Source organism: Pseudorasbora parva, chromosome 10 (genome assembly GCF_024679245.1).
Source record: "Pseudorasbora parva isolate DD20220531a chromosome 10, ASM2467924v1, whole genome shotgun sequence".
NCBI lineage: Eukaryota > Metazoa > Chordata > Actinopteri > Cypriniformes > Gobionidae > Pseudorasbora > Pseudorasbora parva.
Window position 1 is genome coordinate 39,776,151 of NC_090181.1, and position 144,179 is coordinate 39,920,329.

Here is a 144,179-nt window from a genome sequence, read left to right on the forward strand (position 1 = left end):
AATCAAAACGATGCCCAACCCTAAGGAACATGCTGGCCACATGATTTTTTAGTAAAAAATAACAATGAATAATAACAAGTTCTGTTGTCATATTAAGCATCTTATCTTATCTTTTTTTTTTTTTTTTTTACTGTGGTATCGATTTAGTATCGCTATATCGATATTTTAGTCTGGTATCGTATCGAAGTCATAATTTTGGTATCGCCACAACACTACTAGGGCTATGTGATATTGAAGAAAAATGTGATATGCAATATCTTGTTAAATAATGCGATATTCGATATGCGATTCAGACAGCGTGAGACTGCAAGTTATTGTTTTTCGCACATTATTTCATTTAATAACAATTTCAATGTCAAACAAGTCCCATAAGTAACAGTCATGTGCCAGTCTATTCTCTGCTATATGCATCAACCTAAAACGCACACTTTTCACAATGTTTAAGTAGCCTACTCTAATCATTCAGATATTGTGTGCCATTGCGATATGTACATTTGCGATATTTCGATAATTTCAATATATTGCACAGCCCTAATCTATGCTGATTTATAGCTAAAAAATCTAAGGCAGTGCAACAATATTCACCATGACAATGATCAGCAGCTGATTTTGGAGTGAAATATACGACCTGGTTTCATGAGATTCACCCTAAAATCCTTCTGATTAATGTTCAATATTTACACGCAACATGGTCAAATGCTATAAAGTACAAACATACAGAGCTCTGTAACAGTTCATATGGGAAATCCGCACAAAAGTTGTACTTTCTGAAGCGTCATATTGCAGACCACAATGGATGACTCACTTCAAACAACAGGGGCTTCCGCTGAGAGCAAACAGCAGTGCAATCTGATAAGGGTGCTGTCATTCTATATGCCCTAATAATACAGGCCTCAAGTGAAAAAGATTACAATGCAGCTGAAGCAGACAAACTTGTCAACGGTCCCTGCAACCGCTGACATTTGTTTCTGGAAACTGAACAGTGCCAACAAGGCAGTAAACCAGCTCTGCAAAGAGAGAACAAGGAGGAGAAGAACAAAACAGAGCGGAGATATGAATGATGATGTGATAACGGAGGAGGTGACTAGTCAGAGAACTAGCCACACACAGCACTAGGTTGTACATCTATAATAAAACTGTCATCAGGGCATAATTAAAATTCTGTCTCTCTGGCCAAGAATGCTTGATTAGTTCATTAAAGGAGACTCAAATATATGTAATGGAGAAACACAATCTATTAACTAGAAATCGAAAGCAAGTTCATACTGAGAAAGACAGACAGATAGATAATGGCATTGCTAGGTGTTGCAAGGTTGCTGATAGGTGTTTTTTTCCCCAGTGGATGCAGCAATGCTGCTCGGCATCTGCTAGGTGGTTGCTAGGGTATTGCTAGGTAGGTGTTAAGGTGTTCTTGTTGCCAAGGTGTTGATAGGGAGTTGCTAGGGCATTGCTAATATTATAGACAGAGACAAACTCTGAATGGTTGCTAGGACACTGCTAGATACATATTAAAAACATTAAAATCTAATATCCTACAATCTACAGCAGAATCTTGCATCCTTCAACATGCTTCTGAAAACAGATACACAGATATAGCACACTAATGACAAGCTCTTTGCGCAATGAAAAAAAAACAACATAAAATTATAGAGCTATTTGACTCCACGGCTTGCACTCTGCCTCCCTGTCCAAGCTGAACTTGAGCCATTAGTAGGTTTCAGAGTGATAAAGTAGAGATAGGATCTGTCCAAACAAGATTAAGAACAGTAATCAAACAGGCCCTGGGTGCCTTAAACAAACTGGAGGAGTCTCAAATGGCCGTTATTTAAAGCACTTGAGTTGGATGCTGCCAACAGCAGCCTACAGGAGGAGCAGAGGAGAGGGTCATAGCTCACAGGGCAATGAACACTGAAACAGCACTGATGATACTAAAAATAGCACTAATCAATTCAATTTATACCGTGGTGAAACCTAACCAAATTATTCAAGCATGAATTGTAAGGCGTCGTTAACTACGTAAATAAGCATGAAGAGAACTGAATATGATATCAGTTCCTGGGTAGCACTTCCACATTCAGATACATCTCTCAACATTTCTTATTCCACCCAAGTGGTTTAATTTACTGTTGTATATTAAACGTGTGTTACTGAAAATGTGTTCTGAGTGGTTTTTAGTGCATTGAAATGTATGTGGTTTTTAGTTGCTGTCTTGTTACTTATTGGACCAAGTGACAGCAAATCTCAAATCTTTTGTTCGTCGGCCAGAGGAGAACTGGCACCCCGACTGAGCCTCGTTTCTCCCAAGGTTTTTATCTCCATTCTGGCCCTGAAGGAGTTTTGGTTTCTTGCCACAGTTGCCTTTGGCTTGCTCAGTTGGGGACACTTACATTTCAACTATATTACCGATCTGCCCACATTGACACTCACTATATGAGAATTGAAATTAGCTAGATGGTAAATGGACTGCATTTATATATAGCGCTTTCAACAGACCCTATGGCCATCCAAAGAGCTTTACATTTTTGCCTCACATTCACCCATTCATACACCTACGGCGATGTCAGCCATGTAAGGCACCATCCAGCTCGTCGGTAGCACCTGGGGTTAGGTCTCTTGCTCATGGACACCTCGACACTTGGTCAAGTGGAACCGGGGATCGAACCACCAACCTTCCGGTTTGTAACTACTGAGTCACTTCCGCCCCACAACATCACGATAACATCACCGTTTCCTCCAGAGCGGCTATACAGCCGGATCAAATTCTGTTGCATTATTTTCCTGTTAACACTGTGAAGCTGCTTTGAAACAATCGGCATTGTGAAAAGTGCTATATAAATAAAGGTGACTTCACTTGACTTGACTCTAGATATATTATTCTAGATGGCCCAGTACCAACTGTTTAGATGTATTTGTTCATTAATCATAATTGAGGTTAAAATGTTCAATTAATCGAGATTTGGATTTTAGGTCAAATTTTTCCAGCCCTACTTGTGAGCTGATCTCGATCATGCGGCACTGTTACTAAACAGCGCTGGGAGGTCCAGTGAGAAAGCGTTTGAATCAGCCGCAGTAGCCACCATCTGTAGAAATTAGCGGCACCGGTGATACTGTTCTCGAATGTTAGTTTGGAGCCCTAAACAACCAGGCCCTGGAGGAATCTGCTACATTTTCCAGCATTTTCTGCACCAATCTTGGTGGGAATTCTCTAAAATAGACTTAGGCCCAATCCCATTTCTACCCCTTTTCGCATGAAGGGGAAGGGGTGTCTCCTTTCTCTTTTGGCTGGAGTGGTAGGGGGAAGGGGAAGGGCCAAAGCCCTTCAAACTGAAATTTTTCAGGACAACACTTCGAATGAAGGGGTATGAGGAATTTCCCGGCATACACCAACCGTGCTGCTAGAATGTGTGTAGTGATGCCACTCGGGATGGATCACTTGTGTGTTGCCTGTCTGCCAGTTTCTCCATAGCTTGCTAAACGCGCTGTATGAGTGATGTAAACACAAATTAATAATACAGGTAAACTAAATATCTGGTCATTTTTCTGTATCATCTTAAGGCTCAAACTCAAAGGCTCATACTCTTTCAAACTCAAAATGAGCTGCGTTTTCTTAAGTACAAAAACAGCACAAAACAACATTGGGAGTGAGTTAACAACACCTGTGCACTTCATTGCTGTTCACACTGGTTAAATGTTACAGGGCACTAATAAAAGAAACGATGACGTGTAATGGTAATAGTATTGGTGTCCCATGCCACTATTTCAAAGTGCAAGGAGAACGGGTAGGGGTAGGCGAAGGGGTATAAAATAGAATTGGAATTGGTCCTTAAAGGTCCCATGGCATGAAATATTTATTTTATGGGGTTTTTCAACATTAATATGAGTTCCCCGCAGCCTGAATGTTGTCCCTAAGTCGCTAGAAATTTTGATCAATATAAAACGAGATCTGGCTGTCTTTCTCTGCCTTTGAGAAAATGAGAGCCCAGACGAGCTGATCCTGAGTTCTCCTGTTAGGACATCATACCAGGAAAGGTTTCCGCCCCTTCCCCTGCTTTGCCCGCCCAGAGAATTATTAGAGAAAGGAGTCAGTTTATCAGTCGCGATGTCAGCTCAGGCTTTACCATATGGATTCGACAGCACCGCCACAGACAGTGAGTAACAGTGTTCATTAATGCCTGATCTGGGATCAGTGAGTTCTGATGTGTAGCTAATCATTCAAGTTCACACAGACTTTCTTTCTAAATCGTTTAAAACTGTCAGATGCATCAGTGAATCAAGCCAGTGACTAAAACCATCAACTTAATGTCGATTCTTAGCAGCATGAAACAAATCTGTTATTTAAATGATTAAACTACAGAGAGCAATCAAAGAACACTCTTTATAATGTTCAGATTGGTCAATCACACGTTTGAATGACTCTGCTCATTATGCTCAACAGAAGCTCTTACTGTATCATGTCGATGTCGTGTTTGTTGTTAGCTGTGGTGAAAGCATTTTGTGAGAGAAATAACGTTGCAAAGTTCACTCGTGTTTATTCAGAGCTCTCAGATACAAACAAAATAAACTTGTGCTCTCAAAAACTAGGTACAATAACCTTTCCTCAGCAATCTTTCCCCGGCTCCGTTTCTCTCTGTCTCGCTCTCTCTCTCGACTGGCAGCGCTGCAGCTGCTCAAGCTCACACCTGACTAAACCACGCCCCCATCCGCACGTAATCTCATTTCAAATGTAAAGATGTCAGCCAATCACAACAGTGGGTGTTTTCACTGAAGACTCACAGTAGACACACCTCTTGAAACAGAGCATTCTAAACAGAGGGCTAAAATCAGTATAGAAAAAATGCCTTTTATTTTTAAATTATGACATTTTTTGATGTAAAAACCATACTTACAATATAAGTATACCCCAGGAAACATTATAAAACAATAAAACAGCCCATGCCATGGGACCTTTAATTATGTTGAACAGAGCTAAGAGTACTACATTCTTATTGGGAAATGAAAGCATTATCAAATGAGTAATATTGCATAAACGGAAATGAATGATGGATGTTTACATCTTGCAAAAATGTGTAAAGGTGCATTTTCACAACTGTCAACTGATTTGAGATACCTTTTTTGTCTGCAGCACAGGCTTGAGAACTAAGCAACATGCCAAAGTTTAATATTTTTAATTTTAGTACATCGAACATCCAAGGATATAAATACTAACATTTGACCTTAACCTATAGCAGCAGAGATAAACTTCACCATTCATACACTAATCCTACATTCATTATTATGAGTTTATCATAATGAACATAGGATCACAATTTTGCAGCACAAACAACACTGATTTATATAGTTCACTCACTTTGAATAAAAAACAGAACTAGTATATTTATTGTACACTTTAGGTCTTCCAAAATAAAACAGGAACCCATGTATGAGGAATGTTCTGGCTCAGTAAGCTAGTCACAAGCTTTTTAACCCTATGACAGCATCACCTGACTTGTTCATAAGTCCTTATGAAGAACATTATGCAGTACTCTGCTTTAGCAAGACAGCTACAAAATGAGATAAAAAGATAAAAGAAAGTTGCATTCTAAAACAAATGACGGCAACTTCCTCAATTGGTAAGCCACAGTGGTTTGCGGTGTTTCTATCCACAGATGCAAAGAAGGGTTTGCCCAAAATGTGTTGCTTGACTCATATTCAAGTTTTCACACAAATCTTTTTTTCTGTAAAACACAGAATATTCTAATTTATTTATGTTCTGAACAAGCATCATAAAGAAAAATATGCATCAACCTAAAAAGCTCAATCAATCACTGCCAACGAGCGTGTTTAATATACACTAAAGTTTTGGTTAAAAAATGTCTTTACTTTAGCATGCACAAAGAATCAATTTGTTAATTATTCATGCATAAAATGTTTGCTCCTTAGCACTGAAGTTTGTAAAAACGCTTTACTGTTTTATGCTGCCAAACATCTGAAACAAACTGCTAGTATTTATTAGTAGGCCAAGACAGCTGAAACTCCACCAACACCCCTGGATGTCCTGCAAGGCTTCTATATGAAGACACAGATAGAAACACAGGGACCAATCATGTAAAATTAGATATTTACTGTTAGTAAACACCTCATTGAGTTTGTGTCTGCTGAGCTGTGGCGGTGTTCCCCAATGCTGGAGGCAATGAGGCAAATCGATACATCCTGTCTTTTGATAAATAGTCCAATCGACTGAATGACAGTAAGCCCATCCACTCTTGCTGCACATTAACACATCCAGGCAACAGCTGAGCATGAGGTCTAAGCCAATCAACTAAACTATACACGAAAGAGAAGACTGACCTGATGGGTGGGTTGTGAGTCTATCCACAAGGACAAAATGCCAATGATAAAGTAAAGTTGTGGACAATCCACTGCACCATTACAAACGCACAATACTAGAGCACTCCTACTCTCAAAATTAAAATCTGACAACACCAATTCTGGCCTTGCAACCATGCAACCTTTTTAGTAGGAATGAGTGGTATAACTTAAATTATACACCGATCAAGCATAACATTATGTCCTAATATTGTGCTGGTCCCACTTTTGCTGCCAAAACAACCCTGACCCATCAAGGCATGGACTCCACTAGACACCTAAAGGTGTGCTGTGGTATTTGGCACAAAGATGTTAAAAGTTAACATTCACATGTTAAGTCCTGCAAGTTCAAGTTGCGAGGTGGCGCCTCCATGGATCGGACTTGTTTGTTTAGCACATCCCACATTGAGATCTGGGGAGTTTGAAGGCCAAGTCAACACCCCAAACTCATTGTTGTGCTCCTTAAACCATTCCTGAACCATTTTTGGTTTGTGGCAGAGGGCATTATCCTGCTGAAAGAGGCCATGAGGCTAGCTTGTCTGTTTGATCGGTCCACACGTGCATCAATGAGCCTTGGCCACCTATGACCCATCACCGGTTCACCACTGTTCCTTCCTTTGACCACTTTTGATAGATACTGACCACTGCAGACCGGGAACACCACAGAAGAGCTGCAGTTTTGGAGATGCTCTGACCCAGTCGTCTAGCCATCACAATTTGGCCCTCGTCAAACTCGCTCAAATCCTTGCGCTTGCCCATTTTTCCTGCTTCTAAGTTAGAGGACAAAATTTTCACTTGCTGCCTAATTCATCACACCCACTAAAAGGTGCCGTGATGAAGAGATATAATCAGTGTTATTTACTTCACCTGACATAATGTTATGCATGATCGGTGTATAGACCTTATGCACCAGAGAAAAAAGCATACAGCCATCTTTAAAATTAAATAAAAGTTTTTACGGTAGCACTGCATATTTCTATGGCATTGCTGTAGAAGAGTTTTAAAGCTGGTGAAATGGATTTAATTGCTGTAAAGTTAACAAAAGTCATCATGAACATTGAAATGTTTAAAGCAGATGTCATAAAAAAAATCTCAGTAGACCGGGAAGACTTTAAAGGGATAGTTCACCCAAAAATGACAATTTGACATTTATCTGTACCCCCAGGCCATCCAAGGGGTAGGAGTCTCTTTGTTTCTTCAGTAGAACACAAATGGAGATTTTTAACACCAACCGTTGCTGTGTGTCAGTCATATAAACTTGTCAACGGGATGTCACTTCCTGTGTGTGAGGTCTCTACACGATCTGGCATAGTTTAAGCAAACGGCAGAAGTGATCGCGCTCGTATACGTCACTCATTGTTTACACTTATCAGATCACTTCTGGTGTTTGCATAAACTATGCCAGACACACACAGGAAGTGATGTCTCTACACTACACGGTCATATTACCCCTGTACTGCAATCCTTGCATTGGCTTCCCGTGAAATTCCGGATAGATTTTAAAATTCTCTTGTTTGTCTTTAAGGCAGTTTCAGGCCTGGCTCCTCAATATATTAGCGATCTTCCCATTCCCTACTCTTAGAGTTCTGAGGTCCTCAGACCAAAGGTTTTTAAAGGTCCCTCGAGGGTTCACATTTCCATTTTTGGGTGAACTATCCCTGTAAGGGTGTGTTTTAGTTTTTTTGTCAGGACCAAAAAAAGAAAGTAATATATTTAGTCCTGGTTAGCTTAGCGTTTACACTCATTTTTAACACCCAACCCAAAGATACAAAGAAACGTATTTTGTGACAGAACATCCAAAACAATGCTGTGTGCAGGGCTAAATGTGCTCACTATGCGTACATATGATGATATATAATGGGGCTGACAACTCATCAAGAGTAGGAGTCCCTCCATCACACATAAACAAAGACCTGCCACGAGGAGGCATGGTTCTGATGCTGTACCGAAATGTGATAGGCAACATCACAACTATGATGAGAAAAAACAGGTGTGCTTGATCATTCTGTATTTTTAGGATCGCATCTTGCGATATCACGTCCTGTTTTTGGTTTGTTTAGATGTCTTTGGTCCATGTTGCATTAATATTTCATTCGAACTGCCCAAGACCCATCTTTTCAGCAGTGTTTGGGTGCGCACCAGGGTTCAAGAATGGCCACGTTCAACTTCACACTCATTTAAATGAACTGCACTAATAGAGCAAATGCACCAGGGTTCGTTTTAATCTAAACAAACATGCTAAGTGTGAACACCTAAAACAAGCGATTCATTTATAAGTCTGTAAGATCTTATAGCTACATGCTATGGAAATAAACGTAAAACAGAACACAATGAGCGCTGCGAGGGGGAAAAAGGTCTATACTAATGCTTGCGTATATTAATCAGGTAATCGACTACATCAACCACAAGTAGGCGCTGTCGGAAGCCATCAAGTACTTAAAGGGTTAGTTCACCCAAAAATGAAATTTATTTCAATAATGACTCACCCTAATGTTGTTCCACACCCGTAAGACCTCCGTTCATCTTCCTTTCATCTTTCTGTGTTCATCTTCAGAACACAGTTTAAGATATTTTATATTTAGTCCAAGAGTGTACCCAAGTGTATGCACACTATACTGTCCATGTCCAGAAAGGGAATAAAAACATCATCAAAGTAGTCCATATGTGACATCAGTTGGTTTATGAAAATACATTTCGGTCCAAAAATAACAAAAACTATGACTTTATTCAGCAGCGGATTGATTCATGATTCGGATCGCCAATGTCACGTGATTCCAGCAGTTTGGCAGTTTGACATGCAATCCAAATCATGAATCAATACGCTGATTCATGACCGTTTGAATCTTTATTTGAGGTTTTTCAAACAAACGTGGAAGAGAAGACAATGCTGAATAAAGTCATAGTTTTTGTTATTTTTGGACCGAAATGTATTTTCGATGCTTCAAGAGATTCTAATTAACTAACTGATGTCACATATGGACTACTTTGATGATGTTTTTATTCCCTTTCTGGTCATGAACAGTATAGTGTGCATACACTTACATACGCTCTCCGACTAAATATAAAAGTGTTCCGAAGATGAACGGAGGTCTTACGGGTGTGGAACGACATTAGGGTCATTAATGACATCAATTTCATTTTTGGGTGAACTAACCCTTTAAGTGCACAATAACCATAACTTCACATATCAATGCACTTGTTTTTGTAACCCAAACCAGCGATGACCACGATTAAATACAGTATGTGGCAGGGGGACTGTGAAATAGACTACGTGAACTTTGTCAATAATAAATTATTTTAAACAGTTGAGTGACAATCTAAGTGATGTAAGTACAGGTCATTTATTGTTTTTATATTACTCTTGGGCTAACTGTTAATATACGTATGCAGATATCTCAAGCAGTTAACAAATATCTTTTTTTCTTCTTTTTTGACAAACAGACATTTAAACCATAATAGTGCAGTAACTGACAATTGAGTAATTACATCATTCTAGAAATATAGAAGTGTGTAAATGTATAGGTGTGTTAAGCAGTTCATTCTACTGTTCTGTAAACTTTACTGTTAAATTGCACAGTATATACCATAGCCATGTTTCCTTTGACAGAAATAATGTTGTGGTGTATATCTGAACATGAAAAGACTCAGAAATAAGCTGGAGCAGCTTGGCTGAGTTTGTGTGGCTCTAACAGACGTGCCCAGCAGGACCGGCGATGTTTCCAGCGTGTGCGAGGTGGCATTCTGGCAGATCGTCGGCAGCACCAATGATGAGACGAGCTCTGCAACATATGGCAACAGAGCCGCTCATGCCACAGTGGATATCATTAATGAGCGCAGCTCCTCTAGGGATAAAGACCCTGCTTCTAGGAAATGTGCCTCTAAATGAGGCATATACATGACTCTGAGAAACTGAGAGACTCATGTCATGAGAAACTGGATCCTTTGAATTTTTTTTTTACTTCATTGAATCATCTGACCATCTCACTGATGACTGAGCATATAAAGCACCACTTTTGAAATGTTCAATGTAGGGCTCCAGACGAACATCTGAAAGCAGCAGCACCAGCGCCACTAAGTTCTAGAAATAGTGGCACCAGCACATGATGTGTTAGCTCTGGGGGGGTAAGGGGATTTATTATCATAAAATGACTATTGTTTTGCATTAATAAGTGCAACAACTAATAATATTACATGTTTATTTCTTGGAAATGCACATTTAACTTAGTAAAGCACTGAGCTTGAGTTGAGCACTTGAAAGTCCTTGTAAAAAGTGCTTGAATTTCACTCTCAAAAGGTTTCTGCCACAATACCATGGTTACAGTTAGCATTACTACATTAAATCCATGGTGAATGTTGGTGATTTGTGGACTGAAAAGCTTTCTTTAACTTGTTCATTCACGGCTTCGCCTGGGGTCCACATCAGCCGTTTGATCTGATATGGTTTATAACAGAGAATTCTGCGCTGAACACTTCTCTCTATATCTCGCAGCGATGTTATTAATACTGCTGCGAATTCAAGCGCATTCTCACTGCATCTCCCAGTAACAGTCGCGTGCTCGAGAATCAAGAATCAAGATCGGCCTGCAAGTAAACTTGTTCTGAGCTTGAGCTACATTGTCTATCATTGAGCTGACAAACAGTATGCTTTGTGAAGACGAGAAGTGCAGCTTTCGTTTGCCATTTGATGGTTTTCATATTCAACAGAAATGGTAGCTATTACCAGTTCGACAACCTGGTGGTCACACCAGTGCAACCTCTAACAAAATGTAGTCGCTCCAACAAAAGGCCACAAAATGCAACTATTTGGTCGCAATTCTGAGAACCTGGGGCCTGTTCCATGATGGTTGTTTAACAAACTCAGGATTACAGGATTAGTTTCGAGTTGACAAAACCAAACAATTGTATTAAGGCTTTGTTGGTCCCATGATGCTGATCATCAGCTTTCTCTGTCAACTCAGGCTTTGATCCTGAGTTCAGGAGTTTAGCTGTGACATCAGCAGTGAACAGCCAATCACACGCTGTGGAACTGAGATTCACTTCTCGCGAGACAAGCAGTGAGATTAATTTCTCTCTTCTGCAGAATATTACATGATTGAAAAATATTAAGAATAAAAAATAAAATTAAAATAAAAAACAGCAAGGAGAAAAGCTGTCTATGAAAGAGGACAACTTAAAGAAAAAATAGTATGCAAGTAAAAGCTATGAAATTAGTTTAGTTGATATAGAGAAAATTGAACATTTAAGCTCAGTAAGCTTCTTTTTTTAAGTTTTATTTATTGATTTTAAAGCTTATTTGTATGACTTTATGTAGGCTATTTATATTAATTTTAACAAAGTGCCTATTAATGATTGATTAAACTAAAATTATAAATGTGTAATTGATTAAGGGTATAATAATTACATAAATTATCTAAATCATTAAAAAATATTATTTTTATAAATAAGAATTGTTAAAAGCCAGACGCTTTAGTCTTTAAAAACCATTTGCAATGCAGTGACCTTTAATTTGGAGTAGAAACAGGGGGAGTGACTTTATTGCATCAGAGGTGTCCCTTTACTCAGAGCTGATTGGTCCAGTTTCAGTTTGAGATCTCTTATCCAGAACATAACCTGCCTTAAATCAGCTCTGCCTTCAAGACATTGGCATTAATGTTGGTCCCTGATTAACACACATCAGTCATTTAAAAAATAATAGGCATGTTTTGATCATGTTTACGCTAATTTTCCTACAAGCTTGGTTGTCTTTCCTTTAGTTCCGTTGAGCCAGTAGCTCCTATGATGGTTCTCTAGGGGGATTATTCATCTCTCCTGGTGGAACAAGACTCTTACAAGCTTATTTGCCAGAGGATGTTGTTACTTGTATTTTGCAACATATGTAATCAAATGTTTGTGTGGAGGTTAGGAATAAAAGTCAATTACTATGTGCAACAATACTTTCAACACTGAAGGGTGGGAGGATTGCCTTTGTTTAAATACACACAAACAACACATCTGCATTTGACACTTATTTTACCTAAGTCAGTTAAGCTAGCTATGTTGCCAATCTTCATGAAAAAGGATACAGTCTTAGGGCTCCACTCTGTGTCCCAATAGCCAGAATTTTCTGTACAGGATCAAAAGCCATGGAGGAGGGTTGATAGGGAAAGCCATGTCGCAGTGTCTGTGAATCAGAACATGGTTTGCATTAAACTACAAACATGTCATGAAGCTCTTAAAGGAATAGTTCAAACTAAAATTTAAGTTCTTACTCACATTTTGATCTAAACCTGTGTGAACAGTCTATAAAATGCATTATATTCTAAGTCTTCTAAAGCCAATTTGATGAGAAACTGACAGAAATGAAAGTTATTTGCTGATTACCCTCCCTGTGACCAAACACAATGCACCAATAAAAAGAAGTGGAATGGATTAATACGGTTTGGAAGGAGATATTTTCAGGAAATATCCTATATTCCAATCTGTCCCCCATTCAGCCTCAGAAGACTAGAATATGAAGCACTTTTACTATGCTTTTTTAGAGCTTTACAGACATTTTATTATATGGAAAAGAATAGCGTAAATATATACAAAAATCTCTATTTCTGTTCCATTGGAAGGTTAGTATTCCTTAAGGTCATTAAATAAGAATTTTTAGTTTTTAAGTTAATTTTCCCGAAAAAATCCAAGACAAATAACATCATTCCATGTCAGTCATTAGCCCCTTTTTACACAGCAATACTGATAAATTACCATAAAATTACCAGTATGGCTTCACCCAAATATGCTGTTCTTCACAAGAAAATAGCATTCTGGCTTTTTACCGGTAAGAGACTACACACATCAGTAGCACAATACCGGTAAATTCAGTGATGTCAGTCATAGGAAATTATCTTACAACGCTGTGCCGTTGTTTTCATCCACCCACATGAGGAGAATAGCTTTAGTTTCACTATCTGTTCAAATTATTTGACAACATCTCTTTGACGTCTGAGTGACAGGCATAACGGTTTGCTCTTAAAAACACGACACTCGCATCCAACTGCAGAGCCACAGCGCTGATAAATGAAAAAAAGAAGGCTGGGTCTTGAGCGCGACACGTTGAAAAAGCTGTGAGACGTGGTGCAAAGGTCAAAGATGATCATTTAGAGCATATTAAAATTGAAAAACTATTTTTTTTTAAACAGTGCGGAGTAATCACGTCACCTTTATAAGTCTTTATGATTGGCCCAAAGCAGATTTCTTACATCAGCGAGTTCTGATTCCATATGCTAATATACCAGTCATCTTCATTCAGAGTTCACACAGAGCACATTAACTGTAATTTACTGGTAATGTTAAAACTTTCCTTACTGGTAAAGTGCCGGAACCATTTTACCGGTATTATTGAAAAGGTCCTGTTCTCACATGAGCTGTTACCAGAAATTTACGAGTAAAGACTGTGTGTGGAAGGGACTATTCGTTCTGTAGCAAAATAATCTCAGAAAACAATGTAAAACATCACATATGTGAAAACATTATTTTAACTTTTCCACTGTTGTCAGTTTCAAAGTAGTCCTACTTACATGCTAACTAATAAAAGTAATACTGTTTGTATGTATTATATAACAGGGTCTGAGGGTGCGGGATTGTTTTGTACACAATTTTAAACGTTCCTGAATAGATCTGCTGCCACAATGCAGTAATTCCCAAAAGCACAAACATAATATGACATTTGAAAAGTTGTAATTACTGTATGTGTATACAGTTTTTCACAGTTTATGAAAATAAAAAACATATATATTTTTGGTGAATAGTTTTAGTTATCATATGTTCTCATATTTATTTCATTATGTGTTTTTGTAAGGTCATCATTTTATTATAACGGTGTCATTCCGTGTCAAATCAACCAAATTTTAGAAACTTCCCTGGCTCAATTTTTGGATTTTGTTCATATTTTTTCTGAACAAAGACAAACAGAAATAGCGATGAAAGCCAAAATATTAAATGGCATGTATATATGTATTATATATATATATATAATAAGTAATCAGCTGTTAGTTAGAGGGTCGAAATGAAAACTTTCACCTGAGAAATTTTAGGTTTTGGGCTTTCTCTACAAAATAGTGCATTACACACGTGTCACGTGTTGGCTTTCATTTATGCACGTCTTTTACCAGAAAAATAAATAAAATAAATCAAAACCAACCATTTTAGACAGGGACCTCTGGTTGATTTGATACAGAATGACCGAATACTGTTTTGATCTCTTTGCTATTTGCAATAGTTACCATTTACTATGTTTCATAGTGATAGTTTTGGTGAATTTTAGTTAAACCAGTTATAATTCTTATTTAATTATATAGTTCATAATAATTATTAATTATAATCATATTAAATGGTACCCACAATTGGCAAACAAACACACAAACATGTATTTCCAATGTTTTTAAGATAACAACGTGAGATTTCAATTATATTTTGACTACTGAACAAGGAAATCACCCTGAAATGTGCTAACTTTTAGACTCATATCAGGGATGAACTGTTTAGCTACTATGTTTTTTAACAACTAGCATAAACCATCCATTCACACTAGTAAAGGAGCCATTTTGTTCTAAACCAGACAAGAGATGTCTTGACAGGTGAGTTTGAAATGAGTGTCATTCTACCTCAAACAAACTTAAATCAATTTCCCTCGTTCCATAATGACCTTTAGTAAATCAACAACAGGCCTGCCAGCATTAGATGATGATTATGATGACGATCCACCATTCACAGTGACACAATTATATTAAAATGACCGTATTGTTCTGCATAATTTAGGTCGTGGCCACTTTAGGTGACAGGTGGTTTGCTGTTTGTCTGCTGTCTATTATGCTGCCTTCACGTGCTATCGGAAGTTTCCTACTTCCGACTTCAGAAGTCGTGATAACGAGCTTGTTGTGTTCAGGTGCTTTGTTGTCGGAAAGAATGGAGGACGCCAGGTTCATACTTTTGTGCATCTTGGGAAAATGTTATTTTAACACTATAACCATTTCAGTCATTTCCCTGTCCCAGAAAATCTTAGATTCACTGGCAAACACTAGCAGCACCACACGAAAACATATTGTTTATAATCACATTCACAATAAAGGCATAATATAGACAAGATAAGGCTGTGTAAAGACTAAAATGGCAATAGTTTTCAGCCCTACATGATCCTTTGGTATAGCTACTTTTACCACACTATTCTGGAATGATGGTCAACTATATGCGATTTTCAATGTGTTTAAAAAACGCAATATGCTTCAAATGATTCTTAATTTATGTAGGCTAAATATGTACTACTTTAACGACAAGACAGTATGAATGAAATTGTCGCACAAAAAAACGTCACGCCTCTTCGGCCAATTTTTGTTATCCGGGATTGACGCACTGCCAAGCTCGACTTTGAGGCTTCAAAACTGCTCTTCAGAAAAGTATGGGTGACATCACTCACACTACATCAATATTTTATTTATTTTTTACATTCTATGGTCAGAGTGCAATGTTAGAAGATCACGAGTGCAAAAAGAAGCTAATTAAGATGGTTCTTAAAAGCGCTAATAGTAAAAGAAAAGCAGAAAATGTGTGCGTGCCTCGCTGCCGGATTTCAAAACTACAGTAAGATTTCATTATTACTGTTTATAAAACTTTGGTAGGCTACATTATTTTTTTTCACTATGAGATGGATAGCCTATGCTAATTGTTATATAATTCAGATGGGCAACATGGGCTTAATCCCTTATCCTAATTTTGTGCAATAGGCCCCTGGTACTGCAATCACTATAATGAGTAATTTTATAATTAATTGAAATACATTTCTTACATAAAGTTCCTTTAATGTTAGTTTGGCTACTACGATTTTCAACAGCCAGCAAATTAGAACAGAAACCATGCATTCACACTAACTGCGGTTCTGTTCTAAAATCCAAATTAAACCGCTAGACAAGTCATTAGGCACAGGTATTTCTTGACAGACCAGACTGACACGCCTTTTGGCATCAAAGAAATGAGTCTGTCATTTAAAATGATTAATTTAAGCCTCATACCAACTTAAATAAGTTTCTCTCGTTCCTAAAGTAATTAAAGAGTAAATTAATTCGTCTTAAAATAACCCACAACGATTAGTCAACTGTCAACGGACGTCACACGAGTGATTTATCTCGATAAACCGACCTCTGGGTGATTATTCCAGTCGGTGACGGTAAAAACGAGTGTGGGTGATTTAACCGAATGTGAGGCGAGTTGAAAACCATCGAACGTTGGCGAGCTGCTTTTATGCGTTCTAGCGCACATTATAATATCATATATTGAGGCGAGTTGGCGCCACTTAACATTCACACACACACCCCCTGTATGAGATCACATTAACTAATCCCACCTTGCAGAGCTGGAAATGCTCTGACTGCAGGGTCTCCTGAATCATGTCATTCTCCCGGTTTCCCGACTGAGGGGACGCGGCAGCGGCGGAGGAGGAGGAAGAGGACGCCGAAGTCAAGCCGTCCAACACCTTCCTGATATTAAACTTCTTCATATTATCTCCAGCAAATGCAAAACGAATGCAAAATGTGCATCAGCAGAGCGAGCATACACAGAAGGTGGCGGAGACAGCCACACAAGCGCACTGTTGTTGTATTCGTCCTGATGTCTCACATGTCAGGCAGTGTTGTCATCCCGTCTCGTGCCCGAGCGAATGTCATATTCCCACGCTCATTTCCTAAACAAGGCCGGCGGGTCGAAATGTCACTTCTTTTTCATTTTAATCGCGACAGGGACAGCGTAATCCAGTTAGATTTGGCCAATCTCGCCTTGTTCCGTTCCCCCCGCTGCTAACGCGGAAACGCAGAGCGCTGCAATCACCGCGACGAGTCTGCGCTGTCGAGGCAGCGACACCCGGATGTGCGGGAGAAGAGCCGCTGCGGCGCACTGACTCAGGATCAGTGCGATTGGTCTATGACAGTTACCTATAATAATAACCTTCAGCAAAGTCAACAGTACCAACAATAAATTGGTAGATGATTATGATGAAGATGAGAGCAATCACCCACTGTGATGGCTTTCCATGGTTTCATTTTTGTACACTCAATAGCTAATTTTATCAAAAACATTTTTTTTTTATTCAAACAATATATAGGCCTATAATTATATCAAACCATATTAAAAAACATACTATTTTATTGGTCAGTGATAATAATGATGATGATAATATTTATAATTTATCACCAAATGTTAAATTAACATGCTGTAGCAGTATTATTCGTTCTTGATATTATTGTAAAGTGTTACCATTACATTTACCAATGTATTTAGACAACTGTAGTAGCCTACTAATTACTCTTTCTAAAAAGTATTGCATACTTATTGCATACTTTCTAAATCCCTTGACCAGTTGAACAATAGAAGGATGAAACCTTTTGTTTAATTCTTTCAAATAAATAATATAGGCTATAACTGCATAAACTGACCATAAACTGACCAAAGGGAGGTTACATTTTTAACATTAGATGTTATATTTTGATGTTAAAGGTAGGCTAAAGTTTACCCAAAAATGAAAATGATGTCATTGGCTTCTCATATAATGACAGTTATAAATACTCATATATAACTCTATACGACCCCTCTTGTCGTTCCAAACCTGTAAGTATTTTGTTCATCTTCACAAATGAAGATCCTTTTAATGAAATCTTTAATGAGATTTCTGTCTCTTCATTTATTACACAACTAAGCCCTAGAAAGCAAAGACATCATAATCCATATATGACTCCAGTCCATTAACCTTGATTTTATGAAGCGACGTGTTTGTTTGCACACACACACACACACAAAAAAAGAAAAAAACAGAAAAGAAAAACATAAATAGTTGTAGTTTACAAAATATTAATCTACAATGCTTGTTCACAAGAGTGTCACCAGTGTTGGGTAATTATTAGATGCATGTAACTTAATTTAGTTAGGCTTACAAAACAAATGTAACTGTAATCAGTTACAGTTACTGAAAAAAATGTGTAATAAAATTATAGCTATTATGAAAATGTTAACAATTATGAAGGTGGTTACAATTTTCTGTAAAAAGCTATGATGTTGATTAATATTTGTTGCTTTGCCTGTTTTTGATGTGCACGATGCCTCCTGGCATTTAAAGGCCGTTTAGTAATGCTATGCTATTTCAGGGCACTGAATAGGACAAATGATTATTCGATAACTGTTTTATGTCATATTTGGGTTTATGTATGCTTTATTTTCCAAGGCATTGTTAGTTTCCATCAGTGCTTTAAGTCGCCCAAAAGAAGTGCCAGTACTCTATTATTATTTAAATTTTTTTGCTGCCTCCCCGCCTCCCCTGAGGTTACAACTATATTGAAGGGGTTGTAAGGCCGCCCAAATCGTCCCAATTGAGGCCAACGATCGGCGGGTGAAGGTCGCTGCGCGTTCGGTCTTTTCAGCGGGGAAAGGGGGATTTTATTCCAATTCCTCGTTAATCTGACTCCATTTAATCATAATTTAGAATTCAGGTTAGAATGCCAATTGGTTATTTGGTTATTTATATTTGATAGTTTAAGTACACATTTAATTATTCCGTTTAACCCTTTGTTGAAATTATATCCAACCTGAATAATTCCAGAGCAAGTCAGAATCAATCAAAATGTAACAATTTATTAACAATCAGGTAAATGTATAACGCCAATTACATAATCAATTCAAAGGTATACTTCACATCAAATACTCTAAAGTAAAAAATGAGATGTATACCTGACAAGGTTACATAATGCTGCATGGGTTAAAACGTCCAGCATTACGGGCTGAGCTGAGTACAGTATCCAGCCCTGAGCTCTTTGCAACATTTCCTCAAATACCCAGAACCAGATACATACCCAGAACCATTTGAAACCCTTTCAAATGGAAACACCAGTTCACAATAGGAATTTGCATTGATCAAGTCCTATAGACTTGATTAGAAGAGAGGCCAAATGGCTGAAAGCCACACCCAACATACACCAAGGAACTATCTTTAAACTCTTAAAACATTTATGACGTTCTAGTTTACTTCTGTGGAGTTGAGATATTTGTACCAGTCGCACTGAGACATTTCAAATGATATCAAACACATATAATACTGTATCGTGAGGATTGACATTGTAACATAGAGATTTCTGGTGCATTTCAGGTGATCTCAAGTTTGGGGGAGCAGTAGTTTGCTGGGGAAGTTTCATGTGAAAGGAAAGGCATGTAAATTAGAGTCATTCATAGATGATTCACTCAGTGTGATGTTGTCTCGGACAGAGACTCTAACTGTATGAATGAGTTCAGATGCTAATTTCCTTTGTTTTCTCAGAGCGATTAGACATTTCCAGCATCTACTAGCTTTTTCCAGCCTTACAGGGTTTTATATACAGCGTAGGGTTGCCAACTTCTAGAAAATAAAATAAGGTGCAATCATGGTTCTTTAGAAAAATAAGGGACATAATAAGGGACACTTGAATATGTTTACTGTACCACACAGTGTGTTATTTCAATGTCTGCAGTTGAGTGTGTGTATAAAGGCTCATTCTGTGTCAAAATCTGCCAAACTTCAGAAAATTTCTCAGATTTTGTTAATTTTGTTTCTGAAGAACGACAGTCATAAATAAATAAAAAAAGACCAAATATTTAATGTGATGGGTATGGGTAGATGGGTAGATGGGGATATCCATTATTCAGTATTGAATAATTCATTTCAAGTAATTTAATATTTTTTAGTGGGAGTCAGAATGATAATTTTCACAGGGATGTAAAAATGACTTTAGAAAGATGGCATTATTATTTTATTTTCACACAGAGATTGGTAGGTCTATTAGTGAAATCTGTTGACTTTAGAAATCTTTGTTTCATTATAAGCCAACATTTCAAAAAAGGGAAAAACACTTGTTTTTTTTTATCAAAGTTTGCATGCCTGTAATTATTTTGAAGACACCTTATTATCATTTTAGATCCTTTTAGATTCCAATTATTAAAACACTTTTTACTTTTGGTTCCTTAATTTTTAGTATATTCCAGAGATATAGGGATCTCAATGTGGGAGTTAATTGGTAAGCATTTTCAATGGTCTTATATTTTCTGAACAGCAAATAAACTAGAAATGTATCTTCTTTTTTTTTTTTTTAGATACATTTCTTTTAGATACACAATTGAACATTGCTGTCTGAGTGCCATCAATACTATTTTTCCCATAATGTGCCTGTAGCTCTAAAAGTATTAAATATATCACAATATACTTCTATATGCTCGTTCTTAATAAAATTTTCTTTCGTAAGCTTAATTTCCCAAAGGCTTTATGGTTCAGTCCCATAGGCATAATGTGACTCCATGCTCAAATTATTGAATATTTATTTTCTACACCAAGGGATATTAAATACCATCCACCTCTATAAAATTATAAAACTTAAAAGGTTTTTCTTTTCTTTTTTTTCTCAGGAAGATACATAGATGGCATACAATTTGAAAGCATAATAACTGGACTGAAATTTCAGCCAATAAAATTTTTATAAAACAATGGCACTTATATGTTGAACTAAATGTTGTTGCAACCATGTATGAATAAATTAGAATGCATATTTTTCCATTTAAAAAGAGAACTTAGAGGATTGCTTTTGCAGCTTGAGACTTTTTTGTTTTTTTTTGTGTTTGAATAGCCTAATGAGTTTATGAATATGACAAGTTACTTAAATATAAATTTTTTTTTTTTTGTCTTTCTTTTAAAGTAATTAAAGAGTAACTCTAACGTAATTTAACTGCATTAACTTACAATAGTGAAACATGACCTCCCTTTTTGATCACGTTTTCCCTCAAGGAGTGTGCATGTTTTTTTTGCATGGCTGAATGTTGGACTCACGAACAATAATCACGTTGTTTGCATCTGCCCAAACTGATTTGCCAAAAATCTAAACGCGAACAGTTAAAGGGATTCGCTAGCCTGACAAGCCAGACCCACATCAAGATGTTTGGTCTGGAAACTCACCATTGACAGGGCTCAATCCGAGGGGCGGGATAAACGGTTGTCTTTCAAACTCTCTCTGCACACAATTGGATAGCGATGCAACCAACCAGGGGTGCGTTTCCCGAAAGCATCGTTAGCCAACTATGGTCGCAAGTTCCATCGTTACCAACGTAGTTCAACGATTCAGTGTTTCCCGAAACAATAGTTCTTACGAACATTCTCAAACTGCATCGCAAACTTGTGTCGTTGGAACGACAGCTCTCCACCTGTGGTTAGAGGCATAGTTCGTCATTATTTTGCTGTGTCGACATCATTGATTGTGCCGCACCTGGGCTGCGTTCTATTCAGAGTTATCGACCCTGTGCCCTATTCCTTTAGAAGATTTCACCATCCAGTTTGTGTGATTTAACAGACTTAAAGTTGTGGTTTAAGTTTATCACATAAATCGCCTTTTTATTATTATTACAAATTCAGTTTTAAACTATATAGAAGCGTGGCCTTCACGATTATTCTCCCTTCGAAGTGCCCTCTGAAAGCATTAATCTTGCTGATTAGAACTCAGCCATTGTTTCGTTTGTGCAAAGAATCGGGTCTGTCAAGTGGGTTATCTTTTTTCTATTTGTTTAATTTTAATTTAAAAACATTCCAAAATACATGTCTCATATAGCAATATTGGTAAAACAGTGTGTTAGAGGTTTTCACTTATATAAAATGTTAACACTCAGATTACAGTATTTTTATAGTAAATTAATTTTTCATTTTAAATGAATGTAGCCTACCTAAAGTAACAAAAAAAGTAAAAATTTGTGATTTAGTTTTAGTTTTTTTTTTACAGAATTAGAATATAGAATACTCTCTACATATGTGTTTGTGTGTGAATATATATATTTCTCCCTATATATATATATATATATATATATATATATATATATACTCCCTATATATATATATATATATATATATATATATAGGGAGAGAGAGAGAGAGAGAGAGAGAGAGAGAGAGAGAGAGAGAGTATACACTGTTTGCAAAAGTTTTTTTAATGTTTTTAAGTGTTCATTTAATACATATCGGCAAATAAACCAAATATTTAACTGAAATTATGTCACATTAAACAAATGGTTTAAAGTGCAGTGGTGGCTGAATGCTGCACAGGTGACAGGACGTATGGGCGAAGGGGACATGTCTCCAGCAGACAGCTATAACCAAAGCCATGCACCCTCTTCAGCAACCTGCAAACTGCAGAAGTGGCCCACACAAAAGAGTCATGTGTACTTCTATCACCCACCCATTAGGCCATCACTCACCATCTCCATACATTTCCAACAGCATAATAATGCAGTAACTGAATTTAAAGCATTGTTTCTTCTTATTGCCCTCTAAAGATTTTAAGCCTGATGTTGAAGGGCCAGACTGGATAGGGTCTGATGTTGGAGGCCTGGACTTTGAAGGCAAAGGCCTGGTTGATGCACATAAATCCATATCTCCAAGGATCCTTCCATTGCAACAGGCCCCAGGATGGCCAGCTAGCATCGTTTTTTTGTTATTGTGATTTGTGATTATTAGTGATTTCTGCCCAAATTTTATTTTTGTCAGCATTTGTAAAGCTATTTTTCAGCTTTGAAAATAGCTGGACTTTACTATTTTCCACAACCTTCTCGAAAAGAACTGCAATTTCAAGCATTGAAAATTGGGGTTTTCGTGTCCTTTTCATTAACACGTCAGAATGGCAAGAAGACAAAAATGGGAAAGATTGAGCAAAATAAGCAATCCACAACAGTACATCACAGTTTTTCAAAACCCATCTTTTTTTCAATTGTGGTTAAGTTGCCTATCCATATTACATAAGAAATAGTATTTATCTGAAATTGTGAAATTATTGACATTGAGATCAGAAAAGTGCACATTTTTAACTGTGTGTGTGTATAATGTATTGCAGAACAAACAAATCATTTATTATTACTCGACTCCTACGTAACGTCATTTCAAAAGCGTAATTCGAGTCGAAGAAAAGAGAAAATAAAACCAAAATACTGTAGGTGGCGGTATGTGCTCATGTCTCCAGTCAGCCATTAGATCGAAGAAGAAGAAGAACGACGGCTCATACCAACGTAGTTTGAACTATGGATCTGAGACACAGGTACCATAGTTTCGGGAAACAGTCATTACTAGGTCGTTCGTTTTCACAAAGATGCATCGTACTATGGTGGTTAATCTGCGAGCTATGTCGTTGTACGGGAAACGCACCCCAGAGCAACATGAATCAGAGCTGCTTTGACCGATTAAACTTTCACCGTATCCCGGCAAAACTCAGAACTTAAGAATGACTTCAGTGCCGTTCTTTGTTCTTTTCTCAGAGAAAAGCTTAACTCCAAGCCTTCCAGAGTCACGGTCAAAGCTGATTCGAAAGACCGCCATTCGTCAGTTTCTGTGTTTACTAGAAGCACGCAAACGCAACTCGGCCGTCATTATGTTAAGCTCCGCTAAACCGACTCTATACACGATGTGATTTGGCCTGACCAGAGTTTGGTTTTTACAGCTTAGAAGTGTATTGAGAGTCGCTAGACAACTCTCGTGGCAGATTAGATTTGCTGCCACTATGGTGTGCCTAGATTTCTAGGCTTTAGCATGAGCATAACGAACACCGGCAGAGGATTCTACTGGGCCTTAAAGCCTTCTGCGAACGGAAGGGACGAATAAGAAAGCGTGCATTGTGAAGGGCGCTCTGAAAAGCGGGTGCGCAGCCAAATGATTAAAAAAGATGTGCAAATGAGTGTACCGGTAGCTACTCCAAAGTCTCCAAAGAGGTGGCGGTAAGCTGAAGAGCTATATTTGGAAGTGGTGGCACTGAGTAGGCCTACTGGCTCGTACTGGCCCACTTAAAGCATAGCTATACAAAGATTTGATGTCAAAAACCATATATTAAATAGCATTCATAGCTAAAAGTAACCTTCCGATTCCGAAAACTCAATGCCACGACACGTGTGGTGCTGAAGCGAGAGCAGACATTGTTGTGTGAAGACATGTTGGAGATTAATATTATGTAAATAAAGGGGTAAATTCCACATACAAGCACATACTAATCAGTGGCGGCTACTGGTCTGTCAGAGAGGGGAAGCTCATTTTCGGCCAATTGTCTTATTTATTTAAAAGTAAATTCTGCCCTACGTTCCTTTTCAAGAAAATGGTCTTTTACCCTGTGAATGAATGAACGATCTAAAAAAAATATTAAACTCTGTAAAACTGAAACAAGGAATGTGGTGTGAAATGTATGATGAAAATGAAGCAATTTCGCCAAGCAAATATCAAAGAAATAGGTTGCAGCAGTTTTTATTTCGACTGAACTTGAGAAATTCGCGATGGGACTGAGCGCAAATAGCTTCAGTGATTCCTTATAGTACAGAATCGCTGTCAGTCAAAAAGGAGATGCAGACCCTCCAATCATCACGCAGAAGCTCGGAGTCCAGGCCAGCCCACTCCCCATTCACCCCCAGAGACGCTGAGCATCCGTGGGCGGGACATAATCGCAGCGATTATCCAATGACCGTCTAGTTTCGAAGCGCTGAAAAAAAACGTTCAAAGCAGCCCCATTGAAGTCAATGGACGCCGGGCTTCAATAGGGAAATGCACTGTGACGCTGCGGGAATGTATGAGAAGGAAATCGAGTCAGCCGACCTGCTATATGTAACTGATTCTGAACGAACTCATCTTTGAGATTAACGTTTTCTAACGCATTTTTAGTCAATACAATGTTAATATAATAGTACATATTTGACCATTAATTTTGTGACATTATAAGGGAAGCCGAGCTTCCCTTGCAGTCTTAAAGAAATCGCCACTGATGCTAATGGATTAGTCGACCGCTTTAAACTTGACGTCGAATAGTCGCTGGCCTGTAGCAACAGGATAAGCCATTTCCTGACTCATATGCAGACTCTATTTCCAACAATTAAAGTGAAAAATAAATGCATACGCAGAGAGCTCTCCACATGTTTGATTATGCCATCTGGGGCCGAAAGAATGTGTTTGTTTCAGCCCGATTAGAGAAAATAGTGAGTGTGCCTTCAGCGCAGAATTCGAGCGCCCGTGCAAGAGGTAGTTCATCACCAACTAAGGAGGTATGAGAATGCTATTATTGTCACAAAGTGGGACACCTGATTTCTGATTGTTCTGTGTTAAAACGTAAGAATCAGCAAGGACAGTTAAAACCTGTTAATTTTGTGAAGACTGTGCCTGAAACTGTTCTAGAAAAAGATGAGATTGATGCAGGTTTTAAACCATTTGTGATGAAGGGGTTCATCTCTGTTAATGGCAGATCCGAGCAGAAAGAGGTGAACATTTTGCGTGACAAAAGAGCGATTCAGTCATTTATAATTTCCGATGCACTTCCTTTTTCAGAGTAGACATTTTGTGGGTCAAGTGTTTTAGTTCAAGGGATTGAAATGGGAGTTGTACAAGTACCGTTGCATCAGATACATTTACAATGTGAGCTAGTCTCAGGTTTTGTCAAGGTAAGTGTACGTTCTTCTTTTCCAGTGAAGGGGGTTGCATTTATTCTCGGGAACGATTTGGCCGGAGGTAAGGTGTTGCCTGTGTTAGAAGTCGTTAACAAGACTGACTGTTTTATTCCTGCAGATGACATCTCCGCTAATTTTCCGGATGTATTTGCTGCTAATATAGTGACGTGTGCACAAAAACGTAGAATTGGAGACAAAATTGTGCTGTCTGATTCTTTCATGTCACCTGTGTTTAAGGAGGTATCTGAGTTAGATCCGAATATCTCTGAAGAGGTTAGACCTGATGGAACTTTTGTTGATGTTGCGACAGCGTCTGAGTTCTTAGCTGAACCCATTTCTTTTGAATGTATTAAGACTGCGTAGTGGGAAGATGTGTCGCTGGCTAACTGTTTCTCTGTTGCGGAAGTTTTAAATCTGATAAAATTGGTTCGGCTAAATATGTGGTTGAAGGTGGGCTGTTGCTGAGGAAGTGGCATCCTGATTCAGGGGTGGAGAATGAGTGGGATGCTGTTTGTCAGATTGTTCTGCCTACTGTCTATCGTAAACAAGTATTGAGTTTGGCACATGATCATGAGTTAGCGGGTCAAAAACTTACCACCGTATTTTGAAACATTTCTTCTGGCCTGGCCTGAAAAGAGATGTATCACAGCACTGGATTATGTGGGTCCTTTTTCGAAATCCAAAACAGGTAATTCATTTCTTTTAACAATTATGTGCTCCGCAACACATTTTCCGGAAGCTGTCCCCTGGAGAAGAATAAATGGTAAATGGTAAATGGACTGCATTTATATAGCGCTTTCAACAGACCCTATGGCCATCCAAAGCGCTTTACATGTTGCCTCACATTCACCCATCCATACACTCATTCATACACCGACGGCGGTGTCTGCCATGCAAGGCGCCATCCAGCTCGTCGGGAGCGGTTTGGGGTTAGGTGTCTTGCTAATGGACACCTCGACACTTGGTCAGGTGGAACCGGGGATCTGCGCCTATTATCATTAAAGCTTTGCTTAAATTTTTCTCTACGTTCAGACTGCCAAAAATCGTGCAGACAGACCAGGGAACAAATTTTCTCTCGAATGTAGACAAGTGTTGAAAACTTTGGGTATCTCACATCGAATATCAAGCGCGTATCATCCTGAGAGTCATGGTGCGATAGAACGTTTTCACCAGACGTTGATGTCAATTGTTGATGTCAAGTCAATGTTGAGAAAGTATTGTATGAGTTCTGGTAAAGAGTGGGATGACGGAGTTCCACTAGTATTGTTTGCAGTTCGTGAGGCAACGCAAGAGTCCTAGGATTTAGTCCTGCAGACTTGGTATTCGGACATACAGTACGAGGTCCACTAAAGGTACTGAAGGACGGAATGATGAATGATACAAAGTTAGCAAAGCAAAATGTGCTTGATTATGTTAGTCGATTTCGAGAACGATTGCATAATGCATGCTCGTTAGCACGCGCATCGCTCTCGGTTACTCAAGAGGGCATGAAGAAACGTTACAATCGGAAAGCTGTTGTGCGTGAAATTCGACCTGGCGACAAAGTTCTTGTATTGTTACCAACACCTGGTTCAGTTTTGACCGCTCGTTTCTCTGGGCCGTATAAAGTATCAAAGCGACTGAGTGAGACAGATTTTGTATTACATACACCTGACCGTAAACGAAAGTTTCGTACGTCACATCAACATGTTGAAATTATATTGTTCGCGTATGCTATCTGACAGATCGCCGGAGGAAACAGGAAAACCTGTGGGTGCGTGTGATTCTGATGATGGGTTTGCACTTCGTAATGATTTGGCAGACTTCCCATACAGAAATGTAATATATGTCTATATATGAAATATCAATATATGCGATATATGTGATATATAAAGTAAAAACATATATGAAACATATTAGAAATTGGAACAATTCCATATATTGACATATAAATGTATCCCATATATTATACATGTTAATGTATGTATAATACATATTTTGACATATAGGTTTCATATATGAAATATCCTAATATGCTCATATAGAGTAAAACATAAATGTACATATATGCAAAGCATCAGAAATTCCATATATTGACATATATCTTTAGTCCACATATTATATATGTTTAAATTATATATGTGACAAATCATTATCACTGTCAAATATCGCAGAGTCTTAAAATCTATACTATGTATAAAACAAATGACATGTAAAATATAAAATATTTATAATGTTACTTATTGTCAGGTGAGGCAAGAGATGAAGGACTCAAGGGTGCAGAGGTTAATGGGCTTTTTATTAGACTTAAAATAAACAAATGAAACACAAACAAACCCCTTCATGCTTGTAACTGGCTTGCCTTAGTTTTTTATACAATAAGAAATCCTCAAAAAAACGGGAATTCACTTTTGCCAATAGTTTGTGTTCAAACTAACTGTAAGATTCTGAAAGAGGGAGTGAAAATAAATTGTATCTATTTAACCACTGAATGAGATAACAGTAACAATTAGCACATGGATGGAAATCCAAGACAGCATTGTGTATCGAAGCTCAACACTAGAAGTAAACAAATAAACTGAAAATCAATTCCAAACCCAAAATACTAGTGATACACAAACAAAAAACAGTATCAAACAATTCAAAATGCCGTAGAGGGAAAAGGATATACAGTCTGCAATGCAAGTCTCTTATATGAGTGTTGTAGAAGTCCCAGTCCTAGCAGGCAATACAATCCTAAATCCTAGATTAGGCACTGGTACAATCCAACACAGGTAAGAAGTAGGTATCAGTGCACTCAAGCCCCATAACAGAGTCCTCTGCGAGCTTCTCTGCAAACTTTCAAACACTATGAATTAACATTTTTATGGGTACATAAAAATGTGCATTTAAACAAGATTGTAAAGCATTAGAATGTACAATTCACTTAACTCTCAAACGCAATGTGATTCCAGGCATTTTTACCCGTTCTCCATTGCCATGCCTCTCCTCTATGCTACTCGTAACCTTAAAACCACTTCCTCCATTTGTTGCCCTCTAGAGGACAGGATGAAAAATGTCACCCATGTACCAGAGTAACTGTTACATGCTACACAGAACAAAACATGAAAGTACACGCCATGGCTAATGATGAGCACAAGCCGCATGCTAAACAAACAACCCTAAACACATGGACAAAAGAGTGTATAGTGCCCAAGCAAAACTAGATGCTCACACGAGACCAAGCAAATGCTCAAACTGTACACTTACATTGGGGAGAAAAACACACATGGAGCTTTTAATGTCCAAAGCCTGAACCAAAACCAAATTATGAAATGCCAGGATTCAAACACCACTATATAAATCCATATAAAATCCTATACAAGCGTACTGAATGTTTGCATATTATGTTTAAATAAACTTACATATATAAATTCGACATATATTGTTTACATATATGGCATTAACATACAGTACCATATAAAAAAATCATCATATAAATAATTTTAATATATGTATATATAATAATTATTCTATGGGTATTTCATACATGGTATAAACCTATATCTTCATATATCGTGAGAATGTATATATGCGCTAATAATGTATTGCCTTATATGAAACATATATGACATCACTACTCGGATATAGGGACATATATGTACATATATTACATTTCCGTATGGGTTGTGAGTTCGGAAATTGAGAAATTTGCCAGCTAAGCTTGATAATCTGCTTGAATTACCCAGCAACAGGATATTATTCAGTTAATTCAAGAATTCCGTGTGTTGTTCAGTGACGTGCCAACCCAGACCCATGTGATACAGCATGATATTCAAGTGACTTGTGATCGTGCTATTAAGCAACATGCTTATCGAGTGAACAATGCCAAACGTTCTGTGATGAAAACTGAGGTCGAGTATCTGTTGAGAAACGATTTAGCTGAACCTAGTTAAAGCACGTAGAGTTCTCCTTGCTTGCTGGTCCCGAAGCCTGACGGTGCATTTCGTTTTTTTGCACAGATTATCGCAAAGTTAATGCCGTGACTGTACCAGATAGCTATCCTCTTCCTAGGATGGAAGATTGCATCGATAATCTTGGTTCTGCTAAATTTGTAACGAAACTAGACTTGCTGAAAGGGTATTGGCAAGTACCATTGACTGCTCGAGCGGCAGAAATTTCAGCTTTCGTAACCTCTGACAACTTCCTACAATATCGCGTTGTGGCGTTCGGGCTGCGAAACGCCCCAGCAACTTTTCAGCGCCTCATAAATATTGTATTGTCAGGAGTTCAGAACTGTAATGCATATTTAGATGACTTGGTGATTTATTCGTCTGCTTGGTCTGAGCATTTGACTGTTCTCCGGACAGTTTTTGAACGGTTGGCTGGTGCTTCTCTTACAGTTAATTTGATCAAGTGCGAATTCGGTAAAGCCACCATCACTTACTTGGGTAAGGAGGTAGGGGAAGGTTAAGTTCGTCCTGTCAGTGCCAAAGTATCTGCTATCGCGGAATTTCCTGTTCCTACGACCAGACGAGAGTTACGTAGTTTTTTAGGAATGGCTGGTTACTATAGAAGTTTTTGCAAGAACTTCTCTGTTGTAGTACACCCGTTAACCAGTTTGTTAAGTCCAGCGAATGTTTTTGCTTGGACTGACGTGTGTCAGCATGCTTTTGACAGCGCAAAGCTGTTGTTGACCAGTGCACCTGTCCTCGCTGCTCCGGATTTTTCACGTGCTTTTAAAGTGGAAGTAGACGCTAGTGCTTTAGGTATGGGTGCGGTTCTTATTCAGGAGGATGATGAGGGACTTGAGCATCCTATTTGTTACTTTTCGCGGAAATTCAATCGACATCAAAGAAATTACTCTACCATTGAGAAAGAAGCATTGGGTCTGATTCTGGTGTTACAGTTTTTCGAAGTTTATGTAGGTTCATCGGTTCTTCCTGTCACTGTGTATACGGACCACAATACTTTGGTGTTTTTGACTCGGATGTATAATCACAATCAACGCCTTATGCGTTGGTCGTTGATTGTGCAGAATTATAACTTGATTATAAAGCACAAAAAGGGGTCTGACAATATCATTGCTGACACTTTATCTAGAGCGTAAAAGCTGCCTTAGGAAACATCTTAATGAGGTGAGTGTTATGTACGCGGTGCTACGTAATGTTTTTTTGTTTGTTTGTGTAGCATCTGGAGTCTCTCTCATCAGGATCAAAGATGAGTCAATTCTGATGTTTAGGGTGGATAGCTTTTAGCCACATATAAATTAGGGGCCCAATGCCAACGAGTCTGGAGAAGCTGACACCTAAGACAGTTTTTATGACCCAGTCGAAATGAGACAGGCAGCATCTTTGGAAAACTGTGGCAACTTCAATCAGATTGTTATCTGGTCACATGACTTGAACCCTGTTCCCCCCTTCACATTCTCTCAGACAGAGAGACGCAGAGACTCTTCCCGAAACACACACACTGACTTTCCTTATGAAGCTTTAATTAAAACTATTCCAGACTGTATATGAGGTATCATTGTGTGTATGTATGCTCCATATGTCATACCAACATAGTCATGATGTATAAACAATGTAAGTTCATTTTAAATGCTTGTATTCCTTTGTAAGAATGTTTCTCTGCTTTAATATCTCCCAGCCATAACGTGTTTGATATCTAAATATTCCTCTCTCTTTGTCTTAATCAACGATGCACAGAATAGGATTATGAAATTTATTATTAATACGTTTAGCAAACTTGGGAGTAAAACTGTATAAAATCGACACCCTTTACGACACCTGATAAAACATGCAAAGTAGGTCGTAAAAAGAGACAAAGAGAATTTTTCCCGCTCAGAATTCACCCTCTGGATTGGGTAAACTAACCCAGAAGGGGTGTGGATTAATTGTCTTAAAAGACAAGTGGAAACATTTCTTTGGTCTCTTCTCTACTTGTCCTCGGACCTTTTCTCCCGTCCTCTGAAGGCGGCTCACCTCTTGCCGTGAGGCTTCGGCCCTGGCTAAGAGGTGAAGTCAGAGTGGTTGTTTCCTTTGAAGTCAGCGCGCTCCGCTACTCAGTCCTTGGACAAAGGCACTGAACACCATCTCAACGGTCAAGGAACTTCCACAACTCCGAAGAAAACCTTCCTCTCCTTTTGGCAACATTCACTTTCAAACTACCTTCAAACTTCCCGCTGATCGGAGACCCGATTACTTGGAAGAACTGAGAGAGAGCGCTCCAGCTCACAGAACACTCTTGAGAGGACCCACACGCATTCTTTTATACTCCACACAAAGCAACCCATGCAAGTATAAAATCCATCGAAATTTAGATGCGTTTAAGACTAGTAACCCTGTTTAAGGTGATATTGTTCTTTGCTGGCTCTCTGTAGTAATGTTTGTGAAATGCCATTCTGAACCCTTCCTTTCTCTTCTTTCTCCTTTTCTATTTCGTTACCTGTCATTATTCTGTATATACATGTATTCTTTATCTAGTTGTATGTATTCGTAGTATCAATTATTAAAACCATTGTATCCATGTTTAATTGTCATTGTTACTGCTCACAAGACATAAGTCACTTTAATGTTCAGATCCCAATAGCTCGGAAAGTTTATTCTTTGTGACCAGAAGAGTAACCTTCCCAGAGATTTGGTAGAAAGAATAAAAGCTTTGAGAGTTGATAAGAGATTGTACTGATTGTTCGTTAAAAGAACGGATCAGATGAGTTTTGAATTAATTATTTAAAGGTGATTCTGTAATGATTTAATATATATTCGTTAATTGCAATCCATTGTTGTTAACCAAATTTATATTGCTTAAATACCTAGGTTAGGTATGTCCTATTGGGTGATTTGAAGATTTATTGTTTGATCATAACCAGTTATGATTAATAATAAATACTTAAATATTAATCCCCATAATTCCCTATTGAGCTAATTAAATTTATTAATATATGTGGTCCAGTCACTACATTTGTTATTTATGTATAGGCTACATGTTGTGTGTGTTACGTACACGGTTACGTATACGTATTATCTTGATGTCACGCTGGGCCTGATATGTGAGTGTGTATTTGTATCAGCTGCCTGTGTTTCAGAGCTGGAAAGTGAGTGGACGATCGCCTATAAATCGACGGACTAATCAGCGGTCGTGAGGCTCTTTATGAATGGAGCAAGCTGAAATGGAGGGGGTGCTCTGACTTTGGGGGGAGAGAGCACACTAGGTGACGGTCTCTCATTCGAGAGTCCAGTCCGAGAGTCTAATCAAAAATTGTTGCTTTGCTTTATGATCGAGGGTTTCTGAGTGTCAATCTTATCACCTGTTCACTTCGCGCAGTGAAAGGGGTAAGAGAGGTTGTGAGCCAGTAAGCAGGTCGCGACCTACATTCCCACACACGTAGCTCAAATCATGTATTAGACACACCAGGCTCAGGAGTGGTGCTGTTTATGTATGTTTTGATTTTGGTTTAGTTAGGAAGTTTAGTTATGGCGTTTTCGGACGTCGAAGATGTTTTTTTTCTACATCTTTTGTTGTTAGTTAGTTTAGTTTTGAATCTTTAGTTAGAGAAGTTTTGGTTATGTTTGTTTCTTTGATTTAAGCACCATTTGTTTGCTCCTTCTCTCAATCCCCATTTGTTTGATGTTTGTTTGATCCTTACTGCTCATACTTTGTCAATTTATTTTCTATTTATTACTTTTCTTTAAATTACTTTTCTTTACGATAATAATTACATTAAATACTTTTCAATTGAGATTGTTGAGTGCTGCTCGTTCTTTTGGCATGTTCCCCTACATTATCGGTTGCGCACACACCTCTATTTTGTTATGTCTGATAATATACTAGACATTTTAACATCTAACTAACGAGGGACGTAACAACTTTACTTAGAAAAAGTGAGGAAACTGGTTGCCTTAAAAATTTCAAGTAAAGTAGCATATTATTTTTTTTGTTGGCAAAACCTGTTAATGAAGTATACTTAACTCAAAATTATTAGTTGTGTTAACTTGTTATTAGTGCTCACAATTCTAGGAAAATATTAGTAAACCGATTGCCTTAAAATTCTCAAGTAAGCTGAACTTTAAAAAAAAAAGTGAAGACAAAAAGCAACAACTGAACCCCATTCAACACTTATTTATTACTTAATCGGTTTCCACGTTTTCTTCAAGTAAAGTGAACATATTTTAAGTAGTTCAACTAGAATGAATGCACTTAACACTCATTAAGTTGTCCTTACTTAAACCTTTCAAGTTGTGTCGACATAATTCCATCTGTAAGCGGAGGAAGTGTACTCCCAGAATGCATTGCAGCATGAATAAATTAATCACAGGGCAATCGTAACTTTGTTTTATTATTTTTGGCTTTATTTTAACATTTTATTTGCTGTCTTTTGTCAGTATAACCCTAAAAATGACAGCAAATGAACTGTCATTTTTGACAATAATGGTCTTATTATGGTGTGTAAATAAAATGTTACCATTGTTGGGGGGGCATAATGACGACGGCCGAGTTGCGTTTGCGTGCTTCTAGTAAACACAGAAACTGGCGAACGGCGGTCTTTCGAATCAGCTCTGACCGCGACTCTGGAAGACTTGGAGTTAAGCTTTTCTCTGAGAAAAGAACAAAGAACGGCACTGAAGTCATTCTTAAAAAGGGAAGATGTGTTTGGAGTTTAGCCGACCGGATACGGCGAATGTTTAATCTATCAACGAGCTCCGTTTCACCTTCGTTGCTCTGGTTGATTGTAGCGCTATCCTATCGCGTGCAGAGGGAGTTTGAAAGACAACCGTTTATCCCGCCCCTCAGATTGAGCCCTGTCTATGGTGAGTTTCCAGAACAAACATTTTGATGTGGGTCTGGCTTGTCAGGCCATTTCCTATGGAAGCCCGTTTCCGCCACTAAATAAATAAATAAATAATAAATTGCGACTTTTTATCTCAGAATTCTGACTTTTTTTCTCACAATTGCAAGTTGTAAAGTCACAATTCTGAGATATAAAGTCACAATTGCGAATTATAAAGTCATTGATCTGCCGCGTCCCGACACATGAGTTGTGTCTTGAACACATTATAATAAGTATTTTAACTGTAGTTTTAGCTGATAATGATGGAATGATTGTCTTATTACCTGAGCGGCATTAATATCTCTGAGCAAATGCACTCTTGAGGGGATTTTAAATGCAAGCTTTGGCACTGGCAGAAACGGGCTTCCATAATTTCCCTTCATTACAGAAATACAAAATTCTCCTCTGCGGTTCATCAATTCAGAACTAACACAAACGCACACGCACACACACACACACACACACACACACACACACACACACACACACACACACACACACACACACACACACACACACACACACAGTCTAATAGAAGTGTATAGAAAATGCACAATGCATTAAGACAAGTTTAGCCATTTTGCATTTAATGGCTAATGCAGATGTTTTGAAGAAGACTATTCAGCAGGAACCAGCATAATATTTGATCAACATGACATAATGTAGGAACCAGCAGACACTTTTACATAATCAATAGCATTAATGTAGCAAAGCATTTACAGTGTGTTCAAAAGAATGAGATTGCTTTTATGATGTGCACAAGTGGCTATGTGGCGGTTGAACAAGTTGTTTTGAGAATTTCAGTTTTGATCTTAAAAATGCACCAAAGCGACTGAGAAAAACCACAAGTTAATTTCAAAAGGGCTCTATTTTGGTCGATTCCATGGACATCAGTGTTCAACCCGGTATCATGGCAAGACGTGAAATAGTCACGTTGATCCACTTTGTAAAACATGTAGATGTCACGATTTAACGCTTTCAAACGTGAAAACTACACGTTTGCGTTAACATGGCTAGTGGAGAAATACCCGGATGTTGACGTATTTTTCACGTAATAGCGTAACATTTCATAAAAGCCTCTGCCATGACGATTAAACCGATAAAAATGGAATAGTGCTGTTTTGATGATCAGTCAATACAAGTACACGTTAAGAAACGAGTGTAGTTAGAACTACACGACAGAAAGAAAAACTGTCGTGTAATAAGCGCTTTGGGTGTCTAGAAAAGCGCTATATAAATGTAATTAATTCATTATTATTATTATTATTATTATTATTATTATTTATTATTATTATTATTAAAAACGAATAAATACCCAGATGTAAGTCATCACGTGACGTGATCATAGTTAAAAAAAAACCCGCGTTCGGCCAAGACTTCCTCTTCGGACTTTATCAAGCAAGCAGTAAGACGTGTTGACAACAATCTGTTCAGCAATGTAATTATATAAGAGCGATTGCAATTTGTTTTTGTTTAATCTTTTTATGTTGTTGTTTTGTCACTCAGTCAATGTCTTATTTTTCCCAATAGAATTAGCAATTAAAATGGCTGAACAAGACATCGGTGCACTGCAGAGGATGCTATGTTCTATGCAGACCTGCTTCTGGATCAAATGAAAGTGAGAATCGTAAATTACATAAACATATTTGTAAACAGAAATTATGATACTGTGTGTGTGGCAGGGCCATAGAGCCACCATATACAGTGAAGTTACATGACAATAGCAGATCTGAAAGTTCCGGTGTGAGTTTGTCAAAGGTTTAATAGACACAGACGCGATGTCATTTAGGAGTCGAGCTTGAGTGTTTGAATCGAGATTGCAATTTTTCAACGATTAATTGTGTAGAACTATCACAATATCTTCAGACTATCTCAAATGTACTTTTTTAAATGTGAGTTTGCATAATTTCTGCTGTATTATGGCCAAAAGAAATTTTACAACTAACTAATTTAGCTACTACAGCACAACTAGGCTACTGTCTTCTTGAAAGCCCTGGATTAAAGTGCGGTATGTGTTTCACCCACTAGATGGTGCCATAATCATTATTAGATCCCCAAATTAACATTGCCAAAGATGAGGTTTAGTCTGAGCAGGCACATTGTATTTCCACTCTCTCATTTGTTGGATATTAAATGAAAAGAAAACAATCACTATATTCCAAAAGACGATGACTTATAGCATCATCAGCAATATAATGTCATGTTTTTATTCTGGTGTGCAGTAGTGAAAATTAGTTTGCATATTTTCAAGTAACTAATTATCAAATTTCATTATCAGCATAACATTTAAGACATTTTTAAAAATAAAATGAAACATAATTCTTACTTTTTTTAATCCTAAAACTTCTTTCTGCTTATGAAAATCCTATATTTAACGGCTGTGTATTTAACTGAAGTGCATAGAGGTCATGGTTTGGTTTGCAGTAAAATCATTTGCACTGCAGCTCTTCATGTGTCCTGTCGATTCTCTTCTGTCCAGCATCCCTCCTTCTTGTGCGATTCTCATGCTCCATATGCCAGCAAAGTCATCATCCGCTTCTCCATGAGAGCCATCTGCTCTCACACATGGAGCTGCCGCTTTACCCATCAGACACAAACACTGTGCCTTTTGTGTCCTGTGACACAGTTTGTTAGGGGTAAGCTGTCACGTGTCAAGGGGAAAGTTGATGGAAATATGGTAAATGATTTATAAACTCTTATTTTGCAAATTATTCTCAATGACAGGTTTAAGAAAAGGTTTAATATTCAGAAAACAACTTTTCCCAAAAGGTCTTTGTAGTTTCAGACTGAGTGCTGACAATGAGACCAATACAATAGTATTTAATGTTGCATTATGAGCCCCTGACACACTTTACCCCACATACACCAGATTGGGCTTCATTTAATAATTCAGGTATTTTTTTCTCAGCAGTTTTCATGGTTTATATATTATAAACATGTATACTACTCTAACATGTATAAAATATGTATATATATATATATATATATATATATATATATATATATATATATATATATATATATATATATATATAGATATATATATATAGATAGATAGATAGATAGATAGATAGATAGATAGATAGATATGAATATGACTATAGATATGAATATATATATGACTCATTGTGTCAGCAAAAACCCATTTATTCATATGTGTTTGTTAGTTAATAAAAATACAACTCTTTATTGTTAGTTCATGTTAGCTCAGGTCCATTAATATTATCAGAAACAAATTTTGATTGTAATTATGTATTAGTAAATGTTGAAAATTGTTCATAATTTCCATTTTGTGTCCAGACAAAGCAAAAAGCAAAGAAAACACAGCCATATCTAGAGATATGTATCCTTGACTGACATTAATGCTGAAATCAACATGAATTTAGTTTAGAATTATGAAGTTTATGAAATATATGTAATATGTGCTCATTGTTCAAGGATTTCCCAGAAATATTCCTCCACTCTGCCTCTGAAACTAGGTCTGAATTAGGACACAGGCTGTTTCTTTGATGTTTTTCCTCTAAGCAAAATATCCACTTCAAATTGAACCAGAAACAGTTATAATGCATGTGCATCCATCTGAGCAGAACATTTCAAGCAATATGAATCAGTCACATTTAACGCAACGAAGTAATGCTAAAAGTTTTATGTGCTCATTGCAAATGTGATCAATTACAAAGACTTTTTATCAGGGCAGATGTATCACTTCACATTATTTGTAAACAACTGCAGTGGACGGGCTCAAATAAGTAGTATGTAGAACAGATCCCTAGACGCACACCAAGGACGCTACAAAGTAAAACTACGGGACGGGACGGTGTGGAACAGATGGGAGAGTAAAAATATCTGCCCTCTTATAAACACTATGTCAGCAAAAACCTGCCTTCAGGCTCAGCACTCGTAACCAGCACAGTAATGAGTGAGACCAGAGTGAGACCAGCACAGTAATGAGTGAGACCAGCACAGTAATGAGTGAGACCAGAGTGAGACCAGCACAGTAATGAGTGAGACCAGCGTGAGACCAGCACAGTAATGAGTGAGACCAGCGTGAGACCAGCACAGTAATGAGTGAGACCAGCGTGAGACCAGCACAGTAATGAGTGAGACCAGCGTGAGACCAGCACAGTAATGAGTGAGACCAGCGTGAGACCAGCACAGTAATGAGTGAGACCAGCGTGAGACCAGCACAGTAATGAGTGAGACCAGCGTGAGACCAGCACAGTAATGAGTAAGACCAGAGTGAGACCAGCACAGTAATGAGTGAGACCAGAGTGAGACCAGCACAGTAATGAGTTAGACCAGAGTGAGACCAGCACAGTAATGAGTGAGACCAGAGTGAGACCAGCACAGTAATGAGTAAGACCAGAGTGAGACCAGCACAGTAATGAGTGAGACCAGTTGAGTGAGACCAGAGTGTGTGTGTGTGTGTGTATGTGTGTGTGTGTGTATATGTATGTATATATATATATATATATATATATATATATATATATATATATATATATATATATATATATATATATATATATATATACTGACTTTCAGTTGTTAGTCAGTTAATAGTCTGTTCGATGCTGGCACAAGTAGAAACAAACTTGTTATTGCACTTGCATTAGCAAAGTTATTGCTTGTTTAACAAAAAAAATAATTCTTCATAATAATAATCATAATACTTGCAGTTATTCACATCACAACCTAACCATAAGCTCTCCTCCTCTGCACAATGGTAACGTTCAGGACTTCAACATGACAGAAATTCTTTCAAATGTCAAACATAAATGAACATTATACATAAACAGATGTTTCCCTTCACTCAAAAACACATTAAACAACACTTCATTTCAACATTAATCTCCATTTCCAGTCATATCCAAAGTATGCTGGAAACTAACAATGGTGTCTCTAAATAAAACTGCATAAATGAGCTAATTCTCTTACAATAAACAATTCACTTTATTTTCCTTGATTTTATCAGCTTAATCAGTTCCTAAATTCAAGCCCCAAAATTGCTTATAATTTCCTTTAAAAAAAATAAAATAAGAAAGTGTATCTCTTGGTTTTATTTCTATACAACACTTGACCACAATTTTCTTATAAATAAAATAGAATAATAATATATAAAAATATACACACTATTTTGAATTATCACCTTAATTTTTTGTGAAAATTACACAACCCATTATTATTATTTTTATAGTGTCACTCCTAAACCCTGCATACATTTTATTGTAAAATATAGATAATGATCAACTGAAATAAATGACCCCCTCAATGTTGTTTAATTAGTTCTCTCAACAGGTGCAGATGAAGCTGCTTTTGCATGATGTATATGAATTTCTTTACATTTTTCTTGAATTTAAATTCTGCTTCCTTTAATTTAAATTCGAATTGTAATTCATGATCCTGTTTTTCACATTTATTCAAATTCAATTCAAAATTCAAGAGTTGAATTGGAATTTGGGAGTCATTCTCAATTCAGTTCTGAATTGTGCACAAGCCTGCTGGAAATCATAGAATAGTCATGAATTCAATCTAAAAAAAGGTCACAATTTTGGCTAAATACTTATTTAACTAGAAATAGATTTTTCTCCATTAAATAATTTTATAGCTGAATAATTATCCAGCAGTCAAAAATATCTGGAAAAGCCATGGAACGGGTTTGGAACGACATGAGAGTGAGAAATTAATGACAGAATTTCCATTTAATGTAACATTTTAATGTTATGTGCTTCAATGTTACATTTCACTGTTTAATGTAGGCTACAGTATAATAAATATTGTCCCACAATGCCCGAAACATTGCCACGTTTATAAAGTTCTTTATTCTTACATTTTTTAATCCTTAAATTAACAACAACAAAAGTTTATGCTTATTTTCAGAATTTGCATATTCATTGACTAAAATGCTTGTACAATTCAGTGACATAAATGATTAATTCCTGCTCTCATTATTAAGCTAATTAATAAGCAATTCACTTTCTAATACATTTTTCAATGAGTCACAGCTCATCTTCATCAAAATACGATGACGCAACAGTGCCGTTTCGTTTGCTCGCATAATACTCGCATGGAAATCTGCCAGAAAATGTAACAGCGCTACACCTGTACAACCTGTCTGGCAGTGCTAACAGATGGGAAGCGCTTACGGCCTAGACGGGACATTTTTCCTGCCTCAGGGGGAACACAATGCACAGCGCACCATCACCACTAGATGCACGGCTGTGTAAGAGCACATAAACGTGTTCAAACCCGCTCTTCAATCCGCAGAAACTGCTGACAGCTGATGCCTACAGTCAGTTCAGGCTGGTACGGAGGCTTGAACACAGCATTGTTTGCTCAATATAGCACAGATCTCTGGGGGGAGTATCGGAACGCAGGAGTTCTTAACATTTCCTCAGAAATGTACGGCAGAAATGGGTCATGCTCAGAATTGTTTCGTATTTCTGTGACATCAGCCATTTTTTATGGAAGCTGTGCATCATGCTGATAAGTTTGATCGCTCTCACGACCTTGATAATTGTTGAGGGATATTTCACTTCTTAATTTTATATATTTGATCATTTAATAAACTGGATAAATAGGGCAGGCATAAATTGGGCTATGTTAGAGAGATTTTTGTATTTATTTATTTCAAACCTATTCTTTCATAATTGCTATTTCCCAAAGAAACCAGTATAGCCTATATGAAAAATATAGGTCATGTCCCTTTGCACAGTCATTTCTGAAGAGATAAACATACCGTAATTAATCTGGCATCATTTGGTGAAATGTTTCAGGCTGAAGTGTATGCTGCGGATCTCAGTCTGTGTCCTTCCATGTTGATGTATTTAATAACCAGTGAGCATGTAGCAGATTAGCAGTGGAAATGAGACACATTGCCACAGGGGTATTTATTAGACACTCACCATGGTACTCATTCAAGGCTCCAAATTGTAGACGAGTATTAATCATTGACAATAAAATAAAAGACAACAAATCAAATTTCAAAATGTTATACTGTACAGAGAGAATAATATACTAGATTTTGATTGTAAAATCAGCAACAGGCGGAATTGGGCTTTGTCTGCTGTTTCAGATTTATCTGCATGTTCTGCTCTTCTTTCACTAACTCGTCATTGGTCTGGAGAATGTGCTTCACGAGGAATTCAGCAGCTTTGTCCACATTGATATTCTCCTAAAACAAACACAACAGACAACAGACAAAAAACACAAAACTTTTACTTAAATCTTATTTTAAAGGTGCACTATGTACTATTTTTGCAGTAAAATATCCAAAAACCACTAGGCCATTGTTATATATTTTGTTCAGTTGAGTTCTTACAATATCCCTAATGTTTCCAACTATTTGTAGATTGTGAGAAAATTGCTATTTTAACCAAGGAGCCGGAATGTCTCAGCACAGCATCTGCGTTACCCGCGGTTTCCAGTTTTATTCTGCAGAAGCACTTTACTCTTAGCAGTGTGAACAAGTCACAGCAGCCGCTGAGCGAACGCACTTAGTAACGTCATAACATCATTTTAAACACACTTAAATGTATCTAATACGATAAACAGAGCTGCTTTACCTTATAATCATAACCGGAAAAGCGGAAATAGTGGGGGCACCCGCGACGGTGTCCCGTCATAAAAAAAAGTAATAATAAAAGACCCCTCTGCTGGCCAGCGTTGGCACATGTGCCATAGGTTGCCGACCTCAGTTCTATAGCAAGAGAAGTCCCAGCCTTAACAGCCTTCCTCCCTCCTTTGTAGGGCAGGCAAAGAAGACTAAAAGATCCCAAGAGCAAAAGCTCTAATAAAGTGCTGCTAGCTTTGTCAATATTTTGACAAAGCTTAAGCTCTACTTATTCCCCCTAAAGTCATAGGGGAGATCACTCAACTCTATTTGAGCAAAGAACCTCTCCCAGAACTACCAGGAGCCTCTGTGCACTCGTCTGATCAGATTGAGGCCCTAACAACCAGGGAGACTGCCTCTACTTGTCAAGTTCTCCAAGCATGGACCAACTAGAGACTTTCCACGATGCCTCGGAGAATAAGGTCATACTTCAAAACTCAGCCTTAGTTGCGCAGGAATTAAAGAAAACTGGGGAATTTTGTGAACACCTATGACAATTTTGTCCATCCTGCTCTAACCCAAGGGTATCTTGAGGGCGGCTCAAGAAAGGGAACATGTTTTTTTTTCTTAAGTGCTCAAAACCTCACTAATTAGTCCTTCAGGCTATTTACTACTACTGCCTCGCCAAGAGAGAGCCTAGTTCTTACTCCTACTCAGGGGATGGGGGAAAGGATAGCAATACATAATGAATTATACCCAGTAAAATATACCTCATTACCCAGACTCTAGACACCTAGAAAGATGCAGGGGAACTTGAGCCCTACTATCCACTTTAGCTAGTGCCTCATTTTCCGCCATAACTAGCGCTCAGTTTCTTCGCATCTGACCATATGTGACAGCTAACAAAGAGGGAACACAGTAGAGCACACTTCCCAAAGAGGGGTGATATCCCTATTTCAAGCCCCAATATTATTTGGGGCAGTGAGAGGCAAACGAAACAGAGGGACTCTTATTAAATACCTACATAGTTTGGTATTTAACAGGTATTGTTTCAACCTAATATGTATCTTTTTGTTGTGAGAAACAGTAGGGAAAGGGTGCCACCTTTTCTTTTTGTAAAATGTTTATCCCTGTTTTTGCTTAGTCAGGGAGTGAAGGGAAGCTTATGTTGTTCATTTATTTTCTTTTACCTGTTTAGGTCATTAAGTTCCCCTTACAAAAAGTTAGATTACCTTTTGTTTGTTGGTTTGGCTAGATCCTTTCCTGAATATTTATTTGCTTCCATTTTACTTTTACCTGTATTTTGCCTAAGCTATAATGGTGACTTATATTACTGGGGCAGAGGGCTGAAGGGAATCCTCCATGTTACGATTATTTTCTTTAACTTATTTTGTTACCCTCTCCCAACCCTGACGGGGAGGGTTAGTAACAGATCCCCATTGTAGTTCCGTCCACTCTGCTCTATCCTAAGATCTCACAAGCCTGCCCAGTGCTAAAAACGTAGACATTAGCCTTGCAGGCTACAAACTTCACTATTGCTGCCCTTCAAAGAGCTAGTCCTTACTCCTGTTCAGGAAAGGAGGGAGAATGCGAGCAGGGCATAATACAGTGTGCCCACTACTCCTGTCACACTCTAAGAGAAACCACAGTGGTGCTATAGGGATCTACTTCAAAACCCCAATATAATTGGGGGAAAACAGCTTAACCTCACATTGAATACGAGCATACAAGCTAAATTATATGACAGATAACAAAGAGGGACCCAAACAAGCGAACCATCTCTACTCATTAGTACTGGCACCTGTATTGGCATAATTCTGCTTCAGAAACCAACAATAACTGGGGAGGGAGGGAAACAAAACATGGTTCTATTTTCCATGCTCTACCTTTAGGGTACTAAAGCAGCTATCACAAATTTAGCAAGCAAAGTTGCTTAGAGCTGGTGCTGCTCCGAGAGGGAAAAACCTACTTCTGTACTTTGCCAAGAAAGGAGGGAAATAAAAGCAGGGCATAATGCAATGTGCCTAGTAATACCTACCACCCAGGCTTTAACCCAAAATGAGCTGCAGGGGAGCTCAGGCCCTACTTATAACCCCAATTTCATTGGAGGAGAGTACTTACCCAAAGAGAAGTGCAACCTCTACTTTAGAACCCAATAATAATAGATAAACGAAACATAGAGAGATATGAATTGCCCCATTTCTGTTCAACTTGAACTTTGAAAGGGAACCCCCGCTTATTATCCTAAATATAGCCTAAATATAGACTAGAAATCTAGACGCACCCTAGCGGTAGCAAATCTAATTTGCCACGAGTGTCGCCTAGCAACTCTCAATACACTTCTGAGTTGTAAACGCCAAACTCTGGTCGGGCCAATCACATTGTGTATAGAGTCGGTGGGCGGGGCTTAACATAATGACGGCCGAGTTGTGCTTGTGTTCTACTAGTAAACACAGAAACTGGCGAACGGCGGTCTTTCGAATCAGTTTTGGCCTTGATTTCTAGAAGACTTAGAGTTAAGCTTTTCTCTGAGAAAAGAACAAAGAACGGCACTGTAGTCATTCTTAAAAAGGGAAGATGTGTTCAGAGTTTTGCCGCCCGGATACGGCGAAAGTTTAATCTGTCAACTAGCTCTGCTTCACCTTCATTGCTCTGGTTGGTTGTAGCGCTGTCCAATTGCGTGCACGCCATGCAGAGGGAGTTTGAAAGACAACCGTTTATCCCCGCTCGGATTGAGCCCTGTCAATGGTGAGTTTCCAGACCAAACATCTTGGTCTGGCTTGTCAGGCTAACCTAAATATGTAAAATGGCATGATAAAAATCTAGTCACCTTTGCTGATGTCTGAAACCATCCAATAAAACCCTTCTCCTTGCAGATTTTCTCCAAAAGAGAGGCCTTCCTCTGGCATACTTTAGTCTCATCACATTTATTGGCCAGTAGAACAGCAGGGATTGGACGGCCATTTTTCAGCATTACTTGGCAATCAAGTTCATGTTTCCAGTTCAGAGCTCCATCCAATGTTGACCCGTTTGTCACGTCACACACAACAAACGCGCCACTGGATCCCTTGAAGTACACGCGGTTCAGTCCCCTCACACGCTCTTGATCTAAATAAACAACAGCAAACAAAATCATTTTAAAAGCAAATTATCCAGTTTCATGGTAAAACAGAAACTGATCAGCTTAAATGCATTTTGGATATCCTGACATGTATTTCTTGCTTGGTACTTTATTACACAGTAAATATGAATATGAAAGTGAAACTGTTCCACATGGAATAATGGCGCTAAAAAACAACCACTTTTTTGGCCAGTTTCATTTGCTCTTGATACCATTTTTCTTGTGATACACATCAACATTATTAATTTATTTTTAATTTATGACAATCTACATCATTCTTTTAAACAAATTTCATGTTTAAACAAGGTAATAGACTTACCTGCTATATCCCAAAGCTGTAATCTCACCCGTGTGTGACTGTCCCAATCGATCACCTTCATAGAAAAATCCACACCTATAGTCGTTTTTAACTCCTCGTAGAATTGATTTCTCACATATCGTTTAACAAAGCTGGTTTTCCCAACTTTATGGTCTCCAATCACTAAAACTTTAAATAAATGCTCAGTGAATCCTAAGTCGGTGTCTCCTGCCATTTTCCTTGGATAACAGATCTCATCTGCAACAAATGACCTTGTTCAGACTTATTCTGCCATTAAAATACCTTTCTTGTTTTCTAACTACCCAACAAAGACATTTTCCAGCATTAAAACATAAAACAAAGAATTCAAAGATCAGTTTGAGCATTTCAAATGCAAAAAGCATGCATAAAGTGACAGTGAGACAGATGGGTGTTGTAGACAGTTCTTTAACATTGTCATATGAATGCAATAACTAGTCACATTTTGGGAAAATATTAACTAAACACCAACTGCAGAAACAACCCTGAGAGCTCATTTACAATATGTACAATATTTATCATAAAACAATAAAACATGCTCACTAAAACGATAAGCTAAGCAATTTCAGACAAATACAGCAGAACTATATTTAATCTGTAGAAACATGTAGTTCATCTACATCTAGGGCTCTATGCAGGACAGCAATGATTCTTTAAAAAAATATAATAGCACAAATGTTTTCTTAAAGATAAAGTTGTTTCAAGGCTATACCGTATACAATTTGACAAGCTCAGAGACAAACACATTGCACTGCAACAAAAAACAAGAAAACGTACTGCATAATCTCGTCAGATAATATCTAAAAAAGTTACAATACAATTTTCTAGAATTGCTTAAAAAGTTAAAATTCTATAATAATGTAGGAACCATCATGTCACCCAGGACTTAAATGGTCATAACAATAAGAGCAATATAACAATACAATAAAACTGCTACAGGTATGCCGCACACATATGAGGACCCATGATACATTCTGGTGAAACTGCCGTCGGTGGCCCTGTTGAGCATTAGGGGTTCTTGAATCTTCATTAACACACTGACTTTATGACGCATAAGTATTCAGAACTGATATGAAAACATTCATCCAACGATTAAGAGAAGTCACTAAATACAGTCAAAAGGTCTATATAATATAACACAAACTCTGGCTTCAAGTTATGACCATTTAAATCCAAATCTATATACAATTCATTACTTTAAAAAATCACATAAATGGAAGAAAAGTAATATATACACTTTCTATTGTACTTCAAACACACAAACTATACAAATAATACAGCATGGAAAAAATACAGTTATTATTGACATTGGCACTTAAACACTATCAATTTATGGCTACATTATACTTGTAGGCATTGGTTATCTACACTTAGTTTACGGCATACACTGCTTTAACTAGACCTAAAATAGTTTGATGATCATGTTTATTTAATATAGTCTCAGTTTTAAAATGTAGTTTATAAAAGTCATGTATACTGATTGTACAAAACACATTAAACTCAATAAATTGTCATTTATAACAGTTGCTTTTACATGAAACACATTTTCTGAATGTCTAAATCTTCAGTTTCTGCTATAATGGTTATATTCTGCTGGTCGTTTAGATGATATGGTCTATTAAAAGCATTAACAGGGCAGAATATACAGCATTAAAATGACTGGTGTTGGTTTCATGTCAACTATGCATACTACAGCAAGTGATAGTGACAGAAATCAAAGGGCTCCGCATTTACTCAACCCAGAATTGACATTAAGGTCCAAAAATAACCTTTTTTTTTTTTTTTGCCATCCCTGCCAATTGTGGGTAAATTGTGAAAATGTTCCATTATACTTTTTTTAATTTTATTTCTGGGTTATTATCGTTAACTAAATCTAAAAAACATTAAAATATTTAGTCTAGCTAAATGTAGTTTAACTTAAATTCTATAATAACAAAAAATCAATAAAAACAATATAAACTATGTAAATGCATAAAAAACAATACAAAGTCAAAAACACAATAAAATAACCAAACCATTTTTTACTTAAACTTTTTTTTCCTTTTTTTTTTTGTGTGTGTGCCACATCTGCTAATTGTGGGTAAATTTTAGAATTGAATGGCCATTAAACAGTATTTTGTTTTATTGTTGGGTATTTAAAAAAAAAAAAAAAAAAAAAAACATTGACTGAAATAAAATAAAATATTAAAAAAGTAAACTTAAAAAAAAAGTAAACCAAGGCAACGTTTCTCATTTTCATTTAGTTCAACCTAAAGTACTAAAGTAACTAAAACTGAAATGAAAAGCAATACAAATTATTTAGACATTAAATATAATAAATAGACAAAACAAAAAAACAACAACAACAAAATTACGAAAACTAACTAAACTTAAACAAAATATGAATCAAATCTATAATGGTATATCAATAATACTTGGCTCAATACAATGGCTCATCTAAAATAAATATATTGCACACACCTCTTCACGTCTATGTGAAACCTTAAAAGAAGTACTGGCAAAATTTGACTTGCATTTGGCACTTGTTAATTTTGGACCCCAGTCAACATATACATCATTGTCTGGCTATCACCAGACCAAGCTCAGTTTAAGATTGAACATTGGTCTAGGGAGTCTGCTCTGTATTTTCTACTGCACTAGAGGCATGATAAACCATTATTCAAATGACTCTGTACCCAATTGGATAGTCCTTCAACCAATCAGACCACAAAAGACGTGATCAGCGGTCAACGACCCATCGTGTTAAACCCGCCAATAGCGCGCCAGGTGGATAAGCCAGTCTGTGATTGGTACCCGCAAAAGTGTAACAGAAGCAGTAGTAATTAATGTACAGGTTTCCAGACTGAGCTGCAGGGCGAAATCAAATCGCCGGCAGATCAGGCTGGGTTTACGCAGTCTACATACACCCACTCCCATACAGTCTCTTTAAATGCTCTACTATGAAACAAATATAATATTAAAGCTCACCAGTGCAAGCGACTTAAGTCACATCATTGTACAAACTAGTGCCTATTATTTCACAAAGCTAGCTGACATGATCTCCTAAAATAAATGTTGTTTCAAAGGGTCGAGGAGCTTTGCTTATAGTCTCTGAGAATGACAGATGCGTACGTCACACTCGGCGGCGTGCATAAGATGGACTCGGACACCGGGGAGTTGGGAACGGGGCTGCCCGAGCCGAGAGAATCACGGAACGGAGAAGGTGGCATCAGAGCCAGAGAGTCCTCCATCGCCATTTTGATCTGTACCAACTCCTCCTCGTCATGGATCTGTGCATTGTCATACATGTAGCCATGGAGAAGTCCAAAGCGCTCATTTTCAACCTCCTCCAAAGGGGAGACGGGCTCGTCTGGGTAAGCACCCAATTGCATGGGCAAAATTGGATGTGGATGCAATATTTGGGGTTGAAGAGGCAGCATCACCCTGTCGCCTGGCTCAGGCAGGCTTATGATCTCATCCAGATCGGGCATGAACTTGACCACCTCTTGCTGAAAGTGGTCTGCGATAACATGTTGGGGGAGAACACTGTTTTTTTGTGGCATGTGTTGCTCAGGGGTGTAAAAGGTCATATTGGCGCCCACCTCCTTCATAGGCTTGCTGACAGGCGACTGCCTGAGAGCCATCAGAGGAGGGCTGCCCGAGGGATTGTATCTTATCGGGTCACCCTCGTCCTCCTCGGCTACATTGTAAAGAGTCTTGGTGCTTAAATCGGAAAACTCCATGCCTGGGTTATTGTAGGTATTAGTTAGGGGTTTGATGACAGCCGTCTGATTGGATCCGGCTTCCTGCCTCTTCACATGTACAGACAGTCTGTGCCACATGTGTTCCCCTTTCGGAGGATGTCTTGAACCTGGTTCAGACCATGACACAGACTTTCCATTAGAACTATGAACAAAATAAAGACGACTGTTATTTCACAGGAACCGAGAAAGGTGAACACAAGAACAACATTTCTCGTTCGTGTAAAAAAATTGTTTGAACAAGCAATAATTATGCCTAATATTATTATTATCATTATTCAGACATCTAGTGTATCCTTAAAACATGTTTACAGGTCAATAGAGGTGGGTGGTAGTCTTATATGACCAAAATCTCATATAACAGAGTGAGCAATTTTACAACACATAAGGGTTTACAGTGGGGTCCAAAAGTCTAAAACTAACTTAAATGTGGTACTTTTTCCACATAAACCTGGATCATGTGACTCTTTGTACAGAAAGTCAGATGTTTTTCCATTGAATGATCATTGGATCATCCGCTTTTCACATTCTGAAATTTGTGGCAAATTCAATTAAACTATATATATATATATATATATCTGTCAAGCGATTCAAATTTTCAATTTAATCAATTACATGTGCTGAGTAATTAATTAATCGCAAATTAATCACACATCAAATTTCATCCAAAATACAATTTTAAATCATTATTAATTGTATTAAATAAGAAAAGCATCAAATAGACATTACAACAAGTAGCTTTAGAAATCAATATTTTATTTGATTCCACATACTGTAGATTATTACACATACATTTTTTAGGCTGCAATGGTCATGATTTTTTTTTTTTCAGAAGCTGCATCTTAATTGGTATTTAGATATATTTGTATGTTCCACAAAAGAAAGAAAGTCCTACAGGTTTGAAACTACATGAGGGTGAGTGGCAAAAAACAAACAAACAAACAAGCAAAACAATTATAATAATAATATTAAAGGGTTACTTCAGCGATTAGCATATGGCTTTGTATCAGAAGAAACCCTGGAGTATATTCAAACGATCGTGCTCCCCCACCTCATATCCCCCTGAGACCAGAGATTTATGCATTTTATTTCTGGAAAAATTCCTCCCTCTGCTAGCTGTAGTCTTTAGCCTTTGGCCAAACATTCCAAAGATGATGCAAATATCGTCAATTTGCGTCATCTTTGGAATGTTTGGCCAAAGGCTAAAGACTACAGACAGCAGAGGGAGCCATTTCCACGTTTTCAACCCGCACATGGGTGATGGAGATTACACTCACAGCACTCAGCTCAACTGCAGGCATTCATTTAAACAGATGCTAAGTATTGTAAGTGTTTTAACTTCTCAAATTAATTTCTATGAAAGTTAAGGTTCCAAAGGCATGAACTGAAAACGTGCCAGACTGAACACACGCTGTGAATGTATGTATGTCGCGAATGTTGTCGTGATTTCCTCAGCTCTCCTCAGGAGAGCTCATTAGCTCATTTATGACGTTAAATGTAATCTGACTCCTAATCTGAGTTAGTGCTGTGAGACTCACGCGGAGACTCGATCGTTTTATATTGAACAGACACGTTCAGTATTTAATTGTAGTGTCTTATCTCTAACTCAGTCACTGTAATCCAGTAGCGGTGGCTTTGGGAGTGGCCTCACGGGGCAGCGAAGCATTCTGGGAATTGTAGTCTTTCATCCCCATGAGACAAAAATAAATTTTCGGTCTTTTCCCAGTCTAGAAGGCACCAAATTCAAAAATAATTTCACATATCTACAACATTAATGACCCAGTTTAAATACAGATTCATGTTTCCAGCGCTGAAGTACCCCCTTTAATAATAATAATATATAATAACTATTCCCAAAATATTAAATAATTGTTTTAATGAAATGAAACTAAAGAAACTAAAACTGCCAGTAAGTGGCGGTAGATGTAAAACATTCAGTCATTAATTTGATTAATTCTAACTGCTGATTCTTTCAGGAATGACGCAAATGGCTCTCTTTATGAATGGGCCATTGAATTATTGTTTCACCCAGTTGTTACACTCAAAACGTTGAGTTATGCAATTTATGTTCCTTGAAGGACGGAAACGAAGCACACGTGACTATGGGATATTATGCTCTCACGCCATTCGCTGAAGACACCTTTATTCACACCTGAAAGGACAATCATGCATGCTGACGTGGGCGGGGTTACCTGCCCACCAAATATAAATGTAGTCACATGCGTCATTTCCTTTGTTCAGTCCAGCTCTTCTCCAAGCCTCAGACTGTGTGGGACTCAGAGGTCTTGTATATCGTTTTCCTTCCTGGGAACAGTAGTTATATGCTTAACTCAACATTCCCATTCTGTCAGTACAACACATGAGTATGGGACATGTATTCACGCCCTGCAAAGTCTCCTGAACTAAATGTAAAGGTTCCAGCACTGCCATATATTACCATGTTTTCAAGAATGCGACAGCCCAAGGCTTAAAGCTTCTGCGGTAAGCACGGACTGAACCACTGTCGCCACAGTAACATCTAGTCTGTAAAACTGAACAAACGTGTGTGGTGAAGCCAAAATGGCTGAAAAACAAATGTCCTCTACAGACACCCATCTAAATAATGCCCATGACATCGCCATGCCTCTTGTGGAATGCGCACGCACCCCTGCTGGCTAAGCCAACCCTTTACTCTTGTATGCAGTAGAAATCACCACCACGACTTAATGTGAAAGACACTGTTTAGATAGCAGTTTCCCATGAACTAGGTTAACAAAAGATACAAAAAGTTGGTCAGAAGAACACACAGCCTGTGTCTGCTGTTAGTTCCTTCAGAAAACAAAATATTCCCACAATCAGGCATTGATATGGCGATAAATATCTTCACCTGCACCTCTTCAAATATGTGCATGAAGCCCCTTTGTGAACAGTGCCTTAGCACTCTTTATTGTGGCCCTAACATTGATTAGTAGCCCCACTGCCATCAGATTCTCACTTTCAGTGGGTAGGCCAATAGAGACCACATTTCCAGTCGAGGAAGTAGAATCTGCAATTTCATGATACTATGTCTTCGCTGGCCAACAAGGGGCCACTACAAACAGTCACAGACCCTTCTGACACACACTATCTAGGGTGGGCTGTATCAGTTCGACCAGTGAAAACGCATACAGTAGGGTTTTGGGCCATACATGCGACAGGGCATCCACTCCAAGTGGGGCACTGCTGCCTGTGATGAAAAAAACAACAACAAAAAAACAATCACAACATAAAAAGATCCACCTCAGCTCTGCCAATCCGATCCCAGATCTGTGCCACTATTCGAGAGTGCAAGAGCCAGTACCTGACCTGGACAGCAGGTCTGCCCAAACAGCCTGGGACGTGCACCGTCCTGAGTGACGCTAAATGTTCCTTGCTCAATATCAGAAGCATCTGTGCCAGGTGAAACAGAGGAAGATATGGTCGTGTTGTCCATTCTGACTAACTTTGCCCTGTTAGCACTTAGCAGTGTTTCAGTGCCAGAAGAACTGCTTGCAACTACAAATAGTTTATGCTCTTTCAGTGCTGCCAACCACTCCCCTCTTATCTACGTAGGGACACATATGTTGTCATCACTACATGACGTAACCTTGCCCAGGGGAATTCCCTCTGTCAACAGATCCAGACTCAGGGGATCAGAGCTTGAACGCACAATGGTGTTATCTTTTTTTGTCTGTTTAAATGACCCGTGGCATTCAGTCCAGCGGCCTACTCTGGTATTCATGCATAAAGAGGAGACCAGGCCGAACGACCATTATCATTGAGGTCATGAGCCCAAGCAGTCTCAACACTGTACGAAAACTCACTCACCTGCCCAGCTGAAAAAGAATTGGGCAGCTCCGAAAAGCCTCGGCCCCCCATACTGACAGCATAGCTGTGTTCTGTACTGAATCTATTTCTAAACCGAGATAAGAAATCCACTGACTCAGAACCAGGGAGCTCTTCTTGAGATTTATTAAGAATTCCAGAGATCATAAATGGGAGACAAGTGCTGCAAATCTAAAATAGGGCGCAAACCCCCACTTTCCTTTGGGAAAGGAACTGCAGCCAAGAGCCCCACTGAATCGTGTAAAGTATGCACAGTGTTAGTGCACAGTCATGCACGCCATCGCTCAAGGCAGCAAGGATCCCCGGCAGCACCTCAGGAATCCCCCATCTTTTTGTCACAGCATTTTCTTCCTTTATTGGTACATAGGCTGATTGTGAGGTTAGTGGTATTGGTTATTTTGGCAAACCAACAAATGAGGCATTGTATGATGAAGACAAAGTTTCTTTATTAGTAACAAACTTAAAGCTCTCCCTTTTTTGAACTGAGAAAATAAAGCGGCTGCTCCTGGACCGACGTTCTTCCCTCGTATGCGAGCTAGGAATCCAACTGCCCCTTCTTTCATGCAGAGAAATATCTCCCTTTTGCCGGGGGGGGGGGGGGGGGACCATTCCTTCTTGACCTGTCAACGGTTTAGGGTGTGTGTGAACCCATCCAGCCTCCCAAGCACTGGGCCTCACCACTGCTGCCGGCCTCTCAGCTGGGGGTGGTCGGGGAGACGACTTAAACTTCGGTTGTGAAGCCGACTACACTTTCTAGACATTGAACCCGTCAGAGATTCCGCCCGTTTCTTGGAGTTCTCAAACCACGACTGAAATGTCTCAAGACCCTCTCCAAATAGGCCAGACAGGGAGATCAATTCTCTGAGGAAAGCATACCGATCCAGTTAGGGCAAGTTCGCCACCATGTACCGGCCATCGTATGACCCAAAAACCCTAATGCACAACTAAATATGTAGTCGAACGTACTTCCCACGTAAGCTCATCACATGTGCCCTCCTATGAAATGGCCTCGCTCAGCTCCCTCAAACAAATAGCTGAAAGCTCTAGCCATGCAGGCCTGATAACTATAAATCCAACTTTTTGTACGAGAACCGCCACGGACCTGTTTGGAGAGTGGGGGTACCTGCAATACCCATACTTTGAGTTGGTGCCAGGTATGCAGCAAGCAAATGCTCCAATGGGGGCCAACACTACCAACTACCAACACTAACCCTGCTTCCCCTGTTCCTTCGAATTCGATGAACTTATTCATCCCCGGAACTGGAGGAGGGGAAACAAACAGGCTTCAGCCACAATGCTGTAAGTTCTGCCACACAATCTGGATAAAGACAAATAGACAAATAGAACCAGCCAAAGTGGTGTATAAATAAGTTGTCCACAGACAGCTTATATATACACCAATCAGGCATAACGGACATGGACACTGTTAGTAGGTGGGATATGTTAGGCATCAAGGGAATTTTTTTTCCTCAAAGCTGATGTGTTAGAAGCAGGAAAATAAGCAAGCATAAAGATTTGAGCATGTTTGATAAGTGCCGAATTGTGATGGCTGGACGACTGGGTCAGATCATCTCTAAAACTGCAGTTCTTGTGGGGTGTTCCCGTCTGCAGTGGGTCAGTATCTATCAAAAGTGGTCCAAGAAAGGAACAGCGGTGAACCGGCGACAGGGTCATGAGTGGTCAAGGCTCATTGACGAGCTACTATAGCTCAAAATGCTCAAGAAGTTAATATTGTCTTTAACAGAAAGATGTCAGAATACACAGTGCATCACAGTTTGTTGCGTATGGGGCTGCATAGCCACAGACCAGTCAGGGTGCCCATACTGACCCTGCCAAAAGCGCCAACAGCGGGCACGTGAGCATCAGAACTTGACCATGGAGCAGTGGAAGAAGGTGGCTTGGTCTGATGAATCATGTTTTCTTTTAAATCCCATGGATGGACATCTGTGTTGCTTACCTGGGGAACACATGGCACCAGGATGCACTATGGAAAAGAAGGCAAGCCGGCGGAGGCAGTGTGATGCTTTGGGCAATGTTCTGCTGGGAAACCTTGGGTCCTGCCATCCATGTGGATGTTACTTTGGCACGTACCATTTACCTAAACATTGTTGCTGACCATGTACCCCCTTTCCCCTTTCAGAGTGTTGACTTGGTGTAACGGATTCACAGAGGCAGGATTCAAAAGCAAGTAATTAGTTTATTTGACGGATAGTGTCACAGAAGTCAAAACTCAGAACACTGAAGAAGTCCGGATAAGACAGAGCAGTGAGAGAGGCTCTGTTGGCGACACGGGCAGGCTGTGAGCAGCTGTGACTCGGGAGGTCGGTACAGGTAATCCGGGAAGGGATCCAGCGTTTCACGGAAGGGGGAAACGACAACCAACACGGAGACACAAGGGGAAACATCCAACAACGCTCTGACAAAGACAAGAGAGAAACAGAGAGACTAAATAGGGTGAAGGTGATGAGTTGCAGCTGGTGCAGGTGATCAGCCACAGGTGCGTGATGAGCCAATCCCAGGCTCCGCCCTCACCTACATTCAACACGCACCCAAGAGTGAGACAGGGAATCCATGAACCGTGACAGTACCCCTCCCCCTAGGAGCGTCCCCTGACGCTCCCAGCCGACCTTACCTGTTGATTGTAATCATCAATAAGGGAGTGATCCAGAATGTCCCTAGCAGGAACCCAACTTCTCTCCTCCGGACCGTAACCTTCCCAGTCCACCAAGTACTGGAAACCGCGTCCCCTCCGTCTAGAATCCAGAATGCGATTAACCGAATAAGTTGGTTCCCCATCTACGAGTCGCGGCGGTGGGGGAACCGGGACTGGCGGATTAAGGTGGGAGTGAAAAACAGGTTTGATTTTGGATACATGGAAGGCGGGATGAATCCTCCTGTACGCCGGAGGGAGTTTGAGGCGGACTGTCACCGGACTAATGATCTTGGTGACAGTGAACGGGCCGATAAATTTGGGAGCAAGTTTATTAGATACGGAGCGGAGAGGAATGTTCTTGGTAGAAAGCCACACTTTTTGACCGACGACGTAAACGGGAGGCTTAGACCGGTGGCGATCGGCTTTAGCCTTGGTGCGCGCTCCCACTTGGAGCAGAGTCTCACGGGCTCTGGTCCATGTGCGATGACACCTCTGGATAAAGGCGTGAACAGAGGGGACCGCGACCTCGGAATCCAGACTAGGAAAAATAGGTGGCTGGTAACCTACACTACACTCAAATGGCGAAAGGCCCGTAGATGACACTGGTAACGAGTTATGAGCGTACTCAACCATAGAGAGTTGCTGGCTCCAGGATGAAGGATTCTTGGATACCAAACATCGCAACACTCTCTCCAGATCCTGATTGGCTCTCTCGGTCTGACCGTTGCTTTGGGGGTGATAACCCGAAGACAGACTAACCGTGGCTCCTAGTAATTTACAAAACTCCTGCCAAAATTTGGACACAAATTGGGAACCTCTGTCGGAGACCACGTCCATCGGGAGGCCATGTAACCGAAAGACGTGATCTACTACAGATACCGCTGTCTCCTTGGCTGAGGGTAATTTGGGCAAGGGAATGAAATGTGCTGCCTTCGAGAATCGGTCCACGACGGTCAAAACGACCGTCTTGCCCTGGGAGGGCGGGAGGGCGGTAACAAAATCTAGAGCGATGTGGGACCAGGGTCTCGAAGGAACAGACAGCGGCTGAAGTAACCCCTGGGGAGGTTGGTTAGATGTCTTACCAACCGCACAGACCGAGCAAGCCAAAACAAAACTGCGAACGTCGCGAGCCATAAGTGGCCACCAAAATCGTTGCTTTATTAAACTGCAAGTGCGGTTTACCCCTGGATGACAGGCAATGTTGGAGCAGTGACCCCATTTGAGGACCTCGGATCTTAACCCCTCCGGAACGAACAAACAACTCGGTGGGCCGCCGGGCGGGGGCGTTACCCCTTCTAAGGCCACTTTGACCTTCGATTCGATCTCCCATGTGAGTGTAGAGATAACTATCTTCTCTTGCAAAATACACTCGGGAGTAACCGGGCGTTCGGAAGCATCAAAAATACGAGATAAAGAGTCGGGTTTGATGTTTTTAGACCCGGGGCGGTACGAGAGAACAAAGTCAAAACGTCCGAAAAAAAGTGCCCACCGAGCCTGCCTGGAGTTGAGTCTTTTAGCAGATCTAATATATTCAAGGTTCTTATGATCCGTCCATACAATAAAAGGTACCCCCGACCCTTCAAGCCAATGACGCCACTCCTCCAACGCTAACTTGACGGCCAACAACTCTCTGTTACCAATGTCATAATTGCGTTCGGCAGGAGAAAGACGATGGGAGAAAAACGCGCACGGGTGCATCTTGTCATCTGAGGGAGAGCGCTGTGAAAGAACCGCTCCTACCCCCACCTCTGACGCGTCGACCTCTACCACGAACTGACGTGTGGGATCAGGGGCGACTAAGATGGGAGCCGAAACAAAGCGGCTTTTCAGTTTGGCGAATACAGCCTCGGCTGTATCGGACCACCTGAACGTCATTCGGGGAGAGGTCAAGGCAGTCAGAGGTGCGGCTAGTTGGCTGAAATTGCGAATAAAACGCCGATAGAAATTGGCGAACCCCAGAAACCTCTGTAGGGCCTTACGGGAATCTGGACTTGGCCAATCCATCACAGCCTTAACCTTGTCGGGATCCATGCGCATTCCCTCCGATGACACGATGTACCCTAAAAAAGGAACAGACTGTGCATGAAAAGCGCATTTCTCCGCCTTGACAAAAAGCCCATTCTCTAGCAACCTCTGAAGCACTCGTCTGACGTGTCGAACATGTTCCTGGAGAGACGAAGAAAAAATCAAAATGTCATCCAGGTAGACATATATGAATTGGTCGACCATGTCTCTCAACACATCATTGACGAGTGCCTGGAAAACCGCTGGGGAGTTGGAAAGGCCGAAAGGCATGACCAAGTATTCAAAATGCCCCCTGGGGGTATTAAATGCGGTTTTCCATTCATCCCCCTCCCTGATGCGAACCAAATGATAAGCGTTACGTAAGTCCAACTTCGTGAAGACGGATGCTCCCTGTAACCTCTCGAAAGCTGAAGACATCAACGGCAAAGGATAGGTATTCTTTACCGTGATGTTATTCAGCCCTCGGTAATCAATGCAAGGTCGCAGAGAACCATCCTTCTTCCCCACGAAGAAGAACCCCGCCCCCGCTGGAGAAGAGGAAGGGCGGATGAATTTGGAGGCTAGAGAATCAGAAATATATTTCTCCATGGCCTCCCTCTCTGGAATAGAAAGAGAGTATAGTTTGCCCTTAGGCGGAGACTTACCTGGGAGTAAATCTATAGCACAGTCATAGGGACGATGCGGAGGGAGAGAAGCAGCTCGGGACTTACTGAACACTTCCTTCAGGTCGAGGTACTCCGGAGGCACGTTAGACAGATTCACCGTCTCACTCTGAAAAACAGAACGAGAAACAGACGAACAAGCAGACACCAAACAAGACTCATAACATCTATCACTCCACGCAGACACAGAGTTTTGTCCCCAGTCAACCCTTGGATTGTGTAACTCCAGCCAAGGGTGACCGAGGACAACGGGAGCCAAAGGGGAGTCCAGGATGAAAAATGAAATGCGTTCTGTGTGGTTGCCGGAAGTGATCAGTGTAAGTGGTTCAGTGGTGAATGAAATGTCAGGGAGAACTTGTCCGTTGAGTGCGTTGACAGAAATGGTGTTCTTGAGTGCAATGGTGGGTATGTTAAGTTTGTGAGCAAGGGCAGAGTCAATGAAGTTACCTTCCGCTCCCGAGTCGAGGAGGGCGAGGCTGGAAAAATCCTGAGCTGCCCACAGCAATCTCACCGGGAGGAGAGTGGAGGATGAGGTCTTTTCCACGGAGATCCCGCCCGACAGTAGCCTTCCTTTTACCGCCGGGCGTGGTCTTTTACCGGGCAGGAGTCTAGCAGGTGTCCGTTCCCGCCGCAGTACAGGCAAAGACCACGGGATCTCCGTCTTGCCTTCTCCTCCCGGGAGAGCCGAGCTCGACCCACCTGCATGGGCTCCGGGTCGAAGGTGTAGCTGACCGCATCCGTTGCGCTGGCCTGAGGGCATTCGACACTCCCATGCTGAGGCTCCATCCTGGACCTCAGCCGACTCAGACGAGCGTCCACCCTCAAAGCAAGGTCAATGAGACCGTCAATCTTCTCCGGAAGGTCGATGGCGAATATCTCCTTCTGGATGCGGTCAGCCAGCCCATGCAGGAACATGTCCCACTGTGCCTCCTCGTTCCACTTGCACTCGGCGGCCAGGGTGCGGAACTCGATGGAATAATCCGAGACCGAGCGGTTACCTTGGCGGAGCTCTGCGAGTTGACATGCCGCTTCTCTTCCGGTCACCGCTCGGTCAAACACCCTTCTCATCTCTGCCGCCAGCGTCTGGAACGAGGAGCAGCAAGGATGTTGGTTCTCCCACACCGCCGTTCCCCAAAGTGCGGCTCGTCCGGAGAGCAGGGTGAGGACGAATGCCACCTTGGATCTTCCCGTGTTGAAAGTCTGCGGTTGAAGAGCGAAAAACAAGGAACACTTGGTAAGGAAGGCTCTGCAATAATTGCTCTCACCGGCATAACTCTCGGGGGTAGGCAGACGTGGTTCCGGTTGCCGTGATGCAGATGGTGTGTGGGGAATCGGCGGTGGGTCGGGCACAGTGGGACCGACGAGTTGTTGCATCTGTTGGGTCAGCTCGGCCACCCGTGCCACCAAGGTGTGTACTGCCTGTCCTGTGGCAGTTAAGTTCGCCTCCTGCTGGTCCAGTCTCTCGTTGCTGCTGGTCAGTAGGGCGTTGATACTCGCTGAATCCATGGTTGGTCAGAGCGTTCTGTAACGGATTCACAGAGGCAGGATTCAAAAGCAAGTAATTAGTTTATTTGACGGATAGTGTCACAGAAGTCAAAACTCAGAACACTGAAGAAGTCCGGATAAGACAGAGCAGTGAGAGAGGCTCTGTTGGCGACACGGGCAGGCTGTGAGCAGCTGTGACTCGGGAGGTCGGTACAGGTAATCCGGGAAGGGATCCAGCGTTTCACGGAAGGGGGAAACGACAACCAACACGGAGACACAAGGGGAAACATCCAACAACGCTCTGACAAAGACAAGAGAGAAACAGAGAGACTAAATAGGGTGAAGGTGATGAGTTGCAGCTGGTGCAGGTGATCAGCCACAGGTGCGTGATGAGCCAATCCCAGGCTCCGCCCTCACCTACATTCAACACGCACCCAAGAGTGAGACAGGGAATCCATGAACCGTGACACTTGGCCTCCAAATTCCCCAAATCTCAATCCAATTGAACATCTGTTGGATGTGCTGAACAAATTAGTCCGATCCATGGAGGCCCCACCTCGCAACGTACAGGACTTAAAGGATCTGCTGCTAGCATCTTGGAGCCAGATACTACAGCTCAGCTTTAGGGGTCTAGTGGAGTCCATGCTTCGACTGGTCAGGGCTATGGGGGTACATTCTTCATACGTTGCTAACTCTGTTAGCTGGATTTGATTGTTGATGATTTGGAATGATCTCGGATTGTTAGGTTCTTCGACGCTCATCCTGGACTTGCTCATAGCAACAGGTCCATGAACTTAAACCTGCTCGGGAGCTGCTAATTTCATGCAAACAGGATTAGATTGCATCTTGAGGTGATACTTAAATTCTGTCTCAGCCACTTGCTACTTTATTACAAGAGTTGATTACTGAACCAGGGGCAATATTATGTTGAAATAATGATAATAATAATATAAAAACGTATTTGAAAATACAAACCTGATTCCAAAAAAGTTGGGACACTGCACAAATTGTGAATAAAAAAAGGAATGTAATAATTAACAAATCTCATAAACTTATATTTTATTCACAATAGAATATACAGTAGATAACATATCAAATGTTGGAAGTGAGACATTTTGAAATGTTATACGAAATATTAGCTAATTTTGGATTTCATGAGAGCTACAGATTCCAAAAAGTTAGGACAGGTAGCAATAAGAGGCCGGAAAAGTTAAATGTACATATAAGGAAAAGCTGGAGGACCAATTTGCAACTTATTAGGTCAATTGGCAACATGATTGGGTATAAAAAGAGCCTCTCAGAGTGGCAGTGTCTCTCAGAAGTCAAGATGGGCAGAGGACCCTTAGACGGCACTACATCCCGTATAGGAATGCTACTGTAATTGAAATCACAACATGGGCTCAGGACTACTTCCAGAAAATATTGTTGGTGAACACAATCCACCATTGCCAGCTAACTCTATAGGTCAGAAAAGTGTGTGGCTGTTCTAAACTCTATAGGTCAGAAAAGTGGAAAACTGTTCTATGGTCAGACGAATCAACATTTGAAGTTCTTTTTGGAAAACTGCCATATAATGCCATGTCATCCGGACTAAAGAGGACAAGGACAACCCAAGTTGTTATCAGCGCTCAGTTCAGAAGCCTGCATCTCTGATGGTATGGGGCTGCATGAGTGTGTGTGGCATGGTCAGCTTACACATCTGGAAAGGCACCATCAATGCTGAAAGGTATATCCAAGTTCTAGAACAACATATGCTCCCCTCCAGACGTTGTCTCTTTCAGGGAAGACCTTGCATTTTCCAACATGACAATGCAAGACCACATACTGCGTCAATCACAGCATCATGGCTGTGTAGAAGAAGGATCCGGGTACTGAAATGGCCAGCCTGCAGTCCAGATCTTTCACCCATAGAAAACATTTGGTGATCGTAAAGAGGAAGATGCGACAAAGAAGACCTAAGACAGTCGAGCAACTAGAAGTCTATATTAGACAAGAATGGGACAACATTCCTAAACTTGAGCAACTTGTCTCATCAGTCTCCAAAAATTTGCAGATTGAAGAAGAAGGGATGCCACATCGTGGTAAACATGGCCTTGTCCCAACTCTTTGAGATGTGTTGATGCCATAAAAATAATTTAAAATCAATGAAAATTATACATTTTCTTAGTTTAAACATTTTATATGTCATGTTGTATGTTGAATAAAATACTGAAATTTGAAACTTCCAAATCATTGCATTCTGTTTTTATTCACAATTTGTAGTGTCCCAACTTTTTTGGAATCGTGTTTGTAAAATTATAATGTTGTGTATAATTTTATTGACACAGCCACTTGTTTGAGAGATTTATTTGTGATGGAATAATTGCTTTATAATTGTATTGGAGGTTTACACACATGTTGTACAGTTAATCTGAACCGTGCATTAATTTGAGTGATGACATATTATGGGAGTGGCTTGATGCAGCACAAGAGATGCAGATGATATTATCTTGACCGTTAAGAAACTTTAATTAATACTAGTCATGTAACAAATGCGCTTCAAATTTAATAAAAAATGTAATTACAACATTGAAAACAAAAAAGTAAAGGGTGCAAATACTATAAAATCGTGATTATAAATAATTGGGAATCATGTTTATCAAAACATTGCACATTTCATTTATCTATTATAACTTTTATGTTTTATGGGACGGTTTGCAGCCGAGTGTGAAGCGGCTGGGATGAGAATCAGCACCTCCAAGTCCGAGGCCATGGTTCTCGGTCGGAAAAGGGTCACTTGCTCACTTCAGGTTGGTGGAGAGTTCTTGCCTCAAGTGGAGGAGTTTAAGTATCTTGGGGTCTTGTTCACAAGTGAGGGAAGGATGGAACGGGAGATTGACAGATGGATAGGTGCAGCATCTGCAGTAATGCAGGCGATGTACCGGTCTGTCGTGGTGAAGAAGGGGCTGAGCCGTAAGGCGAAGCTCTCGATTTACTGGTCAATCTACGTTCCTACTCTCACCTATGGTCATGAGCTGTGGGTCATGACCGAAAGGACAAGATCCCGGATACAGGCGGCTGAAATGAGCTTTCTCCGCAGGGTGGCCGGCCGCTCCCTTAGAGATAGGGTGAGAAGCTCGGTCACTTGGGAGGAGCTCAGAGTAGAGCCGTTGCTCCTTCACATCGAGAGGAGCCAGCTGAGGTGGCTCGGGCATCTATTTCGGATGCCTCCTGGACGCCTTCCCAGGGAGGTGTTCTGGGCACGTCCCACCGGGAGGAGGCCCCGGGGAAGACCCAGGACGCTGGAGGGATTATGTCTCCCGGCTGGCCTGGGAACGCCTCGGGGTACCCCCGGAGGAGCTGGAGGAAGTGGCCCGAGAGAAGGAAGTCTGGGCGTCTCTGCTTAGACTGTTGCCCCCACGACCCGGCCCCGGATAAGCGGAAGATGATGCATGAATGGATGTTTTATGTTGGTCATTTGGCTGTTTCCTCATAAAGGTCCAGAAACTCTTTTTGTTGTTGTTGTTTTCTTTATTTGTCACTTTTTTTGCCAGGGGGCTTTTTTTATTATATGATATCATTATGTTGCTGTCTTGCTGACAGCCAATCGCTGCATTACTGCATCTGCCCTCTTCAGTGAACACAAGAACGCGCAATAATCTAAGACAATTTAATCCAGATATTTTAATCCAATCCGCAAATTCATTTTGAAGAACCAAATTCGCCAGAGATCAGTTATCACGATTAAAAGATCTGGGATCTGTCAAATCATCTCAGATGTATTAAGCGAGGTACAAAGAACGGACCCCTGGTCAAAAGGTGGGAAACACTATTTTTTATGTTTTTGAAAGAAGTCTCTTATGCTCTTATGCTTTATTTAAAATTTATTTTTAAATAATGGTTTTGTATTTGAATATACTAGAAAATATAATTTATTTCTGTGATGTAAAGCTGAATTTTCATCAGCCATTTTTCCAGTCTTCAGTGTGATATAATCCTTCAGAAACTCTAATATGCTGATTTATTATTAAAGTTGGAAATGGTTGTGCTGCTTAATATTTTTTATAACCTGTGATACTTTTTTCTGGATTCTTTGATAATATATATATACTTTTATTCAGCAAGGATGTGTTAAATGGATACAAAAGTAATAGTTAAGATTTATATTGTTAGAAAATAATAATATTTTAAATAAATGCTGGTCTTTTTAACTTATAATAAGGCAATGTACTTTCTGTTACTGTTTTTTCTGTATTTTTGATCAAATAAATGTAGGTTTAATGAGCATAAGAGTCTTCTTTCAAAAACATTAATTAAAATACAACAGTTTGACGGCACAAGTGTGAAATAAGAAACAACAAAAGAATGTCTTTAAAAACCTTCTTTTGTGCAGAACTACATTCTTCCGCCACAAATTCAAATTTCAAATTGACTATTTAACAGTTGAGCCCAAGCCTCCGTTACTAATTCTAAAACTTTAGAACTAGTAACAAAGGGACGCCGAGTCGCTTCATTGAAGCATATTGTATTATGTAGAGTAAACTATCATGAGAGAGAGAGAGAGAGAGAGAGAGAGAGAGAGAAATCTACTAAGCGAGTGTATTACCTCCACCTAGCGTAGCATTCTTGATGTCAATATTCATAATCACAAAATCAAAAGTGATATCTTTGTCCTTTTAATAGTTAAGGGAAATTCCCATGACAGCGCTAGTAAATTAATTAGTCGGTTGCATTTTATTTGGTGTTGTTAAAGTAAAAATTACTTCTTTGTTTGTTGTTTCAGTCCATTTCAATATAAAAGTCTTTGCTACTGACTCACTCATAAAGGCAGTCTTTGCTGCCATCTAATTTTCATATGCTGAACGTCCGCTGATGGCCTGGAGCTCACATCTCTGAAAATGTCTGAATAAATTGTCAAATAGGTGCTGTTTATAGCTATGTCACACACTGTGTGTGTGTGTGTGTGTGTGTGTGTGTGTGTGTGTGTGTGTGTGTGTGTGTGTGTGTGTGTGTTGTGTGTGTGTGTGTGTGTGTGTGTGTGTGTGTGTGTGTGTGTGTGTGTGTGTGTGTGTGTGTGTGTGTGTGTGTGTGTGTGTGTGTGTGTGTGTGAATGCGTGTAAACAATTCCATAAAATAGCAAAATAGCAGCATTTCTACTAGTACTCTCAGACTTTTGGTCCCCACTTTATATAACCAAATACATAACAAATATACAAGGAACTTTAGCTTATTTTATGATTTCCCCATTTTATTTGGAACTTGATGGACTCGAACCAAAAGACCAGATTATTTATAACAAATTAATTAGCCTGGCATCAGTGCACAAACACCTTTGCATTATGGGCCATTTAATTGAAAAAAAAAGACTGTAAAAAGTTTGCAACTGAACACAGCTGTTGCAAACCACTCCATGTTTTGTTTGACTGCTTTCATCTGAAGATAACAACAAATATATTTACTGTGGAATAAAATTATTGCAAAATCTTTGCCGGCATTTTCCGGAAAAATCTCATACTGTTCAGCAATAGTTGGTTGTAGAAGAATAACAACTATTGGACTGTGCCATTACGTACATCTAAAGCTACTAAAGTCACACAGTCTCTCCCAGCCCTGTTGCTTAGACGCCCCTGGGTGTGCAGGTTTTAATTGTAGTTGACCTGCAAATTGCAAGATGTCTGAGAAAGCCGTTAATTGAGTGAGCTCCTGGAAATGGCATGATCCTGAGGCCTGGAGAGAATTACAGGACTGGACCCATGGGCTCTAACGCAACAGGACGGAGAGAGACTGCGCTGATGCCGCTGAGCTACTTACTTGGCATTTCCAGATGTGTTCTTCTTACGTTTGAACATGTTTAGCAGGCTGTTGCTCCTGCAAGCAATTTTTCCATCGCCCACGTGCATACGCACCACATCGGATGTGGTGAACGCGCTGCGTACGTTCCTCTCGGGCTTGGCGAGGATTATGTACATTTTTGGCGTGAACATGCAGCCGAGAGCCACCGTCACGCTGAGACTCACAGAGAAGGATGTGGTGATGATCTTGTAGTTGGAGCCGAAGTAAATCGGCACAAAGGCCAACCAGATAATACAGGTGGTGTACATGGTGAAGGCAATGTACTTGGCCTCGTTGAAGTTGGCAGGGACGTTGCGAGTTTTAAACGCATAATAGGTGCAGCTGAGAATGAGCAGGCCATTATAGCCCAGTGGCGCCACCATGCCCACATTACTGGTATTGCATATTAGAAACACTTCTCGAATACTGGGGTAGGACTTTATCGGCTCTGGAGGCTCTAAGATGATCAACGTGACCTCCAAAGTCAGTTGCATGCTGATGAGGATGAACGCGATCACCACTTGCGCCCAGGCACTCATGAAGCGCGGTTTGCGTGTGCATATCTTCTTCTTGCTGCCGGCCAGAATGCGGGCAATGCGGTTCGTCTTCGTGACGAGAGCCGAGTAGCACATGGAGGCAGAGAGGCCAACGAGGAGACGCTGCAGGTAACATGAGGCTAGAGTGGGACGGGCAATGAGAGTGAAAGGGCAAATGTAACCCAGGAAGATGCCAGCCAGGATGATGTAGCAAAGTTCACGGCTGGAGGACTTGACGACTGGCGTGTCTCGGTACAGTATAAAGATGAAGGTGACAAAACTGGTCACTAGGATGCCCAGACATGAAAAGACGACAGCCGCAATGGATTCAGGATGACTCCACTCCAGGTAGCGCAGGGGAAGTGGCTCACAGACTGAAAAGACAAGACAAAATTATTATATCAATGTGAGACTATGAACACAATGCATGCAATTATTAGGCAAGCATTACTATTATTATTGCTGTACTGTTGTAGTAATCAAAACAATTTTTTGAAGGTCTTGGGCTTATCTAGGAATCTAATACGTTTGTACTCTGTCTTGTCTTGGTCTCAGACTAAGAGGACTCTGGGTTTTAAGATTGGTCAGGACCAGGTAGGGATGGCAGGGATATCACTAATATGCTCTATATAGTGTATCATTTTTATAACTGACCTACACTGAAATAGAAGCTGAGCCAAAGATACAGACCAGAATATCATAGGAAACCACTCTGAACACCATATCAACTGCATAGCAACACACACACACAAAATACTCAGAACACATTAGCAACGCACAGAAACCCACTCAGACCTTAGGACAGCAAGTAACCACTTAAAACATCCTAGCAACTGCATAGCTACACACAATAAAATACATCTTGGCAAACAGTCACAAAATAAGAAGTTCTACAAATTTTTATTTTAAAACTTGGGCCAGTGTGTAACCACTCTTACTCAATAAAAATATATAGGAATGTACTGCAAAATATAATGTGATATATTACATAATACATTTCCATATATGGAAAACTAGTGCTTACATTTTTCAATATAATGCAATGCATTGATCCTGTATGGGTAAATATTGAAACATCTATTTAGAAATTAAGGCAAAAAAAGCATGACATGTAATATTTATAAAGTTGTATGTTTTATTGTGTTTGCAATGAATATATTTGCTCAATGATAATGTAGGGGGGAGATCTGTTAGTGTTTCAGACTGTTACTATAATAAAAAAGTAATGGCTGTGCCCTCTTCAGCATAAAATCAAGCACATTGCAGAATGCAGACACTTCTACAAACATTTGTGATTTGTGACTTTCACAATCTGCTCAGTTACTGGAATTTTCACACACAACCATTTCTAGGGTTTACAAAGAATGGTGTGAAAAGAGAAAAACATCCAGTATGCGGCAGTCCTGTGGGTGAAAATGCCTTGTTGATGCTAGAGTTCAGAGGAGAATGGGCCGACTGATTCAAGCTGATAGAAGAGCAACTTTGACTGAAATAACCACTCGTTACAACCGAGGTATGCAGCAAAGCATTTGTGAAGCCACAACACGCACAACCTTGAGGCGGATGGGCTACAACAGCAGAAGACACCACCGGGTACCACTCATCTCCACTACAAATAGGAAAAAGAGGCTACAATTTGCATGAGCTCACCAAAATTGAATGGTTGAAGACTGGAAAAATGTTGCCTGGTCTGATTACTGTTAAGACATTCAGATGGTAGAGTCAGAATTTGGCGTAAATAGAATGAGAACATGGATCCATCATGCCTTGTTACCACTGTGCAGGCTGGTGGTGGTGGTGTAATGGTGTGGGGGATGTTTTCTTGCCACACTTTAGGCCCCTTAGTGCCAAATGGGCATCATTTAAATGCCACGGCCTATCTGAGCATTTTTTCTGACCATGTCCATCGCTTTATGACCACCATGTACCCATTCTCTGATGGCTACTTCTAGCAGGATAATGCACCATTTCACAAAGCTCAAATCATTTCAAATTGGTTTCTTGAACATGACAATGAGTTCACTGTACTAAAATGGCCCCCACAGTCACCAGAGCTCAACCCAATAGAGCATCTTTGGGATGTGGTGGAACGGGAGCTTCGTGCCCTGGATGTGCATCCCACAAATCTCCATCAACTGCAAGATGCTATCCTATCAATATGGGCCAACATTTATAAACAATGCTTTCAGCACCTTGTTGAATCAATGCCACGTAGAATTAAGACAGTTCTGAAGGTGAACGGGGGTTAAACACAGTATTAGTATGGTGTTCCTAATAATCCTTTAGGTGAGTGTATTAGTAAATATAATGTCACATACTTTTAAATATATGAAAAGCGGCAATTCCTTATGTATTATTAAGCAATGCCTTGGCAACCAGAAACAAAATTTAAGATGGGTTCTGTTGTTTTAGTTTAGTAAGTAACCAGCAACCACGTTTAACATCCTAGCAACTGCATAACAACACACTGAAATGTTTCAGCACACGTTTTAACCACATAGTAGCCTAATGCCCTGGCAACCTCTCACAAAATGTTCTTTTAACATGGGCCACTGTATAGTGCAGAACATACAACACACCTGCAGAGCTTTTTCCCATTTTACTATGGACTAAAATGCCTATATAATTCATAGGATTTGACACATTATGAATTTATGCTTCCACCAATATGCAAACACTCTAAGGGGCCAACAGGGGGTTGTGATCAAAGCGTACATTGTTGAATATGAAATAAAAATGGCAAAAGTGTACACTTCACATTGCTGTGTCTTTTGTAGGACTGGCCATCTGAGTGTGGCTTATGCACCAAGTGCTAAAGTAGGTTTCCAGCTCACCTAAAAATAAACAGCACCTCCACTAAGGGACCAGCCATAAGAAAGAACCAAGCCAAAGGAGACTTGAGAGACTGCAGCAGGAGAGAGGAAATGAATGCTTCCTCATTACCAACACCAGTATTCACGAAAGCCTTTTACGAAAGATAAAACTCATGGAGATCTTAAGGACACAACCATTTATATCTAGTGGGACATGAATAACTTCCTAAATGATAAATACAATTTCTATTTTTTAACATTTCTGACCATCTCAGCATGAGCTTTTCTTGAGCTATGGTGAATCTGTGCATTACGGCAATAACACAGAATGGAACTATAGAGTGAACTAATAAAAAATACATTGCTAGGACACTCTAAGCTGCTGCATTGACATTGACCATCATAGTGTATGAAAATAGGCCAGAGAAGTAGGCAGTGAAGTAGGGCTGTCACAGGCGATAAGTTGCACGGCGCAAGCAATCTGTAAAAATGATAAATGGCCTTCAGGTGTCATGGGGAACCTTTTGAAAATAGGACAGTGAAGGTCTTTTAAAGAGCCAAATCAGTTATAATGCAAGATTTGGAGAATGGTCTTCAGCATGGATGTTTGATGACGACACTGTAATGCTTTGATTCAGACACATAATTTTTCTCTTGACTTCAAAACTCAAAAACAATTAATGAATTACCAAAACTCTGGGCAATAGAACCATAGGTAAAGCCTTAAGTTCTAGATTTATACATTTTATGAAGAAAACAGATTGTGTTTGTCCATGCAAAAGTCATTGACAAGTCTGATTGCTTAGAAAAATAATTTTAAACTTCTCCTCAACAAGCCTGATAATAAGAGTCTTTCATGTCTAGAACAAATGCTGACAGATAATGGATTGTTTTAAGATGCAGACTAGCTTATATATTAGAATATTTAGTTTTATAAAAACATTCAACTCAAGACCGGTTGATTATGTTACATTGTTCCCCTTTAGTATCTCAATTGTTTCTCAAAGACTAAGACTAGACTAAACAAAGAACCTTTGGAGACTTTGCTCAAGTCTCTTGACTCTCAGATTTGAATTTATTTATGCATTGCTAAGAAAAAGACTCCAGTAATTTCATATGTCTCTTCTACAGCTTACAAAGAGATATCTAAGCTCTTCAATACGACCTCAAACATTTCTCATCTTATTATATTCTTCCAAGATCCAATTTTCTCAGCTATGCTATGCAGATTCATTTTATACAGTAGATCTTTACTTGTACTTGGTCAACTATAGTCTCTATAGTGACTATTTTTACTTTCTTCTGAGGAATTTTAGGAGAAACATCTGATAAGTTAAAACTGACCACATTAATCAAAATGACTATGGCAATGAAAGGACGACAATTGCAAATTAAGTACCTTGAAGTTCTTCATCTGGCCACCATCCCAGCTCACAGGCTTTGCAGGTGAACTCATCCTGGACATATTCATTGTCCTTACAGGCCGTACAGATCCAACAGCAGCTCACTTCCCCTTTCCTGATCACCTGTGCGGACACATAACAGCACATTACATGCATTTCCCCAGTGGACTACAGTTTATTTTTGTATTTTAAGGAGAAGAAGCAGCAACATTAAAAAAAAGGCAACAATACATTTTTTTTGCTAATACATATACAAACATACCTTGATCTCTCCTTTGGAACAGGGCTCACTGCAGACAGATCGGACCATCTCACTGCGGTTCATCTGGATCATATAATCATCAATATTCAGAATGCCTTCATGCCACGAGCCGACGTTTATATAGTCGAAGACTCCAGGCTCTACATACTGCAGGTTCATAATGTCATACCTTCAAGAAAGAGATATAAACACAGAAGTTATTTTACAGTCTAGCATAATTACTTTTTTTGCTCATGGTTACATTTAAGAATTTATTAGGCAGGTGCATTTATACAAAGGGAATTTGCACTGCATTCAAAATATAAATTCAGTTTAAGTAAGAAAGTTTACATTAAAGGGACAGTTCATGCAAAAATCCTGTCAATAATTACTCACCCTCATGTCATTCCAAACTCGTAAAGACTTTTGTTCATCTTCAGAACATAAATTAAGCTATTTTTGGTGATATTCACATATGCTTCATTCATCAGCTTACACATGAGTTGTGGTAAACGGCATGCTCAAGCGTGTTCACTTGAGGTGCGAGAACCAATGAGGTTTATTCTTGTAGTACGCAGCACGTCATAGGTTTCTCAAGAACCAATGAGGTTCATTCTCATGTTACGCAGCACGTTTGAGCTTCAGCAAGAACCAATGAGGTTCATTCTTGTGTTGCGCAGCACGTTTGAGGTTCCTCAAGAACCAATGAGGTTCATTCTCGTGTTACACAGCACGTTTAAGGTTCCTCAAGAACCAATGAGGTTCATTCTTGTGTTACGCAGCACGTTTAAGGTTCCTCAAGAACCAGTGAGGTTCATTCTTGTGTTGCAGAGCACGTTTGAGGTTCCTCAAGAACCAATGAGGTTCATTCTCGTGTTACACAGCACGTTTGAGGTTCCTCAAGAACCAATGAGGTTCATTCTTGTGTTGCGCAGCACGTTTAAGGTTACTCAAGAACCAATGAGGTTCATTCTTGTGTTGCGCAGCACGTTTGAGCTTCAGCAAGAACCAATGAGGTTCATTCTTGTGTTACGCAGCATGTTTGAGTTTTCTCAAGAACCAATGAGGTTCATTCTGGTGTTACGCAGCACGTTTAAGGTTCCTCAAGAACCAGTGAGGTTCATTCTGGTGTTGCGCAGCACGTTTAAGGTTACTCAAGAACCAATGAGGTTCATTCTTGTGTTGCGCAGCACATTTGAGCTTCCTCAAGAACCAATGAGGTTCATTCTCGTGTTACACAGCACATTTGAGCTTCAGCAACAACCAATGAGGTTCATTCTAGTGTTACGCAGCACGTTTGAGCTTCCTCAAGAACCAATGAGGTTCATTCTTGTGTTACGCAGTACGTTTAAGGTTCCTCAAGAACCAATGAGGTTTATTCTTGTGTTACGCAGCACGTTTAAGGTTACTCAAGAACCAATGAGGTTCATTCTTGTGTGACGCAGCACATTTAAGGTTCCTCAAGAACCAATGAGGTTCATTCTTGTGTTGTGCAGCACGTTTAAGGTTCCTTTAAGAACCAATGAGGTTCATTCTTGTGTTGCAGAGCACGTTTGAGCTTCAGCAAGAGGTTTGGTCTCATCCATCAAGCAGGTTCCATTGAGTTAAAGTGAGTTATGTTGCTGTCAATGAAGGGACAGAAAGCTCTCATATTTTATCAAAAAGATCTTTTGTTTTTCGAAGATGAACGTCGATGGGTTTGGAACGACATGAGGGCGAGTAATTAATGACAGAATTTTCAAAACATCCAGAAATGACTGCAAGTGAGTGTTTGCTGAAGCCAGGGCAGTGGACTTATCGGATTCAACTCCACGGTGGTTTAAAAATTAATTAATAGCTATTTTTTGTGTCATTCATTTAGTGCATGAAATGTAGCTTTATGTAGGCCAGTAAGTAAGACTGACCTGCCTGGAGAGTCCCCGTTTTCATCGAACCACACATCTTCTCCAGACACGCCAGTAAAGGAGGTCTTAAGGAGAGAGTCCAGCAGTTTGCTGCCATCAATGGGGTCCATTGCCTCACATAGTCCCACGTGACCCGGGCACAAATGCTCATGCATATCATGAAGGCCGTGAGCCATGGCATAGATGGCATTAATGACAAACCCCATCTTACTGTCCTGGACATAGTTGTCCTCAAGGCTTTCATAACCTGCGAGAATCAGCAAACCAAACGACAATTATTAGAGCATCACTGGGAAAAATGTAGCAACTTAGTCAACATGAAACAACATTTGCAACCCAATTTACTTCCTTATATATCTAAACAGCTATTTGACTACTGGTGAACATTATCCAACAGCCTGCATGGTCTAAGTGATGTTAGCTGAAAAGGAAAGTCTTTTTATATAGACAATGAAGACAAATAGTTTTACTTTGGCATAACATGCACAGTAAGACCAGAAACATGCATTAAGAAAGTAAATAGGGTCAATTGATTTCATATTGACTACAGTAAATAATTTAGCAATACCTGCAAATTCTGCAAAATAATTATTCCACTTTTACTGAAATGAAAATCACTGTTACAAAAAACAAAACAAAAACACTGTAACAGTTCAGCCATATTTTCAGACCCCATTTTATGTAAACGTAATTTTTGAGCACTTGAAAGGGAACGATAGGGTGTCCTGAGACGCATTATTATTCTGATGCCACGGGCGACAGGACAGTACATTTTTTCTATTTCCATTGGACAGTGAATCAAAAGACAGCGGCATTAAAGATCAAATGAAATGCTTGTAACCAAACTCAGCATTTAATTAGTAACGGACATGATGTTGACATTATTATTAATTGAGCGAGGAAATTCATTATTAATCCGTGTTCTCATTCTTGCCCGTCTCCCTCATGAATCAGAGTAAATGTGGCTGACAATTGAAGACAAAAAGAAAAAGAAAAGATTGCTGTATTGATTCAAAGGAACGGGCAATGTCAAAGGACACCCTATCGGATCATTATCTGGTGATCTGTAAAAAGCCAGCAAGAAGCATCAGGCACCGTAGCTGATAAATATGATGATTTTGAAGATTAAGAACATATTTTTCAAAGAAAACTCTCATCATAACATGGCTTTCACATTATACATGTGTAAAATAAAGGGCATTGCGGCAAGCAAAGTGTGCAGGCTAAAACCTAGGCATGCTTTGTTGAAAATGCTGTCTTAGTTGAGCCCTCATTTACAGGCACAAACCATAATAAAGCAGTGACACTTTGAGGACAAACTGAAACATTAAATCCATGTTTTATTAATGATAGAGGCAGATTGCGAGAAGGATTTCTCAGTGTTTCTTACACCCTGGTTCTCTATTAAATCATTTATGTTCAACTTATTTTCTATGGTATGTCAAAAGTTTGTTTACATGCAAGGAGAAATATTTAGGTCTTAGTAAAGATATGATACTGTGCTATGATATTTCAACTCAAAAATCATTTCATCACATAAATGTATCATCAAATATGTGTGTGTGTGTGTGTGTGGGGGGGTGCTGTCTAACTTTAACTTTCTAACTAAAATTGATTTTTTTTATGAGTAAATAAGTAAGTAATCAGCATATACTATGGCCCCATTTATCATGTTTAAAATTCGGTGCAAATTTTGCTGGATAATAATGTGTCCCTACTACTGTTACTATTATTTATGTCAAAAAATAGTGAACAACACAACACCAAACTCTAAAACATTCTTCCACCAAAGTCACAGTATGACATCGATACAGTATATATTTTTGTTGTTGTTGTGCATGTTTAGCAGATGCATGTTGTAAATGGAGCCGAATCTATAGAAATAAGAAGCGTGACCTCTTTATTTCTTCCCTCTGAAGGCTCTGATTTATATTAGCACAAGCAACTAAAAATGTTTGGAGCTTAAAAAAGTTCCCCACTGGAACATGCAGCATAGCCAACTGGCATGGTAGATCTAGTTAATGTTATTGGGATATAAAGTTCAAACTAAAGTGCCCATACAGATGCCAATATTTTGGGGATAAAACATCCCAATAACTTCATATATTAGAGGTCAACCGATATACAGTGTCTTTTTGTGACGTTGTTCACAACAGTAAAGGAATGTTCTAATAACCTTTACCAGTGATCTGAAAATGTAGAAAAAAGACTGTTTTATACAGACACAGATTCACAGAGCATAATTTCCTTTAAATTCGTATGGTTGTACAATATCAGTCGACCTCTATCTATATTTCTGAATTAAGGTGTCTCCACGTTAACTCTTCAGAAAAATATTCACTTACCATCTTGGAGTTCTAGACAAAGAAATAATAACAGAACAGCACACTATGACTATTTCTCTAATTTGTAACAGTTTTCATTTTGCCTTTATGTTCATGTTTTATAAACTTAAAATTATCATTTTAAATCAAAATCATTTGACCTATGAAAGTTCACCTCTTGCCTAAAACAACTAAAAAAACAAAACAAAAAACAAATAATAAATAAATAAATAAAAGTTATATAGCAAAGCAATGCTGTAAATAAAATATATATATATATATATGGACAACATGAAAATAGCATAAAATCAGATCCGATAATAAAGTGAGTGGCATGCTTTCGTGTATGTGTACTTGCACTTAAATAAGGGTTGTATAAAGGTTAAAAAATGTGTTATATATCACGTTAAAACATATTTAATGCATTGTGAAACAAGATGTGGCTCTGCAAAGAAAAAAAAAGAAGAAAAAAAAAAAAAGATGTCAGGTGCCACTAGTGTTGTCTCCAACTAGTGAGGCTAAACAGCTGATGTTAAATATCAACCCAGCCAGACAGAAATGTGCCTTATAAAAGAGTCAATTTACCTAGGTCACCTTTTTCAGTCAGCAGAGAATAACATACAAAGAATACAAAAAGGGCAGAAAAACACACACATATGCCTTTAAATTAGTATAAACCTAATAAGCAAGTATATTATTTTCTTCTGTTTTGGGAAATAACAGCTATTCTGTAACATGCAAAATGGGTCATTCCTGTTCTGCAGTACCTTTTGAACTTTTCTTTCAAATATATATTATCGTGTGGCAATTGCAATTTAAGAAGATATGTTTCTAAAACCTATTCTGGTCAGACACTTCAATAACTAAAAAAATGAACAGCAGCTAAGAGGATGTTAGAGAGAGCCTAAAATTGTCATTATTCAGTGATGGATTGACTAGTGAGCATGTCAACTTATTTATATACAATACTTTTTTAAATGTTGGTATTATCCAGTGGTGGGCCGTCAGGGCCAGCAGGGCCTGCTCTGCTGGCCCTGTCAAAATCAAAAAAATATATATTTTTCTAATTAAATTAATGTGTGTCTGAACATGTCTAAATTCAATTACTGTCAATTTCAGTATGTTAAAAATTATATTTCCAGAAAAAATGTGGTTATTTTTTGTGAGGCTGAGCTGTATTTTCCATATGTCATCATCGAAACGCATCACAGCTCCGTGGGCCAGCAATAGTAGTATAGCTAGCCTTCCATTGAAGCTGCTATTTTCCATTGGATCATAACTTTGACTGACGTGGGTCATCAGCCAATCAAATTTTGATGTGTAGTGACAGAACGGCCCAGAGGCCCAGCGGTGTGTCAGCGCTACCCCCCGCTGATGTCATCAGCCGTTTGAACTTTTGGCGGTTTTGTGCGATATAAGTGAAAGAAGCTATGGCCGCTGTTTTTACACCTGCTATCGATCCTGTTTCCGATCTCCTTCGCGTGCCTTTTTCAAGGCGCTCGTTTGGAGAGAAGAAAGAAATAATTTCAAAGGGAAGACCTACACCTAAGCTGGATGGGCTGACGAAGGTCAGTAAACGATTTGTGCGGCATTTTACTGAGGGCAACTATGATCGCTATGACTGGATTACAGCTAGCACCGACCGGAACAAGTTATTTTGCTGGCCGTGTTTGCTTTTTAATACAAGTGGGGGAACATGGAACAGCACAGGTTTTTCCAGCCTTAATAGCTTCACCAAGGCAGCTATCAAACACCAGGCATCCGAGCGTCACCTCACCGCGGTGGTACATTTGAAAACCTTTGGTGAGTCAAGGGTGGATTTGCAGCTGGATGACCAGCGGAGACGAGAGACAAGCCTGCACAATGAGAGAGTGAAGAAAAACCGGGACATTCTCAAGCGCCTAATTGATTGTGTCATCTTTTTGGGACAGCAAGAATTGTCTTTAAGGGGACATGACGAGGGGAAGGAGTCCTTCAATCGAGGTAATTTCTTGGAGTTACTATCTCTGCTATCAGAATATGATGCTGACTTGCGAAACCATCTAGCCACGGCCACCGTTTTTATGGGAACGTCTGGGAAAATTCAAAACGATCTTATAAATGCTGTTGCTGAGGTGCTAAATGATGCCATCAAAAAAGAGATTAACAACACCAAGTTTGTTGCGGTTATGGTGGATGAGACCACCGATTTCAGCAACACTGCACAGCTGTCATTTGTACTGCGGTACGTTACTGACATCGGAGTCAAAGAACGATTTTTAAAGTTTGAGGATGTCACAGAAAACAAACGAGCTCACGATATAGCAGCTTCAGTACTTGAAGTGTTGGGCAGCTATGATTGCAGAAAAAAGTTAGTGGCACAGTGTTATGACGGAGCCGCTGTAATGGCATCGGGACTTAATGGCGTACAGGCACGCGTAAAAGAAGACATCCCACAGGCTCTTTTTGTGCACTGTTATGCACACACATTAAATCTTGTGATGTCTCAGGGAGCATCCAAAATTAAGGACTGCAAGATTTTTTTTGCGAATCTGGGAGGACTGTCTGCATTTTTCACACGTTCACCGAAGCGCACAAAACTGCTGGATGAGTTTTGCGAGAGGCGGCTGCCGCGGGTCTCTCAGGTGAGATGGAACTTTAACTCCAGGTTGGTGGGCACGGTCCATGACAAAAGAGAAGAGCTGGTCATGCTTTTCCAGCACATCCTCGATCACGCGGAGGATTTTGACCGTGAAACGGTACATTGTGCATCAGGACACTTGTCACAGTTGAAAAGCTTTGAATTCTGTTTTTTTCTTTTTTCTTTCATCGGCATTTTTGCCTTTGCTGATGTGCTCTTCGGAGTACTGCAAAATAAGAGCCTGGACGTGCAGTTCAGTCTGGCCAGAGTTGGAGATTTTTGCCAGTTTCTTGAAGGCGAGCGTGGAAAATTTGAGGCCATCTATGAGAGGACAGTGGAGGCCGCGGGACAGCCGAGCGCAGCGAGAGGCCGAACAGACGCGCACGCACACTACAGACAGCTGCACACAGCGCTAATCGACAGCATCATCACGCAAATCAGGAATCGATTTGAGGATCACAAGCGTCTACTGTTTGTTGCATTGCTGGATGCACAGCTGTTTGCAAAGTTCAAGCAGACATTTCCTGAAGCAGAGCTCAGGAGCCTGGATGAGAGCTATGGCGCACAGTTTGACCTTGGCAGACTTAGAGCTGAGCTCAAAGTGATGTACAGCATGACAAACTTTCAGGGAAAGAGTCCAAGTGACCTACTGACATTTCTGAGGAGCACGGGGCTTGCAGTTAGTATGTCGCAGCTTTATGCCCTCACATGCTTGATTGTGACAATCCCAGTGTCCACCGCATCAGTCGAGCGATCTTTCTCAGCTCTCAAGCGCATCAAAACGTATTCACGAAATACAACAGGACAAACACGACTCTCTGCTCTGGCATCTATTTCCATAGAGAAGGAGCTGGTCATTCATCTTAAGCAGAACGCACAACTGCACGAGGAGGTCATTGAACGTTTCATCAGAAAGGATCGGAGGATGGATTTCATTTACAAGTAATGGGTGAGTGTTACTTGTTTAGGAGAAATAGTTATTGTGCTATTTTTAAACAGGATTTTTGTTATGGTTAATCTGTACCGCTGGAGTGATTGTGGGCACCAGAAGTTGATGCTGTGTTGATGTGCCTTTTTAGCTGTTATAATGTAGGCCTACTGTGGTTTGCGTGCACAGTGTTGCAGTCAGGTCCAAGCTTTTGCATTATTATTATTATTATTATTATTATTATTATTATTTAGCTTGGTAGTGCACCGTAGTGATTGTATTTTGTATATCGCTGTGTGTGTGGTGTTGCTATGGCAGCGGTGTGGGGTGTGTTGATCGTTAGTGCAGGCCCTGAATGAAACCCCACGGTACGCTACTGGTATTATCAGACTGTAATTTCATCAACAAAGATGGAAAAAAACTTGATATTGAATACATATAGTCGAAATTACCACCTAAATTGTTGGGCAGGTTTTTATAATAACTGGGTGCAAAGTGTAAGGCCATTTAACTGGATTAGGTCTGGGTGGGATTTCGAGTTTGTACGATATATCGATACATTATAAATGATAGCATATAGAACGTGGCAATACTGTACAGAGCCCGCAGTAGTTTGATATTATTAGCACATCTGAAAAAGGGTTAAATGCAGAGGACACAGAGTGAGCTGCTGCAGGAGAAGTGTATAATCCAATTTGAGTCTCCTCATTGGCAAAAGAATAACAAAATAATTCTGACTAAAAGATTGTTGGGCATTAAATGTGCCACATGTACATTTTTAAACCTTCAAGTATTTATATTTATTACATTATAGCAGTAACTGTGAAGTGACTATTGAAATGGACGAACAATCAAATATAGGCAAATATAATTACTAAGCTCAGATGAGTGAATGTGTTCCTCCGACTACATTTAGTCTGTGCTTTTGTTTTTATTTATTTTATTGTATATCGTCATTTAGACCAAAAATACAGAGATGTGATCTTTTTGTCCATGTTGCCTAGTCCTTACGAGGATCATACTGTTTTATTCACAGAAAATTATATAGGGCAAAGGATAAATTATAATCGCAAGAAGCAATATCAGAAAGGAGTTTCTCAGAGAAAAATTGCAAAGAGTTTGAAGTTCTACCATCATCTACAGTGCATAATATCATCCAAAGATTCAGAGAATCTGGAACAATCTCTGTGTGTAAGGGTCAAGGGCAGAAAACCATACTGGATGCCTGCGATCTTCAGGCCTTTAGACAGCACTGCATCACATACAGGAATGCTACTGTAATGGAAATCACAACATGGGCTCAGGAATACTTCCAGAAGTTGTTGTCGGTGAACACAACACAGTGCCATTCGCTGTAGCTGGCTAAAACTCTACAGGTCAAAAGACATCATATCTAAACATGATTCAGAAGCGCAGACGTTTTCTCTGGGCCAAGGCTCATCTAAAATGGACTGTGGCAAAGTGGAAAACTGTTCTGTGGTCAGACGAATCAAAATTTGAAGTTCTTTTTGAAAAACTGGGACACCATGTCATCCGGACTAAAGAGGACAAGGACAACCCAAGTTGTTATCAGCGCTCAGTTCAGAAGCAACATCTCCGATGGAATGGGGCTGCATGAGTGTGTGTGGCATGGGCAGCTTTCACATCTGAAAAGGCACCATCAATGCTGAAAGGTATATCCAAGTTCTAGAACAACATATGCTCCCCTCCAGACATCGTCTCTTTCAGGGAAGACCTTGCATTTTCCAACATGACAATGCCAGACCACATACTGCATCAATTACAAAATCATGGCTGTGTAGAAGAAGGATCCGGGTACTGAAATGGCCAGCCTGCAGTCCAGATATTTCACTAATAGAAAACATTTGGCGCATCATAAAGAGGAAGATGCGACAAAGAAGACCTAAGACAGTCGAACAACTAGAAGTCTGTATTAGACAAGAATGGGACAATATTCCCATTCCTAAACTTGAGCAACTTGTCTCCTCAGTCCCCAGACTTTTGCAGACTGTTATAAAAAGAAGAAGGGATGCCACACAGTGGTAAACATGGCCTTGCCCCAACTTTTTTGAGATGTTTTGATGCCATTATATTTAATATCAACTTATTTTCCCCTCAGAAATTTTACATTTTCTCAGTTGTATTCTGAATAAAATATTGAAACTTTGAAACCACATAATTGCATTCTGTTTTTATATACTATGTGTACAGTGTCCCAACTTTTTTGGAATCGGGTTAGTAAATTCATTCTAAATATTTCCCCCCATTTTGGAAACTAGTGCATAACAATCATCCAAACAAAAGTAGTGAAGTCTTTATTTGTTTGAATGAATTCATAGTTTAGCTAATTTATTAGGTCATCTATGATGGGAACATGAAAATGTACTGCATACAAGGAATGACCCATTTACAGCCTCTCTCTCACTCCTCGTACCTGAGCAGTTCTTCTTATAATTCATGTTTTCTTGTGGGTGTCCCGGGAGGCGACACTGGAAACGATGCTGCCAGAATTCAGCAAACCAGGGGTTTCTATTGTTGGTGTTGAGCCGTAACTTCAGGTAGTAGTCATCAAAAGATGTGACCTCCGCCGACTGTAGCTTCATAGTGATGCCGCCAACAGCTTCCTGCTCGTAGCCCTCCACGACCTCATCTCTGTCCGCCCAGCCATCACTATAGGAAACGGGTCACAAAGTGTCTAATTAGTAACCTAATTACCACCAGCTTCCTTTTCAATCTCTCACCTGCAATGCCCAAATAACACTGATGCTCAAGTGCATTGACCTACTTTAGCACAGACTCAGCACGCACAATACTTACTTTGTGTTTGAAGTTTCATCATTAGAGTATAAGTGATGAGATGATGGCTGCCAGCAGATTGATATAATCTTCTCTGAAACAATTCTAGGAGATAATGCTTTTAGCTACAACATCCAAAGTTAAATAGTGTGTAACTGGCTGCCTGCAATGCATAAACTGCTGGTATATCAAAATAGCATGAAAACATTTATATGAACAATATTATAGTCTATATTAGGCCAGCATTGGTCCCAGTTTTTTTTAGTCCAAGTCCATTCCTGCTTGAACGTGGTTGCTTGAGCTGATAATGAAGGTATCTTTCTGTGGTCATGGCATTAGTACCATCTGCCTCTCAGCATCTTCCTGGCAGAATGCCAAAAAATAACTATTATTAGTTGACACTTCATATTTCACTGATGACAAAAATTTACCATGAGCAGCAGATTGTCACTTCTCATTGTGATTACAACCCTGTATTATCAAAGAAATGCCATAAGAGTGTTTCTTTAACTTCAGGCACTTTAATGTCCCTGGAGTTGATTTTAATTAAAACCCAAAAGGATTCAGATTTTTAGGTCAAATAAAATCTGTCTTGGAAAGTTTTTGCATGTCATGTGTGGAAAACATCTCAGGTTAAAGATGTTTTCATGGTTCCCTGAGAAAGGGAATGAGACGCTGTGTCCCTTAGAGGGTGCTATGGGGAATGCCTTCAGCATGAAAGGTGTCTGAAGTATGAGTCAAAACATGACAATGAGCAGATGGCAGCCTATGATGTCAATAATGGTGCAACCGGGAGTATAAAAGGACACTTGTGAAATATTTCTTTCAATTCTTGTCTGAAGGAGATGTTGCCTGAAAGCATGCTGGCAAGGGGACACAGTGCCTTTTTCCACTTATCAGGGAAACATGGTTACATGCGTAACCTGAGAGGGCGCTATGCGCTTACACTGCATCCCATAGAGGGCGCTATGGGGAACCAAATAGCAACACCATACTGAAGGGATGAGTTCCTTAGTGGCTGACATAAGTCACAACTCAAAGGATTCCCCATTTCAAAGGTGCAAAAAAGAATCATGATTAACTAGCCCTTTGTAGCCCTTGCTACAAGACACCTTACAGGTAAGCTCAAGAGCATGGGTATTCCTAAGGACACCTTTAAGGGAATATTGTCTTAGATCTTTTGTCTTAGAGCTTTTCCAAGAATAGAGGCCTCAACAAGAAGACTCTAAAAGGAGGAAGCCTAATTACTTCTATAGAAGTATACTTCTATACTACTTCTAAGAGCCCTCAAATAAAAGGCCTAGTAACACACTAATCAAAAGGCAGTAGCCAAAAAAGCTCAGAAAGAGCTAGCAACTTAAACTCACTGGCCCGTGATGCTCTGCACAGCGGAGACCTCAATATAATGGCTTTCATAATGAGGAGGCCAAGCAACACTCTACACTAAGTTCAGAAGCCAAGGAGACTTACAGAGAGCCTAACAACCCTACCACCTAGCTGAGCTCTAGCAGTGGATGCCTCTGCATGATGAATCTCTAAAAAAAACCTCTCTAACCTAACTACGTTCTACATTCAGGAGAGTTTCTAAAGAGGCTCACATAGAGCCTACAACTCACAATTGCTATGTCCTGGCAGAGCTCTAAGAAGCTGAGGCCTTAGCAAGATAACGCTCTCTATGTAGAGGAGTAGCCAAGGAGGCCCACAGTGAGCTTAACAACCTGACAAATGCACTATGTCCTATGTCTGTCAAGGAGGCTACATAATAAGACCAGCCGCTTGACACAATAATGGGTGGAGGTCAGGGGAGCGGAGGCCTCTAATATAATTACTCTACATAGCCTACGATAAGAGGCCTAGCAATGCTATAGTTCAAGAGCAGCGGCCAAGGAAGAGAGAGAGAGAGAGAGAGAGAGAGAGAGAGAGAGAGAGAGAGAGAGAGAGAGAGAGAGAGAGAGAGAGAGAGAGAGAGAGAGAGAGAGAGAGAGAGAGAGAGAGAGAGAGAGAGAGAAAGGAGGCCTATGTACATCCAACATCTGTCAAGCCCTAGCAACTGGACAGTAATAGCAGGTGGAGCCCAGGGGAGCGAACAAAAATGGGTAAAAGTACTCTCAACCCAGCTGCACCAGAGGAGGCTCAGGCAAAAAGCCTTCAACTCAGTGCTACTGCCCAATTCTAGCTCTGAGAATGGAGGCCTCAATATGCTGACTTACTAAAATCAGTATGCTGACTACTTTTTATGCTCAGGGCAGCTCCCAAGAAGGCTCAAAGAGAGCCTATTAAAAGGGTGCTAAAGGCAGAGGTAAAGGAGGCATGGCAAGGCAAGTTTATTTATATAGCATTATTCATACACAATATTAATTCAAAGTGCTTTAAATAGAAACGGTATTAAAATAGTGATAAAATAATCACAACATATGCATAAGAAATAAAAATACCATGTATAAGAAATAAAAATAACAATCATATTTAACTAAAGGCTAAAATACTATTCCTGCTTAAATTCGGGGTTCCCCGGTCTGAACAGAACAGTCAGAGATTTACGGTTTGTGAGACACGCTAGTGGCAGCCCGGCTTCCTCGTGACCTCCTGCCCTTCAATAGGGAGGAGCTTTTCCGACACCTGCTTCTGATGTCTCCCAGTGTTTCTCCGACCTCTCAATTGAGTGGAGTCCTTCAACCCCTTAATCGAGTAGTCACCCGCCGTCTGCCTCTGAAGGCTTTCGGCATTACACCAGCCTAAAGGAGGCTCGAAAGAGCCTAACAACTCAGCACCACTGCATGGTGGAGCTCCGAGGACAGAGCCTTCAACATGACAACTCGAGGGGAGCGAGGGGGAGTCTAACTGCCTTATAATAGTCAGATACTATACTGTCGGGGCAGGTTCACCCAAAGATGCCTCTCCATAGAAACCATCGATCTTCTGATCGCAGCAGCAGTTTTCAACCACCGAGAGCCTACAGCTTAGCAAACTTCTCGGCGTCAGACAATGTATTCACAACCAGCCTCTTTTGCCAAACCATCAGTAAAGCAGATGTCTGAATAAAGCATACAGCCAAAAACATCATAGGTCCAGCTTCAGGGCCAGATGAAAAACACGTCAGAGCACATAACCTCAGTCAGGGGATGGAAAGAGGGAGGAAGGAGGCAGATGTTATTTAGCCTCTGGAACCCTAAAATGCTCGGCTAGTTCATCCTGGATAACTTCCCTCAGGTCTTTTCTTCTCCCTCTGGCTTCGACCCCTTGTATGAGGGGGAGCACCAGAGGCAGCGCAAACCTTCTGGTCTTGTCTTAGTCCTCAGACTGGGATGAGCCAGACCCCTTTGCAGGCTGAGGTGCAGACCTGGGCCAGCACAGTATAAAGGTCTTAAAGGCTCCAGAGCACATATTCGCCTCCCTAAACCTTCTGAGCAACGTCTCAACAGATGTACCAACAAGTTCTAAAGGACAAAACCGACACATTGAGGTGAATGTCTTTCAGCCAGGTTCATCCAGAAATGCCTCTCCATAGCCACCATGGATCGCAGCGGCAGTTTGTTTTGTGGTACGGAGCCAAATCTGTGGTGTGGCGCTGCTCCTCTACTGGTTCAGAGGGGAGCCCCTGGTCCTGGCCCAGGTCCTTAAGCAGTTCAGCCTGGTAGGCCAGCAGCATAGCCATCATGTGCAGTGCAGCACCAGCCTGACCCGCTGCCACATATGCTCTGCCATTTATGCGCAATGTGACACACAGTGGAGACATATGAGACAAAACCTTTAAAACAGATGTCTCACCCATCGAGAGATAGCTAGTCAGCTTCTCTTCGATTGGAGGCATCGATCCATAACCATATTCCCACATCCCCTCCACAACAGCATAGTTTGCTTGAGTGCAATAGATGAAACGGACTCTTGAAGACAAGAAAGAGGATGACGTAGTCAACAGGTGCCCTTTTATACTCACGGCCACACCGGTAGTGACGTCATAGATTGCCACCTATCAATGTCAAGTTCATTGTGGTGTTTAGAATTTTTTTTTTTTTTGTCAAATTTTTATGCCGGATGCATTACCCATAACACTCTAAGGAACACAAGATGAGTTTGCTTCCTTAAAAAAAAAGGAAACCATTTTTTTCTCAACTCTTACAGACAAGGACTAATCTAACAGCAAACTTTTTTATATAAATTGAAGTTATGAATTTAAGTTATTTTAAAACAGAATAAACATACAAAATAAACACTGACCTCACGTTTTACCATTTTAAGAAAAACTAATGTGCAGCAGTTTTATATACAGGTCCTTCTCAAAGAATTTGCATATTGTGATAAAGTTCATTATTTTCCATAATGTAATGATAAAAATTAAACTTTCATATATTTTAGATTCATTGCACACCAACTGAAATATTTCAGGTCTTTTATTGTTTTGATACTGATGATTTTGGCATACAGCTCATGAAAACCTCAAAAAATTAGCATATTTCATCCGACTAATAAAAGAAAAGTGTTTTTAATACAAAAAAAAAGTCAACCTTCAAATAATTATATTCAGTTATGCACTCAATACTTGGTCGGGAATCCTTTTGCAGAAATGACTGCTTCAATGCGGCGTGGCATGGAGGCGATCAGCCTGTGGCACTGCTGAGGTGTTATGGAGGCCCAGGATGCTTCAATAGCGGCCTTAAGCTCATCCAGAGTGTTGGGTCTTGCGTCTCTCAACTTTCTCCTCACATTATCTCACAGATTCTCTATGGGGTTCAAGTCAGGAGAGTTGGCATGCCAATTGAGCACAGTAATACCATGGTCAGTAAACCATTTACCAGTGGTTTTGGCACTGTGAGCAGGTGCCAGGTTGTGCTGAAAAATGAAATCTTCATCTCCATAAAGCTTTTCAGCAGATGGAAGCATGAAGTGCTCCAAAATCTCCTGATAGCGAGCTGCATTGACCCTGCCCTTGATCAAACACAGTGGACCAACACCAGCAGCTGACATGGCACCCCAGACCATTACTGACTGTGGGTCCTTGACACTGCTTAAATCGGGGTTCCCCGGTCTGAACAGAACAGTCAGAGATTTTGGACTTCAGGCATTTTGGCATTTCCTGCTCCGCAGTCTTCCCCCAGACTCTGGGACCTTGATTTCCGAATGGCATGCAAAATTTGCTTTCATCCGAAAAAAGTACTTTGGACCACTGAGCAACAGTCCAGTGCTGCTTCTCTGTAGGCCAAAAGTGGCTTGACCTGGGAAATGCGGCACCTGTAGCCCATTTCCTGCACACGCTTGTGCACGGTGGCTCTGGATGTTTCTACTCCAGACTCAGTCCACTGCTTCCGCAGGTCCCCCAAGGTCTGGAATCGGTCCTTCTCCACAATCTTCCTCAGGGTCCGGTCACCTCTTCTCGTTGTGCAGCGTTTTTTGCCACACTTTTTCCTTCCCACAGACTTCCCACTGAGGTGCCGTGATACAGCACTCTGGGAACAGCCTATTCGTTCAGACTTTTCTTTCTGTGTCTTACCCTCTCGCTTGAGGGTGTCAATGATGGCCTTCTGGACAGCAGTCAGGTCGGCAGTCTTCCACATGATTGCGGTTTTGATTAATGAACCAGGCTGGGAGTTTTTAAAAGCCTCAGGAATCTTTTGCAGGCGTTTAGAGTTAATTAGTGGATTCAGGTGATTAGGTTAATAGCTCGTTTAGAGAACCTTTTCATGATATGCTAATTTTTTGAACTGTATGCCAAAATCATCAGTATTAAAACAATTAAAAACCTGAAATATTTCAGTTGGTGTGCAATAAATCTAAAATATATGAAAGTTAAATTTTTTATCATTACAGGCACCCTTGGTAAATATGTACAAATAAATCTCCAATGTTTATCCTTTTCATATTTATTTAATGTGCAAAAAAAGTAAGCTTTCATTGAAGTAAAATAATTGAAAGTAGGGGGTAAATCCCATTATAAAATAAATGTTTTTTCCCCAAACACGTTGGCCATAATTATTGGCACCTCTAAAATATCTCTCAAGTATGTTCCCATTAATACTTTTTTTTTTTAATGTAGCACACCAGGGTGACTATGAGCATAATTGTCCAGCCATATCTGAAGAAACCAGCTATAAATATGAAGAAACACAAAGGCCAAATTCTCTTAAAGGGATAGTTCACCCAAAATTGAAAATTCTGTCATCATTTTCTCACCCTTAATTTGTTTCAAACCTGAGTTTTTTCTTCTTCGGCTAAACACAAAAGAAGATTGTGGCAAGCAGCGGGGCGAGGGACCGCGACAGCGGGCCAGTGACGAGTGCTAATGAGTGCCAGCTGCGCGCCACACCGGTCTCGTCTCGCGGTCGAGTGACGGGAGCATAAAAGGAGGAGCGAAGGCAGTGAAGGACGATAGAGGACCAGGCCTGGATTTTATGTTATGTTTTGTTTACGTTCTGTTGTGTGTGTGTGGGCAGTTGTCCGTGAGGAGCTGTCTGTATTTTATTATGTGTGTTTATGTGTGGGCAGTCGTCCGTGAGGGGCTGCCCGTGTTACTTTTGTTTTGTTTGTTTATTTTGAATTAAAAGTCTTTGTTGAATGTTCGCCGGTTCCCGCCTCCTTCCTTCCCAGCTAAGAACTCCGTTACATTGGTGCCAAAACCCGGGAGGAAGGAGGGACATGCTGTCGAAGAGCCCTTACGGCTGAGGGGGATCGCGGTGCTGAGGAGTTCGGGCAGCACGGATGAGGAAAGACTGCGAGTGGCTGCCTGAGGCGATGCCTCTGGAGCGAGAGAAGATCCGGTGGGACGGAGAGCTCGCTGCCGTGCCCCTGGGTCGAGGTGGGGTGGCTGCCGTCCAAGAGGGAGCGAGGAGACGCCGGTGCTTGCCGTGAGCCGGAGCCTGCTGACGTCCGCCGTTTAGGAGAGAAGCAGGGAGCGCGGGACTTGCTGCCGGTTCCCTCGGTAGGAGGAGCCACCGCCGGCCGCCCGGGGGCAGAGGAGGATGGAGCCATCCACTGAGCGTCCAGTGCCATCGCATGGCACTGCGAGGAAGAGCCTCTTGGCTGGCTGAGGACCGAATGGCAGTATGTCCTGGAACCGGACCAGATTTTTTTTTTTTTTTTTCCTCTCTCCCCTCCCTCGTTCTCTCCCCACAAAAAGAGCTTGCCTTAACTCAAACGCTAATGAATTCCATAATTTTGGAGCTAATGAGGAAAAAGCCCAATAACCCATCTTAGGCGAGTTTTGGGAACAACTTACAGACCAGTTAAAGATGAATGCAGATTCCACGTCGGCGTATATGGAATTAACAGCTTGGATAGATATTGCGTGACCAACCGATGTAAAGCTTTGTAAGTAAGCATCAAGATTTTAAAATCAACCCTAAACTTAACCCGGGAGTCAATGCAAAGACTCCAAAATAGGAGTGATGTGATCTCTTATCCTAGTTCTTTTAAGGATTCGAACAGCAGAATTTTGAACTCGCTGCAATTTGTTTAGGGAAGCTTTTGACACCCCAGCCAATGACGCATTACAATAATCAATATGGATAAACAGTTTTAATCAGCCTCTCAGCTACAGAAAAAGAAAGCAGAAGCTTTCTCTGATGAAAAAATATGTTTTAACTGTATTTTACTTATTTTGTGTTCAGCAGAAGAAAGAAACTCATACAGGTTTGAAACAACTTGAGGGTGAGTAAATGATGATGGAGTTTTCATTTTTGGGTGAACTATCCCTTTAATTGTGGCTGTAAGAAAATAGCTAAATCATTGAAAATCCCCATTTCCACCATCAGGGCAATAATTAAGAAGTTCCAAAACTAAATATGTTACAAATCTGCCTGGAAGAGGACGTGTGTCTATATCGTCCTAATGCACAGTGAGGAGGAGCGTTTGAGTGGACAAAAACTGTCCAAGGATCACAAAATGGAGAATTGCTGAGATTAGTTGAGTCTTTGGTTCAGAAAAATAAATAAATAAATAAATCTAACAACCCCTACATCACTACATGTTGTTAGGGAGGGGGTCAAGAAAAATCCTCCTCGCTTGTCCCAAACTCCTGCATATTCAGTTGTCAGACACGACTGGAGCTTCAGGCGGGACCTGCTTCTGTGGTCAGATGGAAAAAAAAAAGAAAGAAAAAAGCTGTTTGGCAGTAAACCCAGCAGATGTGTTTAGTGCAAACCGGGATAAAAAGTATCCCATGCCCACAGTTAAAAATACAGCTGGATCTTAATTGTTGTGGACCTATTTTTTTGCTGGAGGTCCTGGACATCTTGTTCAGATACATGCATGCTATTATAGATTCTACCAAACACCAACAGATAAAAAGAAATCTACACTGTAAATTTGCAATTTGCTTAATAAAAGAAAGAAAGGGGAAAAAAAGAAATCTACACTGTAAAAAAATATTGTTGGTTTAACTTAAAAAAGTAAGCAATAACCTGGTTGCCTTAAAATTTTAATTTATTGAAATTAAAAATTTGAGTTGATATAGTGAAGGAAATTGGTTTAATAAATAGAAACTCAAAATATTATTGCACCTGAACCACATAAAAAATTTGATAAATCATTAAAATAGCACAATTTGGCATTTTTCACTGCGTCATCAGAAATAAAATACACACAATTACCCAATATGCTTCTTTAAAAAAATAAAATTGTTTAATAATATTTGAACACATTTTTAATTTCAATGAACTCAAAATTTTAAGGCAACCAGGTAACTTTTTTAAAAATATATTTTTTTTTTCAGTGTAGAAATCTTATAATGGGCTGTGGCTGGATCTTCCATCAGGACAACAATCCAAACATCAAAATCAACACACAAATGTGTCACTGAACACAAATGAAGCTTCTGCCATGGTCATCCCACTCCTGACCTGAACCCTATAGAGAATGAGTGGCTGAACTGAAGAGAAGAAGCACCAGCATGGATCTGGGAGTCTGAAGGATCTGGAGAGATTCTGTATGGAGGAATGGTCTCTGATCTCTTGTCAGAAGTTTCCCAAACTCCTCAGTTATTATAGGAGAAGACTCAGAGCTGTTATCTTGGCAAAAAAGGTAGCAAAAAGTACTGTATAAAAGGGTGCCAATAAATATGGCCAACGTGTTTTGAAGAAAAGTATTTATTTCATAATGTGATTTACCCTCTACTTTTTACTTCAATGAAATGTTAGATTTTTGTGCAATTTTAAATAAAAATCAAAAGGATAAACAATTCAGATTTATTTTTACAGCCATCTTTGATCATATTTACCAGGGGTGCCAATAATTCTGACCACAACTGTAGATAGTCCGTATAGATATATTTCAATTTGTGCTAAAGTATGGAAAAATCTGAACCAGGTTCCGAAAAAAGCAGTTCTCTTGCACTGTATGACGTTATAGAAAACAGTCCGGTTCCATTCACACTGCAGGGCTTCATCGAAAAAGCGGCTGTTTTATTCCTAAGAAATGTACAGGTGTGAGTTAGGTTATAAAATGTAGTTGTCACTGCAGTTGTCATTTTTTTGTGCAGCCCGTCCACAGTTAACCTTGACCTAATTTGATGAATTAATCATAATTCCTTCAATTTTGAGAGTTCTAATTATCTTAATTTGAAAACTCAACTATAGTTGTATACCTAAATATTCTAGATATAAAATACATGGGAAAAAAAAAGTTATGTCTTCATTTTTAGTTTTAGGGATTTTCTAAAAGTGTCTCAAATTATTAATCTCAAATACATAATATTAAAACAGAATAATTTGAATTCATGCTGTGTACACACTCTTAACTAGTCAAATGAGCCTGGTGTAACAAGTACTGGTGTTCAGTAAATTACTAAAGTGTATGGCTTCGAACAAGCCTCCTTTACTGTCTCCTTGACCTAGAATAAAGCAGCCTTGGCCAATTGATGCTCCTCTTTTCACTCCATAGAGACTGCTCTGGCATCAAGGCAGAGGTTTGAAATACTTTACACCAACAAGAGAGGGTTCTGCTGAGTAAAAACCAACCCCAAAGGATCAGTCATCCATCATTTTAATATTTCATTAATAGAAACCTGCAGCATCAGGATAGCATGATCATTTCTAAGCAGAATCCCTCTGATAGATCAGGTGCTTTATGAAACTATCAAGGATTATGCTTTAACTCCTCAATGTCGTTAGTGTCGCTGCCTGAAGTGCCTCATTTCATTAAATGAAAAACTAAACTTATAGTCACCTTCCGATGAGGAGGAATTCTCCAGCCACACCAAGGCGTCTCATGGCCATGAGGAGACCACGAACAGTCATTCCCTCGCAGAAACAGACCACCACACGAGCTTTGGGCAGACGCTCTCGCAGTTTCCTCAGCAGCCGGTCGAAGTGTTTCTCCCCAGCGTTGCTGTAGATCTTGTCGGAGTGTGCGATACACAGACCCTCCTGAGATGCCAGTTCCTTAAAGGCCTCCATCCCACTCTCGCCATAGTTCCCTAAGGAATGAACATCAACACAAGAATCAGATAATCTTTTTATTACTTGGAACCAGCTCACCTGAGACTGCAGTGAAAATGCAATGAGATGGACTTACCAGCATCTTCAAAGGTCTTAAAATCAGATGAATACTGCAGACTGACTTGCATTAAAAGTTTCATACCCTACCATAATAATGTTCCTCAAAAATAAAACATTATTAGACCTGTTGAGATGTCAGCCTGTTTTTTAGGTTAAATAGAAAAAGTTGTCCTTTAGGATTCATAATGAAAGAATTGTCTCCTTTCAATTCAGGATATTTTGAACTGGAATGACAAAACGTGTATTTTCTTAATAGGCAATTAATTTCAACAAAACATCCATATTCACAATTCAATTCAGAAAAAAGGGTGAAAAATATAAGTATCTTTATAATAATGAAAAAATAAAGAAACAAACAAATGAATGAATGAATGAATGAATGAATGAATGAATGAATGAATGAATGAATGAATGAAGAATAAACAACTGAAAGAAAATTAACAAAAAAATGACTGAAGGAAATAATAAGCAAATGAATGAATGAGACTACAGATTATAACACAGACATTTATTTCATTGAATGATTTGAGAGCTCAGCTTGTGACCCTGATTGTGCTTTCAAATGCTGTTAAGAAGATTACAGTGTTACTTTTTAATCACAGATTGGGTCATATTTGGAATAATGTGCTATGCTTGATATGAAACCAATATCAATCCCTTGATAATGATATGGTGATTAAAAATCTGTCTGCTAAAGACTATGCATGGTTGAAGACTCCAATGATTTTAATCATATCTATTTAAGATCTATTAACTTTCATTTCATGCTATTTTAATGTTTCTCTTGGACACCAATGAGACTAAATGGAAAGTTAAATTTCCTGTTTCTCATCAGAAAAAAAATCAGAATAGAGTTTAACGAGCTAAACAGTACTCCGATACAAAATACAAAACATTTCTTATCAAAATCTTCTAAAATCAAATGATCTAAGCTACACACATTCATTTTATATTTTGTTGTACATCAAAATAGACGCATTTGTGTTTCTCAGGAGAAATCTCGGTACTTCCGAATTCCAGGTCATACAGTCTCCTGAGCTACATACGAGCTATAACTCACCCTCAGTGTGAACCGCTGACACATACGTCCAGTTGTAGCGTTTAACAATGTCCAAGATAGCTCTGGCCTGAAGAGTGTCAGAGGGCACGACCCTAAGGAAGTACTTAAAGAGGGTTTTATCACTCAGATCAATGCTTGTTGCCGAGTACGCAATCTGAGGGATGTTGAACAGCTGCAGCAGGTTCTGAACTTGAATGGCCACTGAACTGGATCCGGGTCCAATCACACCAGCGATGGGCTTTTTGGTGGCCGGCGGCTGAGCGGAAGGATTTCCCTCAACACACCACTTCAGCCCGTCTCTGTCATCACGGATGGAAATGAGAGAATCTCTAATAAACTCAATGCTCTGTTCCAAAGCCACTGATGAGTGCCAGCAGGAGTCCCTGATCTCACAACCCAGAGTGATGTTGGGAAGAAGGTTGGGATCAGCGTTTATTCTATCCAGTGTGTGGAACATCGCTTCCACTCTTTGGATCCCGTACTGTTCCCTAATCTCACCGCACTTCCTCTCCGAGACCTTCTCTGCCGAGGGTTGATGGTGGACTGAAAACAGAGCGCCGATGATGATATCGCCATCCATCCTTGCTACTGAGCGGGATACTGCCCTGGGTATCACTGACCTCTGATTTACATCAGCGGATGAGATGGGATGAGTACAGAACAATAAGACTGAAAGACGTAAAATAATGATGAAATTTATTCGCAGCATCATCATCCTCATGGTGTCAGATGTCTTCACTTCAAATCAGCTCCATCTTGCTGGTAAGAGACACAGATTTGTTGCATTCCAGTCCAGCCATGACCATCCAAACAGCTTCCCTGCAAAATAAAGATGAGAATGAATAACTTCATATCACATTCTAACAGCATCATATATATGAAACAAACTGTCATGGTTTGTTCTTTTATAATTCATGCCAGTAGATTAAGTCACTGAATTGTGTACTGCGTTCAGCACTATGAACAGCAGCTCACGCTCACAGATGAATCAGACAGTCACTTTGTCAAGGGCGATTCAATCATAGTAAAAGTCTATCCTGATGCTTTGTAGATTAGTTCAGATGCAAAAATTCAGAAACAATACAAATGCACATCATCCTAGATATCTGCCATGGAAATTTCTGAATCAAATAGATATTGAAACAGCTGATGGAAAAAAGAAGTTCTGATCTGAACAGATCAGAGTTTCCTTAACATTGCACCATGTGTCTGTAGATGAGCTGTTCTATGCAATAAATCAACTAAGATATAATATCTGGTATAACAGCCGGCATGCGATCTGTGACATACATTCAGTGCTCATTTAATCAGTTCATTCTCACCTGAAATCACAGCGCGTGTCGTCACATCTCTCTCCTGAGCTGCCGGAGCACATACTGAGCCTCCTGCTTTCATCCTGCAACATTACCGCAGGAACCTCCTCCTTTATCATCACTGCTTATGAAAGCGGGTCAAACACCAGACACAGACACAAATTCTGAGGAATATGAAACAATTATTACATGTTTAATCAAGTATGCTATCTGTATGAGTGTCTAGCTATGATGAAGAAATTTAGAATGCATTTATATTATGTTAGGGTCAGTTATATTATATGAAGACAAGCAGGAAAAAAAAACCTATAAAACAGTACTTACTGCAAGATTATTCAGATTCTTCCTCCAAATAACTCCACAAACATCTTTAAACAGAACCTTTAGCCTATAAATACAGATACATTTGGAAATGCATAGATGCACCTTACAAACCTGATAATAATTTTTGTAAGGAGACAGTAAAGACAACAGGAGACACATCACATCACAATGTACAAAAATTCAGACATTCTGACACTTCATTGCAACAAGCAGGTGACAGAGACCTCTGGTGGTGAGATGAACGTACTGTTCTGGATGTCACACTCATTTGACCTTGAAATATCAAACCATCCAGTCAATGATTCTGGAGACACGAGACAAAACATGTCCCACAGTTTCACCTGTCATTAGATTTTAAAACAACCTTTTCTCTTTGGAATTAATCTTTGATAACAAGAAGGTTCTTAGTACAGATTCTTACTACAAATGTACTATAAGTGATAATACAGAAAAATACAATTGTATATTGTAAAGAAAGAAACACTTATTTTAAAGGTCCTGTTCTTCGCGATTTCATCTTTCAAACTTTAGTTAGTGTGAAATGTTGCTGTTGGAGCATAAATAATACCTGTAAAATTATAAAGTTTTAAAGTTCAATGCCAAGCGAGATATTTTATTTAACAGAAGTTCCCTTTCAAAGCCTACAGCGAACAGTCGGTTTGGACTACAGCCCTGCACTTCCTTCAGGAATGACGTCACTAAAACCGTTTGTTGACTAACCCTCCGCCCACAAGAACACGCAAATTAGGGGGCGTGGTCTAGTTGCTCTCTCACGTGGAGAAGAGCGCTTCTCCCCGTTATGGTAAGAGGCGGGACCATTCTGGGCAAAGTGCGCTAAGCTGCTGTCCAATCACAACACGGGAAGCGCTGGCCCAATCAGAACTCATTACTTGTTTCTGAAGGAGGGACTTCATAGAACAAGGAAATCATCAGGCCGTTTTTAGGACAGAGAAAACAGCGCTGTACAGATAAGTAAATTGTGTGAAAAATACTGTTTTTTTACACGTGAAACATGAAGTCATGTTATATGGCACACTGTAAACATAATCAAAGCTTCAAAAACACGCGTAGAACGGGACCTTTAAAAGTTTCAAAGGTGTCTCAACTTTTTGTCAACACTGACAGATATGAAAGCATTTTATTTTATAAAATCAGGTAAATTCATAGTCAATGTTAAAGGTTTTCATGGCATGAAATTTTTATTTTATGAGGTTTTTCAACATTAATATGAGTTCCCCTGGCCTAAATTATTGTCCCCAAGTGGCTAGAAATTTTGATCGGTGTAAACTGAGCTCTAGCTGTCTTTCTCTGCCTTTGAGAAACTGAGAGCTCAGACGAGCTGATCCTGAATTTTTCTGTTATGACATCATACCAGGAAAGGTTTCCGCCCCTTCCTCTGCTTTGCCCTCCCAGAGAATTATTAGAGAAAGGAGTCAGTTTATCAGTCGTGATGTCAGCTCAGGCTTTACCATATGGATTCGACAGCACCGCCACAGACAGTGAGTAACAGTGTTCATTAATGCCTGATCTGGGATCAGTGATTTCTGATGTGCAGCTAATCATTCAAGTTCACACACTTTCTTTCGAAATCGTTAATACTGTCAGTCTGGACGTCTTGATGCATCAGTGAATCAAGCCAGTGACTAAAACGATCAACTTCACATCGTTTCTGTTACTAGCATGAAACAAATCTGTTATTTAAATGATTAAACTACAGAGAGCGATCAAAGAAAACACTTTATAATGTTCGGATCTGTCAATCCCACATATAGCCTATATCTGCAGTGCACACTTGCCCAAACTGCTGTTAAGCTGCTCAACAGAAGCTCTTACTGTATTCATGTCGATGTCGTGTTTGTTGTTAGTTGTGGTGAAAGCTTTTTGTGAGAGAAATAACGTTGCAAAGTTCACTCGTGTTTATTCAGAGCTCCCAGATACAAACAAAAGAAACTAGCGCTCTCAACAACTCGGTACAATAACACTTCCTCAGCAATCTCTCTCTCTCTCTCTCTCTCTCTCTCTCTCTCTCTCTCTGGATCGACTGGCAGTGAGTGCTGCTAGCCTGACAAGCCAGACCCACATCAAGATGTTTGGTCTGGAAACTCACCATAGACAGGGCTCAATCCAAGGGGCGGGATAAACGGTTGTTTTTCAAACTCCCTCTGCACGCGTTAGGATAGGGCTACAATCAACCAGAGCAATGAAGGTGAAGCAGAGCTTGTTGATAGATTAAACATTCGTCGTATCCGGTTGGCTAAACTCCGAACACATCTTCCCTTTTTAAGAATGACTTCAGTGCCGTTCTTTGTTCTTTTCTCAGAGAAAAGCTTAACTCCAAGTCTTCCAGAGTCGCGGTCAAAGCTGATTCGAAAGACCGCCGTTCGCCAGTTTCTGTCTTTACTAGAAGCATGCAAACGCAACTCGGCCGTCGTCATTATGGCCCCGCCCACCGACTCTATACACGATGTGATTGGCCCGGCAAGAGTTTGGCAAATACAGCTCAGAAGGGTATTGAGAGTTGCTAGACGACACTCACAGGCAGATTAAATTTGCTGCCGCTAGAGTGCGTCTCAATTTCTAGGCTATGCTGTTGCTGCTCGCGCCTGACTAAACCACGCCCCCTCCGCCACATAATCTCATTTCAAATGCAAAGATGTCAGCCAATCACAACAGTGGGTGTTTTCACTGAGGTCTCACAGCAGACACGCCCCTTGAAACAGAGCATTCAAACAAAGGGCTAAAATCAGTATCGAAAAAATACCTTTTATTTCTAAATTATGATTTTTAAAAAAATGTAAAATCCATACTAACAATATAAGTACGCCTCAGGAAACATTATTAAATAATAAAAAAATCCATGCCATGGGACCTTTACATTTGTCTATAATAAATTATTTATATAAAATCATATTTTAAAGATATTTTATACTATCTTTAAAATAAAACACAAAATTTTAGTACCTAACTGTCCTGACCCATACTAAGACATACCGACAATGAAAAATGTCTCAGGTTATGAAAGTAACCATTGTTCGCTGAGAAGGTAACAAAACGCTGCATTGAATGACGACACTTTGGGGAACACCTCCAGCATGACAGCGTCTGAATCATGTGTGAAACTAGTCCAATCCTGATTGCCATTGCGCTTTGATGTAGCGTGTTGCAGCTTTGAGGATGCACCACTCCTCATAGAGTATTGCCAGCAGGAAAGCCACCTGTATTGTAAGGAACTTCTCTGACACAGATTCGATGGCTGCCAGGGATAACCACAGCCCGGTCCCAAGTTGGAACCCTAGCATGAGCCGCAGGTCTCATCCTCAGAGCACCATGAAGGAAACAAACAACTAAGTGGTGTCTCTTCAATGGTCCACGACTTAACGGTGCGTGGAAGGCAACTATTGCTGCCACGTAAACCTTAACTGTAGACGGGCCAATATTCTCCACTTTAAGGCATATAGTTTCCTCATGGAGGAAGCTCTAGAGTTTTGGATGGTCTTAACAACCACAGTTGAGAGACCAATCCCTTGGAGCATGTCCCAAACCCAGTCTCCATTCCCTGGGCCTCATCCCCTATCTCAAAACAATGTCTACCCACATATTCTGGTCTCCAGGGATATACATGGCTCTGAGAGACAGCAGTTTGCCCTGGGACCAGAGAAGGACCTGATGCGCCAGTCTATTCAGAGGGCATGAACTCAGGCCCCCCTGGTGAATTATGTAATAGACCACTGATGTTTTGTCTGTTCGAATCAGAACATAAAGGCCTCTGAGGTCGGGGAGGAAGTACCTCAGAGCAGGAAATACAGCCAACATCTCCAGGCAATTTATGTGCCATGAGAGATGATGCCCTCTCCACAGAGCCTGTGCTGAGTGGCTGTCCATGACCGCACCCCAGTGAATACACCTTGGTCCTGAGCCACCACTCATGTACACCAGGCCAAAATGTCCTGTTGGACACAGCTTCTATAAGCCCCAGCAATCTTTGAAAATGTTTTACAGTGATAGCCTTGCCTTGCTTGATCCTGTTTACTGTCTTCATGATAGACTTGATACAAGTGGGAGAAAAATGTGCCTGCATCCTAATCAAATTCCAAACAACCCGAGAAATTTAGTTTTCTGAAGGGGAGATAACATGCTCTACTTGGCATTAAGCCTCAGCCCCAAGTGCCTAAAGCCTAGTTCACACTGCCCGATTTTTGCCCCGATTTTGAGTCGCCGACAGGTTTTGTGAAATCGCCGACAAATGCCCGAGATCACAGGCAAATCGGTGCTCGTGCACGCGAGTGACAATCACGCAGTGTGAATGATCAAAGACGCGATCAGAGAGAATCGCCGACGAGTCGCCGACGCCGGTGAGATATTTGGCATGCTTAATATCTGGACCTGTCGGCGATTCATAATCCTGCTGTGTGAACAGCGTTCTGACTGAAAATTACACCGACAGCCAATGAGAGAGTGAGATACAGGGCAGCAGGAGGTTCAGGGAGGAGTTATAAAGCAGAATTTCAGTATTTTAATAGATATATTTACAATTCTATCAAACAGAAACAAAGGCCAAACATTTGCACATCCAGCCATAGCAGCAGCACATTAAATAATTATTTATTTACCTCAAACTGTCTTTGCAGAACAAAATCCTGGCTCCCTCTGTCTCTCCAACAATATCTTCCGCCATAATCTTTTTTCTTTTTCTCCACAAATCAGCGCACATACAATTTGAAGCAAACTTTGTGCAGTTTATCATTTTTAATAACAATTCCAAGTCTCGCGCGAGAACTCCGGTCTGACGCACGTGTGATCTCGCGTTGTTTACTTGTCACATCGCACGTGTGTTTGGGAAACGTAGTTTGCACACCGGAGAGAGAGAGAGTTGTCGGCAATTCTTCCTCTTGATCAGTCATGCAGTGTGAACTCCTCTGTCGTCAAACCATCGTGCAGTGTGAACATAGCAGTGACTGAATGATACCCCAGATAGTCATGCAGTGTGAATAGAGCAGTGACCCGACGAGTTTGAAAATCGTGCAGTCTGAACTAGGCTTTATGTAGGCAAGAACGACATCTTGATGTCGAACTGCCATCTCTTGTGACTGGGCTATCAACCATTTGTCTATATTATTGAGCACACAAATACCCTGGAGCAGTGCCGTTTCTAGGCATAGGCAAACTAGGCGGTCGCCTAGGGCGCCAACAGCTGGGGGGCGTCAATGAGTCCCCGCCCCAACAAGATTTTTTAGTTGTTTCATATATATTTTATTATTAATATTTCGTACTTTTGCTATTTCAAGGCATTATGATTAGTTGCGATTATTGGAGTGAAGTCGCCATGGTGATAGTGGAGCTGCTGTAATGAAATGAAATCATGTAGAGGGCGGCAGGGAACGTCGTCATCCGTGGCGTTGTAACGCTTGTGTCCGAGTGAAAAATGCGGATAGCTCACTTAATGTAACTGGAGAGTGGATGCAAACACGGAGGCGATTAACATCAAACAGATCGCACTTTATTCCCCGCTGAACTCTCATCACAAACTCCCTTTCCGTCCACAGCATTACTTAATAAAACAAAATAACTGTTAGCAACAGAAAACAGAAAATAATCCCCACACATGGGAGCTCAAGACTCAGTGCGCACATACACAAAATGCAGACTTCGTTTGCAGGGAGCGCGCGCAACTCTTAAAGGGGCCACATATTTCTACTCGTTACAGCGTGCTTTAGTTTCATCATCATGAAAAGGTCAAAGCCATCAGGGGCTCAGTATCGTAAAAAGAAAAAAGAGGAAATATAAAAAAGAAAGCGAAATATACAGGTATAGCCTACTTATTGGTTACTTGTTCTCTACTAAGCTGGTCCCTCTATCATAACGTTGAGCAAAACATTACACTGAATATTAGTACTGGACGGACCACACGCCATGCTCATTTCAGGTGCAGAACATTATAGCAGTTAATTTGAATATTTTTTTTTTTACATCAGAGATAGCTGTTTAGTGTAAATTGATCAAGTAGGCTAATACTGTCATAACCATGGGCGTCACTAGGCCCTTTTTTATGAACTTATGCATCAGCCCCCCCTAAAAAAATATGTGATTAACCTGTAAAACATGAAACTGGCGCAAGGCTTCGGCTACTGCTTCGTCCCGTGTTTTAGTCTTTGTGTCACTGTGTTCTTCAATCCGCAGCGGCGCCGAGTGACATGGTTTTCAAGCTATTGTTATCTAATTTTTTGGCCTTCAGAACATCTTAAAATACACATATGTAGATCATAGAAATCAAATTTTTCTCGGGGGAGCATGCCCCCGAACCCCCCAACATCTGTGATCTCAGAGATAATAAACCTAGCTACATTATTCGATTAATGCATGTACAATATGCCCATGAAATAAGGAAGTCATATTTACTTAATAAGTTGTAGTTTAAAAAAAATAGGGGGGGGGGGGGGTGCACAACATATGAATCTCGCCTAGGGTGCCAGAAAGGCTAGAAACGGCCCTGCCCTGGAGTCTCAGAGAAACCAGCACTGCATCCATGCACTTTGTGAAGGTGCGGGGGGATAAAGCTAGGCAAAAGGGGGGAATTTAATACTGGAAATCTTCGTCTCTGAAAGTGAACCTCAGGAACTTCTGATGCTGAGGAAGGATGGATTTATTGAAGTATGCATCCTTAGAGCTATCATGAAAAACCAGTCCTTGGGCCTGATTTGACTCACGATGAACAGAATAGTAAACATCTTCTTTAAGTAACGTCTCATCAGTGACCCATTTAACTGCCAAAGACCTATGATCAGACGCAGCCCCCTTCTTTTTCTGAACTATTAAGTACCGGCTGTAGAACCCGGACTCCCTCTCAGGAGGAAGAACACGTTCTGTGGCCTTCTTTGCCAAGAGCAACTTGTGTGTGTCCTTATCGGTGATGTATCTGGGGCAGGGAGACACACACACTGTCGAGCTGTGACTTTTTAACCGGGTATGCTGGGTGGCTCGTTAGGTCAAAAATGTGCCTGATTTACATAAGTGCAACCTCTGAAATGTGATTATTCCATATTTCTGTATTTGTGTCAGGATTATCATAAAATAAAAACATTTAAAAAAAAAACATTTTTTTTTATCTTGTCATAAAAGACAAGATAAAAGACAAAAAAAAATCACTCATTGCTCTTGACTGAATAACTTTAATAAGGGTTAATCTATATTTATACAGTGAAGACTATGAAGTGATATTGTACATTTGATTATTATTTTTGTAGCCTACCTGAAAATCTAGATATTGGTCGGGTTACAAAAACCCATATTGGTCGGGCTTTAATACAAACTATAATGGTCTGTCAATAATATAACACTGATATGTGTGTTTAATACTCACAGCATTCACTATATCTCCAACACTACTGCACTGGCTTCTCATGGGAACGATGTAAGTCCACTGGTTTGTTTCAGGGTTAAAGCTCTCAGCTGAGGAGAGCCTGACAAACACAAACATAACATGCATAATGTCTGTGCACAATCATCACAGATTGTTCAGAAAAGCAGTGTTGAAAAATTCCATTTTATAATCCTTTACTTATGCCATATCTCTATTTCAAATTTCCTTCTGCTTTTCAGGCATTAAGAGTTTGGAGAAGAGTGTGGAGTCATGGGTAAGTGCTCTTACCCTGCCCTGCAGTGAGGTGGAGCTGGCTTCACTCCTCTGTTCATTGTGCCCTCACTGTCCATCAATCTGATTGGTGTTTGGATTATAGTCCATCAAAACACTAATGGTATTCATACATGATGGGCATATTTTTTTCATGCTGTTGGAATACATGGACTGATGACAGTCATAACCACAGATACAAGAGAAAAACTCACCCAAAACTGCTGTACCACGATGGGCTTTGGGACACTCACCTAGCCGTCTGCATCATATGCCTCAATCTCATTGGAGGAACTGCCGTTGCTCCATCCTCTGATGGCCATTTCATTCTCCATCACCAATGCATTGCACTTTACATTACACATGTATCAGATGTTATCAACCCCAAATTAATTTAAAGCACAGTGAAGGGAGAGTTTAAACTTTCAGAGCTGTTAGACTTTTGCAAAGCTGTTACTAAGCAGTTGTATGGTGTTCAAAGTTCAAAAAAGAAAAAGATCTCCAAAATGACTTAAGATTTTAAGTCTAAATTTTGATACATTTTTCAGAAAACAAGTGAGTCAATGCTAAAAACAGGGGGTCTGTCAAAAGGGGAAGAAAAATAAACTTGTTTCTTACCCCACACAGGATTATTGTAGTTAACCCAAAACTCTTAAATAAACTAAAATGTAGGGGAGTGTGTGTTTGTGCATGCACAGACATTAAGATTTTGCATATGAATCACAACACATCAAAAAAGCTTGGCAAGCATGGGTTTTGTACTAAGCCACCCATCATGTATTGCATCAGGAAGCTTTTTGATTTATTGTCAATGTTGTTGTGAATCATAGGCCAAACCTTGATGTCTGTGTGTGACCATGTGAAATATTTTCTCAAAACATTGGGTGCACATACTTTTTTATCATCCTTCAGGATAAGTGATCATTTTAATGCTATTGGTGCCAATACTGCAGTTGCACAAAATTATAGTGCTGATGATAGGCTTTCCTGTAGCTTAAAGCAGCACTTGGCAACTTTTGCTCTTGGGGTCCCCCTACAGTTGGGAAAAAATAATGTCCTCAACTACTGTCGTAAGCTCTGTCATCCTACAACAGGGGATGCCATCGCGCGTGCATTTGTTGAAAGGACAACCCTGATAGCCCTGAACTAGTGATGCGCGGGTCGTCTCATAACCCGTGGACCCCGTATGTCTATTTAATGGTCGCGGGTGCGGGCGGGTTGTAAAAATATATACAGTGGTGCGGGGCGGGCCAAATAATTTCATAAAAGCGGCTCCGCGGGTTGGTGCAGCACTAACAGTTACCCTGAACACTACAGGAGTTCACATGCAGGTGTTCTTCTGGCTGCGCGTGTGAAATGTCTTCATCCCAGGTACAGTCAGTGGCATATGTTTCAGCATGTCATATGAATATCATTTCATGGGTTTTATTTTTTTCAAACGCCAAATAATCGCGATGCTCACGTTTACAAGCCAGCGTCATTATAGTAGTCTGTTGGTTACCGTTGTACAGAATCTATATGAAACTTCAGTTCAATGTTTGAGTGGTAGGTAATCACCATAACAAGCATGACAGAATCGCTCGGGCACGCCTCTTTCAGCTCACACCGACGAGCAAACGCTGGTCCAATGTGGATCCCCGTCCTGCCTTTAATCCCATCACTTTTTTGTTTCCTCTTATTGCTTTCCTCCAACAAAACCTTTTCTTTCTTATTTGTCTGTGCTGCTTTCTTATAAGTCAGAACGTTGAGATTTTCTCTTGCTCCAAGAATGCTCCACTACCGCTCCATCACGAGTACAATTCATGCCAACGGGCTGGCACATAATATAACTCCATTTTTAGCCAGAACTCACACGGTTAACACATTTAAATAGCTTGATACAGATGGATCACTCAAATCAGAAAGAATGTAAAGGTTATGATGACAGCGATGGGCATGAGCGGGATATTTAAGTATGATTGGGTAAAAACATATTTTAAACAGATATCACTTATTCACACACGTAATCATTCTCTCTAATGCATTCAAACACATGTAGTCTTACAGTGCTTATCTGCTTACAGTTATCTTTATCTGATTTTGAATGAGCAGAAATCTGTATTGACCCATAGATAAAATAACTCATGAAAACGTAGGCTACTATGTTTATCTTTCCAAAAAAATTTGCACTGCAAAATGCAGCAATGATATTTAACTTGTAATGCTGATAAAGCCAAATTGTGTCCTCAACTGTTAGTGTGGCCATGTGCTTCTGTCATTGTTTTGTATTTATGTTTATTTGATAATAAAACCTTCTTTTACCTGCACTTGAGTCCTCACACAAGTTTTCCTTTGTTTTTACGTGACAGAACGATCTGACCACTAAGAGGACTCGGCAGAAGATGGGTAGCTTCCTTTTTTCATCTACCTCCAACTATCTGCAACTCGCCAAATATGTGAGCTTTCATTACATCTGTCAGCAGCGGGGCTGACATGAGGGCCTGCAGTCTAGAGGTCTTCACGGGTCCAAAAATTTGTACCCGAACCCGAAGAGACCCGCAATGTTCTACACTGTCCGGATCCGTGCATATCCGAGAAATGCCAAAAATATAGTACCCGAAACCGACATGGACCTGTCTATAATTTGATCGCTGGAACCGAACCCAGCGGGAAGACACAGAACCGACTGGACCCAACAATCTCATATTCCGCTATAAACTGCTCTTAACAATTTAATAAAGAAGCTGCGAAAAATATGCCTTTTTCTCAGCCTACCTAACGATATAGCCAATGTCTCCCTTCCTTGTAGCCTACCGGATTGTGATGTATTACAATATTCCTCTGTAATTGTTCCAAGCAAGCTTAATTCACTCATCATTTCACTCGCATAACAAATTTGACAGTTTGCCCTATTGAACTAATAACTATTGCTCGTTCAGTGCCATGGGCGCTTATGTTAGCATTATTTATTTGCCACAATCTCTCTGAGCCGAGTCTGACTAGCAGAACTTTAAGATTAAACAAGACGGTTCATTCATATTATTTTTAAAGTCATTACAGTCACTGCGGAAGCTCGGGTTGCCATTTAACATGACACGCACTTGAGACTGCACTCGCACGTCAGCTGGAGCAACCTGAAATATGAGCTTTTCTACACAATTTGAGCATCACAGAAAACATTTATGTGACAGTTCACCTGAGGTCTCGTTGCTGATTGTAAATATATTCTTGAGTAGATTATTACTACGCGCATGCATTAAATCTACCCGCTTTCTAAACGGCTGAGAGAGTGCGAGCAAGAGAGAGAGAGCTTGTGTTTTTGTTGTATATTTTTAAACCATACGGGTCCCGGGTCGGATCCCGGGTGCCCCGTGAAGACCTCTACTGCAGTCTCCCAGTTCAGGTGGATCGTGTGCCGGTGGATCATGTTCCGGTGGTCCCAGTTCCGGTGGATTGTGTTCTGGTGGATCGTGGTTTTGGTGGTCCCATTGTGTTCCGGTGGTGACAGTTCCAGTGGATTGTGTGCCGGTGGTCCCTGTTCTGGTGGTTTGTGTGCCGGTTGTCCCTGTTCCGGTTGATCGTGGTCCCAGTTCCGGTGGCTCATGTTCCAGTGGTCCCTGTGCCGGTGGATGGTGTGCTGGTGGTACAAGTTCCGGTGGACTCTGCTGTGATGGATGTGCTACTCAGGCGTCCTGCTCTGCCCGAACCCTGGCCATCTGAGCTCTTTGAGCCACCATGGCCTCCTGATTGTTTTGTTTTCCCGGTTCCTCCCTTGTTTACCCCTCCCTTGTCTGCCCCTCCCTGGTCTATCCCTGCCGTCCCTAGTGGAGCGTCTGGTAGCCGCTCCTTAAGGAGGGGGTAATGTCACATGCCTGTCCTGTCTTGTGTGCACATGTGGGTTTTGTTAGTGTGGCCATGTGCTTCTCTCATTGTTTGATCCCTCCCCTCTTGTTACCTCATTATTGGTTTAATTTGCCCCACCTGTGTTCCTGATATGAATAAAATATAATATAAAAGTTTCTAAATCACTAAAAAAACCTGCAGCTCAACCAAACATTTCAAGAGCATGTGTGCTAATCACAACAGAGCAAAAATAGAACATCTAATATTGAAAATTCTGTTTTCTTAGTAAACCTTTTTATTGTTTTATTAAACAGTTTATTAATTAGTTTATTGTAATTAAAGGCCTACATACTTCTGTGCCAGCTTTGTTACATTGATGGTATATTATTAATTTTGTTGGTCATGATTCATTTGTTTATAAATATTAAATGAATATTAAAACTGACAAGAAGAATACCACGTGATAAAAAGCATACATCATTATATGTATTTATTTGTAGTATCATGAAACTTGAGCTGAGCAGGATCTTGCACATTGTGCCATCAGGCACCCACATGATTGGATAAGTATGAATATACTACAGGTGATTATGAATGAATATTTTAAAACCATCCACCATCTTATCATTTCTTCCTTGCAGTGTAGTGAATCAACAGCAATGCCACCTCAGTAAAATACTTAGCTGTTAGTTTAAGTTAATGCCTAAAAATAACATTGTACTAAAACTATATAATTTTATTTAATTTATATTATAAAATTCTCTTTGTATTTTAGTGTTTTTAATCAAGTAATTATTAAAAAGGGAGACCATTTTCAATCAGTATTAAATAAATGTTAAAACCAGGAAAAATAACTCCACAAACTGGATCACTCAGTCAAACTCGTGTGGGTTAAAGACAGAGATAATGTGAGTGTATTTCTTTCTCTCAACTTATTTTTCTGTGTCAGTGTTAATCTTGCAGAGACACTGGGCTATTAGAATAAACCCCAAAACCAGCATAGAGAGGTTCAGTGAATGTGGTCATGAATGTGTGTATGTGTGTGAGTTTGTGTGTGTCAGAGACGCTGTAGAAGGACAGAGTGCCGGCTGACCAGTCCAGATACACTCCCACTCTGTTAGAAGGATGTGAAGGAGTAGGTATAACTTTTCTCTTAATATTGTGTCTGACAATGAATCTGTTTTTAAAACAGTTAAGACTCCAAGACTTTTCATTGAATCCAAATAAACTGTCACAACTCCATCCTTTTCTGCTGATTCCTTTATATGTCACTGATATATCAGCCCTCTCACTCCATTCAGCCTCCCAGTAACAGCGTCCAGTCAGACTCTCTCTACACAGAACCTGACACCATTCATCAAATCTCTCTGGATGATCGGGATATGTCTGATCCTGTGAAACATGCATCATCTTTCTGTTCCTTTCACACAGAGCGAGATTAGTGTTTGCTGTGTTTAAATCCAGTGTGAGATCACATGCATCTAAATACAAGAAGATAAATTATAGCATTTATAACAACAAAACAACCACTATTAAGATTTGTGTGTGTGACATACATTTTTGTGGTCCTGTTGTAATTCTGAACTCTCCTCCGTGATCCACACTATAAAAACAAAAGATGCCACACTCATTTTACACAACAAAAATTTTGTAAAAATATATGTTAACACAGTGGTACATTTCTAATTTGGCCCTTGTCAAACTCACTCAAATCCTTACACTTGCCAATTTTCCCTTCTTATAACACATCAACTTTGATGACAAAATGTCAGTAGTCAAGACAAAAACTAACAGGTGTTGTGATGAAGACATAATCAGTGTTATTCACTTCACCTGTCATAATGTTATGCCTATTAGTGTATGTGCTATATGCAGTTATCTATGTACATATGTTTTTAATGACTTTATAATGCACACATCCAAACACACATGACAGGAAGATTGTAAGTGTTGAACATACTTGAGTTTTTCCAGTTTGTAGTTTGGATCAGAGGACAGCTTGACTAATGATTGTCCTGGGTGATTGTAGCTCAGATCCAACTCTCTCAGATGTGAGGGGTTTGAAATCAGAGCTGAAGCCAGATAACAACAGCCTTCCTCTGTCACCATACAGCGAGATAATCTACAAACACACACAAGATAGCATGATGTGTGACATTACAAATGATCAAGTACAGCCCTCAACATGCAAATACATTTACAGGACCAGAGCTGAGTGCATCTACAATTTCAAAAACAAATACTTTTTTCTTGGTTATATTACCTCAGTATCTTGAGTTGACAGTGTAAACTTTTCAGTCCATCAGATAGAATCTTCACTCCTGAATCCCGCAGGTCATTACGACTCAGGTCCAGCTCTCTCAGTGAGGAGTTTGATAATTGTAGAAATGAAGACAAACTTTCACAGCACTGATCAGTGAGATTACATCTCGTCAATCTAAACAGATCAGAGTACAGAACCATACAAAAAAATGGCAAATGATTTCTATTTCTATTTTGTGTACAGGAGTTGTGTTACACTACTGCAACAATGTATGTGCACCAGAGTCATGTAGTGGTGTTCAGAAATGAAGAGGCAAAGTCCTCACAGTGTTTTTATGTCTTTTTTTAAATCAAATGTAAATTCATGTCCCAGTTACACTTAATATTGTCACATTTTCCTGGTTAAACATTATATCAAAAAAGGGGAAACCAAATACAGTTACGTGTTGCATTTTTGAATTTGAATAAAAACTAAAGGCAATAACAATTTAAACATTATATTGAATTTGTAAGATAGATTTTTAGTTGCACTTTTTAATAGTCTACTTATTTTCATCAGTGGTCATGTTCGGTAAACACTAGTCACAGAAAAGAATATGTACCTTTAATTTCAAAAAGCTGATTGCCTACAAAAAAACACAAGTTATCATGTTTTCAGACTGTTTCAAATTTAATTTCGATGCGACAAGGTTAATTTCTTATTATATAATTAGTCTATCGCTATCATTATTTATTCACGTAGACCAATTTGCAAACTCGCATGAAAACAAGTGGTGGGATTTATCACACAAGCCAATCATATCCAAGCATAATCTATCATTTCCTATCGTAGCACAAAGGATGTACTCAACAAATTCATTTTCAAATTACCCCCCATCAAACTCTGTGTACAGTAGCGGTCTGTTAAATCTCAGGCTCAGGGGAAGCAAGACAGATGAAAACTTCCTCTGAAATGTTACCTGCTGGTGTCTCTTGTGAACAATCTTGCTTTAGAAAAACTAGCTATGTATATACTTTTTAATGTCACATATTGTAATATTTGCATTGCTTTATGTTTAAATATTTTTATAAAAACAATTTTTTTTTTTGAGGAGGCACTCAAAAAAAGGATACCTTGTCTCCTCAGAGGAAATGCACATGATGTGCAATTCTACACAAAACTTGATCAAAGCATGATGATTGTGTAAATGGGTATTCTACTGTAACTATATCACAACTTTTCAACTTTAAAAAAATAAAAGAAAACCAAAACCTCAGTACGATGAGTAGACAATGTGAACTTTTCAGTCCATTAGAGAGAAGCTTCACTCCTGAATCCTGCAGGTTATTGTAACTCAGGTCCAACTCTTTCAGTAAGTTTGATGATTGTAAAGATGAAGACAAACTTTGACAGCACTGAGCAGTGAGATTACAGTCAGCAAATCTATAATAAAGGGTAAAATATGGCTCAGTAAAGAGGAGATGGTGGGTAACAATATTTCTGTCATGATCACTTAATTATCTTGTCCTCTCAACATAGCAACACTCATATGTCTCAAATTCCCAATTTAATTTAACAAAAGCCATGTGTGCAATTTTTCTACATAAAGCCACATGGGTAAATGGGGTTTATCTTTGATAAGGGACTAAAACTGAAACAGTTCAATTTCTTTAGGTGATAAACCACTTTTTGACAGAACAAACAAGCTACAAATGTTATAGACACTATAGGTGCTTCTAAATGTGGTGAATGTCTGACAAATACTAAATAAAAATAGTTTGTGGCTGACTACAGCAGTAGTGAGTAATGTACAGTTTTTTGTATTGTGAAAAAATAAGGCTTGGAAAAATATAATAATGCTAAAGCCTTTTTGTGTTTCTGTAATGAACTGACATTATTATAAACTAACTCAATATCTAATATATTTATATATTTGACACAAGTAAAGCACTGATTGCTGAAATCACATGACAGCTGATTAATTTTCCAAAAGCAAAAACATTTGCTCTACACAATTGTACAGTAAATTGCATAAACGAAATGAAAGACCAACACATAAAAGAATAGCAGCATTTTTTCTTGAACATGATGCAATAACTCAATAACAATGGGGCAATGTGGCCTATTGGTTAGAGTGTCTGACTTGTAACCTGAAGGTTGTGGGTTTGATTCTCAATACAAGCAGGAAACGACTGAGGTGCCCTTAAGTGAGACACCTCACCCCAATTACTCCCCTGATGCCACAACAAATGGTTGCCTACTATTCTGGGTGTGTGTCAGTCAGTAGTTTCGTTCCTAATGTGTGTTCATTAACTTGGAAGGGTTAAATGCAGAGGACAAATTCCATGTATGGGTTACCATACTTGTCCTTCACATTACTTAAACAAAGGGTTTTATCATTAAAGTCCTGATGAATCATCTTGTTTAACATGGTCTCTGTCTTTTGCAGCCTTCACACTATTCCACATTTCTGGATTCCTTTTTGATTTTGATCTACTTCACTAGGCTGTTGTTGTTTTTTTCTGCTAGATTACATGCACTGTAAAAAATTATTTAGAAAAAAAGTTACCTGGTTGCCTTAAAATTTTGAGTTAATACAATGAACATTTTTTGAGATTCGACAACCTTTATTAAAAGATTATTAAAAGATTTTGTAAGCATATTGGGCAATAATGTGTGTGTTATTTCTTATGACACAGTGAAACATGCCAAATTGTGCTATTTTCATGATTTATCACATTTTTTATGTGGTTCAGATACAAAAATATTTTGAGTTTCTATTTATTAAACTAATTTCCTTCATTGTATCAACTCAAATTTTTAATTTCAATAAACTCAAAATTTTAAGGCAACCAGGTTACTTACTTTTTAAAGTTAAATTAACAAAAACCACCACAATTTTTTTACAGTGTGCTTATTAGTAAACATTAGTTGATAAATATGTAACCATATAATGAGAAAATAAAATGTTCCTTGATCTTTTAAAAGAGTTTAAAGTACTCAGAAACAAACTGACTAGAACTCAAACTTAATCAGTCCACTAAGGCTGCAAAATAAGCTTGATCTGATATTCTTAGCTTTGTGAAGGATGTAATTCATAAGGATGAATATATTTATACATTATTGTACATCACATACATTTATACTCACAGAGCTTTTCTGCAGTTTACCACAGCTGGTATCAGTCTACTTCTACCCTCATCTGATGTGTTGTAGTTCTTAAGATCAAACTCATCCAGCACCTGTGATATCTGAAGTATGTTGGCAATTGTTGAGCAATAAGCTGGAGATAATTTCTTAGATGAGCGATTCTCTGATTTTACAAACTTCCAAATCTCTCTGTACAGAGTCTGATCATTAATTTCCAGCAGAAAGTGGATAAGAGTGCTGCATTTGTCAGCTGGGAGACATTCATCACCCTTGATTTTTTTGTTAATGTGCTGTGTGACATTCTTGATGGCCTCTGAGCTCTTCACTGTGTGTGTCAGTAGATCCTGTAGGAGTTTCTGATTGGACTCCAGTGAGACACCCAGCAGGAACCGCAGGAAAAGATCCAGGTGTCCATTTTCACTCTGTAAAGATTTATCAACTGCTGTTTTTAGTAGCTCCTGCAGAAGAACTCTTTCCCAGATGTTCCAGTTACATCCATCCAGGAATAAATTTAGTGATTTTGTATTCTTGACTACATTCAAGTAAAATACAAAGAAAGCAGCAAGAAACTCCTGAAAGCTAGGATGTATGAAGTAGTAGACTTTCCTCTGATGAATCATAGATTCCTCCTTAAACATCCCAGAATACACTGAGGCGTCAGTGACGTCTATGCCGCTCTCTCTCAGGTCCTCTTCATAGAACATCACATTGCCCTTCATCAGCTGATTGAAAGCCAGTTCAGCAAGTTTCACAATGGCATTTCTATTAGATTTCAGAAGTTTCTCTGAATCTCTTTCATCACACTTCTGATTTCTCATGTTTATCTGAGTCAGCAAGAAGTGGATGTACATTTCAGTCAGAGTTTGAGGGATTTCTGCACTGTCATCTTGTTTCAGGAGCTTCTGAAGCACAGTGGCTGAGATCCAACAGAAGGCAGGTATGTGACACATGATGTGGAGGCTTCTTGATCTTCTAATGTGTGAGATGATTCTGCTGGCTTGATGCTCATCTCTGATTCTCTTTCTGAAATATTCCTCCTTCTGAGAATCATTTAATCCCTGTATTTCTGTCACACGGCTGATGTATTTGGAGGGTATTTGATTGGCTGCTGCTGGTCTTGAGGTGATCCAGATGAGAGCAGAGGGAAGCAGGTCTCCTCCGATGAGGTTTGACATCAACGCATCCACTGATGAAGACTCATTCACATCATCAACTTTCTCAATGTCTGAAAACAGAGTGATTCTGCTTTCATTCAGACCATCAAAGATGAACACAACTTTACACTCCTCATAAATATTTGAGTCCAGATCTTGAAGTTCAGGATGAAAGTCCAGCAGAAGTTGATGAAGACTATACTTATGATCTTTAATCAAGTTCAGCTCTCGAAATGGAAGCACAAACATGAAATCTACATCCTGATTGGCTTTTCCCTCTGTCCAGTCCAGAATGAACTTCTGCACATAGAATGTTTTTCCAATTCCAGCGATGCCTTTAGTTTGAACAGTCTTAATTTTGTCTTTGTTACTTGATTCATTTAAGGGTTTAAATATGTCATTGCAGTAGATTGGAGTGTCTTCGGTTTTCTCCATCAGTTTTTCATACACCCCTTCACTCTCTCCCTTTATAATATTCGTTTCTAGTTTTATTTCTTGCAATAAGCTCTCATATTTGTTCTTCATCCTGGTTTTGTGTTGGGCTTTGACTCTCTGCAGGGCATCATCTACTGGTTGGTGAGAATCATGCTGCAGGTCTGCAGTCTCCTCCATCAGTGCGAGTGTCTGAGGGGCTGCTGTGTTGTGCCACCCCATGAGGGTCCGACAGTAGGAGACAAAGCGAGTCAAGTAGAATATTACTATACTGATCTCGCCATGTCTCTTCACTCTGTAGGAACAATGAGACGAACAGAAAAACAGTGAAAAAGCTTATAAATAGAGTAAACATTCAATTGTTTCAGCACACCAAACTTTAAACTCTAATGTGAAATGACACCACTGGAGATGGTGCTTTATGTGTGTGAATGTCATCCTCTCTCTTCTAATAGAGACTTGTAATAGAGTCAGTGCTGTAGAAACCAAGGAAGAATTGAGGACTCAATGTCATTATTTTCACAATGGTATTGTATCCGCATTCAAATCAACTATACCAATAATACTGCTTGTTGGATGGTAGGTGGTGCTATGGGGTAATTTTCCTTGCACAGCAGCCTCCACCATTGGTTTTTAAATCTGGGCTGCTTTCCACTTAAACTTTGTATGCCCTTCCCTTACTAACGTGGACTTGGATGTACATCATTATTTTCCGAGTGCCCACTACTGGCAGAACATGTGTTTAAAAGGAATACCCTTTTCCTTTATGAATCCTTATTTTATACTGTAGACCAATAAGTATGCTTAAGGCTGTTGATGAAAACTTAAACAATTACACAATCCAAACTGATATCAATACAATTAACTATGACTGCGTAAAAAAGTTATTTAAGGTAGCTAGAAAGTACTATTTGTTTAAATAAAAATAACTCACAATAACTAATATATCATAGTTGTCAAGTCAAGTCACCTTTATTTATATAACGCTTTTTACAATGTAGAATGTTTCAACACAGCTTCACAGTGATAACAGGAAAATATTATATTTCAAAAGAATTTAATAGAAAATAATATAATTCAATATTTAGTGTCCCCAAGTGAGCAAGCCAAAAGTATAAGTTGTCCAGGTAGGAATAAATTGAACAAGGAACTGTTGTTAAGTTAGTTTCCAATGTTAGTTTATAATGTAAGTAAGTTTCCAATGTTTCCCTAATACAAAACTTTGCACCACCTTTGTCTCTTGTACCAAATATAATGGTATCACTGTATACTGTAGCAATCTAAAAGAAATAATAAAAATTAAACATTAAGAAACTGTTCGCTTTTATCTCATGTGGTTAACATCCTCATTTATCGTGTTGCATGATGTTTGTACTCACTCAGGGTCAGTGGCCACTGCTCCATCACCGAGATTCATGGATCTGTCACTCTTTATAGACACACAGCTGGTTTCTGGAGATGCTGCTTTATGTGTGTGAACATCTTCCTCTTCCTTTCTCTTCTCATAGAGACTCATTTTAGAGGCAGTGCTGTAGAAATAGACAATGGAAATACACTGAATTGACTGAAAAAACTGTTGTGTTTGACCAAAAGATATATACATATTCTGCTGCCCTGATGTGCTCATTTAATGTCAAAGAAATCACAAATCATGCTCAGATAAATTATTATATATTATAGTCCTTGAAAATAGTTTTGCATGAGAGTTAACCTTCTTTCTCTCATTTTTCTGTGTCTCCAAAAGGCAGATGGTTATCAGTATCCTATCTCGATGTATATCTTATGCTTTCTTTTACAAAATGAAACCATTTTATAAACTTGACTGAACCAGTTTTTATTTTCTCATGAAAGAGGGCAGCAGAAAAACAATGTTGGTCATTCATCAACAATGTAAAAACAGGTGAACATGTTTTCTTCATTTCTGTGTATGTCACACACAAAAAGACAGAAAGTTCAGGATCACACAAACATTCAGACTATATCTCACAATCTCACTTTATTTCTTATAATTGCACATTTATACTGTTCCTAAGCATTGATCTAATTAGCATTGCTTTTTCACATATTTGCAACCATATATCTCATGAATGTTGATGTCAGCAGCACAGATTCGTCCTTCTTTTGATATGTTTGGCATCCCATATTTTTGGTTGCATCCTTGGACATAAAGTCACAGGTGTGAAGTCACAATTTCGTTTTTATGGAATTTTCATAGTTTAGAAAAGTGACTGACGAATGGTGGTTTCACTTAGAAGCCTATAATCTTCGAGTATTAGAAAACGAGCCAATGGCAATGAAATGCAATGGGTCTGCTGAATTTGCATAGCGTAATCCTGCTCAACCTCGTGGGTTTATAAGGAAGTATGCTGGCAAGTATCTTGTGTTATGTTACTGCTTCAGAGCCAAGAGTATCTCTTCACTCTTCACTTCTCGTCAGCTTCTTCGAGACAAGTAACTCTCCAGTCAGTGTTGGTGTTACGGAGTTACGACAATGTGCGTTACGATCAAACATTGCCTGCTGATCTGTGTAGTGGTCTGCATCCAGCTGGTGTGTGTTTCCCTGGGTGCTTTAGCACTACTGCAGAGTTTCCTTTCCCGAATGTGGCCATGCTCGCCCTCTAGCACACTGCTACCCGCGAGTGGTTGAGCTGTAAAAGCAGGTTCAGCTCCTGACATACGATTATATGTCAATCGGCGCATCTCAAGGGCTCTAAGGATGATGATCCAGTAGTTGTGCTGCTGCTTTCAGGTGTTGCAGCATTGTCCGAGTCGGATCCAGAGCTGACAGCCATGCTGTCTCGGGCAGCTGCGAGCCTAGGGCTGATGAGGAACCCTCTGCCCTGTCCTAAGCACTCACGGATGGACGATTGGTTTTTGGAGGCGCCACACCCTGACATCTGTCAGGCCTCGCCCCCCAATTCCTTTCTTCCCTGTGGTGCATGAGGAGGTCACCCGGTCCTGGAAGTCCCCATTGTGTCTGCACCTTGCCCATCTGGGCCTTCAGGTCAACTGGGAAAAGAGCAAACTCCCCTCAGTGCAGAGGATCTCTTTTCTCTGTATGGAAATCGACTCGGCTGCCATGTACATGCAGCTTACGAGCAAGCGTGTGCAGTCACTGCTGACTTAACTCTGTCAAATCAAGAGCAAGAGTGTGGTTCCATTGAAGTTATTTCAGAGGCTCCTGTGGCATATGGCATCTACAGCCGCGGTCATATTGCTTTAAATTGCTGCCATCAGACCTTCACTACATGGTCGAACCTCATTTTCTGGGGGTTGGAGTTGTTGTATCAACAGATGCCTCTGCCATGGGATGGGGTGCCATGTGCAATGAATGGGCAGACTTTAAATGGTTAGTTCATCCAAAAATGAAATTTATGTAATTAATGACTCACCCTAATGTCGTTCCACACCCGTAAGACCTCCGTTCACCTTCAGAACACAGTTCAAGATATTTTATATTTTAGTCCGAGAGCGTATCCAAGTCTATACACACTATACTGTCCATGTCTAGAAAGGGAATTAAAACATCCTCAAAGTAGTCCATATGTGACATCAGATGGTTAATTAGAATCTCTTGAAGCATCGAGAATACATTTGGTCATTGACATTGGTCCAAAAATCACAAAAAAATACGACTTTATTCAGCATTGTCTTCTCTTCCCTGTTTGTTTTCAATCCTCAAATAAAGATTCAAACGGTTATGAATCAGTGAATCGGTTCATGATTTGGATCGGCAGTGTCACGTGATTTCTGCAGTTTGGCAGTTTGACACGCAATTAACACACACGCACGCACGCACACACACACACACAAGCGCACGCACACGCACACACATATATATAAAATACATTTTATTTATAAAGCACTTTACATTTAAAAAAAAAATCTCAAAGTGCTACAGATAGAGGAAAAAACAAATAAATAAAATAACAATAACTAATAAATTTAAACATTGAAAGACTTTCTAAGCAGGTACGTTTTTAGTCCCGTTTATAAAATATTCGTTATTTGTGGAGCCCACAGATGTTCAGGGAGGGCATTCCACAGGCGTGGAGCTGCGGCACAGAAGGCTCTGTCCCCAATGGTGCGGGTCTTAATCCAAGGGGGATTGAGTCGATGTGTGTTTGTGGAGCGAAGAGAACGTGCTGAGATTTGTGGAGTAATGAGTTCTTTAAGGTAGGTGAGAGCATTGCTATGGATGCACTGATGCGTGAGAAGGGAAACTTTATACTCGATCCGAGCGGAAATTGGAAGCCAATGTAGAGACTGAAGAATTGGTGTGATGTGTTCATATTTACGCACTCTCATCAGGATCCTAGCGGCACTGTTTTGTATGTGCTGGAGTTTCTGGATGCTCTTGCTAGGAATCCCAAAGAGAAGAGCGTTACAATAATACAGTCACGAGGAGATAAAGTCATGAACAAGTTTCTCAGCATCATGAAGGATGAGTGAAGGACGGAGACTGGCTATATTCCTGAGGTGACAAAAGGATGTTTTGCAAAGATATTTAATGTGAGCCGCAAAGGTTAAGTGTGGATCAAACTTAACACAGAGATTGGTGACTATGGATGACAGAGGAATGTCCTGGCCAGAAAATGTAATACAGGTTATGGTGGATGATCTGATCTTATGAGGGGAACCAATGAGGATGGCTTCTGTCTTCTGTTCAGCTGGAGAAAGTTGTAGTTCATCTACGTCCTTATCTCTTCCAGACAGGCAGAAAGTGTTGATAATGATGACGACGATGACGATGATGAATGAGTGTCAATTTTCAGATATAATTGAGTGATTTAGTTACGATTAATTATAAACAAATAAATATTAATACTTATAATTCCCTATTGAGCTAATTTCATTTATTATTATATGTAGCTCAGTCGCTACAGTCCAGTACGCGCCCTTCGTGTTTCAGGACTTCACACCAGCTCTTTTCAAGACCAAAAATAGTCTTGAAAAAAACTTTGGCTGGTTACCCCAGAGTTCTCCATATGTAGCCACTTCAGGGGTCATATGTGTATTCCTAAGTCCTCCCTACAGGCAGGCACAGTGGTGCATGTTTCCACGTGGATTATGCTTCCCAGTGTACCTTGGTATTCCCGTGATTAGTGGAAGTCCGTACTAGTCTTACGACAGGGAGCTCACACTTACACAGGGCAGTGGAAGACAGCCGAGTGGCGTGATTAGATTGGACTCCCATTCATCAGTCACTGACGTAACTCGGAGTGACTGAACTAAAGGGAACGTCTGGATTATGTTTGTAACCCTTACATTACGTCCTCCTGCCACTTCCACTGTACCGCTGGAATGGCCAGGTTACGCTATGCAAATTCCGCAGACCCATGGTATTTGGAGGGTTACATACGTTATCGAGACAATCTTTGTACGAACAATAGTTCTTAAGATTGTGATGTTTACGCATTCTTAATTTTGCAAAATGCAGTTGCAGAAAACAGGTCTGCTGAAATAGTTTTACTTTTGTCATAAACTGGCAGAATTAGTTTCTGTTATCTTGAGAAAGAGGTGGCCCAAATTCAAGAATCTTCTCAAGAAGATAAAGTTACATTGTAAGAAGTTCATTTCTTGAAAAATTCTTAAGAAATTCTCAAATATTTTCCTTAAGAAAAAAATGACATACTTTGGTGTTATCTGATTGCATTCAAGTGTTGCTAAAGACTGACACAATCTGTATTTTAAAAGGAAATAAATGACTAGTATATAAAATACTGAGTTGTATAAAATAATCTATTGTTTTAACTTTTTACAATACAGTTGGCAATGTGCCATACACTGGGGATGTGGATTAATTGGGGAAAAACAAATCCCGTTGTTACCATTAGGATTGGCTACAGGCCAACATTGTGGCTTCAGTACATTACCATTTAGTATCGATACCCCGATATCGATACTAAATCAATACCATAGTTTACAAATAAACAGCCTCAAAGGATAACTGAAAACTATTTTATTGCATAAAACACTGCATAAATAATAGCACTTAGTGCTCCAGACTCATAATAGTTTGTTTATCCCATTGAGCAAATTGGCAAATGGAATCAAAATACAAAAACAACAACAAAAACCCCATGCAACAACCATGTTAAGTATTTTTGCTTTTTTAGAGCTACTTTCATTGACATTAGTAATATGCGTATCACAACAGTGATGCAGAAGGCCAATGTTATCAGAGAACCGGGGTTATATAAGTAACCTAACGTTTTTTGTTATATATATTTTTTTACACACTTAGGACTGAATGAACAAGTAATGGCTCTGTGACATCCAGTCTATACTATCAGACAAATGTGTTAGGTGATGTGCTCACACATTTGCACAAAGTCCCAAAGTGCTGCCACACTTATGTCCTGAACTTACTGTATATGCTTAAATAGTGCACATGAAGTAGCCATTCCTGGTGGAATGAACTCTCAGCCCTTCTGGAGGATCCAGGTCCTATTATAACCAAATATGTGGTGCTAATGGGATATAGGTTTAGCCTTATGAGAATCAGCCCATAAACACATAGGCCTAACTGATTACTCTTCATGTGCTTTTGTTCTGTCCACATAGTGATGCAACGCACAGACAAGGCACAAACAATGAAGTCGCAATGAGGAAAAAGTTGGTGGATAGAAAGCCAATAAATCCACCTAGTGGTTACTGTCCACATATAGGGACATTATATTTTAGTGGATTTCTCTGAGACCATACATGTCACATTTCACGGTCTAAATATTAAGAGCTCCTTCAGGTTTTTTCAGAGATACCATTTGTTTTGAGGTTTTACCAGGACAACAACTTCTCCTTGGTCTTTAAAAATGACTGAATGATCAAATTTAACACACGTATGCATGGAAATATGATATTTTGTAATTATCATTTAAATGTGACTAATTTTATAATTGTTTGTTATAAATTTTACCCACATATGTCATAAAATAAAATGTTATATCAACTAATTATGTTATATCTTTCTTAACTTAACTTAGAATCATCTTAAAATGGTATGGTTAAAAAAATCCTAAAACCTAAAAAAATATTGGTGAATATAAAACAAATAAACCAAAACAAAAAAAACGACAGGAGCTTTAATTCGACTCCCTAGGCTCAAAAGGCTGTGAGATTGCATTAAAGACCACGGACAGATCCCAGGGCGGAATCAGTGGCTTTGAACCCCTGTTTAAATGCTGTGCACCTCTCATAAGCCAGCATCCGAGCAGGTGTTGACCTATGGTATTCCTGTCAATCCACAAATGTCACGCAGAAATTGTGGCAAGATTAACCTTAAAAGTTGAAAAGGCTCTGCCCTTATCTAAATGTTGCTGCAGAAAACATAACACATCAGCAACAGAATAAAGAAAGGGGATGATGTGTCTGTGTGCATACCATCACTCAAACACACATCATATTCAGAGCATGTTGAAGCCGCTCTCGCATTCTGAATAGTAGAATCTGAATTGTAATCCCCTTGCAGGTAAGTCTGTCACACTCAAGTTTAACGTCTCATGGGCCAGGCCTAAAGAGCCACTTTGTCCGAGCTGGGAATTATAATCTCCCCTTGCGCTTGAGAGAGGAGGTCTATACCAGCAGGAGAGGCCAAGATCGCACAGGTCACCTCCACACCCATTGGTGCAAAGTCTTTTGCCCAAGATTTATTAATTCATATTTATAGTTTTAATTTTTGCAACCTATTTGGGTCTCCATAGCCATAACAAATTTGAAAACAACCCAAATAATGAATTAGACATATTATTTTTGAGGATTTAAGACTAGATGGAGGCTATCATAACTTGAAAAATGCATTAACAATGATTTATTTTAAGCCTTTATTATAAGAACCTTAAATTCTTAAGAACTGTTCTTAAAGGGGGGGGGTGAAATGCTGTTTCATGCATACTGATCTTTTTACACTGTTAAAGACTTGGAATCCCATACTAAACATAGACAAAGTTTCAAAAGTTAAGGTGGACGTTTGATGGGAGTATTTCTTTGTCAAAAATACTACTTCCGGTTAGGGCTGTACTAGAATAATCGAATATTCGAATATTCGTTCGGTGAGGTGGTATTCGATTTTCAGTTTTGAGATTCGAATATTCGGTTTTTTTTTTTTCAACACGTGACTTCCGTCGCGGACTCATTCTCAATCATGCTTGAAATAATAATAATAAATATAAAAAAACCCTGCAACATGCTTTCAATAAAAGCATCGCGCATTTTAAAGATTTAAATTAACAAAAAGTCAGAATAAGACAAAATAAATCCCTTATATAGAATAAAACTAATTGTAATAGATATTACATTTTGTGTCATTTTAAAAACAATTCATTTATTCTTATTCAACTGTTTATAAGCATGCAGTTCATTGAAATCACTGTGTGTTACTAATTTAATTTCTGTTTTGGGATTCATTTGTTTTAAAGAAAGGTTCGTTATTAATACCTTATTAAAGTTCTTGCTCTCAACAGACTTTGTGTTTTGTATCACTTGTGCACTGTCCGTTTTCGGAGCATAAACCTGCCCGTGTAATGCGTACCGGAAACTGTTCTATTTAAAAGATTATTAAATGTTTATTAATATTTAAAGAATGTGTGCAACCTGATCATATTGCAGCAAACGCAACACTGCACTCCACTGGGTCTGCCGCAACACATTTACGATGCCGAAGAGTGAAACGTGAAGTCGTGAAAGATGATACAAATGCAAACCGACACTATTATTATATATTTAGCCCCACCCACCGAAGCTTCGAATATTCGATATTGATTGCCACCTAAGCTTCGAAGCTCAAAAAATGGCATTCGAAACAGCCCTACTTCCGGTTAGTCATAAGTTTCGGCAAGTTTTTTGAAATCATGCGTCCCCTTTGACGTTAATGGGGGCGGAATTTCCTTGTATGGGCCTTACGGACAATTCTACCGGAAGCGCGTGAGAGAGAGAGAGGGAGAGAGCGAAAGTAACAGGCTACGCCCATCAAAGCGCTGGCTTGTAGGATGCTGGACAGGTGATGTGCACATAACAATGTCACCAAAAAAGTGCGTTTTTGGTTGCCAGACCAAGACAGTCCTGCACAGATTCCCCAAAAACCCCGCGTTAAGGCAACAGTGGATGTAATTTGCTTTTCCGGATCAGCAACTGAGTTGCGCGAATGTTTATATCTGTTCGCTGCATTTCGGTGCCGACTGTTTCATAAACAAGGCCCAGCTCGACACAGGATTTTCCGATCGCCTAATGCTGAAGGATGGAGCAGTCCCAACGTTAGAACCGCAGGCGGTGAGTGAGACTGCTTCAAATGTCTGTGTTTTTGTCTGTGTTAGCCCAAACATGATCACGTATAGTTAATTGATCAATGGAGCATACGATGTGTAGTGCGTGTACATTTGTTTAGCTGGCCACTATATGTGTAACTTTATGTTTGTGTATTGTAAAAGCACTCCAAACAACAATACACAAAGAGTGGGGAAATATGTTGAACTAAATAAGCGCGCTTCTTCATTCAAATGCGCTACTATTCCGTGTCTTTCTATGTAAACACTAGCCTGCCGTGCAAAACCAGTCCGCTTACTGTCTACACAAACCACGCGTAAACACACAAACACACGTACACAACTGCACTTCCCACATGTACACCTTCAAAGACAAAAATACGACGATATAATTCAAGTATAAATATGTAAATAACACAAGCCGCTAAGCATATTATATAGTTAGTGTATAACTTGTACCACATAGAGACGTCCTGCTCTAGTCGTTTTTGCTGCTGCTCCTGTTCAACTGCAGCCTCTGGGTCTGATTCCGGATCATAGATGTATGGCTGTATCTGATTAAAAGCCATATTTTTATTTTGAATAAAGTTTTTTTCCCGCTGTTAGGGATGACACAGCTTTACGACGCACTCGACTCAACACAATAGCAGCAGCGTGCACACGTCATTATTTAGCTCCGCTCACACGACACGCCCCCACCCGCTCGGCTTTTTTCGGAAAGACTCGGAACAGCGCATCTTTCTTATATAATTATAAAAAAATAAAGACTTTTCGGAGATATGCAGGATGCAATGCTACTCTATAGGTACTCAAGATTGACATGACACTGACTGAAACTGAGTGTTTCACCCCCCCTTTAAGAAATGTTTTTTTGGGTATGCTAAGCATTTTTTGTTGGTTTTTGTTGGTTTAACTTAAAAAAGTAAGTAACCTGGTTGCCTTAAAATTTAGAGTTTATTGAAATTAAAAATTTGAGTTGATACAATGAAGGAAATTTGTTTAATAAATAGAAACTCAAAATATTATCTGAACCACATAAAAAAAGTATAAATCATGAAAACAGCACTATTTGACATGTTTCACTGCGTCATCAGAAATAAAACACACACAATTACCCAATATGCTTACAAAATATTTTAATAATATTTTAATAAAGGTTGTCAAATCTCAAAAAAATTCATCATATTAACTCAAAATTTTAAGGCAACAAGGTAACTTTCTTGCTAAATATTTTTTTTTTACCGAGTACAAAATATTCTTGTTTTTTTAGAAAATAAGAAGAAAATAGCAGATATAAGAAGAATTTTATTGTATTTTTTTTTATTTTTTGTGAATCCAGTCCCTGAATAATTCTTTAATTATTATGAAGTGTTAATTTAATTTCTGAGTAATCATTGATTACATTCCTGGAATGTGATATAACCAATAAAACACATTTTTACATTTATCCTTTCTTTACTCTTATCCTCTCTAGGGTCACTAGAGTGCTGGTGCCTTTCCCAGCATCTTGAACTGCAGGCATGAAATTACCCTGAACAAGTGGCCAGTCCATCACAGGGCTCATACGCATAGACACACACACACACACACACACACACACACACACACACACACACACACACACACACACACACCTGCAATTTTGTCTTGGATTTTGGGGGAACCGGAGGAAACCCATTCTGACACAGGCAGAACATACAAACTCCACACAGAAAGGCTTCGTGTTGTGAGGTGACAGCGCTACCCACGGAGCCTCAAATTATATTTTATCAGCAGGTATTTGGTATCAAGAAAAACAAACTACAGAGAATAAGTCTCAAAACGGACTAACCTTTCAGTAGATTATAATCAATGATGCATGAGAATGATCCCAGAACCATTTAAACCTACTTCTGTCTCAGCAATGAAGAACATCTAACACAAACTCCATCAGTCTCTTCTCTTCTAACAGCTTTTCTCTTCTGAGGTTGTTCCCGTTCTGCCTTTTTACAAAATATGGTCAGACTGATTAAATAGTTTCACTTCTGCTGAACTGCTGAACCTGTTTCTATTTTCATTAGAACAGGAGCAAAACAATAAACAATTTTGTTTTCTTTTCCTGCATATGTCCACCATCATTTATATATATATATATATATATATATATATATATATATATATATATATATATATATATATATATATATATATATATATATATATATATATATATATATATAAAGCATATAATATTATCATAAGGAAGTCAACAATATCCTGTCTAACTGCAAGCATCCTCATTAATCCCGTCTCCCGTGTGACAACTCTGATGTATCGAATAATCTTACGAATGTCTATTGATCTAATATGACTTCTGACCTGTTATGTTGCCAGAATCATAATCATACACTGTTTGCTTGTCGGCTAGAGAACTGGCACCCTGACTGAGCCTGGTTTCTCCCAAGGTTTTTTCTCCATTCTGGCCCTGAAGGAGTTTTGGTTCCTTGCCACGGTCACCGTCACCTTTGGCTTTTGGCGTGCTCAGTTGGGGACACTTAAAATCTGCCCGGATTGACATTGCCGCATTGATGGCTGTACAGCCGAATCAAATTTTGTTACATTATTTTCCTTAAAATGCACTATGGTTAAAGGTGCACTATGTAGTATTTTTGCAGTAAAATATCAAAAAACCACTAGGCCAGTGTTATATGTTCAATTGAGTTCTTACAATATCCCAAATGTTTCCAACTATTTGTAAATTGTGAGAAAATTGCTATTTTAACCAAGGAGCCGTGACGTCTGAGGGAGTCGCCTGTCAATTAGCCTTTTGCCAAGCCCTGCCCCCCTTAGTTACTGTTGCTACATCCGACAAACAAATGGTCAAACACGACCAGTGCGACAGATTGCCATGAAGGGAAGAGGTATACCTGTGCAAGTCAGTGACCTTTTTTGGTGCAATAGCTCCGCGATATCCTCCTGATCGAGGCAAAAGGGGTTACAGTATGCAGTGGATGGATATATTCAAAATATAAAAATACGCAATGAAGGAGACACGACAGACCAGTAGATCGCAGACTGCTTCTTTCCAGTCGAGTTGCAGGAGTAAACTGCACTCTGGTTTGCCCTTTCTTTCTCTTCAGCGCCCCCACGTCTCAGACCTCGAATACGATATTAACCTTTATACGACAATTCACCATGACATCACAACAGTAATAGACGTTCTTCCGGATGGCAAAAGCCGAAGCGTTCCTATGGCAACGCTAGTAAATTGCTTGGAATTTAGACATAGTTAACATGATCATTGAGGGGCTGATTAACTAATTCAGGAGATAGAAATACATTAAATGCCTAACCTTGGTCTAGTAGATGTAGCACTAGTCTACTTCAATAATTTTTAAATGAGCCTCAGCCTACCATATTGAGAAGTTATTTTAGTGACTGTTGCTGTTTGACTTACTATATGTTAGGCTTTGGTAGATGGTCTATTTCCCTGTTAAAAAAAGGTTATGATCATTTTCTGTTGCTCAGAGTCGGATCGGATGGCACAGACATGAGCTTCTGACGGTGAAAAGTATAGCGCACTGTAGACTAGCGCTACTCAGCTAACGTTTGGCATTCACTCATACAAACTCGCGTGATGATAAAACCAATGTGGTACACGCATCAAGCATCCATCAGCAATAGCCTACAACAACAAGTGTCACAGCAGCTGCTGAGCGAAGGCACAGAGTAACGGCATAACATCATTTTAAACACACTTAAATCTAATATGATAAACAGAGCTGCGTTACCTCATACTCATGAAAGGAAAAGCAGAAATAGTGCCCGCGACTGTGTCCCGTCCTGTCATAATAAAAGTCCCGGTGATTGCGAGCTGTGTGTTGCTCAACAATCTCTCCAGCGGCCGTGCTCAGCTCCTCAACACTCGGCTCTGCTCTGCTTCATACTACAGTAACGTTAATAATTACATCCATGAAATTGAATAGGAGTCCTATCCCAATTCTTTCCAACTGGCTGTGAGCTGAAGATCACATGTCCCAAGATTCTGCGCTCAAACTTGACGTCATCAAACTACACCTTTGTTTTGAACAGGTGACCTCTAGCTAGGGCTGTGCGATAACACGATATTTGATCGTGGACGATCAAAATTACTGCACGATCCACTTTTTCAGAAAAATCGTTGTATCGCCATATATAGTGCGCAACACGTTATATCCTTAGCAGTTCGATAGACGGCGCCAGGTTAACAATCTCGTATATGTTGCTCGTAAATTCAGTGAGATTAAGTGACGGAGTCCGTGACAATGGAGGGAAACACGGAGGAGTTGGTTCCTAAAAAAAATGCAACTTCTGTAATATGGAAATGGTTCGGATTTTTGCTAACAGACACAGGGCAAACAACAGTTATTTGCAAATGTTGCAATGATAAGATTCGCACGACGGAAAGCAACACAACAAACCTTTTTAACCACCTCAAGAGAAAGCACCCGAAAGAATATGCAGAGTCTAATTTTAAAAGGACCCCACGCGAGGACATCACCAGGTACAACCAAGCAGCCAGAAACGACAAGGCTTAAACAAACAACTCTAACGAAAGAAACATATCAGAAAGGAGCTCCGTATGAGAGGACGAGCAAGCGCTGGAAAGACGTAACTGATGCCGTGACATTTTACCTGACCAAAGACATGATTCCTATAAAGACTGTGGAAAATGAAGGCTTTAAAAGACTGTTCAAAGTCGTAGATCCACGTTACGAAATACCCAGTCGCAAATATTTCTCCTCCACTGCCATTCCACAGCTTTATTCAGAGTGCCGCAGCAAGATTCAAAATAAAATTCAAAACGTTAAGTTTTTTGCTACAACGGCTGATTTATGGTCTAGCCGTACGTCAGAGCCGTATTTAAGTCTGACGATTCACTTTGTTCATTAGTGGAAGTTGTGCAGTGCGTGTCTAGAAACAACATATTTTCCACAAGACCACACAGGCGAGCTCATAGCGCAAGGTCTTAAGGACGCGCTTGAATGTTGGGGACTGAAAGAAGCAAACATGACCTGTATGACGACAGATAGTGGGGCCAATATGGTGAAGGCATTGGAGCTCAACAGCTGGACTCGTCTGCAGTGTTTTGGGCACAGACTCCACCTAGCCATCGGTAAGTGCAACTAAAAATAATGGTCTCCGATATTCAAGTGATTATATTCAGCTATTATAATAAATCATTGCAAATTACATTAGGAACTTTGAACATAGTAAAATCATGAGATTAATTTGCTATAATAATTGCACTGGTATGAGTAAATGTTTTGTAAATGAAATGTTATATATACATTTAAACATTTTATATACATTTTTACATTGTGTTGTGCATTTGGTTAAATCTAATTGATACATTGTTCTTTTTTTTTCTTTTTTTTTGAAAAAAGTGCCAAAGACCCTCGTGTTGAACGTGCAACATCTGTCTGCAAGAAAGTTGTCAGCACATTCTCCTTCAGCTGGAAGAAAAAGAGAGAACTAAGTAATGCTCAAGCTGAGCTAAAGCTACCTCAACAGAAGCTCATCACTGAGTCCCCAACGCGATGGGGTTCAAGGCTCAGCATGATTGAGCGAGTGCTTGACCAGGAAAAGGCGATTTCTCAGGTCCTGAAGGCAGACAAGAAGGTAAGGCATTTGGTCCCATCATGGCAAGATGTTGACGTGATGGAGTCTGTGAAAAAGGCACTGAGTCCACTGAGAGACTTTACTGATGCACTCTCAGGTGAGGACTATGTGAGTGTGTCTTATGTCAAGCCAGTGCTTCACATGTTGAAAGTCAACATTTTGAGCCTGAATGATGAAGACACTGAACTAACAAAAACAATGAAGACAACCATTCTCAATTACCTCACTGACAAATATCAGGACCCCACCACTGATGACCTGTTGGATATGGCTTCGCTTTTCGATCCCAGATTCAAAACACAATTCATTGCCAAAGACAAGGTAGAGGGAATACAAACCAGAGCTGTGGCTGAGCTGGAGTCTTTGATGACCATACACATGCAGTCTCCAAAATCAGATCAGCAGCCCACATCTAGTACCTCAGCCTCCACATCACAAATCCTTGATGAGGATCAGACACCACCCAAGAAAGCAAAGAAATCACTTTCCAGCTTTTTAAAAGCCTTCGGTGTTGCAAGTGCATCTGCAACCACATCAGTTTCCTCATCTGTGAAAGAGGCAATAGAAGGAGAATTGAAGGGATACTTGTCCACGCCAAATGCAGAAAGTGAGGTGGATCCGCTGGAATGGTGGAAAGTACATGAGGCAAACTTTCCAAGAATTAGCCAGCTTGCTAGAAAGTATCTCTGTATTCCAGCCACAAGTGCTCCCTCGGAAAGGGCTTTCAGCACTGGTGGCAATATCGTCACCTGCCAAAGGGCATCTCTTAAGCCTGAGAAAGTGAATTAGCTGGTCTTCCTTTCTAAGAATTTGTGATTGTGATTTGTCATACTTTGTAATCTTTACAAATGTATATGTTCCAAAGCTGCTAAGTTTACAAGACTCAGGAATGAGGTCAGGAAATATTTTTGTATCTTTATTTAATTTTTTTTGTTTCTGAAACATGTTGCACAAAAATCTATGGTACTTAACAGAGTACAAAAGGTTGTTTACAGTTTGTATGTTTATTTTTCTTTTCTAAGCCAATGTTTATTTTGGGAGTTATGCTAAAGTCTGTCCACTTGCATTGAAAGTTATAATTTTTATTTAAACTTTATTTAACTTTGAAAAATAATAATAATCCATTTACATTTTCGAAGGTGTTGCTAAGGATCTATGTCTAATAAGCTATTTGATTTGTAAGACTTGTTAAACTAAGATTTGTTAGATTTGTTAAACAAATGTTCATTTTGATGGTACGGTAATTGTAATGCAAGTCTTGTTGAATGTTCTTTCTTTGCAGAATAGCACTTGCATTAAATCTTCACTTGATTAAAATATTCTTAAACATATATGGTAAGAGTATATTTTTTATATGGGGACATTAGTTTGGTTGTATTGTACCTTTGTAATTTGCAAAATAGTCTTAAAAAACCAACTTGAAAAAGAATCGGGATAAAAATCGTGAATCGTGATATCCCCAGAAAAAATCGTGATATGATATTTTTACATATCGCCCACCCCTACCTCTAGCGGACGGAAGTTACAGAGTGTAGCTTTAAGCTGTGAAGCTGCTTTGAAACAATGGGCATGTGCTATATAAATAAAGGTGACTTGACTTGACAAGCACACACTAACATACAATATGTTTTTCTTTCTCAAAATGACCACAAAATTCTCTTTAAAATAAGCCGGTGCCAAAGCAGCATGGCACTCGCATATAGGCCCATATCTACCAATGACACTAAAGTAGGCTAATCATTTTCACACCAAGGTCAGAGCATGCTACTTTTTAAAGATTATACCTATATCTACCTCCACACACACACACACACACACCAATCAGACATAACATTATGACATTATGACCGGTTGAGGCATGGACTCTACTGGACCATGGTAGATTATCAACAGATAATAATAATAATAATAATAATAATAATAATAATAATAATAATAATAATAAAAGATTTTATTTATAACACACTTTTCATTCCGAAGAATCTCAAAGTGCAACAAAGGAAGAAAAAAAATTAATAACAAGTAAAAATACAGAATAATACAAGCAGCATCCTTTAAGCAGATCCTTTAAGGGTTAGTTCACCCAAAAATGAAATTTCTTTCATTAATGACTCACCCCATGTCGTTCCACACCCGTAAGACCTCCGTTCATCCTCCGAACACAGTTTAAGATATTTTAGCTTTAGTCCGAGGGCTTTCTGTCCTTTGAATGTAAGTGTAAGGTTATGCCCACTTGCTGTCCATGTCCAAAAGATAATGAAAACATCATCAAAGTAGTCCATATGTGACATCAGTTGGTTAATTGGACTCTTTTGAATATTTTCAAATACTCTTTCGACAATACTTTGGTCCAAAAATAACAAAAAATACGACTTTATTCAGCATTGATTAAGTCCTTTTTAGATCCTTTAACTCCTGTAAGTTGCAGGATGGGATTTCCATGGATCGACTTGTTTCCAGCACATCCCACAGATGCTCGATTGGATTGAGATCAGGATAAGATTAGAGTCAGCACCTCAAACTCTTGTACTATCCGTTCCTGACCTGAACCATTTTTGCTTTGTGGCAGGGCGCATCCTGCTGAAAGAGGCCACATATATGGCTGCAGCCACCAGGGAATACCGTTTCCATGAAAGGGTGTACATGGTCTGCAACAATGGTAACTTAGGTGGTGAGTGTCAAAGTAACTTCCACATGGATGGCAGGACCCAAGGTTTTCCAGCAGAACATTGCCCAAAGCATCACCGCCTCCGCTGGCAATTGCCTTCTCCCCATAGGCATCCATGATTCATCAGACCATACCCTACTCATTCTCAGTCTGAGCAATTACTATTGATCTATGAAATATTTCTAAAAATACTAGCAAAATATTCAACAGGGCGTGAATACATATCTGCAGAAGCACCAAATCTATCATAGATTCGGCCTAAGGATTATAATATTTACTTCTACGAGACAATTTTTCAAACCAAGTAATTTTAATATTTTTCTAAATGTATATAAAACACAAGCAGAATAGTCCCATACTTGGCTGTAAAATGCGATTTAGCGCCATCTAACGTTTGAGATACAGATTACAGTTCATTGGCATTGTTTTGGTTCAGACTGGCGTCACTTCCTGTATTTTAAATATGGCGGAGAAACGCATGAAAATGTCCCGCTGGTTTTGGAGCTCGCAAAAGTTATTTTAGTAAATTAATTTCCTGCTGACAAGAACACATTCCAAAGCGAAACAAAGGTACATTTCGACTGCTGATGTAGCTATATATTGATAGTCTGTAATCTGCAGCGTTTGACTGAATGAATGGAGTAAATCGTTTCAATTTTGATATTGTTTATTTACACTGCCATTCTACGGAATTATTTTCAATTGACTAAAAAAATAAGTAAAGATCATGCATTTGTTTATTACCAAGTAAGTAGATTAGTGCAGTATGGTCAATCTGTTACCACAATTGTTTGTGTGCAGAATTAAATAGAATTGAAGCTACAGTATAACATATCGCACTGTAATATTTTGCAGAAATGTGTGATTCTGTAAAGGATAGGCTGTGTAGTTTTTTTAACTGTAAGATAGTTTGTTTAAACAGCTGTACATTTGTGTATTTATCTGCACTTTGTATGTTAAAAATGAATGTAATATTTCCATAAACATTTTTCTATTTATATACTCTACTTAAATTTGAGGCAGACCTTCCTCAAAGTAAAGTGGTGTATAAATCTGCTCTTGCTTGCTGTTAGATTTTGTCGCATTTAATTTGAAGCATTTTGATTCAAAATAAATAGGATAATTAAACCTTTTGTCATTGTATGTCTGCAGGTTTCCACTATGAGCAGCAGGAGGAAACGTGCACCGCCGGTGCGCATGGACGATGAGGCCAAGAGGAGACTGGAGTGGAATATGCTTGAAGATCGGAAAAATGAAGAAAATTGCGAAGACGTTCAGGAGTCAATTCTAGCACCGTCAGACAGCTGTCAGCCTGGGCCAGTGCTTGAGAACAGCCAAGAAGCGGAAAGCCGGTGTTTTATATCTTCTGCAGGCACAGAAGAAGGACCATCAGAAGAGCGTCCAAGCTGCTCCATACAGGATTCTCTTCCAGATACCATAGAACTGAATGTGATGCCTCTTTGTGCACTCGAACAGGGGTGGAACGTGCTGATTGGAGAGTTTGACTTGTATCCAAAGAGTCCTTTTGTGCTTGGAGATGATTCCTTCTCCTTGCAGCAAACAGGTGACACACTAAGCCTGAGTCTAAATAGTAATGAATTGGAGGTTGAGACGGACAGAAGTGATCCTGTCTGCCCTGTGCCCATTGAATGTTCCTTTGGTGGAAAGTTGTTGGAGGATTTGGATTGGCTACAGAAGAGAAAAGTCATTAAATTGTGCCATGCTTCAGGAGATGATTCAGTAAAGGTGTGTATTTCCAAATCATCATGATTAAGCGGTTTTGTGACTGAATTCAATACTCCTATCATTAAATCTTAGCATTAACAAATCACAGTTTTTTTCTCTCATTTGCTTTTTTGAACAGCTGAAGATTTTTCTTCTCGAATCAGGGTTGGGCGCACCAGAATTCCTGAGTGAAGGAAATGGCCGCATTAAAAAAGCCAATCAGCTTCTGCAGAAATTAATGGAATTGTTCTATGACTTCATCATCCCTGGTAATATTAAATATAATTTTAATATGCCACCAAATAGATTATCAACGAATAGTGAGATGGTCGCATCAAAAGTACATTCATTGTTATTTTGTTACAACAAACAGGGAACACAATTACAGTAATACACTTGATCCTGGAGGTGGAGCTGCACTCCAAGGCCCACTAAGCCCAGAAGCAGAGCTGCACCACAAGACCCACTGAGCAATAGTTACCTTTCGAATGGAATCTTGCACTGCGACTGAACAAGATGCTATGGGGAAGGCCTCTTAAGCATCTTGTTTAGACACAGTGTCTTGTTCCCCTTCTCAGTGAACCAGTGTTCCATTTGTAACCGAGACGTTTGATGTCATTTGCATAAGTGCAAATGCAGAAATCAGAAACAACTAAAAAGTATTCTCTTGAACAAGATGTTCAAATTAGTTTAAAGACTCCATTTGTCCATTGTTTATTTCTAAAGAAACACGACAATGCATAAAAGGCTCCATTACCTTGTATCTTACACTATCGCCCCGTAGAAGCTGTTTTTTAAAAAATAGGCTAACGATTGCGTCATAACCAACGCGACTCTGTCGCACAGTTCAGAAATTACCGTATAGACAGGAGGAGACGCTCAGAAGCAATCTTTTACTGTCTATGAGACAGTCGGGGGGACGTGGAGACATAAAGTCAGATAAAGTCAAGGGAGAAGAATGGGGAGAAGACAATAGTGAGCCAAAAGCAACGGGAGAAAACATTTAAACAACGGGATTCAGATTTCACTTTCCACAACTACTAGAAGACTTACAACTGTCAGACAGGTTGGTTACGTCACATCTATGTCGTCAAACTCAGTCTGAGCCTGCGCAGTTCGCTCAGCCATCAGGAAGTGAGTGCTTCTAGTTGACCTCACTTTCTGCCGTTGAAGTCTATGGGAACGCTCTGTCCATTTCTTTTACTGTCTATGGTACCTGTGGGACTCAGGCTAAAATGTATTTCCTGTTTTTATAAACTGGGACAAGCTGAAATTACTGTATGATGCAATATCTGTGCATAGACATTAATTTGAAAATATATCCTCTCATATTCTTTTTTATTTTATTTATTTTTTTAGAGGTCATGGAGAATGAAGAGGAAGAGTGTGACACTGATCTGGAGCGTCAGAATGTTGAGGAGCTGTATGATTACGTCAGACACCTCCACCAGACAGAAGCAGTGGAGCAGAGCTTCGACGTCCAGCACCCGGGCCTCATACCTGTGCTGAGACCCTATCAGAGTCAGGCGGTCAGCTGGATGCTGAGGAGAGAGAAGTACAAAAGCAGCAGCTCTCAAGGTCCAGATGCGCTTTTTAAAGGTTTCATCATCTTTTCTGTATGCGAGTGCATGAGAAGAGCTCAGTGTTAATTTACAGTCTTTGTATTCCTTGCACAGAGCAAAGGTTGCATTTTCTTTGGAGAGAAATTGTCACGATTTGTGGCAAAAAACTATTTTACAATCCTTACACTGGATGGTATGATTCTTTTTCTACTTTGAACAGTATATACTGAAACTGTAGTTTTTGAGATCCAGTCATGCTAATTGTTATAATTACCATCACCTTTATTGCAGCTTGATCCGAGAGTTTCCTCTGGCTGGAGTGGACTGGCCTGGTGGGATACTCGCTGATGAGATGGGGCTTGGGAAAACCGTGGAAGTACTGGCCCTTATTCTGTGTAACACCCGGCAAAACCTGGAGCACGGGGTTCTCACTTTACCTGTGGTAAGTTTACAATTATATGTGCCATCAAATGCATGCAAATTATTTTACAGAAAAAGCTCTGCAGTAAACTAATTTCAGTAGCATTTTACAATAAGGTTTCCATTAGTGGCTGCATCAACAAAAAAATGAGTGAGCAATATATTTGTTAAAGCATTTGTTCATCTTTGTTAACAATAAAAATCGCAAGTTCATGATAGCTTATATCCTTTAAATAATATTATCATATACAGCTTTGATTTTAATAATGTATTTAGTAAATGTTGAAATTAACAATAACTACAATTAATAAATGCTTTAGAAGTATTTTTCATTGTTAGTTCATGTTAACAAATATAGGGGACAGGTACTGCAGGGAGATCAGCTGGGGAAAAACAGAAACAGCCATGCAACGGCACCCTGCCTTTATAAAGCGGCACTGAATGCAAATTCCACCGAATCCTTCTTCTTGGCTTGTAGCTGTCTGAACTAGCCCAACATAGAAGTTCCCGCAATTGAAAGCCAGATTTTTTTAGGGGATAGGGATAGTTTTTGAAGGGATAGTTCAAACTATCCCAGAAAAAAGGGATAGTTTTAGGGTTAGGGATAGGAAAGTTAGTTTTTTGTTAAAAACTAACAAAATATTCCAGATTTTGAAGGGATAGTTCACCTTCAATCATTAAGTCATTAATTACTCACTCTCATCTCGTTACAAACCGTAAGACTTTCTTTCATCTTCAGAACACAAATTAAGATCTTTTTGATGAAATCTGAGAGCTTTCTGTTCCTTCATTGATCAGAGAATATAAACAGCTCAAGTGTGCTGCGTAACACAAGAATGAACCTCATTGGTTCTTGCTGAAGCTCAAACGTGCTGCGTAACACGAGAATGAACCTCATTGGTTCTTGCTGAAGCTTAAACGTGCTGCGTAACACGAGAATGAACCTCATTGGTTCTTGCTGAAGCTCAAACGTGCTGCGTAACACGAGAATGAACCTCATTGGTTCTTGCTGAAGCTTAAACGTGCTGCGTAACACGAGAATGAACCTCATTGGTTCTTGCTGAAGCTTAAACGTGCTGCGTAACACGAGAATGAACCTCATTGGTTCTTGCTGAAGCTTAAACGTGCTGCGTAACACGAGAATGAACCTCATTGGTTCTTGCTGAAGCTCAAACGTGCTGCGTAACACGAGAATGAACCTCATTGGTTCTTGCTGAAGCTTAAACGTGCTGCGTAACACGAGAATGAACCTCATTGGTTCTTGCTGAAGCTTAAACGTGCTGCGTAACACGAGAATGAACCTCATTGGTTCTTGCTGAAGCTTAAACGTGCTGCGTAACACGAGAATGAACCTCATTGGTTCTTGCGAAGCTTAAACGGGCTGCGTAACACGAGAATGAAACTCATTGGTTCTTGCTGAAGCTTAAACGTGCTGCGTAACACGAGAATGAACCTCATTGGTTCTTGCGAAGCTTAAACGTGCTGCGTAACACAAGAATGAACCTCATTGGTTCTTGCGAAGCTTAAACGTGCTGCGTAACACAAGAATGAACCTCATTGGTTCTTGCGAAGCTCAAACGTGCTGCGTAACACGAGAATGAACCTCATTGGTTCTTGCGAAGCTCAAACGTGCTGCGTAACACAAGAATTAACCTCACTGGTTCTCGCACATCAAGTGAACATGCTTTAGCTTCTGCTTATCACAATATATGTGAGTTAATCAATATTTAAATATGACTAAACGCTCAATTCATTTGGATTAGTCTTGCGATGTCAGTTGCGTAGCTGTCAATGGAGGGACATCAAACTCTCAGATTTAATCAAAAATATCTTAATTTGTGTTCAGAAGATGAACGAAAGTCTTACGGGTTTGAAATGGCTGAGCAATTAATGACAGAATTGTGATATTTAGGTGAATTGTCTCATTAAATGGGTGTGATTAAAAAAGCTTAAGAACCACTGGTTTATGTTAACAAATGTAACCTTATTGTAATGCGTTACTGGAATGTCCTAATAAATGGCAAGGGACAATGAAATATTTCTTTGGCTTTCCGGAAATTACATTTTGTTTTGTTTTACTATTGTGTCTCTGTGCTCTCCAGGGACAATCTGTGAATTACTTTGTCCCTCCTCCACCATTAGAGAGACAACGGACCGTTAAACATGAGGTGAGACCCAAGGAGAAGATCATTTATCCAGGTAAAAATGTTTTTAAACATGTTTCATTTTACCAAATGTGATTTAACAGGACATGTTCCTGGATCAACATTCTTATTGATCCCGGAGCAGCATTCATATGCTATTTTTGGGGTAGGGAAAAATATTTTCATTAACATGTCATAGGTTAGATAATATAATGTTATTGATCCAAGAACATCTCCTATGTGCATAAATAATTTGCATAATAAATAAGTTATTGCTTTCACTTTTCAGCTGCTCGTGAGATGCTGTTGACTGCAATCAAGGAAATGAAGGTTGGGAAAGGAGCGTCAATCAATGCCATTTTTGCATATCTACGGACCATGTACAAGTACGACACCCTAAAGAATCGTAACCACATTAAAAAAATCTTGACCAAACTCATTAGTGAGAACATTGTGGAACAGATCAAAGGACGAGGGCTAGCAGGATCCTTCAAACTGGGAAAGAACTACAAAGAGAAGAAGAAGAAGCACGCCGCTCCTCGAACTGTGTGTAATTTTCACTTCTCCTAAAGAGAATTTTACTTTTTGCATTTTGTTTTGTTTTACTATTGTGTCTCTGTCCTCTCCAGGGACAATCTGTGTTGTCTGTGTTTTAAAAATATAGAAAATATTTTTATTATACATTATTATGTATTATTATAACCATTATTTAACCAGAAAATCTCTTTTACAGGAGTGGCCATTATAGGCAGCCAAAAATAAGACAAAACCAGTACAAATAAGATATACATAGAATATCCAAAATTAAAAACATTTAAAAGTCTTTGACTTATCCTTCAAATCTTGAAATTTTGCGCCATGTTTAGCATGAGAATCCTATTATTTAACAGTGTAAATAAGTCAGAAGGCATGAAATGGTATTAGACCCTCCTTAAATATGTTTTTCTTGCTTTGTTGTTTTATTATTTTATTTTGTAGTTACCATTTCAATAATTATAAATAACATAAGACATTCTATAAATGTGTAGAATGGATGATTTTTTCATGTTTTGTACTATTTTTGCAGAGCTCATTTGACAAGGTCGCTCCCAGGAGAACATCTCGTCGAGTTTCTGCTCAGGATAAAGAGGCATCGCTGACCTCTTATACCACAGCATCAGATACTGAAGACAGCGTGGAACCACCTCTCCTCACAGAGGAACTGAAGTGTGAGCCAAATTCCCTTCTGGACGCAGAGAACCCACAGCAGAAGACATCAGAAGACCTCACAGATGAAGATGATAAAGAAACACCAGACAAATCCCAACATGAAATGACAAAAAACATCCCTATTGAGTGTACAGAATCAGATCTTACACAAAATTCAAAGCCTGAACCTAAAACCCCGACTAGAGCGTCTGTCATCCCGTTTAATACTTCAGATTACCGCTTCGAGTGCATCTGTGGAGAGCTAGGGTTGGTGGACTACAAGCCTCGGGTTCAGTGCCTCAATTGTCTACTCTGGCAGCATGCGGATTGTGTCAACTACAAAGAGGAGAACCTAGAAACGACCCCGTTTTATTGCCCTCATTGCCTGGTGGCCATGACTCCTGTGTCTACTGGAGCCACTCTTATCATCTCACCCAGCTCAATCTGTCACCAGTGGGTGGATGAAATTAACCGACACATTCATACTTCCTCCCTTAGAGTGCTGGTAAGGACCAACTAGAGAGCTACTACTACTATTTAGTTAGTTTACCCAGTAATGGGGACCTTTTTTTCTTTTTTGATTGCATTGTTTATTTAAAAGACTTTAACGGATAGTTCACACACACAAAAAAGAATCCAAACTGTATAATTTTCCAAACCTGTATGAATTACATTTTTCTGCTGAACACAAATTAAGATACTGTATTTTGGAAAATGTCAAGAATCAAACAGATGATGGATCCCATTGACTTCCATAGTATGAAAAAATAAAATAAAAAATACAGTAGAAGTCAATTGGGGTTCATCAACTGTTTGATTCCTGACATTTTCCAAAATATCTTCTTTTTTGATAAGCAGAAGAAAGAAATGAAAGAACTTGAGGTAAATAATGCCAGATTTTACATTTTTGGTGAGCTATCCCTTTAATTTTGTAATTTTATGTTTTTTTTTTTTTGTGAAGAATGTCAGTAAAAGTGAAGACAGTATTTTTTCCATTCTTTGTCAATGGGGTCCATCAGCTGTTTGATTAGCCATTATTCTTCAAAATATCAACTTCTTTACTATATTGTTTTTCTGGTGAACAGTTTCCCTTTAAGGGCTGTTCTCAGCAAGAATGATAAACTATAATGATAATTAAAATTGCAAGTAGCAATGAAAGGGCTCTCGTACCCCAGTGGCTTTAGGAAAACATTGTAGTGTGCATTTAAGTATATGGCAGTCATTTGTATTTGCCACACTTCCTGCTACCAACTGGTGGCACTATGACTATAACTACATTTTGACATGTTGATGTCTTTAGGCCAGGGCACTCAACGTGAAGTTTGAGGCAGATTAGACATTGTGTGCTTGAGTTACAACAACTTCCTTTTCATTATTGACTTCAGGGCAGTTCTATTATCAAACGTGAAGTTTAAGGCAGATCGGATATTGTATGGCTGAGTTACAACAACTTTCTGTTTCATGGTGAAACATCAAACTTTTTCAGGCCGCCACAGACATGCCCTTTTGGTGGTTTGACACGTTTGCAAAGTTTTGTGAGTTTTCAAGCGTGTTTAGGCCCTCAAAAATCTGATTCATTTTGGAGAAGAAGAATAATAGACTGAGCAATTCCAATAGGGTCCTCACACCATCGGTGCTCAGGACCTAACTATAATAACTATACTGCTGTTATTATATTATATTTTCATTTCTTAAAATGTGCAAACATGTATGCAATTCTCAACTGGAAAAACATCACAACATTTATTTACATCAAGAGGTGCATCAATTTTCAAAACAAGTTCATTTTGATTTTAATGATGATTGAAACGTGTTTTTTTTTTAGGTGTATCAGGGTGTGAAGAGACACGGTTTCATCCAGCCCCACATTCTGGCTGAGCAGGATGTGGTCATCACCACTTATGACGTGCTGCGCACTGAACTCAATTACGTCGACATCCCACACAGCAACAGCAAAGACGGCCGTCGGTTCCGCAACCAGAAGCGTTACATGGCCATACCGAGCCCTCTAGTGGCCGTGGAGTGGTGGCGTGTCTGTTTGGATGAAGCTCAGATGGTGGAGTGCACCACAGCTAAGGTCATCACATCAGTCACATTAATATTATACTGATATTTGTCATGTTCATTTTTAATCTCAGAGATGGCACAATCAGAGAACAGCTTCATTTGGAAAGCCAAGGATGTTAATTTTTATAAAAATGATTGTATCTATTCAGGCAGCAGAGATGGCTTTGCGTCTCACATCTGTTAATCGTTGGTGTGTCAGTGGAACACCTGTGCAGAGAGGTTTGGAAGGTGAGCAGAATTAATATTTCATTAAAAAAAAAAAAAAAATCTGGACAGTGGTGTATATTTATATATGTATGTATGTATATATATATATATATATATATATATGTATGTGTGTGTATATGTATGTATGTGTGTGTATGTGTATATATATATATATATATATATATATATATATATATATATATATATATATATATACACATATATATATATACATATACATATACAGTGCCTTGCAAAAGTATTCGGCCCCCTTGAACTTTACGCCCTCTTGCCACATTTCAGGCTTCAAACATAAAGATATAAAACTGTTTTTTTTATGAAGAATCAACAACAAGTTGGACACAATCGTGAAGTGGAATAAAATGTATTGGATATTTCAAACTTTTTTAACAAATCAAAAACTGAACAATTGGGCGTGCAAAATTATTCGGCCCCTTTACTTTCAGTGCAGCAAACTCTCTTCAGAAGTTCAGATGAGGATCTCTGAATGATCCAATGTTGACCTAAATGACTAATGATGATAAATAGACTCCACCTGTGTATAATCAAGTCTCCGTATAAATGCACCTGCACTGTGATAGACTCAGAGGTCCGTTTAAAGCGCAGAGAGCATCATGAAGAACAAGGAACACAACAGGCAGGTCCGAGATACTGTTGTGAAGAAGTTTAAAGCCGGATTTGGATACAAAAAGATTTCCCAAGCTTTAAACATCCCAATGAGCACTGTGCATGCGATAATATTGAAATGGAAGGAGTATCAGACCACTGCAAATCTACCAAGACCTGGCCGTCCCTGTAAACTTTCAGCTTATACAAGGAGAAGACGGATCAGAGATGCAGCCAAGAGGCCCATGATCACTCTGGATGAACTGCAGAGATCTACAGCTGAGGTGGGAGACTCTGTCCATAGGACAACAATCAGTCGTATACTGTGGCAAGAAAGCCATTTCTTAAAGATATCAATAAAAAGTGTCGTTTAAAGTTTGCCACAAGCCACCTGGGAGACACACCAAACATGTGGAAGACGGTGCTCTGGTCAGATGAAACAAAAATGTAACTTTTTGGCAACAATGCAAAACGTTATGTTTGGCGTAAAAGCAACACAGCTCATCACCCTGAACACACCATCCCCACTGTCAAATGCTGGTGGTGGCAGCATCATGGTTTGGGGCTGCTTTTCTTCAGCAGGGGCAGGGAAGATGGTTAAAATTGATGGGAAGATGGATAGAGAGTCAAATACAGGACCATTCTGGAAGAAAACCTGATGGAGTCTGCAAAAGACCTGAGACTGGGACAGAGATAACATATCCAGGTGTTAGAACGGCCGAGTCAAAGTCCTGACCTGAATCCAATAGAGAATCTGTGGAAAGAACTGAAAACTGCTGTTCACAAACGCTCTCCATCCAACCTCACTGAGCTCGAGCTGTTCTGCAAGGAGGAATGGGCAAAAATTTCTCTCGATGTGCAAAACTGATAGAGACATACCCCAAGCGACTTACAGCTGTAATCGCAGCAAAAGGTGGCGCTACAAAGTGTTAACTTAAGGGCGCCGAATAATTTTCCACACCCAATTTTTCAGTTTTTGATTTGTTAAAAAAGTTTGAAATATCCAATAAATTTTGTTCCACTTCATGATTGTGTCCCACTTGTTGTTGATTCTTCACAAAAAAAATAGTTTCATATCATTATGTTTGAAGCCTGAAATCTGGCAAAAGGTCGCAAAGTTCAAGGGGGCCGAATACTTTCGCAAGGCACTGTATATACACACACACACTGTTCAGAAAAATAGAACAGTAAATAAATTAAATTATTTTGTGTAAATTGTGAGCAAATTTCACAGTTCATTTGACATTTTTGCTGCTGTGGTCACAAATAAAATATGTCTTAGTATTAACATCAGCAATGTATCAGCCTAATTGAATCAGAAGATTTATTAGTTTTATTATGATGATAATCGGTTTTGGTTTGTTATCTTTTAGACTTGTATGGTCTTGTCCTGTTCTTGGGAGTTGATCCCTATTGGGTGAAGTACTGGTGGGAACAGTTACTCTATCGCCCATATCGCCATGGCAATACAGGACCACTCTACAATGCCATTGGTCAATTACTGTGGCGGTCTGCCAAAAAAGATGTCATTGATCAGGTTAGCAGGTTAAATCAATCTTTGACATTAATGATGTAGTCTTAACCAACATCTCATCTGTGCTTTAATTTGGTGTCATATACTTCATTTTCAGATCCAAATCCCTCCTCAAACAGAAGAGATCCACTGGCTCAACTTCTCCCCAGTAGAAGGACACTTTTACCACCGTCAGCATGAGGTTTGCTCCCAGGATGCTTTGGTCAAGCTAAGGAAGATCTCTGACTGGTCACTTAAGCTGGGTAGTTTGGACAGACGTACCGTCACTACCATATTATACCCTCTTCTGCGTCTACGTCAGGCCTGCTGCCACCCACAAGCTGTCAGAGGAGAGTTCCTGCCCTTCCAGAAGAGGTTCTTAGAAAAAGATTTTAGATGTAGTTGATCAGTTTTTTGGGGGATGAATTGTTTGGTTCATTTTGTCCACATTGATTTTTTTTTTTTTTCTGTTTAAGCACGATGACAATGGAGGAATTGTTGAAGTCGTTGCAGAAGAAATGCCGTGTGGAGTGTGAAGAAGCCCACAGGCAGCTGGTGTGTGCTCTGAATGGTCTGGCAGGAATCCACATCATTAGAGGTATAGTGAGCCTCGTGCCTGAACACCTACAGTATTTATGAACCTGCCTCGACTGCTGCAGACTCAGTTAATGAACGCTTTCCTGTCCCTGCCAGGAGAGTTTCCAGATGCAGCAGAGATGTACAGGGACGTGTTGCGATCATCTGAAGAACATAAAGCAAGACTGAAAACTGATTCCCTTCAGGTAAATCATTCCAATTGATCTATCTCTCCATCTTTCTATATACCTATTATTCTATCTGTCTACCTATTCTATCTATCCTTCAAGCATCTGTCTGTTGATCTATCTATCTATCTATCTATCTATCTATCTATCTATCTATCTATCTATCTATCTATCTATCTATCTATCTATCTATCTATCTATCTATCTATCGTTCTATCGTTATATCGTTATATCGTTATATCTATCGTTCTATCTATCGTTCTAGCATCTGTCTGTCATTCTATCATTCCATCATCTTGTCTGTCTGTGTTTCCATCCATCCATCCATCCATCCATCCATCCATCCATCCATCCATCCATCCATCCATCCATCCATCCATCCATCCATCCATCCATCCATCCATCCATCCAGTTCTGAAATACATTTGTTTTTCAATTCATCATTCTCAATCCATCTATCTGTCCATCTATCTACCTTTTGCTCTATCTGTCCTAATAATATTGTCTTATTATTATAGCATTGGTCTTTCAGCCCTTTTATCTATCATTCCATCCATTCACACATCCAGTTCTGAATACATTTGTTTTTCAATTCATCATTCCCAATTCTCTCTATCTGCCATCCATCCATCCATCCATCCATCTATCCATCTATCTAAAAAAAAAAAGATTCCGGTTTTTATTTTGATGTGCAATGATTATAATTTTTTTCTTGTTTGAAACTATAGAGGCTTCATGCAACCCATAATTTGATGGAGCTTCTAAATGCAAAGCATCCTGGGATTCCTCCAACCCTGAGAGATGACAGTCTCAAAGAAGAGGTTGGCTTAAATATATTTCTTAAAAAAAAAAAAGAGTTCAGTTTGCTGTAATTTCTATTTCCATGTGTTTTCATCCCAGGCTGAGCAGCTGAAGCAGCATTACATGGCAAAGGTGAATTCTGAGGTTTCAGAAGCTCATCAGAACCTGCAACCTGTTCTTCAGCACATTAAAGAGCTAAAACGCAAGGTAAAAGCTCAGTGATCGTTCTGCTTATTTTTCAGGTTTGTGTTTTAGTTTTTTTGTATGCAGTTTAATAACTCATAATTGTGTACTTTGCTGTAGGTGAACCTTCGCTCTCCCTGGTGGCTGGATGTCATACAGCAGGCCATGCAATACTCCATGGACGACGACCTTGTGGGCCGCATCCAAAATGAGCTCACTTGCAGTTATAAGCAACAAGCCAACAAGCTCTCATTGGCAGACAAGTAATCTAGCCTCCATTCACTTGACAGATTAGTCCTTTTTACTGACAAATATGTTTTAATGCATACAAATTAAATTTAACAAAAACTTCTCATTGATAGATTTCGAGATGCTCGGGGTCTTCAGTTTCTGCTCAGCACT

General features: G+C 39.6%; 5 protein-coding genes across 9 annotated transcripts in view; 1 reads left to right on the forward strand and 4 right to left on the reverse strand.

The window, feature by feature from the left end:
- stxbp5b (syntaxin binding protein 5b (tomosyn)) overlaps positions 1-17,224 on the reverse strand; it is a 66,919-nt gene extending 49,695 nt beyond the window's left edge. For all 3 annotated transcript variants that reach the window (XM_067456111.1, XM_067456110.1, XM_067456112.1), the window contains exons 1-2: positions 16,706-17,224; positions 12,408-12,505 (exon numbers count right to left, since the gene is read on the reverse strand). In XM_067456111.1, coding sequence (XP_067312212.1) covers positions 12,408-12,505; positions 16,706-16,858 — 251 coding nt within the window. In that variant the 5' untranslated portion in view covers positions 16,859-17,224. The remainder of the gene's footprint in view (positions 1-12,407; positions 12,506-16,705) is intronic.
- Positions 17,225-40,400: 23,176 nt separating this feature from the next.
- On the reverse strand, positions 40,401-45,868 carry rab32b (RAB32b, member RAS oncogene family). The gene is made up of 3 exons (XM_067456115.1): positions 45,596-45,868; positions 44,986-45,263; positions 40,401-41,777 (listed from the first exon to the last, which is right to left on the reverse strand). Exons 1-3 carry the CDS (start codon positions 45,807-45,809, stop codon positions 41,640-41,642), a joined length of 630 nt encoding a protein of 209 aa, XP_067312216.1. The 5' UTR covers positions 45,810-45,868; the 3' UTR covers positions 40,401-41,639.
- Positions 45,869-47,755: 1,887 nt separating this feature from the next.
- Positions 47,756-99,535, reverse strand: grm1b (glutamate receptor, metabotropic 1b). 2 transcript variants are annotated; one of them, XM_067456113.1, is made up of 11 exons: positions 99,192-99,529; positions 94,582-94,645; positions 94,267-94,421; positions 92,945-93,763; positions 91,553-91,802; positions 81,036-81,271; positions 72,730-72,976; positions 70,847-71,015; positions 70,581-70,707; positions 65,812-66,742; positions 47,756-49,498 (listed from the first exon to the last, which is right to left on the reverse strand). In XM_067456113.1, exons 4-11 carry the CDS (start codon positions 93,663-93,665, stop codon positions 48,673-48,675), a joined length of 3,507 nt encoding a protein of 1,168 aa, XP_067312214.1. In that variant the 5' UTR covers positions 93,666-93,763; positions 94,267-94,421; positions 94,582-94,645; positions 99,192-99,529; the 3' UTR covers positions 47,756-48,672. The 2 variants fall into 2 exon arrangements, with proteins under 2 accessions (XP_067312214.1, XP_067312215.1); XM_067456114.1 differs by having other exon boundaries at positions 49,213-49,463; positions 99,192-99,535.
- A 7,446-nt stretch (positions 99,536-106,981) lies between these two features.
- Positions 106,982-114,524, reverse strand: LOC137090460 (NACHT, LRR and PYD domains-containing protein 3-like). The gene is made up of 7 exons (XM_067454423.1): positions 114,388-114,524; positions 111,423-113,303; positions 109,545-109,715; positions 108,294-108,467; positions 107,991-108,152; positions 107,587-107,633; positions 106,982-107,511 (listed from the first exon to the last, which is right to left on the reverse strand). The coding sequence occupies exons 1-7, from the start codon at positions 114,522-114,524 to the stop codon at positions 106,982-106,984; spliced, it is 3,102 nt and encodes a 1,033-aa protein (XP_067310524.1).
- A 16,500-nt stretch (positions 114,525-131,024) lies between these two features.
- shprh (SNF2 histone linker PHD RING helicase) overlaps positions 131,025-144,179 on the forward strand; it is a 27,756-nt gene continuing 14,601 nt past the window's right edge. The window contains exons 1-19 of one of the 2 annotated variants that reach the window (XM_067456116.1): positions 131,025-131,146; positions 131,729-132,322; positions 132,441-132,570; positions 133,661-133,879; positions 133,978-134,056; positions 134,155-134,305; positions 136,386-136,482; positions 136,717-136,973; positions 137,494-138,120; positions 139,441-139,692; positions 139,832-139,910; positions 141,890-142,053; positions 142,148-142,404; positions 142,506-142,627; positions 142,723-142,811; positions 143,522-143,614; positions 143,694-143,801; positions 143,898-144,040; positions 144,140-144,179. The exon at positions 144,140-144,179 is cut by the window's right edge and continues 134 nt beyond it. In XM_067456116.1, coding sequence (XP_067312217.1) covers positions 131,738-132,322; positions 132,441-132,570; positions 133,661-133,879; positions 133,978-134,056; positions 134,155-134,305; positions 136,386-136,482; positions 136,717-136,973; positions 137,494-138,120; positions 139,441-139,692; positions 139,832-139,910; positions 141,890-142,053; positions 142,148-142,404; positions 142,506-142,627; positions 142,723-142,811; positions 143,522-143,614; positions 143,694-143,801; positions 143,898-144,040; positions 144,140-144,179 — 3,492 coding nt within the window. In that variant the 5' untranslated portion in view covers positions 131,025-131,146; positions 131,729-131,737. Of the gene's footprint in view, positions 131,147-131,728; positions 132,323-132,440; positions 132,571-133,660; positions 133,880-133,977; positions 134,057-134,154; positions 134,306-136,385; positions 136,483-136,716; positions 136,974-137,493; positions 138,121-139,440; positions 139,693-139,831; positions 139,911-141,889; positions 142,054-142,147; positions 142,405-142,505; positions 142,628-142,722; positions 142,812-143,521; positions 143,615-143,693; positions 143,802-143,897; positions 144,041-144,139 lie in introns of those variants that run through there. The other variant, XM_067456117.1, reaches the window with a different exon arrangement.

Coding starts and splice junctions, on each gene's coding strand:
- rab32b (XM_067456115.1), bottom strand. CDS start 45,809: ATGGCAGGAGACACCGACTTAGGATTCACTGAGCATTTATTTAAAGTT. Junction 45,264..45,595: donor ACAGCTTTGGGATATAGCAG/GTAAGTCTATTA, acceptor TTGTTTATTTAG/ATCAAGAGCGTGTGAGGGGA. Junction 41,778..44,985: donor GGTTTCAGACATCAGCAAAG/GTGACTAGATTT, acceptor TGTTTGTTTTAG/GAGAATATCAATGTGGACAA.
- grm1b (XM_067456113.1), bottom strand. CDS start 93,665: ATGAGGATGATGATGCTGCGAATAAATTTCATCATTATTTTACGTCTT. Junction 72,977..81,035: donor TTATAAGAAGAACTGCTCAG/GTACGAGGAGTG, acceptor TGATTCTCGCAG/GTTATGAAAGCCTTGAGGAC. Junction 70,708..70,846: donor GTTCCAAAGGAGAGATCAAG/GTATGTTTGTAT, acceptor GTGTCCGCACAG/GTGATCAGGAAAGGGGAAGT.
- LOC137090460 (XM_067454423.1), bottom strand. CDS start 114,524: ATGAGTCTCTATGAGAAGAGAAAGGAAGAGGAAGATGTTCACACACAT. Junction 113,304..114,387: donor GCAGTGGCCACTGACCCTGA/GTGAGTACAAAC, acceptor TTGTTCCTACAG/AGTGAAGAGACATGGCGAGA. Junction 107,634..107,990: donor TACAAACTGGAAAAACTCAA/GTATGTTCAACA, acceptor TTGTTTTTATAG/TGTGGATCACGGAGGAGAGT.